The sequence below is a fragment of the Thermobia domestica genome, chromosome 18 (genome assembly GCF_964235325.1).
Source record: "Thermobia domestica chromosome 18, izTheDome1.hap1.1, whole genome shotgun sequence".
In the NCBI taxonomy this organism is placed as follows: Eukaryota; Metazoa; Arthropoda; class Insecta; order Zygentoma; family Lepismatidae; genus Thermobia; species Thermobia domestica.
Genome location: NC_137471.1, coordinates 18,530,323 through 18,674,501, shown reverse-complemented (window position 1 = coordinate 18,674,501; position 144,179 = coordinate 18,530,323). Strand labels below are relative to the sequence as shown.

Here is a 144,179-nt window from a genome sequence, read left to right as displayed (position 1 = left end):
ATTATTATTAAATTAGATACAGTATTATCCTTTCTCCTTCGTGATTGGTTGCTTACTGGCTGCAAACAACATGATCGTTTAGATTAGGCCCATAGCCAGGTGGAACCTTAGCCTTCCTAAAATTAAAAGTTAGAGAATTAATTTTGGATAGAAGAAAAACTGCCTTCATTCGTACTTTAACTAATTTGGATCAGCAGTATGTTCGGTCCTTAATAATTCATAATCATGGCGTTATCTCAGGGCAAAACTGCAACATAAAATTCCTTTTTCTGTATCTCTCAAATTACCTTGACCTAAAGTTGAATATTTATAGCAGTTTGCCAATAATTTCTTTGGAGTTTTATTTATCTTTATTCTGTATCAATTGTAAATCAGACATATTGAAAGAAGAAAAGCACAAAAAAGTCGGATTCCGAACAAAGTGAAAATCTTATGAGCAAAGCTACCAAGGTTACTACAGTAAACATTTCCACTTAAAATATATATCTATAACACTGAAAAATACTTCAAAGTTAGCTGAATATGGAAAACCCTTCATTTCCCTCATGTGTTCGTTCTAACTAATCAAAATCAAAATTGAATTTCAGTCTGTTACTCGTGAGCTTAAAACAATGACCGCCATGTTTTTACGTCATCTATCGGTTTAGGAGAAAATGTCTGCGTCGCTCAGTATGGAAACGACTTACAGAACTCTACCTAAGCTTATTCTTTTGGAGAGTGAAAAAATTTAACCGTATAACAACTTCGAATAAGGGATGCTTGAAGGCTTTTTGTATTATATGACCGTTTTTGTATCTCATTTTTTAAAATTCCTTACTTAATTTTGAAATTTTTTTCGACATTTGATCAAACAGTTAACGATCTCAACTTCTACATAGGGTTAAGTCTTACTTTGATCTATTAGAACTGAGAGATTCCTCGTTGTTGAGAACTTAAGGCAATAGAAAATATATTGTCCTCTCCGTCTTATGATAGCGCAGAGTGGCTGACCCTCCCCAGTGTTACAAAACGTGAAAGCCAAAGTTACGCAAAGAAATAGATTCGATACGAAGCATTTTCAGTTACAATTATGAATTTCACAGTTGTCGTTGTGTAAGATATTTTATTGGACTTTTCGTTTTTAAATAGAAGAAAGAGCTGTAGCATTATTATAGAGACAAAATACAAAAAAAAAAAAAAAAAAAATCTTTGTTTTCCTAAGTTTTGAAGCGATCTTTTAAATTTGAAGCAGTAGTAATTTTGTCATTTAACACGAAAAGTATTGTGATCCCTTCCCCCTTTTGACTGAAATTTTGTGATTAACATTAGCAAACCTTACGATGACTAGATAAAAGTGTCACATCTCGTCACTGAATATGAAATGTGAACTCTTATCATTGTGTAGTAAAGAAGAGAAAACCACTTATGCTGTTTTATGTCTAATGAGTTGATTTCGAGTTGAATTTGAGTTTAGCGGCTCTTTCAGCAGCGAGGCTATATGAGACATGGAATCCAAATCACATGAACTCCCACTGGGAATGGAACCCGGGGCTCCCACGCTAAAGGCACGTAGCCACGAAGGAGCCCTTTTGTGTCTAATGTACGGCATGTTACTCAAATCACTGAAGTGTCATCAATTTAACTACAAAAATGATTGCATGATTCATTCGTCTTCTGTAGAGAGATTTCCCATCATGAGAGATTTTTAGAGGGTTATTCAGCACCCTGTAATGGCGTGATTGACTATTAGTTGATTTACTTTTGGTAGGATAATGGGGGGTATCAGCAATGGTTATTTGTCCCTGTCACGGTGACAACTGAAACGCTGTTAAGGTGGATCACCACCTGGAAGTCAGTACATATTTTAACTCATTTCCTTAACTACTGCGCAATGAAACGTTACATATTATAAATATTGTACTATAAGATAAAGTCATGTTTCAGCTACAACACAAGACACTGATTCATTTGGTTATGTATTCTGATATCGAGAAAGGTAACAAATAGGAGAAAAAACTTGATTCATTTTACAATGAGCACACATGCTGTTAGATCTTACTAGACGTGCTCCGTTTCGTGAAATGTTTATTTGTGTGTGTAAAGTATTTTAAAGTAACAATCTTCTCACGAAATAGATATATTCTTTGACCGTTTTTCGTGTTATGTTTCATATTTTATTTAAATAATAATTTACATTTAAGGAAATAGATTTTGAGACGAAGTTTGCGCAGAACGCCATATTGCGCTGTTGCCAAATTTGTACGTTTACTGTAGCAGTCACAATAAGAAAATTCCTGGATTCTAGCGTTGCAGTTCGAGAAGAAGAATCGCGGTAAGGGTCATAAAATATTTTTTCCAGTAAGTATCTAAGCAGAATTCCATGATTACTCCCTTTATTATCTGGCATCAGTAAACTCTCGACAGTATCTGGCAATGCCGCACTATTGAAGCAGCGTTTAGCATAGCACCGAGAACATCTAGTGATCCAACTTAAGATTATTAGTATTTTATGATTTAGGAGTTTAGATTTCTGAGTTTTCGGCATATATGGCCATTTAGTTCGTCATGTATGAGGGATGACGTTCCTCGGCTAGCACACTATCCGGGAAAGGGGAAGGAAGGAAGCGGCCTGGGACCTATAAGTTAGGTACCGTCCTGGCATTTGCCTGATGTGAATGAGGAAAATTCAGGAAAACCCCACTCCAATAGCTGGACTAAAAAGCTTTTTACACTTTTTCAACCTAATGCCCGCACCGGGAATCGAACCTAGAATCGCTCGCACCAATGGTTATTATTAGTGTAACAAATACTGTATTACATTATATTATATCGCCAAAAAGAGTTTATATCATAGTAATAAAAAGATATATCTTTTGGTAATATTGTTACTATCAATCAATTAATATTTTATAATAGAATTGTATTTAGGGATGCACACGAGACAAGATTTGAGGCTGTCTCGTCTCGAAAATTTGCTGTAAAATTGATGTTTCGACTCGAAAAATGTATATTTCTCTATTGGAAGAGCTATGACTCGACTCGAATTTTGTCAGGAAAATTCTGTCTCGACTCGTCTCGTGCGCATTCCTAATTGTGTTCTTTATGTGAGCTTACATCCAGTTAGCATTTGCAGGTTTTTACTTTAATATACAGCTTGTTTCAAAACAACACTGACAATGTTTGGGAGGTGGTGATTCCTGACACCAAGATAAGACAAAAAGTATAGACCAACCTGGGTGCAGAAAGTATAGACCAACCTGAGTCATTTCGGAATTATAGGATACCGAAAACAAAAAATGAACTTTAAAGGTGCAAAGCTGCAAAACTATGATATCTACAGTAGTCGGGTTAAAACTTCACTTATGAACTAGTACGTGTTCCATCCAAATATCCATGTTTCAGAACACTACGATACTTCCGCAACAAGATTTTTTTAAGAGGTAGTTGGTGCAGCCAAACTCCCTCCATAAAATTGTTGTGTGAGTGCCTAAGGATTCTGAAACATATATATTTGGATAGAACACGTACTAGTTCCTAAGTGAAGTTTTGACCCGGCTACGGTCGGTCACATTGTAGGTCATATGGAACTTTAAAGTTCTTTTTTTTTTAAATTTTTTCGGCAGCCTATAACTCCGAAATGACGGATTCCTGCACCGAGGTTGGTCTATACTTTTTTGTTTTATCATGGTGCCAGGAACCACCTCCCAAATGTTGTCGGTATTGCTTTAAAACATCCTGTATTTTATAGGTAAGCTTATGTCCACGACACGCGTAGTATCATTTAATAGAAAGTCGTAGAGCCATTGAGGATAATACGTTGAATGAGTATACCTATAACAGCAATGACTGTATTTGTTGCTGTTATCACAAAAGATTATCTGATTATGTGTAATGAATCATTCGTAAGCATCGTGCTAATATCAAGGTTAGTGAGACAAATAGAAATCTACAATCCAACGTGTCTATTAAATTATCATCAGGTACTATCGATAACCCAGTAGACTTTGCCCAAAAGTTTTCTTTTCTCCCTGATGTCTGGCTCAAGTGCTTATAATTCCTTTTCCTGTTGTTATCAGAGATTGGCAATGACTTTGACATTCAGAGACGTAAACACTTTAGCATGTGCTCTTAGGATTTGCATTCCTAGAAAACGCTCAGGGTCAGATAAAATAGTTATTAATAGAATGTCTATTCATTATTCGCAATAATTATCGCAACAAGTAATTTCATTTGAGATAGCTTACATATTTTATAGAAGACGCAATGAAAATGTTATGTTTTCTATAAAAACAATATCTAAATTCCCAAACTGTGTAGGCAGTGTGTAGGTGTTCCATAAATCTGTAGGTCATTAGAAATTAATTAATCTTGAGTCATCATCCGCTTCCCCCTCCCTCCATAGACTGATATTCCAGTGACGCTTTGTAAATGTTGAAATTACTGCAATTAAAATATAGACAAGATCACCTGATAACTCCATTTTAACTATAGCATAAACATAAGGTGCTGGCTTTCGGTGCAGGAGACCCAGGTTCGAATTCCCAATTAGGTTGTAGATCCACGTCTTATTATAGCTTTGATGGCGAGACAAGACGTCTCCCAGCTTTCCTAAAATAGTCGTGCCGTCTAAAGAAAGAAAAAAAAACTTGCTGGCTACACCGGTGAAAATAGGGATGACTAGGAAAATGATTGTTAGAGATAATTTGAAAGGAAAAATTAATTGTAAAGAAGACAAAAAGAAAAATAAACTGTGTTAGATAGTAAAAAGGATCATGTGCTGGAAGCTCCAACTTCGTCCGATTCCGGTAGATGTCAACCACTGGAAAATGTTCGCTGGCCCCTAACGGAGTGATATGTAACTTCTACTACCTTTGCAAAAAAAGTATAATAAAATAAAATGAAATAAAAATACACCACCAAAAAAATACGCTCAGTGCTAGAGCGTTCACCTCTGGTGCATGAGGTCCTTGGTTCTATCCCAGATCGCGCCTGGTAGAGTGTTCACCTCTGGTGCATGAGGTCCTTGGTTCTATCCCATCTCGCTCCAAGTGAGCTTGGTGGTGCGTTTTCTTGGGGTTCTTCCGTTTCCTCCCACTTCCTTCATTCCACTATTTCATTGATTTCACAACATCACCGTCTCCTTTGGCCTAGCCGGGATAAACGTGGGATGATAAAACTCAAAAAACCACTTTCATTCAAGAGTTATCGTGATAAGCAGGACCCGGATCTTGTTGACCTAAAAAAAATTAAAAAGTGACCTATAAAATGACACTAAAATTCCTGTAAAATGACCCTAAAAATCACAAAAATTGACCTTAAAACTTATGTTTTCTCAAACTTTTATTTCATTAAACATTGACATTTTTTAATATCCATTGGATTTTTAATTAACATTTATCACTCATATTCAAAAAGTTTTGTTTCAGTTAGTTGCAGTCCATTGATCACTTATGTCCATTGATGAGTACATTGTACGGCATTGTAAGTATTGAAAGCGTCAGTTCACTCCCGAGTTGGAACTAGGAAGCACTCTTAAACAATAAAACTTAGCAAGTTTAGACTACATGAAAATAATAGATAAAAACACGTTTAAAGCCCTTGTACGCCTTCTAATGCATTTTTAGTTATTCACGTGATCACATTCTTTGTGGTCAATAACCCAAAACTATCTGTTTGGCCACCTACCAACCCCCACCTTTCGTTAACCAGCTACAGTTTAGTTTTCATTAGCTTGTTAAGAATGCAGTTTTTCCACTCCAATAGTCAGGAAGTAAGAAAAGAGATTATTCAACTTCGTCTTTTCCACATTCATAAACCGTGTTCATTTAAAGATTTCCTTATGTAGAAAAAAAAAAGAATAAAAAGACCTTAAGTGACCTAAAAGTTACCTTAAAATATTAAAAAATGACCTGAAATTTCAAAACAGCAAAAAGTGACCAAAAGTTGATCCTAAAAAAACTATATTTTTAGAACCTAGAGTTGATGGATAACGTTTTTATTTGAACTTGCCTTCTCCTATGCGTAACAGAAGAAAGTTGACTTGTCAACAAGATCCGGGCTCTGGTGATAAGTAACAGAGATACTAAGGAAACAATATTATAAGTCCCACTTGGTGACCTTAATAACTGAGGAATATTCGGAGCTTCATTTTTTTTTTTTTAATGGTGTAGGCACTCATAATAGTGAAGGCTTTTCCACTAAATGTGTGATTATTATTATTATTATTATTTTTTTTTTTTTAGGGAAACTCGTTACATGGGAGCCATTTAGAGGGTAAGCAAAGGTACTGAGTTTTTCAATAGATATTATTTTATCAATATATAATAATATACAAGGATACATCAAAATGTTTCGAGATAGTTCTGTAACATGCCAACAGATGTCAGTGCAAAGCTGCACGCCTAGATACAGGGAGCGCTGACCTTCATAAATCAATGGACATCGTTCTCTGCACATCGGGATCTGCACAGCTGGTGTTATTCTGACCACGTCTGCGATTTCATCATGAACAGTAAGTTAGAACAACGAGCGGGCGTGAAATTCTGTATGAAATTGGCAAATCTGCCACAGGGACGCGGACACTTGACTTGATATTCAGCAAGTGTCCTTCGATGTTGCAATGAGTCGTTCTAGGTATTTTGAGTAGCACGCGCGCTTCAAGAGCGGAAGACCATTGCTGGAAGACGACGAGAGATCAAAATAATCTTCAACGAACACAACACCCGAAAATGTCGAAACCGTTCATCAACTTGTGCATGAGGATCGTCGGAAAACAATCCATAACATTGCTGCCATTATCGGTGTGTCACGCGGAATAATGCAGACAATCCTCACGTGTCATTTGAACATGCGCCGTGTTGCTGCCAAGTTCGTCCCCAGGCTCCTGACGCAAGAGCAGAAAGAACATCGCGTCGAAGTCTGACAAGAACTACGTCAACGTGCTCTGGATGAGCCGTCCTTCATGTCGAGGATCATTACCGGTGACGAAATTTGGAGGTACGAGTACGACCCTGCGACAAAGCAACAGACTTCACAGTGAAAGAGCTCATCATCTTCTCGACCGAAATAGGCGAGGGAGGTCCGCAGCTCGACCAAGTGCATACTCATCGAATTCACGGTATTGTGCATCATGTATTCATTCCCAGGGGCCAGACCATCAATAGCGAATTCTAGTGCCAAGTCTTAAGGCGTCTTGAGGGAGAATATTCGGCGAAAGTGACCGGATCTGTGGCACTGGAAAAACTGGCTGCTCCACGACGACAATACACCTCTGTCACCGTGCTCTCCTCACACGTGAGCTTCTTACCAGAAACAAGAAGATCGCACTTCCGCACCCAGCCTACTCGCCAGATTTGATTCCTGTGGACTTCGCCATTTTCTCGAAACTGAAGATCCAGTTTAAAGCTCGCCGTTTGGACACAATTGAGGAGATCCAGTGCATTTCGCAGAAGGTGCTTGACACGGTTCGAAAACAAGACCTCCGGAACATGTTCTAGCAGTGGCAGAAACGATGGGAGTGCTGTATTGGTGTACGTGGTGACTATTTTGAAAGTGATGACGGTGTGTAAACGTAGATAAAGTACTTTCTTGTAAAGTGGTCTCGAAACTTTTTGATACCACTTCGTACTAATTAAAAACTTGAAAAACTATTTATAATCCCAAAGTAAAATCTGAAATGATGCTCCTGACACATCATCAAAGAATGTAAAAAGTTTCTGTTATTTCTCGAGAAAAAGTTGAAACCTATGAGGAGCGGGAAGAGGAATGAATCCTTATACCCTCCGACGAGGTGATTTTAATTTCTACGTAAGCCCTCTTACAATAACATTGTAATATGGCATTTATCCATACAGAGAAACGTGATTCGGTAATCAGCCACAATAGCTTAGAATATCCATTAGAACAGAATTATGATAGCATTTATCTATAATAGATGGCCATGACCAAGAGTAGGAAAACTGAAAACAAAAACATTTTGCATTTAAGATACGCACTAATCTAATTTACACGTATTCTTGATACGAGAAGAAGAAGAAGAAGAAAGATTTAAAAATGGTTACCGGATTGCTTCATAGATGGCGTCCGTGACATTAAGTGTGTTCTTCTTATCCTGTGATTTGCTTAGCTCCCAATTGAGCACGTTTGAAACTTTTATTACTGTGTCCTTTACTCTGTTGCTAATTTATGTTCTGTGACGTTACGTAACTCATTAGCTCTTTTGCCATATTCTGCGTTTCTTCGCTATATTCTCGATACATAGTTTAATTTCGGTGCAGATGAAGTATACGGGGTCAATAAAATACAAATAAAATCTATAATTGATTCTGTGCATTGTTGCTTCTTCCTTTTCTATCTCAGTGATTTTAACTCCGAATGATACGAATAAGGTCTGCTATACGCTATGAGATAAATCCTAGGAAATATCTTACAATGTTTTCCAGAGTCAAAATCTCAACATATATGGCATCAGATCTTATGTAATTTCCTATCGTCTAAACGATTCTATGAAATTTCTCCTGTTTAGAGCACGCTCTATTTCGGAAAGAAAATTCGTTAAGATTTTGATTTAAGTGACATCAGGCGTGAGAAAGTCAAAACAAATTTGTTTTCTCCCCGCCAACAAAAATGCTATTTGTGCACTTATTATTGCATACGAGGAGCATACATTTTTACATAGGGTATAATACAAAGTCAACGGTCAACGCTCTATCACAACAGGCATACAAGACAGAAGGCACTGGAAAACATATGCTGGCTGAGTATGCATGGTGAGATCTGGCACCTCTTCGGAGGATGTGAAACAGGAAAAATCTTCAATTGTATGGCACGAACGGGTAGGATTTCCTACGAAATATGTAGTATTTGTCTTACGATGAATTCTAAGATATTTTGTAAGATTTATCTGATAGTGTATAAAAGGCTTAAGTCTCTAATGTGAAGCGAAACACATCATGTATTACAAAATTCAGATTATTATTATGAAATTTTCAAGGAAAAACTTTATTTGCGAATGGGGGAAGGGACTACTTCGTCATTAGTGATCCATTTCAGGTGGTCAGTAAAGACGATTGGAATCCTCAGAAATATTTACGCCATATTCCACCAAAGTCGGATGATTTTGTTATGTGAAAGCTATTGTAGAACATTAAAAAAAATCATCAGAGTGTGAGTGAAATATGTATTGGGTGGAGAAGATTGACTGCACATTTTTGACTGATTTCAACTCACAAACGTTGGAGATTGCGTGACAGTCTCAATAAACATACATAATCGTATTGTGTCAAACTGAAATAACTGTTACCTAGAAACTCATGATTAAGGCCCGGAAGCTGAGAAAAAATCCTGTTTTTTACGAGTGCCCGAAGATGAGGCATAACATAATATATGTTCATTTTGGGTCATTGTAGGCCAGAAAATGGTGGATTTTATTTCTTCTTCTTCTTTTTTTTTTTGCCTTTTTCGGCGTTTTTGTTTTTTTTTTTTTTTGTTTTTTGTTTATTGGTCTTTTTAAAAGCTTTTAATAGGTTTTAACGTATTTTTTTTTCGTTCATCTTTTGACAATAAATTTACTGGTCATTAACTCGAATCACCACCACCTCTTAAAGATCTTTTCTTTAGTAAAGAAAATTCAAAAGATAAGGCATTCTTCAATGAGACCAGATCTGCAACAATCACAAGTCAGATAAGGAGGCGTAACAATGTCTTCGAGCAAGGAGGAGTGAGGATGGGGAAGTTTACTTATTTTAGTTAGTACTTCAGTTTGTGGAAGAAGAACAGACCGTTAACCTACCAGAACCTTGTATATTTCTTGAAAATTATATCCATTAAATATGTAATTCAAATTAAATTGAGTCTTATTTTTATGTTCTTTTTTTTCTGTTTATAGGTCCTTTTTCCAGATATTTTAAGTAGGGATGGCCAGACGGATCCGGATCTCGGATCCGGATCCGAAATTTCGGATCTTGGATCCGGATCCGGATATCCGGATCTCGGATCCGGATCCGAAGTTTCGGATCTTGGATCCGGATCCGAAGTTTCGGATCTTGGATCCGGATCCGGAATTTCGAATCTTGGATCCGGATCCGAAGTTTCGGATCTTGGATCCGGATCCGGAATTTCGGATCTTGGATCCGGATCCGAAGTTTCGGATCTTGGATCCGGATCCGGAATTTCGGATCTTGGATCCGGATCCGAAGTTTTGGATCTTGGATCCGGAATTTCGAAGTTCAGATTCGGACTCCTGTTTTGAATATTTTAGGCCTTAGATTGAGACCCAGAACTAAAATATCCATATGTATAAAATTTACTAGGTGAATTTTATCTAACTCAGTGGGAAGACAATTCAATTTAAATGACAAAAGATTACATCAAAATCTTATTTTCATATTTTTCGGGGTTAGACCACTGTTGCGCACACCCCATCCATCATTTAGTCTTTAGTATATCTTTAAGCGTACTACAAGTATGCCACTTTCATCTCAAGTCAGTAGTTGTATAGATCTGCCTTTTGTTATACTATATTAATCAAGTTAGGATTAAAATTCGATTGTTTGTGAGACCTATGATAATATTTTCAGAATTAGTTAAAACGTTGAAAAACTGCATAGTAATGCTGCATATTTTCTTTGTGCCACATTGGAAATTAATGTAGTCTATCTGATACAGTCGGCTTTTATGATTAATCCAATGATCTGAACTCCTGCAGCATTACGCTAAAATCATGGATGTCTGAATTTTCGTCATTATTTCTATTTTTTTTTATTAGAGCAAAGTATATATCATAAGCGGTATTTTACATAATACATATAGACGCAGATCAGTCAGTTGATTGCTTAAAGTTTATAGCAAAGCTATTACATTTCTAAGACACTGGCGGCCTTAGAACAAAATCCATGGCTTTCCTATAAAATCTTAAATATCTCTATATAAAAAGGGCAAAGTCCTGAGTGAGTGAGTGACAGATCATCGTACAGGCCAAATCGTTTAAGCTACAAATTTGAAATTTGGACGTTTATAGGCTTTGTGACGTAGGATACCACTAAGGAAGGACTTTGGGAAATTCGACGAGGAAAGGGGAAAATGGGGTGGAAAATATTGATGATTCTTGACGTTAGATACTTCAAATTTGGTATTTGGGTTTCTCATTGAAAATAATTTGATACTTGTTTAAGTGTTTTTTGATATTTAAATTAGTAGGGGCAGAGAAGATGTAGAAAGTAAAAGAAGGGGTAGTAATTGCAATTATCGCAATTAGTATAATAATATGCCTATATCTCGGAAACTTAAAGGGTTAGAAACATGGAATTTGATATTTGGACTTTTCACTTAAAATAAATAGATACGTATTTCAACGTTTATATATATATATATATATATATATATATATATATATATATATATATATATATATATATATATATATATATGTGCTCCAGAAGGGAAGAAAAAGGGCGAGAAGAAAATTAAGTGGGGATTACAATTATTTTATTAATATGTTCAATCCTTTGAGGTTAGAGACTAGAAATTTGGTTTTTATATTTCTCATTGAAAATAATTTGACATGTGTTTCAGTGTTTTTTGACGTTATAATAAAAAGGAAAAGAAAAGAGATGGAAAAGAAAGAGGGTGGGGATTGTAATTATTATAATAACATGTCGATATCTGGGAACCTCTGAAGGTTAGGAGCATAGAATTTGGTATTTGGGCTTTTCATTTGAAATAATTAGGTATGTACTTCAGCGTTTTTTTTTTTTTATGTATGTCTTAGAAGGGAAGAAAATTGGCGGGGAGAAAAGACTTTTATATCTCGGAATCCTGGAATGTTAGAGAAATGAAACTTGTTATTTGAACAAAAATTCGTTATGAAATGAAATCCTTGAGTTTTACGTCCCACGATTACCCCGGTTAGGCTAAAGGAGACTGTGATTATAAGAAATAAATGAAATGGTAGAATGAAAAAAGTGGGAGGAAACGGAAAACGGATGGGCAAAACCGTTTTTTAAAAATAAAAACCGGTTTTAAAAACATTTCGGTTTTCTCCAAAACCGGTTCGGTTTTCTCCAAAAACCGGATCGGTTTTTCACTGAAACCGGTTCCGGTTTTCTCCAAAACCGATTCGTTTTTTTCACCGGAACAGGTTTCGGTTTTCTCCAAAACCGGTTTCGGTTTTCACCAAAATTGGTTTAGGTGAAAACTTTTGGAAAATACATAAAAGTATTTCTGTGGAAACGGATTCGGTTTCCGGAGAACAACGAAACACTATTCTGGTCAGAAATAGAACAAATTTTGAAGAAAAAAAAACGGAACCGCTTTTGAAGAAAACCAAAACCGAATCCGGTGAAAAACCAAACCGATTTTGGAGAAAACCGAAACTGTTTTTTGAAAATTTTCAGAAATCGGTTTCGGTTTTTTAAAAAATCGAAAAACCGGTTTTTGTGCTCACCAATACTTTTAATCCCAAACACAGAAGTGTAGAAAAGTCTTAAAGAAAATGTTCGTATATTTTAATGAAATTGAATAAATTATACGATACTAGCAGTGATTTAAAAATAAAAATAAAGAAGCCTTTTGCTCTTCCGTGATGGTAGGTCCATATCATCCACAAGGGGAAGCCACAAATAAAATATTCGGTATATTGCATCAAAATTAAAAATCTTTTTAAAATAAAATTTTGTGGAACTATTTATTAAACTTTGAGGGGAGATTCACCCTGTCGTTATTGCCTAATTTTTTTAAACTCCAAGCTGTGGGAATCATCGGAATTCCCTAAAACACTGTACAGAGTGTCCACAAAGTCCCGTTACCAATGATAAATGCTAATGTAAGTTTCCCGTTACCCCTTTGTAAGTACTAATGTAAGGTTTTTCATTGTTTCAGATTGTGTGAACGATGACTGATACATCCAGTTACAGTATTGAAGAACGCGTTATTGCAAGTTGTTGGGTGCATGAGAGAAACCACACAAAAAGAACACTGGCAGAATTGCGTGCAGGCTTTTTGATAAGGTTTCAACGAGATCCTTCCCGAAACCATTACGATACCACTGTCGAACTGACAGAAGCTGTGAGACAAGCTTTCACTCAAGTTACATCTACAATGCTCCCCAAAATGTCGCACAGAACCTGGCGGCGTATTATTCTTTGTCAGACGGTCAACAGACTGATTCTTTGGACACTTAAGAGTCTTCATCCCGGCGAAATTAAAATACCGCTAATTTTACAGTAATTATGTGATATCTTCAAATAGATAAAAGGTAATTGAAATATGGAACAAGAGCGCCCTAGACATTATTATTTGCCGTGAGGTACCGTTATCACAAGTCACCTAGTGGCTTTCCGTTTTCAGCTGTTTAGAAACGCGAAAATAAATGCCGATTTTCAAAATGGCTCGAAATCGAAAGCAGATAAGTGAGTCATGATTACGGTTTCTCATGTAAAATAATATTGTCTAGGGCGCTCTTGTTCCACATTTCGATTCTCTTTTATCTATTTGAAGATATCACAAAATTACTGTAAAATTAGCGGTATTTTAATTTCGCCGGGATGAAGACTCTTAATGTTTCTTATCTCAATAAAAGTTCTCGAAAGCGTTGTTGTTCACGTCATTCAGTTCTTTCACTGTAGTTATTTACGTACGTTTGGCAGTTTATGTTACTTATTTTAAGGATAATGAGACTCTATGCCACCCAGTATAATACTTTTTGTCACAATGAAATATTTTTGCGTAGATTACCCTGTACAATTGTTTTGTATACAGATGATAGAACTACCACCATTGGGTAGATTTTATCATCTTTGACCTCTTTTCTTCCTTAATTGGCAATCCCAAATAAATAGGTTTATTTCTACATGTTTTTCAAGTTTTTACTGTAAACACAAATGGAGTGATTAGCGCAGAAATCGCCTTTTTCCATTTGAAGACTTCCATCAGTAAATGGTTGTTAAAATATTAATATTCTGATACTTCATACCATGATCTAAAACTGAATGTAAAATAAAACCTCTTCAAAAATAAATTTGTCAAAAATATAAAATAATAAAAGTTTATTATAAACTGTTTATTACAGCGCCATCTTGTTTTTTTCTCTCTCCCTCTGTTGGTCCATTTTCTTCCCTCCCCATAGATAAACTCACAGAATCACTTAAAGAGCGACAACTTCAACATCTCAAATTATTATGGTACATCCTTTGTCCAAGCTATCAATCTAACAGTGTGTATCTGTGCAAAACAGCATTGGGGAATTTTACTTATCTACTTAATGGATAGCAACCCCAAACAATAGAGGAAGAAAGGCATATACCAGCTTATATTAAAATCCGATAAGTTTTACTGGAGTTATCGTGGAACAGTCACACAAATGCCAATCAAGTCGAATGGTAGAAACTTCGCTAACGTTCGCTTCTACTAATTCATATAATTAACTTATTTACGAAGAACCATGTAAAGTGTCCGTATACAGATACAGCGTCGAAAAGTGTGGGTTATTATTATTACTATGAAATTGCAAATCAAAACTATCTTGTAAAGACCACTTACGCAGATTGATGGCTGTTCCTCGCACTTATCAGTCTTTACGAGCACACTCACCGTCGCTAACGTCTACAGACGTAGTATACCTACGAACGGCACGGGCTCTCCAGCTTCGCCCAGTGCTGAATCGGAATAGATCAAAAGCTATTTTGTGTGACTACTTATCACAGATTATTGCGAGTTTTTCTCATTTCTCGTTTATATGGCATATGAGTTTCCAGGCATATAAATATGTAGGCATAATATTTATGCTATATTATAAATATGCACGCAGTTGATGCGCTAGAAACTGTGTTGAAGGAATCAGCAGATAATTAGTGAAAGAACTGCAATTTATTTCTCTTTGTGTCCGTCAACTTTATTTGTGTTAAATGGATGTAGATAACTTGGAGTAGAGTTGCAAGTAATTGTTTCAATTGCTAACGTACTGGGAGACAACACAAGCACATCGTTGGATGGATTTATTTATATTTCTGGTCATTACCAGCATTTGTGGCCTTAAGTCTGTCGCAAATGGGGTATGATGACATTCTACGACCACACTATCAAGGGAAACGGGGAAGGAAGAAAGCGCCCTTTATATTAGGTGCTATCCCGGCATTTACTTGGTGTGAATGACGAAACTCAGGATGGCTGCCCTGAAAAAGCTGTTACATCTTTTCGACTTACTGCGAATCGAACCTAGGACCGCTCGCATCAAAGGCGAGTGTGTTAGCGACTACGCTATACGGGACCATGAGTTGTTTTTCAATAAACACAAATGATCCCGGACATAGTATGATGAACATTGTGAAACTGGCAACACTGCTTAAAGTTATTTATTTGTTTATTTTCAGTTTAATGTACCACGGTATGCCATTCAGGGGGCTGTAGGAAGATTCGGTGTGGGAAAATTCGGTGTACGGAAAACTCGGTGTAAGGTGGATTCGGTATAAAACATATTGCATATTATCGCTTACGATAAGTTATAAAACTTGATATTGTGAAACCGAAAACGCCATAAAATGCACCGAATAAAGTGTTATTATTGTGTATCTCAAGATTTTTTTTTTTTTTTTTTTTTTTTTTTTTTTGCAGTGGGTCCGATAAGCTATGTCTTACGTGTTTTTTTGCTAGGGATTACTATAATTTGTTTTCATTACACAATCAATCTGACACTTTTTCTCAAAAATAAAACAATCACAACTATAAGTTCAGAGAATAAAGTTGGATCGTTTTGTCAGAAAATAGTTGTAGAAATAATATTAAGATAATAATAGGAACAAAGGCTAAAGTAATAAGTTCAGTAAGATATTTACTTCGTCTTAAAAACACCTACACTATGGACAATAAATAAAGGCGAAAAGTCTGCAATTTTCAACTCCTGTAGTAACCCACATTTACTTTTGAAAGTAGAAAATTCTAAAAGACATGGTCTAAAACAGTATAAAAACCTAATTTTCAAATTAAATGTCGATACAGTAAATGGAGTAGGCTTTATGCTTCGCCAAATCACATGGACGGACATCGAAAAACTAATTTCTCGTCATGTAAGGGTCATGAATTGTTAAAATCGTCGAAATCTCGAATTCAAGTTATTTCACGATCACATTTTGTTTTAAAAAATCCTTATAGTAACAGTAAAAGTACGTTCTACATAGAGATGCGCACGAGACAAGATTTGTGGCTGTCTCGTCTCGAAAATGTGCTGTAAAAGTGATGCCTCGACTCGAAAAATGTATATTTTTCTATTGGAAGAGCCGTGTCTCGACTCGAATTTTGTCAGGAAAATCCTGTCTCGACTCGTCTCGTGCGCATCCCTAGTTCTACACAAAGTTTGAACTTAAAACTAATACGCTCCTTTATTTTCCAAGTTTTCTAATAGATTCTACGGTCTACTACAACGAATCTTCCGTTTCACCTAGCATTCCCCACACCGAGTTTTCCACACACCAAATTTTCCATGAACCGAATTTTCTTACACCTAGTTTTCCTACACAGAATTTTCCTATACCGAGAGTTCCTACACGGAATCTTCGTGCTCTTCATTTAGGGTAAAGGAGAATTGCGTAATTGTTATATTTTGTTGTAGTTATAACTACAGGTTAAAAAAATATTCCTTTAATTAGGGCCGGGTATACAAAATGTGCAACGGCGGCAAAATCTGTCATAACTATATTATTTAAAATAAATATTTGTTGTTGGAAACAGACTTCATGATGATGGTAGTTAAATTTACTAAGCTAATCTTCTTTTGAATACACTACGTTCATAGGCCTAAATCATGTTTGAGTCGCATTAGTTTAAGGTCACATGGACAATGCTGAAACAAATGGTTAAACAAATCCCAAAATGAATTATTTGATTGTCTGTCAAATACAAGAACTCAATTCTCGAACAGTAGCTAACACCTGTTCCATTTAATTAGTTATCACAGTTTTGATGTGAAAATAAGTCTTGTCTTCGTCAAAGACAAGTTCCTTAGTAGGAAAATCAAGAAATAATGATAAAAGAGCTAGGGAATTGCAAACTGATATATTGGGATTGAAGCTCAATATTGAATTTTATACAAATGATTACCATCTTTCCTTTGCAAGTGTGTTTGCATACGTTAGTGTTATCTTTCACTAACATAATAGATTATTATTTAAAGAAGAAAAAAACAGATATGATGAAGTTGTATTTATAGTGTTTAGGCTTCCTGAGTGCAAGTGCTTCTTCCTTCCCCTTCGTTGTCTATAATGGAGTAGCATACTAAAAATCATGGCTTTTAAGATTTGTTCCTTCTGGAGTAACGCTGAGGGGCGGTAAATGATGCTATTGCATAGGGAGGCAAATTGTCTAGAGCCGGTTCCTGCCTCTAATGTCTGTAGAAGCAACGGAAAACAGAAATCACTTTTAAAAGTTCCTGCAAATATCCCGTTTTAATCAGTGTAACATCTCTGACCAAGTTTATCATATCTCCGGAACGGTTTCAGATATCAAGTCATTGAAAATGGGTATTATGATATTTACACTCACTGAAAACCATCTGTTTGATACTTACCTAATAAAACCCTTTGAAATATTCCAAATTTTCAATAAGTTTTTTAGGACGTAAAACTCAAAGATTTTATTTTTCCGAAGTTTGGATGTTTGACATTCTAGTGCTCTTACAGTAGTTTGTAACACTGACTAATGAATATGGTATTATACGTTTTCGTTTAATATGTAGATTTGAAATACCGTACTATGTAATGTAATAATTTGACTTAGTGCTATTCGAAAAAATAACCTTTATGTTCTGTTGGCAACACTGTGACGTTGTAAATCAAGTCAAACAATGTCCCTTTGCCGATGTCTCGATTCGGCTAAATTGCAGCGTTTTCTACTTATTAGTTTAAAAGATGCATGAGCGATTCAAGATAAATAATCCAGAGACTCTAGATATATAGAGGTGTTTTTATATTCCTCTACAAATGGTGGAACTTCCAATATTCTGACTTTTCCTTCCTGTTTCTTGACAATTTATCTCTAAATCTTCTTAAATCGTGGTGAATTTCTCTCTGATATTAGCATAACTGTTTGGTGGTATACACCAGAGAGAAATCTTGACTTCTAATTCTGACATTGTAGAAAGAGTATCACGTGATTTATCTTTGTAAACTCTCCAACACCGTTGCTTGATACTGTAAGCTCCTGCAACGCCATTTTGATTTCAAGGTCACATTCTTTATGTATTTGTACACTTCGTCTTAATGTGTTATCATTTCAAGGACACATTGAAAGCGCATATAGAAAGTATTATATTGTGTATGACCAAACTATTATGTTACGTTCACAATTTCTCAGAATGGTTTACTGATAAGATTGTCACAGTCTCTCGTAAAACCTGTAGCTACTATCAGGATTGCCAGATCTCAAACTCGAAACACAAGAAAACAATGGTAGTTTATTACAATTTCTTCAATAGTGTTACAACACTTGTTCCTTGTAATATTGCGACATTGGTTTTACGTTAGGTCTGAATTAAAGTTAGCATTCTGAAATAATCGAAAGAAAGAGGGAACGGTTTCACCTTAGGACTGAGTTGAAGTTTACATTCTGCAAAAATCACTGAAAGAAAATGGCTTCACGTTAGGCTTGAGTTGAAGCTGCTACTCTTGAAGAAGAATTATAGGAATTATTTTTAAAAAATGCATCGAAAGATTGCGATCTTGGTCAAGAATTTTAGGAATGATCGGAAAATGCATCGAAAAATTGCGATCTTGGCCAAGAATTTTAGGAATGATCAAAAAATGCATCAAAAGATTGCGATCTTGGCCAAAAATGGTTACTAATAATCAAAAATGCATCGAAAGATTGCGATCTTGGCCAAGAATTTTAGGAATGATCAAAAATGCATCAAAAGATTGCGATCTTGGCCAAAAATGTTTACTAATAATCAAAAAATGCATCGAAAGATTGTGATCTTGGCCAAGAATTTTAGGAATGATCCAAAAATGCATCAAATGAAATCTTTGAGTTTTACGTCTCACGATTATGCCGGTAAGGCTAAAGGAGACGGTAATGATGAGTAATGAATGAAATGGTGGAATTAAGAAAGTGGGAGGAAACGGGAGAACGCCGAGAAAGCCCACGCACACGGTGTTTGTCCACCACAAAGTTCACTTGGCGGGGGCTGGGATCGAACCCGGGACCCCTAGCACCAGAGGTGAACGCTCTACCACTGAGCCACCGCGGCCCCTGCATCAAATGATTGTGATCTTGGCACATAATTAGTTTTTAGATCTGGGGCCACAAAATTTTTGAACATCCTCTAAATCGAGTTTTCGTTCGTTTGTTTGTTTGTTTAATGGAATAAGCACATCATACTGAGTTAAATGTTAGTTTGGGTTTGGCTATACTATATGTAGTTCTTCACATATAAGGCCTACAAAAAACTTTTAGACTGAAATATATTGTACCTTTTGATGCATTTTTGCATCAGGACCCACCAAATTTTTGAACGGCCCCTAAATCGAGTTTTCGTATTTTCTATGGAATAAACAGATCATACTGAGTTAAGTGATAGTTTGGGTTTGGCTACACTAGCTCTCCAGATATAACGCATAGAAAAAAAAAGAGAGAGAAAATAAATATATGGGATCTTTTGGGCCGAAAAGAGGGACGGTTTAAAATTAGGCCTAATTGAAGTTTGCATTCCGTGACAATTTCAAAGAGGAAATGGTTTCAGGTTAGAATATTCAGATAAAGGGCAGTTAATAAGATCCCTTCAAACAACAACAAAATTAGCAAATTAGCAATAACAATATGAATGAAGATAATGGAAGATAAATGTAAACATTCTAGAATACAGTACGTCTAGATATATTTTGTTTATTTGTTTATATATAAAAGTTTAACTAACCTATTAAACAGTGAAGTTATGTGAGACATGGACCAACAGTTTAAGGTGAATCTAAATCAACGTAATACATTCAAATTTTAATGCTTTCTACAGCGGGAAACGGACCCAAAACCATTAGCACAAAATATACACATTAGCCACCAGGCTAGTTAGGGGGCGCAGAGAGATTCTATGTGCAATGTAAGAGAAGAGAAAAATATTTCATAGATAGAGACTGACATTTCGGACTATCCGTTGCTTCCTATTAGAAAAATATGTTGATTGAGGTCATGCATTACGTCAGCGCAAAGTGTACTCAGTTTTGTCTGCACTAACCTTAAGCTTAATAAAGCAATATGTCACGGCAGTATGTCGCATAGGCAGTGAATCACGGAAGTTCGGGGTTGCCAAAGAAGTGGTGACAGTAAATGTATGGATGTTCTTGAACGCTATACGTATCCGTCCAATATTTCAACAACTGTCATCTACGTCACGTGTAACAAGAGTGCAAAAAAAGTTCACCCTTACCCTATGCAGTACTTGACAATCTTATTTATGAGAATGTGGTGCTCGACCAAGTTAAGCAGTAGGCAAGTTAAAACATTTTGCTGACTTAACTTGTTTTACTGTATTTAAAAGACATTTTTCGTAATTCCTCTGTACCTTGCAGAGAGAATGAGATAGAACCTCTGGCCTATTTCAAATGTAAAGTTCCCTTCGCATTTATTTCAATTATAACTAGTGTTGCCTGCAAGACGAGACACTCTCGTCTTGTAAAAATCGTCTTGTCTTGTAAATTTCGTAGAAGTTTCATCTCTTGTAAATTTCATAGAAATTTCGTCTCATCTTGTAAATTTCGTAGACGTTTCGTCTCGCTTTGTAAAATTCGTAGAAGTTTCATCTCGTCTTGTAAATTTCGTAGAAGTTTCGTCTCATCTTGTAAATTTCGTAGAAGTTTCGTTTCATCTTGTAAATTTCGTAGAAGTTTCGTCTCGTGTTGTAAATTTCGTAGAAGTTTCGTCTTGTTTTGTTAAATCCGTAGAAGTTTCGTCTTGTCTTGTAAATTTATGTACAAAATGTATATCCTATTATTTTTCTATATTTCATCTACAAGTTAGCAGAATCCATCCCGGTCACGAAATGTTAACGAAGAATGTGGCATTTATTTAACCACCGTTTATTATAAATACTTATTATTAGATTATATTGTGTAATGACTTACTTATCTCAAAATGTTAATAAATGGTCTTCACTATGCTCGTACATGCTATGAATCATGTAAGACTAAACCTGAGTTTGAGATTTGACTTGGGTGAACTAGTGTTGCCCACGACACTCCAGAAATTCCTCGTCTCGTCCCGATTCTAGCTTCGAAAACTAGTCGAGAATTATCATGGTTATCTTTCCATATCAAATTCGAAAATGTATCTCTCGTCTCGTGGAAAATATTAATTATAATATGGTTGAGTGATAAGACTGAGTGAAAAATTAATAACAGCATTTATTTGTTGATAGTAGGATTGTGCTAGGTATTAATCCCGATTCCGTGGATTTTTTTTTTTAAGTTTAAGAGTCTTCATTCCGGCGAAATTAAAATACCGCTAATTTTACAGTAATTATGTGATATCTTCAAATATATAAAAGATAATCGAAATATGGAACAAGAGCGCCCTAGACAATATTATTTTACATGAGAAACCGTTATCACGACTCATTTATCTGCTTTCGATTTCGAGCCATTTTGAAAATCGGCATTTATTTTCGCGTTTCTAAACAGCTGAAAATGGAAAACCACTAGGTGACTTTTGATAACGGTACCTCACGCAAAATAATATTGTCTAGGGCGCTCTTGTTCCATACTTCAATTATCTTTTATCTATTTGAAGATATCACATAATTACTGTAAAATTAGCGGTATTTTAATTTCGCCGGAATGAAGACTCTTAACATCCCACAGTTGTTCACCAAGCCATGAGAGACGGTGACAAATAGATGGATGATATTGGTGGAATGATAAAAGTGGGAGAAAACAAGACAACACCACATGTGGTATTTGTCCACCTCAAAGCTCACTTGGCGAGATCTGGGATCGAACCAGCCGATCCTATGCAGCAGAGGTGAACACTATACCACGAGCCACCACTGTTCCTATTGCTATTATTCCGATGAGCTATGAACCTTGAGTGCTGACACTTTACATAGCCCCGTTGGGAACACTGAGAGAGCAAGATGTGGTGTATATCAATCATCACTTTTATTTTCGAATCGCCGCAGAAAATAAGTATGACATGGCAACCCTGGCCTAGTATGAAATTGGAGCGGTTGCCCGTAACGGTGTTTGCCACTGAATCATTGCTCAAGCTTTTATTGCTCCAGCGATAAACAGCATCTCCGTCACGGAACATCAATGGCTGACCTTTTGTTTCTGATCTCCTGACATTTCAAATACAAAATGTTAAACGTGGACTGCGTATTGTTTGCGTTTGCATACCTTTTATTACTTTGATTGACTGCAAAACTTAATGACAATATTTTTACAATGTGAGAAATTGTTTTCTTTTTGTTTGCAATCGTAATGTCTACAATTTAATTTGGATTTGAAATATTTCGCTTTGTTTTTTACATCGAAATATAACTTAAAGCTGCAAGGTTACACGGAGTAAGTGTCTTCCGACAATGTTATCATAATTTCATAATAAAACTGAACGCAATTTTATGTTATTCGGAGATTACCGTGGAAATGAGTTTACGTTTTAATGCTGAAGTTAGTTTCCGTTTTATTAGCTGCAAAAACATGGATTGCTTAACACGGACCTAAGCGACTCATCTGAAATAAAACAAGAAATAAAGTGCTCAAAACAAGGGGCACTTATCTTAATTTTTATAAAAATGATAAAGTTGGAGACTATATTTCAGTGACATAACAAACCGGGACAAATGGAGCTTGTGTCCCGGGTGCTGAATTGCAGGGGCGCAAAACTGGGATTTATTTTCACTATAAGGCAAGGAAAGGAGTTTTAACGAACTAAAGATCATTAAAAAAAAATACATCTATATATATAAAAGAGAACGTACAATTCTTTGTCCGCTCATCACGCTAATACGGCTGAACCAATTTCTTTCATTTTTGGGGGGTTATTAGGATTTGGACCCTAGATGGTTTTTATCATATCACTTTAATTTTTAATTACCAGTGTCTTGAGATAATTGACCATTCAGGTGTCCACAAATCCTTTGTTAGTTCATCATAGGTAAAAATAAACGTATTTATATGCAACCCGCATGACCGTGTCACTCGGCGGGTTAACATAAATGACAGGCGATATACAGCGGAAAATAGCTTGAATCTTCTGTTTAAAATTTTTAAATTGATTTGCTTATTTTTAGAGACACTTTTACAATATGCCAGCACCGGGATGACCGCAGCGAAGCGGGGCGGGTTAACATAAATGACAGGCGATATAATGTTAAGATTTACTGCAATCTTCTATGGTTTTTATCATATCACTTGAAAGCGAAAAAGTAAAAATTATCTAAGTAACAAAGTTTATTGCGTTCCGGGGTGACCGCAGCGAAGCGGGGTGAACGCTGCTAGTCAGAAATGTAACAGGACAACAACTACTCACCAACTTTAGGATCATATCTATAAAGCATAAGTTAGCTTTAAAGCTATCTTCTGAGGACATTGTAAAAACTTTTGCAGCAAAAGGAGCCTACAAAGTTTTATTTTAGTTCCAGCTTTTTGTGTTTTTATTTAATTTACATCGATTTAAGAGATTTGTAAAATGTCCGAATATAATACACGAGACAACAGCTTGACTGTTTGTCATAGTTAAATATGCTATTCTAAAGCAACAGACTGTTGATTCATTCTACACATATACTGCACATCCCGATGTAATTCCAAAAACATTGTGATTTGCAGTTATTATGATAAGACTATAAGGATATGTCAAGTATGCTGCTCTCAGATTATTTGGCAATCAAATACTAATTAGTTTGGTGTTTTATCTTATCTTGTAACAAAAATTAAATTATGTACTGCAATTTTGAAACCAAGCTTCATCACTTGAAGAAAAAAATGAAATAGGAAAATTACTGTGTGATGCCAATATCAGGTGTAGTCGGGGAGCATTTTGGTTTGGTTGATCAGGGGGGGGGAGGTTGCTAAGGCAAGTTCCACTGAATCCCACTGAAATTAAACTCTAGATTTCATGACCACTAGGAGAGAACGCTATTTAACATAAATCGAGAGTGTTGAGGTGGTCCTGTAATGTAACTTTCTTGAAGGCGAAATTGTGTGGTGGGAACGGTTTATGCTGTAAGAGTTGTTCTTGAATGATAATCTGTGCACACATCAACTGTTCCGAATCAATTTTTGGTCATTGTTCGTGAACCCAAGTTAATATATTACCGTCCTAAGACAAAAACTGGCCTTAAGATTTTTTTAAAAGTACTGTTTAACTATAAGACGCAGCCTTAAGGAAACGGTAAAGCTTACATCTACGGAAGCGTCACCAATGTTATATTAATTAGATACGGCTTTCTGCTTCTGTTAGTAGATGCTCTATTGTCATATGATTTGCCTGATGTCAACAACTAAATTTCCGCCAAACCTGCACAATTGCACATACAGCTTTTGGTAGATCCTGCCCTTCAGGGGTGCACTCACGGGAAGAACGGGGTCCACCGAACTGGACCTTCCCTAAAAGTTCCTAATTCTCAATAAAACTATACTTGGTTAACATGAAAATGACTGATGTAGGAAGAAAATTTGATGTTAAAATTCATCTATGCTCTTTCTCTTACAAAAACAACCTAGTTCTATCATTTTTCTTTTCTGAAAATATAGGTGGAAGTATTTTACAAATAGTTATCGTCTTTTGGGATGGAGAATAATACCCGTTCAAAACTACCTAGACGTAGTGGCATGTAATATCGGACCCCTCCCAACAAAAATTCCTGGGTGCGAGCCTGCCGGCCTTCATAACCTAGTTGTTGCATAAGGACTCAAAACACGAGAACTGAAAGCTAGCTGACGCAAATGAAAATTACTGTGCCATCTATCTTTTGCAGGCGGGGAACCTTGGCTTGATTCCGGGTTGGGGCATTGAATCTGGGGCCGTTGGGTGGAAATTGGGTTGTCGCTTGAAATATGGACAACCGAACCAAGCAAGAAGAGTAGTATAATGTAGGGGACGCCATGGTGTTTTCTAGTTTGTTCGTTTATTTTGAGTTTAATATCCGTTTCAAGCCTAGACGTGGTCCTACAGCTTATCATGTGACCCGAACAGCATAAACTAGAATTGAACCCGAGCCTCCAACACCATATACTAACCATTTAGCCATAAAAAACTCTGCACTTTTTTTTGTCGCACATGTCTTGGTTTTTATCCTTTTTCATCATGTCCGGCAGGCATTTGAATTATTTTTGAATTGTTATGCGTATAATTAGATTTATATTTATTTTGCGTTTTGTCTTTTTTTTTTCAGAAATGTAAGAAATTTTTAAGAGGCCCTATCATCGGGAAATTAAAATACCGCTAATTTCACAGTAATTATGTGATATCTTCAAATAGATAATAGATAATTGAAAAGTGGAACAAGAGCTCGCTAGACAATATTATTTTACATGAGATACCGTTATCACGACTTATTTATCTGCTTCCGATTTCCAGCCATTTAGAAAATCGGCATTTATTTTCTCATTTCTAAATGGCTGCAAATGGTAAGCTACTAAGTGACTCGTGATAACGGTACCTCATGCAAAATAATATTGTCTAACGAGCTCTTGTTCCACATTTCGATTATCTTTTATCTATTGGAAGATATCACTTAATTACTGTAAAATTAGCGACATTTTAATTTCACAGTGCTTAGGCCTTTTAAACAGTTTTTGTCATGTGATTAACCGAACCCTTCCCGTTGGTCTACTGGTTAATGTGCGCGCCTTTAGTGCACAAGATCTTGGGTTCCATTCTTGTCGGGAGAACCTTGAAATTTGAACGTATAACATTGGATCGGATTTCACTTTAAATTGTAGATCTCCTATAGCATCGGTTCTGAAAGCGAACCCTAAATTCCTATTCAAAACATAATTTTACACTGAAACATATAACAACAGTAAAAAGACAAAACAAGAAGACATCTTAACAAAAGTTTACAAATGAATACAATGTTAACCGGAAAATTGTTTTACCGGCAACAATATCTATGGTTAAGTGCAATTCAGAATTTAGTAGGAAGGCTGTACATGAACATGTTTTGGATTATTGCAAGTCTGTGTTTTGAAACTTAGACTCATAGTCTGTCAGGCCCGCAACCAGACACAGAAGTTTTTTTTCGGGGGGGGGGCATGAATAAGATAGGGGGGCCAAGTCATTAAAAATTCTCTTACAAATCTCTAAATTATGATTTTTGTATCAATAATAGCATTTTGTATGAAGGTCTGGAGAGACGATGAAAAGTTTAGGGGGGATCAGGCCCCACTGGCCCCCCTCTAGTTGCGGGCTTGGTCTGTGTTGTGTGATTGGCTACTTGAAGCTTTAAGAGTGGCAAATAGAGAGTAAGAATGTAACTCCTCATTTACTGTTTTATGAAGAATCAAAACATCAGCTTTTTTTGCAACAAGTACTGTATGATGCTATATTTAGTATTTTCATTATAGTTTAATTACTTACAAGTAAACCTTACGTTTGGGTGAATCGAGTTGCTGACTGAGACACATATGAAAAAGTAGTACTAAATGTGGTCAGTATTTCAGTGAAGTTTTAGGTGCGAAGCTCCAGGGGTTTAGGAGATACAGCTATCAGAACATCACATGGAAGTACAGAATAGTCTTCATACAGTTGGAGGTAAAAGCTCTGTAAGACCTCTTGTAACGACAAAAGGTGAATAACAAATATATGGGTACATATTAGGACTAGGGGGAAGTCATATAGTAAGGGTATACCTGACGGCGGCCATCTTGAAATCCGCCATTTTGAATTAAGGTTAAGTTTTTAAAATAGGAATAGGGTCATGTGATACATGATTTAAGGCGCAAATTTAATCAGAAGAACAATGGTGACGTTAATTTTGATTTACGCGCAATTGGTAAAAAGTTACAGGGAAATTAAATATTGTTGCTGCATATGTATTAGTCCTTTACCCCACCTTGTAAATTTTGTGTTAATGATAATAATTAAATAAAAAGCAGATGGATAAATATTAGGTCTATGGTAAGAGTTGCCTTGATGGCGACCATGTTCAAATCCGCCATTTTGAATCAGACAAAAGTTTTAAACAAAACGCATAACAGTGACACCTTATTAATAGCAATTTTTACCATAAATCCAACGGTATAACCATTTTTGCTTTATCATTAACCAGCACTTGTTATCGCATAAACAAGTTGCTAATTTAAGGAAAAATGACCAAAGTGGAATTGAGTCATAATTGAACTTGGGTCTTTCTTCCAGAAAAGTCCTCAATTAGTACAATCAATATGTAGTTCAGAAAAGAGTGCATGACTTGCACAAATGCTCTGCTCACAGTGAGCACACCTGACAAAGGCAATCCAGTTACACTTAACACATTTGTCGTTAACAATTCCGTCAAAGCAGTAGTCGTAAGGAGCGATCCATTTAATTTTGTGCTGGTTAATGATAAAGCAAAAATGGTTATACCGTTGGAGTTATGGTAAAATTTGCTATTAATAAGGTGTCACTGTTATGCGTTTTGTTTAAAACTTTTGTCTGATTCAAAATGGCGGATTTGAACATGGCCGCCATCAAGGCAACTCTTACCATAGACCTAATATTTATCCATCTGCTTTTTATTTAATTATTATCATTAACACAAAATTTACAAGGTGGGGTAAAGGACTAATACATATGCAGCAACAATATTTAATTTCCCTGTAACTTTTTACAAAGTGCGCGTAAATCAAAATTAACGTCATCATTGTTCTTCTGATTAAATTTGCGCCTTAAATCATGTATCACATGACCCTATTCCTATTTTAAAAACTTAACCTTAATTCAAAATGGCGGATTTCAAGATGGCCGCCGTCAGGTATACCCTTACTATATGACTTCCCCCTAGTCCTAATATGTACCCATATATTTGTTATTCATCTTTTGTCGTTACAAGAGGTCTTACAGAGCTTTTACCTCCAACTGTATGAAGACTATTCTGTACTTTCATGTGATGTTCTGGTAGCTGTATCTCCTAAACCCCTGGAGCTTCGCACCTAAAACTTCACTGAAATACTGACCACATTTAGTACTACTTTTTCATATGTGTCTCAGTCAGCAACTCGATTCACCCAAACGTAAGGTTTACTTGTTAGTATTATATAATTTAACCAACTATTATGCTCATCATCATCATCATCATAGGTATTCTGCCATGATTGGCAGGTCACTTGCTGCAACTGAGAAGCTTCCATGCTCCACGGTCTTCCGCTAACCTCTTTCTCCTCACGTATGATTTTTCTGTTTCGATATCGTGCATTAATTGTAGTCTCCTTTGCCCTTTTCCTCTCTTTCTTGCTACCATAGCTTCTAGCACGTCCTTCATGATACAGTTCCTTTTTTAACCAAAGCCCCAACCAGTTTCTCTTACTCTTCTTAATAATATCTATAATTATTCTTTCCTCCGCACTATTTCTAAGATCCTTTCATTCGTTTTCCGGTCGACCCAGATAATTCTCTCCATTCTTCTCCACATTCACAGTTCGAAAACTTCTAGTCGTTTTTCATCATTTTTTTCGTAGCGTCCATGTTTCTGATCCATACAGTGCAATACTCCACAACGAAGCATTTTATGAGTCTTTTTTTCGACTCTTTAGACCAGCGTTTCCCAACCTTTTTCAACTTGCGGCACACTTCAGGGTAACTTGAATTCTCGCGGCACACATATTATTATTATTATTATTTGAAAATATAAAATACTGTAGTATTTTTTTCTGATTACTGACATCCTTCTCACAGAGAAGAAAGCTAGACCACTGTTTTTTCCCCGTGGTAAATCATTATGCTTATTTTTCATTTTAATTTAAAAATAGAAAACAATTACAATCAGATATAGGGCTCAAGTTGTTAAAAATACACTTTTTTTTTCGAAAACTGTATCCAACCTTTCATTAAGAAGGAGGATCACTAAATAACGAACGAACAAACGAATCTCTTTTACTTTTAAAACACAAATATAGGTAATTCGTATGCATGTTTACTTTGCCGGAAGGATTGAATATTTTAAAATTTCAAGTTACGAAATAGTCTGCAACAATAAAGAAGCAATAATGGTCATAACAATGATAACAAATACTTTTTTTTTTTCAAAATTAGAAATGTACAGAAAAATGTTCTACAGAAAAGTAACACAGTATGAAACTTTAAATTTTAGATTCATAGTAGTAATTTGAAACACAAATATACCTTTTTCTGTATGTCTTGCAATTTGATTGCTATAGAATTAATGATTTTGTTCCGATTTCCTCGCGGCACACCAGCGATCCATTCGCGGCACACCACTGTGCCGCGGCACACCGGTTGGGAAACGCTGCTTTAGACTATTCAAGGTCTCACAAAATAGTATTTTCTTCCTCCTAAAGGCTTCTTTCGCCATTCATATCCTTGCTTTTATTTCACATTCACAATTGATATAGTTTGTTTGTGTGTTTGTCTGTTTGTCTGTGTGCGGCCTGGGGACCAGACGAGTGGACCGGAAGTTACCAAATTTTGGTCAGGGGTAACCTTGGCCCAGGCCCCAGATCAAGACGAAGCCCTTTTCTCAAATTTCGAACAAGGGGGGTCTAAGGGGGGCGTTTACCGGAACTGGCTTGGGAACTAGACAAATTGACCAAGAGTAACCAAATTTTAGTCACGAATACCTTGGTCCAGGCTTCAGACCAAAGTTAAACGTTTTTGTCAAAATTCGAACCAGGGGGGTCTCAGGGGGGCGTTTACCGGGACATGTAAAAGTAGTAGAAAATGACCGATATTAGTGTTGAATTCATAGTTTTCGCGGTCGCTGAAATCAATGGTGAAACTCCGATCACATTAACTTCCAAATTCACGCTATTTGGCTCCGGGCCGGGGGTCACCAGGGGAGGGGTGAGATACCGAGACATATAAAAGTAATCCAAACTGACCGATATTAGTGTCAAATCCATAGTTTTCGCGGTCGGTGAAATCAATGGTGACACTTCCATTAGCGATGACTTGCAAATTTAGTTACAATTATATACGGGCCGGGAGTCAGCGAGGGAAGGGATACTGAGACATGGAAAAAATAGCCGAAAATGACCGATATTAGTATCAAATCCATAGTTTTCCCGGTCGCTGAGAACAATGGTGATACTCCCACAGGCGTTGACTTCCAAATACATCCCCCGTGTGAAGCATGGGTATATTCAACTAGTTAGTAGTATTTCCCAAGTATTATGTTAATTATGTATTATTGTATTTCTCTTCATTCTTTGAATAAATTTCAGGCTTTCAAGTACAGTAGAGCGTCGATTATCCGAAGTAATTGGGGGACATGGGTGTTCGGAAAACTGGTTTGTTCGGATAATCGAACTGTACATGTTTATTTGCCAAAAAGAAGTACTGTACAGTAAATTTATTCATAAAAAGAAGTGTGCTGATTGTTGAAACACAGCGACTGGCGGCTTGGCCGGTCAGCAGTGCCTTATGAAGGCCCCATTAGAAGCAATGTTCCACCAGCGGTGGCTCAGTGCGGCGACTACTGTGGGAAACTTGGTTTGGGAGTGAGGGGGATGATGGACGGTAGGGTGGGAGAGTAACAGGTGCGAGCGAGTACACAGTTCGGTTAAGCGGTCGTTCGGTTGAGCGACGTTCGGATAATCGACACTCTACTGTACTTAACTTTACTCTGGAATTATGTGACAAAGAATGTCTGAAAAAGAAATTGAGAACAGTGTCTAGCTTGGATAGATGTGTGAAATAGGCCACAAATCAAATAGACAAACACTATTCATAGAACTTTACCTGTACGTAGTCGTCGTACTTTCTGTTTATACTTTTTTTCATTGTCATTTTGATCTATGAAGGAGTAAGTCAAAGAATTTAAATATCCAACCAAGAAGAATGTCAACCTGCTAAAACATCCCTGTTATGTGTTAAATGTCAGAGATCGCGGATGACGTGTTGACGAGAGCGCAGTGGTACCAGATGGAAAGGAAGAGGATTCTCGGCAAGTGTGACTCAGTCATTGACTCATACTATTCACTGATGATAATGATGATGTCTTGTTTGTGTGATGTTGTGTTAATAAGAGAAGAGGTGGCTGATGTAACGTTCCACCAACACTCCGTCTTATTCAGACTACAGGACGGAAACTAATTCAAGGATAAAATGGCGTCACTTTATTTCCTGGGCTAATTTAAACTTGAATTTTCATGAGTATCCCTTGATGACCAGAAGATATCCAGTGGCTTGAGATGTTTGGCTGTGCATCATAAAGTGCAATCCGTCGTGGGTTCGACTCCCACTGAAGAGCATAAACCTTTTGGTTGCTTATGTGTTGCTACATGATTTAAGAGTCTTCATCCCGGCGAAATTAAAATACCGCGAATTTTACAGTAATTATGTGATATCTTCAAATAGATAAAATATAATTGAAATATGGAACAAGAGCGCCCTAGACAATATTTTGCGTGAGGTACCGTTATCACAAGTCACCTAGTGGCTTTCCGTTTTCAGCTGTTTAGAAACGCGAAAATAAATGCCGATTTTCAAAATGGCTCGAAATCGAAAGCAGATAAGTGAGTCGTGATATCGGTTTCTCATGTAAAATAATATTGTCTAGGGCGCTTTTGTTCCACATTTCGATTATCTTTTATCTATTTGAAGATATCACATAATGACTGTAAAATTAGCGGTATTTTAATTTCGTCGGGATGAAGACTCTTAAGTTTTGAGAAAAGATTCACGTAACATGCTCAAAGTGAAACGTTCGATTTCTTGAATTTTTTCTTCCACTTTTTCCTTCAGTTCTTCCGTAACAAGTGAGGGCCTGCCACTCCGATCTTCATCATGAACGCTGGTCCTTCCTTGATTAAATACAAGGCATCATTTCCTCACTGATGGCTCGTTCATTGTACTATCACCTTAAACATTCTTTATTTGACTATAAATTTCAATAGACTTAACGTTTTGCGCGTTCAGGAAACGAAACACACTCCGTACTTCACATTTGGCGGGAATTTCGATTGGCGCCGCCATTTTGAATCGCTGCAAAAACAAATAGCGTGAACGTACAGCATTGAGACTCGGCTCACACTGAACTCTAAAGGAAGGAGCTAACTACCACGCACGTGATCACAGTGGTGTGAGGTTGGCGCTGCGCGTGATGTATAATCGTTCTTTACTTTCCGGACGGCCCTCGTACATAACAATTCTCGTATCCTTTCGAGACGAGACGAGACATTTTTCGAATCTCGTGGGCAACATTAGTTCACACAAGTCTTAGATCTCAAATAATGTTCAAGTGTTACCTGATTCATACCATAAAAGATGGTTGTATAAATATAATGAGACATATTTAAATTCATACCATAAAAGATGAATGTATAAATATAATGAGACATATTTAAATCCATACCATAAAAGATGATTGTATAAATATAATGAAACACATTTATATTCATACCATAAAAGATGATTGTATAAATATAATGAGACGCATTTTTATTCATACCATAAAAGGTGATTGTATAAATATAATGAGACACATTTTTATTCATACCATAAAAGATGGTTGTATAAATATAATGAGACACATTTATATTCATACCATAAAAGATGATTGTATAAATATAATGAGACGCATTTTTATTCATACCATAAAAGATGATTGTATAAATATAATGAGACACATTTTTATTCATACCATAAAAGATGGTTGTATTAATATAATGAGACACATTTTTATTCATACCATAAAAGATGATTGTATTAATATAATGAGACACATTTTTATTCATACCATAAAAGATGATGATTGTATAAATATAATGAGACACATTTTTATTCATACCATAAAAGATGATGATTGTATAAATATAATGAGACACATTTATATTCATACCATAAAAGGTGATTCTGTAAATATAATGAGACACATTTATATTCATACCATAAAACATGGTAGTATAAATATAATGAGACACATTTATATTCATACCATAAAAGATGATTGTATAAATATAATGAGACACATTTATATTCATACCATAAAAGATGATTGTATAAATATAATGAAACATATTTAAATTCATACCATAAAAGATGATTGTATAAATATAATGAAACACATTTATATTCATACCATAAAAGATGATTGTATAAATATAATGAGACACATTTATTGTCATACCATAAAAGATGATTGTATAAATATAATGAGACACATTTATTGTTATACCATAAAAGATGATTGTATAAATATAATGAGACACATTTATAGTCATACCATAAAAGATGATTGTATAAATATAAAGAGACACATTTATCAACGTTTAAACATACCCAAGTCATTACACAATATACTCCGATAATAAATATGGTATAAAAAAATTTATACCACCTCTTCGCGAACTTCTCGTAAAGCGAAAGGATTCTAGTATCTTCTAGATGAAAAGAGTTCTGATGGGGGTATGGATTTTGTACAAAACGAGACGAGAAATAGTTCTTCGAAAATCGAAACGAGAAACAATATTTATCGCCTCATTATCTGCAACACTATGCAAGATTAGAACATATAAGAAGAAACCTAACAAGGAATAATAGAAAATACTAAAATACTGATGTAAATAAGTATCGTTAGACGAAACATTTTTTTTAATAATATACATGTGATTTGTGTGTTTATGCTCGCGGATTCAATTCCCGAGGAAAACTTGTCACTTTAAATATATTATGTCCCATCTCATATAACCTCCATGCTAAAAATGAATCTTAAACCTCGTGAAATGAATTTTGTTCTCCATTAATCTTTAGAAAAGAGCTATGTTAAAATATCCTGAGACTGTTAGCGTGGACTTGTAATTCATTTCTCTTTAAGGCCAGGTATTATGGTGGGAAACGACCTATATTGTGAGAGAGTCTTTGCAGCCGTTAATAGCAGATTTTTTTTTTTTTTTTTAGTTTTCTTCATATTCTTGGTGTTGCAGAAGCAGCAAAACACGAAAACTCATTGTGTGTTAAATATTGAAGAAAGTCAAATTCTGCTGTTCGAAGAAAATCTAGTCCTGAAATAACTATTCAAAGAATTTATGGCTTAATTCGGCCACGCTCGATTTGTTGTTAATTTTTGGAGTTCATCATCCTTTACAGCGCGGAAGCTACGTATATGAGACGCGAAGCTATAATTGGGGCGCGATGGTTCAGTGGTAGAATGTTCACTTCTGGTATATGGGGTCCGTAGTTCGATCCCAGCTCGCGCCAAATGGACTTTGTGGTGGAGAAACACCGTGGTGCGTGGGTTTTCCCAGGGTTCTCATGTTTCCTCCCACTTTCTTTACTCCATAATTTCATACATTTCTCATCACCGTCTCCTTTAGCCTAGCCGGCATAATCGTGGGAAATAAAACTGAAACATTTCATTTCAGTTCAGTTTTCACGAAACTACAGTTTATAAAGTGCAGATAACATGAACTTCCACTTCGGATCACCCCTATCGAAGACAGTAATGCTAACCATTTATCCACGAGGACCAATGGTTTTATTCGAAGTGTCCAAGTTATCTCTATGTAGCAAACTTAGGAAGTGGTAATATCAATGTTTTGGTTCAAGGAAAATGTGTCGAAACGAACTTGAAGCAGAGATGGGTGCCTTTACTTACTTTTTGTCTTCATGAGTTCCTCCCTCATCATCACACACCTCATTTTAGTAAATGAGGGCGAGAGCGTGAGTACATTTTTAGGGTCTTCACTACAGCGAAATTAAACTACCACTAATTTTAGAGTTTTTCTGTAATATATTCAAAACAAATAAAAAATATTCGAAAAGCAGAAACGTAGTGAACTACACAATACGATTTTGCATGTGATACCTTTACCACAATTCACCTATCTGCTTTTGTTATGCCGCTATTTACAGAACCCGCAAAAAAAAAAAAAAAAAAAAAAAAGCTGAATCTATCTACAGTTCCAAATCGAAAGCAGATAGATGAGTTGTGATAACGGTATCACATGCAAAATCGTATTGTCTACTTCACTACTTTCCTGCTTTTCGAATACTTTTTATTTGTTTTGAAAATATTATAGAAAAACTCTAAAATTAGCGGTAGATTAATTTCCCTGTAGGGAACATACATTTTGAGATGGAAGAGGAATAAGAGGTAAAGCGACACACATATTTTGAGGACGATTGCGGACATCTTAGTTTGAGGAGGGCCAGTGAGGCGTAGAGAAAATGCCACCTATGTTTTGAGGATACATTATTCCTTTGCATGATAAAGCGTGATATTCATTCAGTTGCTGGTATGATGAGTTGGGAAATTGCACTCTGCCTGTCGTATATTAATACAGTTGCAAAACAAGGACTCGAAGTTCAAGGTTACGCTAGGGAAGGAAGGCGAAGGCCGTTCTTCTCCTCTCCTCCAGCTCCTACTGCTGACGATCTTCTTCACACAACAAGGCCTTGCCTCATTCTGACGATCTGCCACTTGATCTCTTATTCCGAGAGAAAAAGAACATTGCAAACACTGCATTTCGCCATCGGCACTCTTCAAATTTCCAGGAAAATCTAACGAGTCATTGGCCATCTTTGTTCGTTGATTGTATTACTGTTTGATTTCGTTCGCTACGTCAGAATATTATTAGCATTTAAGAGTCTTCACTACAGTGAAATTAAACTACCGCTAATTTTAGAGTTTTTCTGTAATATCTTCAAAACAAATAAAAAATATTCGAAAAGCAGAAACGTAGTGAACTAGACAATACGATTTTGCATGTGATACCTTTGCCACAAATCACCTATTTGCTTTTGGTATACCGATAGAACCCGCAAAAATTGCTAAATCTATCTACAGTTGCAAATCGAAAGCAGATAATAGATGAGTTATGATAACGGTATTTTCATGAGAAATAGTGTATTCACATTCTTCATGCAAACGGTATTTTCATCATTTTGTTCGAGATCTTTTTACTTCAAGTCCGTTCTGTACATATTTTGTGCACTTTTTGCCCACCATATTGGATCCGTCATATTGCATTTTTTGCACTTTTAACATTGAAATCGTACTAAGCGACCATGAAAACATCTACCTATTCCTTTTCAGTTTCATAGTAGTGTCTTGCATTTTTTGTCCGCCATTTTGAACTTTACACTTTTGGTATCCGATTCGTACATAGCGACGTCGAATATCTCTATTATATGCCTAATTTCAGATCCACTCCTTGTTTTTCGTAATTTGTGTTCGCCATTTTGATTTGTAAACATTTGATGTCAGATTCGTATTCAGCTACTTTTTAAACCTATATACAGGTTTTGTACAGAAAATAATGAGACTGGCCGTCGCGCTGCGCTCCAGTCGCCAGCTGCGCCCCCACTCGGCAAGGAAATTTGTAGTGGAGGGGGGGGGCTAAACTAAGCAACTCACTGAACATCAATGATCAGTCGCGTCCGAGCTCTGATGCAGTAAGGATCACCCGTGGCACAAGAGCTGTTTTTGAATTTTTGTCACGACAGAAAACGTAACAAATGAAGCATTCGAAATTAAAGTTTGCTGTCACCTGGACAAAAATGCTTCCGAGACGCTTGCCCTGGCCAAGAAGGCTTACAAAGAAACGCCCTGTCAAGGGCCCAGGTTTTCCGGTGCTTCAAAGTTCAAGAACGGACGGGAGACCATTGAAGACATGGAGCGATCTGGACGCCCACCAACGAGTGATTTGGACAACCTGAACTCTGACCGTCGTTTGAGTGTAAGGTTAATCGCCAGTCTCATTACTTTCTGAACAGACCCTGTATACCACAACTCAAAACAATTACATCACAGCTTCCTATTTTGTCCACGTTTTCTGCTGTTTCGAAGCGTGTCTTGTTCGAATCTTCAAATAGTCGCCACCTTCCCACTATAGGCTCCTTTCAAGCGAGATATTTCACATGTGAGGTGTACTCGGTGTGACCTTTCCAACAATAACATATGACATGACGTATAACATATGAAGATCCCCGCATACCACTTCGCCTACTTCCCATGTTAGGCCTAAGAATCGTTCCGCCACCTTCCCACTATAGGCTCCTTTCAAGCGAGATATTTCACATGTGAGGTGTACTCGGTGTGACCTTTCCAACAATAACATATGACATGACGTATAACATATGAAGATCCCCGCATACCACTTCGCCTACTTCCCATGTTAGGCCTAAGAATCGTTATCGTCAATGAGGCTTGCACCCCACTTAGACAACGAGGCCCGGACTCGCTCGTGCTCACTAGCTCCACACGGAGTCACGCTCGCTTGGACTCTGATTGTGGCTCATATCCACTTATAGGTTTCGTGTATATTTATTGAGCTCAAAAGCCGGACTTGCAAGTTTGAACTAATTGGTACAAGCTCATGCATTTTAAATGAGTATTACAATGCTTTAAAAATATACAAAATTGACAGCTGCTCAGAAATTTTAATGGGGCCCCTGGCAGCAAAATGCATATCCCTGTCGTATGCCTTTACAGTATCATTGAGTAAGCGTACACTTCTATAACTTAAATCATTTTCTGTAGAATTAGAAATGAACGACTTAGACAGGTTTCACTGTATATAGTCGTCCTGTCTTTTCGCATCTTTCGAACACAGCTCGAACTTTACTATGACCAGCAATTGTGCTAACAGCGGCAGAGGACGAAACAGTGAAGTTTTGTCTGTGTGGACTGGGTGATTGTTTTATAAAACAGGATGCATGTCCTGGGGAAGGAGACAAAGGAAGAGGGGAAGGGGTGCCCTTGAGTGCGGCCATCTCAAGGTCGTGAGGACGGAAGGAGGCTGGCTCAGTGAGGAAGCCGAACTACGTAACGCGGAAGGCCCTTGGACAAGTGCACAAGGAGAGAGAGGAGGGAAAGTGACCCACGGGAATCACTGAAAATGTCCTATGGTTATATTAAGTGTATAATTGATTTTAAGTAGTAAAATTAACCTTCACATTATAGCTACCAACTTCCTTACGTAGAATCGTTGACCATGGGCAAACGTAATAACAAGACGAACGAATATTTATGCCTTCGCAGTTGCGTTAAGCACTTGAATATAAATGCTTCTATTTTTCATTCTTTCTTTTCTTTCTTTTAAAACAACACCCACAGACAATTTTCAGTTAAATAACGTCTATTTTGCGAACTCTTATGTAATAGTAATGCGTTTCTCCTAAGATTAATTATTTCTTGGAAGTGTGTTCTGAGTCGATTCGCCCCGTCATGTTTTGTGGGAAACAACAAAGGTAGGGGGGGGAAACACGTGATTTTCAGCTGTGTTATGTTGGATTTTACGGAAGTTATACCTATAAGAAGCGGTATAGTTTTAAAGGGAATTTGAACTACTGTAATATGTTAGAATTTTAATGATCTCCCAACGGGAATCAAACCTAAGACACCGTGGATCAAAGGCGCAGGCATTAGCCATTAGACTATAGTGCTTCCAAAATGTCTTGAGCCGTGGCAAAAATGCGAACTAAAGCTCACACCCACGCGTTGAGCCAATAAGGGTTCAGCTGTTGCTAAGCGAGACAGTCATAGCGAAAGGGAGTGGAATTCCTTCTGCCGATAGCAGCGCTAGGAACGGAAGACTAGGTGTCAAGTCAATGTGGTATATTTGTAGTGGGGAGGGCCTATAAATATTATCGTTCATTATGAAAAATACGCTATTGTTACTCAATGGTGTCCATATGGACTCATGATTCAAAGATGAATTGAATCTCCAAAAACCGGTTCGTTTTCTACCGAACCCGTTCCGGTTTACTCCAAAACCGGTTCAGTGTTTCATCAAAACCGGTTTCAGTTTTTCCAATACTGGTTCTATTTCTGACCAGAATAGTGTTTCGTTGTTCTCCAGAAACCGATTCCTTTTCCACAGAAATAGTTTTATTTGTTTCGTGAAACAGTTTTGGGATTTTAGTTTTTACTAAAACCAGTGCCGAAGCCGGTATTGGTTCCTTCTTATGAGAATTTACATATATTTTAGATTTTCAAATCAGCTTAGTTTTCAAGAAAACCCAAAGCAGTTTCGGTGAAAAAACCGAACCGGTTATTTGGAGAAAACCGAAAATGGTTTCGGTGAAAAAACCAACTGGTTATTCGGAGGAAACGGAAACCGGTTTCAGAGAAAAAACGAACCAGTTTTGGAGAAAACCGAAATGTCATTTTTTCAGAGTCCGGTTTTCCTAGAAACCGGTTTCTTGTTTGTATAAAAACCGGTTTTGCCCATCCCTAGTTAAGAGTGATGGTATGTATTCTTAGAAAGCTAAATTGACTTGTTAAATAAACACTTACTTCTATGTAGGTCAATTTTGAAACCGGAAATTCTAATGAATTTCTATCATTTCCGGTTTTAGTAAAGAATCCAGCATGGAGATAAAATATATTCTTTTGGGACACTTAAGAGGCCTCATCCCGGCGAAATTAAAATAGCGCTAAATTTACAGTAATTATGTGATATCTTCAAATAGATAAAAAAAAAATAATCGAAATGTGGAACAAGAGCGCCCTAGACAATATCATTTTACATGAGAAACCGTTATCACGACTCACTTATCTGCTTTCGATTTCGATTCATTTTGAAAATTGGCATTTATTTTCGCGTTTCTAAATGGCTGAAAGCGGAAAGCCACTAGGTGACTTGTGATAACGGTACCTCACGCAAAATAATATTGTCTAAGGCGCTCTTGTTCCACACTTCAAATATCTTTTATCTATTTGAAGATATCATATAATAACTGTAAAATTAGCGGTATTTTAATTTCGCCGGGATGAGGCCTCTTAATCGATTACAGGAAGCTGCTTCTCACGCTATCTATTACTTTTTTGCTCTATTACGATCAACGTCTCTACTACTTCCGGGGTTTGAATACCACCTCTATCAAGGAACACTATTACCTACTTTAGACTATCTACATCCTGGCCAAAATGCATTCTGACCCATCAGGTATGATAATTCTTCAGATTTTTTGTGTTCCGGTCAAATGCACGGACACACGGACAGACAGGTTAAATATAAGAAAGAGCTTTGGTTAAACCAAGCTCCTTAAAAGTAGACAAAATGAGTAAAATTTACTTTTTAATTAATGGTTAGTAGTAATGAGTGATTAGGCATTAAAGAGCACATTAGACAATTGTTTAGCACAATGATAGACAGACTACGACCCGCGGATATCTGAGAGGATCTATTCAGTCCGGGACATGATTCCTAATCTAATGACTTTAAGGTGGATCACCACCCGGAAAAAAGTACTTATTTCAGCTCATTTCCTTAACTACTGCGCAATGAAACGTTACATATTATAAATATTGTGCTATAAGATAGAGTAATGTTTCAGCTTCAACACAAGACATTGATTCATTTGATTGTGTCTTCTGATATCGAAAAAGGGAACAAATAAAAGAAAATAATTGATTCGTTTTACAATGAGTACACAAGATAGCACTTGCTGTTAGATCTTACTAGAAGTGCTCAGTTTTATTAAATGATTATTTGTACTTGTAATGTATTTAAAGTAACGATCGTATTACGAAATAGATATATTGTTCGACCGTTTTTGTGTTATGTTTCACATTTTATTTAAATATTAATTTACATTAAAAAAAATAGATTTTGAGAAAAAACTTGCGCAGAACGCCATAATGCGCTGTTGCCAAATTTGTACGTTTACTGTAGCAGTCACAATAAGAAAATTCCTGGATTCTAGCGTTGCAGTTCGAGAAGCGAAACTTAGGTGTGAATTGCGGTAAGGGTCGAAAACTAATTTCTTCAGTAAGTATCGAAGCAGAATTCCATGGTTACTTCCTTTATTATCTGCCACCAGTAAACACTGGACACTACTTGGCAACTATTCAAACAGCGTTTAGCATAGCACCGACAACACCTAGTGATCCACCTTAAATTCGCTTCTGAAAGTCACTGCTTCGTAGTTCGAACTAGATTTTGAGAATCATTTAGATAGGCATTCTCAATTTAATTAATCACATTCCCTTTCATAATGTGTCAATTACGGGGCTTAGTACAGGGTTTTCATAAAGACTGGACGGATTTAATTTGCTTATAATTTTCATAAAAATGCTCATAATGAAATCAAATAAAGTGCAAACGGTAGCGGAAGGATTAAATTTTTAGTTGGCAGCACTGTTAGATAAGCGGCAACTCTGAACACGTTGAGAGAGGGAGAAGGAGGGCAAGAGTCAGTTTCTTTTTTGAAGAGGAGACCGTGAATGGAGATTCGTACCTGGATATGTTGCAGAAATACCTTATTCCGGAACTGGAGGCACGTGGAATCCAGAACGACATCGTGTTCCAACAGGACGGGGCACCCCCCTCACTATGCAATCAAAGTGAGACAGTTCCTTGACGAGAAATTCCCTAACCGATGGATTGGCCGCGGTGGCCCGACCGCTTGGCCGCCAAGATCACCCGACCTTACCCCCTGCGACTTCTGGCTTTGGGCTCATGTGAAAATGGAAGTTTATGCAAAGAAGCCAAGTGGTTTGGAGAACTTAAAGGACAAAATCATGGCGTCTGTGGCTGGCATTTCGGATCAAACACGGCGGAACGCTGTGAGTGGATTCCAGCGCCGCCTACGCGAATGTGTGGACGTAAATGGCGCCCAGTTGGAGGTGTGGCGGTGAATGAACTGAGCTGCTGCAGATTACAGGTAAAAATTTAATCCTTCCGCTACCGTTTGCAATTTATTTGATTTCAATATGAGCATTTTTATGTAAATTATAAGCGAATTAAATCCGTCCATACTTTATGAAAACCCTGTATTAGAAGAATGTTGTAAAATGTACCAATATTGTTTTTTTTTAATAAATTATATTTGCCCACCTAAAGTTTTTTTTAAGCCTTTTACTTTGGCTCCTTCCTAAAGTTGGGCCATCATTGGTTTAGAAAAAGTAGGTGTGCCAATCAGAAGCGGCTCTCAGTGAAGTCATATCGGTACAAATTACAATTCTATAGGTAGAAGCTAAAGAATACAATTTATATAATATCTTAATGCTCTTTCTTTTCTTAGTATGTAGCGGTACAATTGTAACTTTTACGGGTGTAACTTCCTTCAAACGTATCCATTCCACTATGGTTACCAGTGGCGTATTTAAAGGGGAATTCCGGGCTCAAGCCCCTCCTCGAATTTGTATTTACTATATTAAAGTAAATGAAATATCTTGCAGAATTTTTACATTTCCAGAAATAAAATAAGCAAAGCTCCCCTAGAAAAACAAAATCGTAAATACGCCACTGTCGGTTACAATACGTTATTCTGCTAAATGCATAAATTCTTCACTTTAATATTGTCCAGTAAATGTAGTACTCTTCTCTCCTCAGCTTTCCTTTTATTATATCACTCAAAACATAATATAATTGCAGCACAGCCCGATAGGCAAAATAGGGTTCCCTGGAAAGTTCTATCCTCATCTGACAGATGAAAAAAATAGGACTACAAGACATTTCTCTTTTACCCGCACATGTCCTGGTTTTCGGCTTTCAAAACTGATCCAGGTGGTTTGTTGTTTATTTATCTTTACGAATATAGTGAAATTTTCTCTCTTTGGGATTAGACACAACTGTTTCTACTTGTTCCATACCGGTAGTTATTTTTAACAAATTACATTGCCTAGCTTAAAATTTTACTTTTTCTTTTCTCCGGTCTCTTTCTGAAAGAAAAAAATGTCCGTCACTAGTGTACTCTTCATTCAACGAACCTTCTGATCCTGATGTAAACATTGCAGAATGGTATTACTCCGCCAGTCATCGGATGATTGGCTGTCGGTCAGCGCTTCGTTCGAGAAGCACGTGCTTGTACCACGCAGTTTACAAAACAATACCACCACGAGAAATATTGTGATCTTGCAGACGAAACGATTAATTATAAAAGCAAGAAATAATTACTACATATTAAAGTTGGAATTTCTATTTGTTTTCCTATCGCGATTAAAATAACAATAATGCTATTTGATGATTTGATTGTGGTTTTAAAAGTAAACAAAAGCGAAAAATAAAAACATGTTAACATACCTATTGCGAATCTGACATGGATTGAATCCCTTCCATATCCGTGTCCTCGCTCTCACTGTTACTGGTGTCAGCAACATTTATAACCAAACTGTCAACAACTGAGTCACAGATCCCATCCAATTCTAAGAATTTTTCCTCCTCGTCTACGACGTGTTTAATACACTCTTGCTACTTTATCAGCTGTTACCTGCTCCAAACCCTTTTGAACCAAGCTCTTAACTTCCTTGATTTTGAACGTGGTATTGTTACTTCTAACATAACCCTTGACCTGACTCCACACCAACTGAATCGGGTTAAAGAAACAATGGTAGGGAGGGAATCTTAAAACAGTGGGTCAGCATTTTCTGCCATACTGTCAATAATATATTTATCATATTTTGATTTTACATTTGCTGCTTTTATCACCTCAATTAGCTCGTCTTTTATCATGTCTTTTGTGTATGGTATGTCTTTATTTCCCATCCATTCAATAATATCGTTTTTGACCCACGATCTGTTTGGAATGCGCTCTGACTTTACACTGCGATATGGCGCATTGTCCATGACAATCACACTGTTAGGTTCGGGTTTCGGCAAAATGTTTCGAAACCAATTGCTAAACACATCACCTGTCATCTCATCATGATAATCCCCCGTTTTGTTGGATTCAAAAAGCAAGACTATCCCTCCTAAAAACCGTCTTCACTTCCAATATGTAGGAGAATCAGGCGCTTCCCCTTTCCTGTAGGATTTTTCAAGCCGGTGCTCAAACCTGAAAGAAACGCTTGCTTTCTATCTTTTACACTTGAGTCAACCCACACTTTTGTTGTTGTATGACCTTCATTGACCCAAGTCTCATTAAGGTAATATTTTTTTTTTTTTTTTTTACCTTGTTGCCTGTTGGAACGAATTTTCCTTAGGTATTCCCTCCGCCAGTGTATTATATCTTCACGATCAATGATTATTTGTTTTCGATTTCTGCGGACAAATTCGAACCCGATTTCACACAGTAGAGTATAAAAAGTCGTTCTTTTGAAATTAAGTAAATCTGTATCGCTGTTTACAGCGGACAGCACTTTATTGATTGTCGGTGGTTAATTTCTCACATAAAATTGATGAACTTTTCTACGAATAGCAGTTCTTTCAAATTCATCACACTGAACTTCCAATACTGGTTTCTCACGCCTGTTTCTTCCCGGGAGTTGACAGTATTCCTTTTTTTAATCTTTCACTGCGAGCACCATTAACACTAAACACAGACACACCAGTAAATTCTGCAGTTAATTTCACTATATCTTTTATGGCTAGCGTTGGATGTTTTTCACACAGCTTATGGAAAACATTGAGGACAATACGTTTTTCACCACTACGCAACGGTTTACCCTGTCGATGTTTTGCATATTCCCCGCACGCGGCCATATTGTAAACTGTAATTCGCGCGAAGGTGGAGCAAAGCCACTTTCTGCGCATGCGTATTCTCTTTTATTGCATTAATTCAATTTAATTCTTAGATATATTGTTACTTCTATTATTTAATTGTAAGGAAATTGCATTTCTAGAAGGAAATTGCTTTATAAGAAACAAAAACATTTAAAAAACAGATTACTTGATGATGGACTATTTTCTTCTACCGCATGGATGTTGATAGGCTCTGTAACCAATGAAATAAAGCCATCACCACGTGTATTTGTTTACATGAGGTACTGAACGCAGTGTTGGGTAAGTTACTTGTAAAAATGTAACGCGTTACAAGTTACTTTACTTTCTCTTTAAATATAACGCGTTAGTAACGCGTTACTTGCCCCCAAAAAGTAACTGTTACTTTACTTCGAAAGTAACGCGTCACTAAGGCGTTACTTTTAGGTCCGAAACTTTAAAAATGTGAAAAAATTATGACTTCAATTTTCCGTACTACTATTACTACCGCTATTATTATTATTATTATTATTATTATTATTATTATTATTATTATTATTATTATTATTATTATTATTATTATTATTATTATTATTATTATTTTATTATTTATAATAACACTGTATATAAAAAGCAAGGTAGAGGTTTGTATTTGAATACTAAAAAGATTGCCAACCTCGGTAGTCGTGAAGTCTAGGAATCAAGGACATTGTTCACGAGCTTCTGAATTTGGGTTGAAGGTCAACAACTCACCCAACCGACTCGGCTAGAGCCCTCGGCTCATTGAGCCGAACCGAGCAAATGGCTCATCCCTACCAAGCCGAGCCAGCTCGAGCCAACTTCTCAGTTGAGCCGAGCAGAGCTGAGCTTGTTATAAAAAAATCTCTTGTGGTCTTGTTATCGAGACGAGACGAGATGCAAGTAGTGTTCCATCTCGTGAGCAACACTAAAAGTATTCCATATTACTGTTTAGCTTACATTTCTTATGGCTTTCGTTTTCCAGTGTAATCAGGCCATGATTTCAAGACGACTTAAAACGAACGAGCCATTTATCAAACTCGACTGGACTCGAAACTCGACGCAAAAAAACTGAATCGGCTCGGAATTCGACTCGAGGATATTACCCTTGACTTGACTCGAAACTCGACCTGAATTCGAGTCGAGTCGAATTTTAGCTTGACTCGTGCTCATCCCTATGCGTTAGAAAAAATGGTTGCTTGTAATTATTCTTCTAAACTAATTATATAATAATAACAATGTTGTTATGTAAAATTAAAAATAAAGAATATAGAGAAACATTACACTACTCCATAATCAACGGGACTCTAGGATAAGCAAACTGATCTGAAAGAACTCCAATATTACATATCATTGGCAAACATATTGTTTGGTAATAAAGTAGGTCTGCTCATCAAAACAGTTTTTCATATTAACTCCTTACTGTAAATCGTTAATTATGGCACCCTAGTTGTTGATAAATATTTTCCGCCGGGGCACTTCAGACACTTTACTTTTAAATTCTGTCCACCATCATTCTCAGCTCTTAAGAAAAAGTATTCTTTCAAATGTTCGAACAGTAAAATATTTTCGTTCTCCATCTTTATAAAAACAACACCAATTAAAGTAAAATAGACTACCGGTACCATTGCACTCCTAGTTCACTCACTGAATGCATTGATTTGGAGCTGTCAAAATCTACGACAAAATCTTCCAGGTGCTTGCAATCAGTACACGTGATTTCCCAAAGGCTGTCCTCATCTTCAAAAAACAGCAAGTGGCACTACAAATTTATATGTTTCTCTGTGTGTCTGTGACTGTCGGTCACTGACATACGTAGTTCATGCTCGATTGTTTCATTCTGAGAAATTCACTTAGAGGAAAGAAACATTTGTTTCCGAAAAAAAATATACATATATTATAGTTAGTCATCCGAAATGTAACGCGAAAAAAGTAACGCAAAGTAGGTACGTTACTTAAAAATTTGTAACGCGTTACCGTTACAGTTACTTTGCAAAAAATGTAACGCGTTACTAGGAAACGTTACTTAAAAAGTAACGCGTTACAAGTAACGCGTTACTTGCGTTACGTTACTTCCCAACACTGACTGAACGTTCCTTGAATGTACTTTAGTAGGTGGTGTGCACCCGTCTTCGGTACACACTATGGTCCGGCTAGCAGAGCATTAAAAGCATTCCTGTGATTCGGCGACATTGGCGGCATTGACACGCCCAGTAAGCGTCACCACAGGACTCAATGAAAACCAGAAGATTGTGATGTGGCCTGCAGTATCACAGAGACACCATTATGTTTCACGGTTGGACGGAAACACTCCAGATCATATGTCTCTTTTCTACCTTTGGAAGGAACTATTATAACCACGGCAGATCTCGAACACGCGACAAATCGACTGCACCTGAGATGCTCGTTCCCATCCTTCTGGCCATCACAATCTGGTCCCTATCAAACTCTGACATATCTCAAGGGCGCCGATTTCTCTGTAAATTTTGCGGGAGGGGGGGGGGGCATTAAGATGCAGAAAGCATATGTAAGAATTTTAAAACAAATTGCATTCAAATCATGCCAAATGTTGTAAATTTACAAATACAGTAAGAGCTTTGGGGGGGCCCGGGCCCCCTCTGCCTCCCGGGATCGGCGCCCTTGCATATCCCCAACCCTTCCCATTCCACAAACAAACATCACACTGATACATCTAATGAAATTCCTGTCACCATCTGGCCAGCAGTTTCCTGTACCCGAATATGTCTTGTTACAATAGCTCTTTAATGTATTCCCTTGTTATTTTAAATTTAAAGTTTGTGGTATCGTTCTGCAATTTTAATCCTTCGTTATCATTTACCATGTTGATTGATAATGTTGATGACTGGCTGCAAGGTCTGCACCGCTTTGATAACAATTCTACAACCTGTAGAGGAAAAAGGAGAAAATCAGATATACTAGTAAAATACATAACGTAGATTATGAAATCGAGGAATGCAAGATGGCGTATATGTGAATGGAAGCACTTGAATGGTAATGAAAATATTGTACGTGTGTTTTGTGCTCTTGCACTATCCTCGTTTATGCGTATGCTCCCGTCACTGTCGCGCCCGCTCCCTACGGACCCACACCCTCGATGCCGCAAGGGCCACCCCGCAGCTCTCCTGCTCTGACTCGGTTAGATAGCAATCATGCTTTTTAGTGGCCACCTAGCACAAGTTGGTTCGTGTTTCATGCATTGTAGTTTTTATGCCACACGTCCACACTGTATTTCTACTGAGCCCTCCTGAAGTCAATCTGCAAGTACTTATGGAGCTCCTCATTTATTGCATGCTCTGCTAAATGAAATACAAAGCTCTAACCTAACCTGAAAGTGTAAGAAATGTATCAAAATTTGGTAGAACCGTCTGCTCGAGTAATGCCCTATTTTGTAATACTAGTGTTTTCTTTTTTCAGAATAAAATATTGTAAAATTGTATATACAGTAGAGCGTCGATTATCCGAAGTAATTGGGGGACATGGGTGTTCGGAAAACTGGTTTGTTCGGATAATCGAACTGTACATGTTTATTTGCTATGCGCGGAGCGGCACGCCTCAACTCTAAGCTGGCGCAGCTGTTGCTGTGAACAACTTTGATACTGCCGCTACTTCTACAGCCAGTGCCAAACCGACAGAAGTGTGCTGATTGTTGAAACACAGCTACTGGCGGCTTGGCCGGTCAGCAGCGCCTTATGAAGGCCCCATTAGAAGCAATGTTCCGCCAGCGGTGGCTCAGTGTGGCGACTACTGTGGGAAACTTGGTTTGGGAGTGAGGGGGGATGATGGACGGTAGGGTGGGAGAGTAACAGGTGCGAGCGAGTACACAGTTCGGTTATGCGGTCGTTCGGTTGAAAGACGTTCAGATAATGGACGCTCTACTGTATCATGAAATCATGCCAAATGAGAGGTTTCACCAATAGTATTTAGAAATAGCTTATACTATTATTCTGGTATGTTTATATAAATAAAGAGGGAAGTGACTATGTTACTTAATAACTTTTGAGCCACCCGATCGATCTCCAACAAATTTTCAACATAGATGAAGTTCAGGCCTGGGATGTTTTTATTATTATTATTATTATTATTATTATTATTATTATTATTATTATTATTATTATTATTATTATTATTATTATTGTTATTATTATTATTATTATTATTATTATTATTATTATTATTATTATTATTATTATTATTATTATTTCACTTTGACGGTACAACTTAGAGAAGGAAAAAATTGAAATGTTTCAGTTTCACGTCCCACAGTTATGTCGGTCAGACTAAAGGAGACGGTTATTTTGAGAAATTAATGAAATGGTGGAATAAAGAAAGTGGGAGGAAACGGGAGAACCCTGAGCACTGTGTTTGCTCACCACAAAGTTCATATGGATATATATACAGTGGCGGATCCAGGATATAATCAAGGGAGGGGCTAAAGCATAGTTTGCCGCTTTATCCAGTGTAAAGCAGGATTGAGGCCCATTTTATCCAGTGTATACCTGAGCGTCAAGGGAGGGGGACTATAGCCTCTATAGCCACCCTTGGATCCGCCCTTATATATATATATATATATATATATATATATATATATATATATATATATATATATATATAGGGCGTAATCCAAAAATGATTATCGCCTGTTCGCCTGTATCTCTCACGTATAAATTACGAGAGTTTATCTCTCCCCCTCCACTGCCTTTGGTTTGACAAAGAAAGAGATTACATCAGGGCATAAAATAAAAAAAAAACACAAAAAAACAGACAATTCGATTCAGGATAATCAATTCTGAGTTGGACAATTCATATATTGTACATGTTACAAAATATCTTACCTTAAGACTTTACTTTTGCGTAACGGTCTCTCTCTCTCTCTGCACTGAAGTACCAGTTGTCGATTACAGTTTTCGAATCAAAGTCCTTAAGCGAAGGGCCATTGACGAAAATTGTCAGCAAATCTTCCAGTGTGTCAGTAAAGTGAATTCCTGTAGGCAGTCTTAACTCTGTTGAGACTACTGAAGCCTCTGTCACATGAAGCAGTACTCACAGATAAAACTCCACAAAATGTGACAATTGGAAGTAAATTTGGGAATCTCGTAATGAAGTTCTCGATTGAGGGTGGGAAAAGAGGGGCAACTTACAACGTTGTGAAAACATTCCGTGCTTTCTTTCACTCAGTAACAATTAATTTCGTGCGAAACAGAAACTGGACAGCCCTGTGAGTTTAGGCAGGAACCATTCCTACGGAACACTAGTCGCCAATGGCGACCGGAAATTTTGCGCCCTGCATATATATCGAATCCATAATTTTCGGCATAGCTAAGACGACCAGTAACAGTTCCGATGCCGTTTAAGTCACAAATCAGTCCCCATTAGTACTCCTAAGGAGGGATGGTGACATGTAAAAATAATTAAAAAATGACCTATATTAGTGCCGAATTCATAGTTTTTGGGGTCTCTACGTTAAATGGTGACAGTTTTGGTGCCATTTATGTCCAAAATTAAACGTATTCTCCCCGTGCGAAGAACGGGCATTCTGCTAGTTCATAATGTTTTACGATTTAAGACTACTTGCTTTCAGAAATGGGCCTAAGGGTTTGTGAAACAACTAGTTTTAATTTTGATGGCGCTTCATTACAAGCTTTTCACTGTATGCCCGAGCTCCGTTTTTTTTTTTTTTTTTTTTTTTTTTTTTTTTTTTTTTTTTTTAATCTTAACAAGCAGAAAACGAGATACACATGTATGCAACAAGTATTTGTGGATACTAATCTAACAATCAACTTAGTCGAAATGTGAAGGATACCAAAATCTTCGCAATGGTTGAAAGAAGAGTTTTTTAAAGCCTGACTCAGCAGGGTGTTTTGTTTTTCTCACAGAATGCCAGTTGACATAAATGATTGGTCCCGTCGTTTGGAGTATTCAAAGGAGCTGTTAAAAATTGTGCTAATAATTCTCAAGGCTACGTTGCACGTGTTTGCTAAGCCAGCGGGAGAGAGTCATAAACGCAGAATAAGAATAGTGTCACTCCTTCCACTCAAATACCAGAGTTCATGGAGGCAGCATTAGCTAGCTACTCAAAGTCTAATGTTTCGTTTCTATTTCTGAAATAATTCTTATTTTATTACAATAAGAGAAATCTTTCAATCTGTGAGTGACGCTGTTCGCTCGCTGCTGGTCTCCCTTTATTTTCAAATGGAACGTAATCCACAAGCATTTATTATATGTCAAACAGTAGCGTGCGGTGGAAAATCAGTGCCCGGGGCGAGAGTATACGATGGCGTCCCCATACACAGTGGCGTAACTAAAGGCTTGGGGCCCTCCCGCAGACAGCGTGGAGCGGGCCCCTTCTCTACGCCCCACTTCTCGATTTGATGGCCTGAGGCCCCCCGCAATGAGGAGTCTGCGGAGCCCTTATTTACGCCCCTGCCCATACATATGAGTGAGGTCAACAGACCAGCCGCGAAGCGCTACCATGGTTGGCGCGAAGTGCAATAGAAATTTAACAAATAAACTCTGCTTTTTCTTGATTTTGAGCACTTTTTTATTACTTTTTCCTTACATTTTATATAGCCTATGTGCTCATACATTTTCCTAACATGAATAACATTATAGGACCACTTCCTAAAGCAGGAAGAAGGTACATATAAGCATGAGCTCTCGACCTTTAGGCTAAAGGCTTTAGCTCAATCATTGAGCACGAACACATAAGCATGAGCTCTGTAAGTCGATAAGAAGCCAGAGCCTGAATCCGAGCGAGCGCGAGCCCAATATGGTAAATGGGAGAGAGAGATCAAGCTAACAGAAGCCTCATGGAGAGGAAAGTGAGCCCTCGCTTGAGCGAGTGCGAGTCTGAGGCATTAGGTTAGCCTTACTGAGACTAATCTCTTTCCAACCTTAGAAAAAAGTGGATGTAAACAAACTCACGTGACTACCAGTGATTGGTTGTTGGTCTCAATGCACTAGTATCCTACCACAATATAATCCCTACTAAAATAATAATTTCAAATAAAGATATCTGAATTTATCCGGTATTTTGTGATAATAAATGCAATATATACAATATTTAATAACAGACCCGTACTTGGACATAAGTATTTACTGCACATGCGTATGTGTTCGCGCGCCGACTCCGCTCATTTGAAATTGTAGAATGCAGAGTTTCATGGCGACAATGAGTGATAATAATCCATCTTCGTCTCGTGTTATAAAAAACAAAAGAAGACAACAGGAAAGAGGCAATCTTGTTTATATAACGATCTTATTTCTTGTTTATATAACGAAATTATGCGGTCCGATGACAGTAGGCTAGCAGACGAACTTGCTGTTCACGTTTCTCGCTGCCGAAGCACGTGTGAGCCGCGGAGGAATACATTTCGCTTTGTTTACGTCTACTTTGTTCTAAGACTGGAAAGACTTTAGTGAGCACGAACCCCATTGAGAATAGTAAACTTGAGTCCAAGTTAGGTCCGATTACGAAATGGACATCTCTGGGTGAGGCTAGTGATGTGAAAGTCAGGTCATCTACAAAGAAGACATTTGTACTGAACCATCTTTCAACAGACGGACAGACATTCAAAATTAATTCTTTAAAATGCAGGAGCTGTAAAAGGCGTTAATTCGTTGACATTTCATATTAGAATTTTTTTCCACGAGCGTCATACTTTGCCCCACACCGTCGCTCGAAAGTACAATGAATAATAATAATAATAATAATAATAATAATAATAATAATAATAATAATAATAATAATAATAATAATAATAATAATAATAATAATGGGTCGTACTTGTAACAAACATCCTGTATGTTCCTAATCTGATTCTGGTTTCACTAGAAGATTGATGTGAGATTAGTTACGGAGGCCAACTGGAGTATAGAAGAAGAATTATGTAACATAGCAAAGAGTGATTACACTTTATTTCTGGTTTGTACGCGGCTTCATTCACAAAATGCCACACCTGAATTAAAAAAAGACTCATTCATAATCCTTTTTAAATGAAGAAGATTAGAAAGTGATTAGTTATATTGATTATGTGCTGACACGTACCGCTCTTTCCCTGTCAATTACTTTTCTTTTTCTAATTCGTCTGTAAAGGCACATTGTCATGCTACATAAATCTTGTAGCTGCCATAAAAAAAAAAAAAAAAAAACTTGCAACCCGATCTTTCTATTTACTGATTAGATGTTACAACTTCCTGAAAGCAAGAAAGGTATCTCCACCCATGCAGCACTGCACTCTAGTGGACAAACAGTGAACCTCCTCATTAAAAACGTGTATTTTGGCGCAACTTTCCCTCCCTGTCCAAAAGAATCCGTTGTTTCGGAAGCGGAGAAACTGGTTTTTCTTTTGTGTCAGCGGGAGGGCGATAGCAGGTAGCAAGCAAGACGTCCGAGAAAGTTGCACATGGTTTAACTCCTTGCAAGATGGAAAAAAGTCTTGTATGTCCCTTTCAAGACTATGTTTACATGGTGAAATATGGTAGACTTTCAAGATTTTTTTTTTTTTTAATGACAGCTACAAGATTTATGTAACGTGGCAATGTGGTCTAAAGCACTTTTCAGGTCTGCTTTTATGAATTGACTCATATTATTGTATTACGACAATCACAAGGTGAAGATGGATTAATTTGTTTCTTTTTCAGTGACGTTATTATACCTTATATATTACAGTTTCTGAGCAAATAAAGACTTGAAACTGATTAGTTTTTATGGATTAAACAGCATCTCTCAACTTGTGGGCTGCGGACAACAAGCGTCGTGGAAGTAACACTTTGCTGTCCTCATAGGCAGGCCTATATCCAGGGGGCTCTAGGGCGGGCCGCGGCCCCCTAAATTTTTGCTGCCCCTCTAAAATTTTCATGGTAGGCTTGCAAATGAACTATAATATGGTGATGAAATATAATAAAGTTGGATCGGGCCCCCCTAACTTCAGCCGTAGGGATGCGCACGAGACGACTCGAGACAGGATTTTCCTGACAAAATTCGAGTCGAGACACGGCTCTTCCAATAGAGAAATATACATTTTTTGAGTCGAGACATCACTTTTACAGCACATTTTCGAGACGAGACAGCCACAAATCTTGTCTCGTGCGCATCCCTATTCAGCCGGGGCCCCCCTACATTTTTGGGCTGGATACCGGTCAGCTCGTAGGTTGGGTAAGACTGAGAAATTAGGAGAAAACAAGTGAGTTGCGAATCACACACTACAGTTGAGAATCTTAAATAGGTAGAGGTTAAGTACAGTCTGACATTAAAAAAAAAGTCATAATTAATCCTGTTACTTCAGATCTCCGACATGGATTTCGGACCAGACTTTCGAATTTATTACTTTGGCACGGCACTGTTTTCTGAAGGAACCGTTTATGTTCTCATGTTGCTTTAGTCCAGTGATTCTCAACCTTTTCCGAATTGAACACATTTTATTGAACGTCTAGAACATCCGATACACTTGTTTGATATTTTTATTATAAATAATAATAATAATAATAATAATAATAATAATAATAATAATAATAATAATAATAATAATAATAATAATAATAATAATAATAATAATAATAATATGTTATAATGGTGAAACCTATTAATTTTTAGAATGACTCTATTGAACATTATTGCTGCTGCAGGAGGTATTGACTGGTACAGTCTACCTCGATTTTAACTAATTATTATTAAATTCATCATGATTTTTAAAATCTAAAATTTCGCGACATGTCTTATGGGACTGCGTGACACACACCAGTGTGTCGCGACACATCAGTTGAGAACCACTGCTTTAGTTACTAATCAGTCATTGAGTCTTGGTCCCACTTACTAACTTAAACTTTGGTTATTATTACTGAGATGTGTAAAACTCTGAATTATATTTTACACCTCAGCTTCTTGGCCTTCTCAAGGGTCTCTTTCCTTCCGATTTGTAGACTAGACAATAACGGAAAAGATGTAGACTGAGTTCGCATCCGCTGACTAGACATCCTCACAGAGGGTTAGTTATCCTCAGTTCTACCAGGCGACTGCTGGGATAGTTACTTTTAAATATAGGTCCTGACTCACTTTCTTCCCTATTGTTGTTGATGTATTGGTGATTCCAATATAATTGAGAGGGCACGGTGGCTCAGTGGTAGAGTGTTCACCTCTGGTGCGTGCGGTCCCTGGTTCGATCTCAGCTCGCGCCAAGTGGACTTTGTAATGGACAAACACCGTGCTCGTGGGTTTTCTTAGGGTTCTCCCGTTTCCTTCCACTTTATTCATTCCACCATTTCATTCATTTCTCAACATCACTGTCTCCTTTAGCCTAGTCGGCATTAAGTGTTTCATTTTTCCAATATAATTTGACTCAGTGGCTTAAGCAAGTGAGTTTCTAGTTTTAAACTTCCCCATAAGCAAGACAATATATAAAAAAAAAGATAAACATTTCTGTATTCGGTTATTTATATTTCTATTAGGGATGCGCACGAGACGAGTCGAGACAGAATTTTCCTGACAAAATTCGAATCGAGACACAGCTCTTCCAGTAGAGAAGAATACATTTTTCGAGTCGAGACATCACTTTTACAGCACATTTTCGAGACGAGACAGCCTCAAATCTTGTCTCGTGCGCATCCCTAATTTCTATATATACAAAAATCCTGCCGCCCCCTATTTGAAGAAAGTATGCATACTCCACTCACTTGGCTTAGCAGGCTGTATATGGAAGATTGTTAAATAAATAAATATGAATTTTGCGAGTGATGAAAATCGTTTACGTTACATCTTAACGACATGGGCTCCTGCTAGAGGTTGAATCCAGTATTAGACGAAGGAAATTACTGTACTAGTCATTCAGGTATTCGGAGGACGCTCTTCCTTCCTCTTTGGTTGTTGCCCGACGTAAACTACTCTATTTGATATATCCCCGACGCTGATCTAATGACTAGCCCGTGCGCCTTTGGTACATGGAGTCCTAGGTTCGATTCCTGGTAGGATAGCGACGAAATTTCAACGCAGTACGATAGTTTGGACTGCAGGTCCATGTCCCATATAGCTTCAGTGCTGAATAGAATGGTAAAGTCCAATTCAACCAATCTATTTGACAGATCTTTGCCCATCACTATCAACGTGAATGTATTTAGGGGAGAGAATGTTGCTAAAAAAAAAAATAAGTTTTCCTTGGGAGCGATGTTTGGGAAGCGATCGCTGCACTGTGAATGAATGTGTTGTATGCCGAATTCTGATTTCAATGGACGACTGGCAATGCCCTCCAGAAGCATCGAACCAGGAAGATCAAATAAACATGGAGTGAACGATTGCCTGCGAAGGAGACGAAGGGTGACCTTGACCGAGATTTCTGGCTGCTCTCCTCATCCCTTTCATCTCACAACGCACGTATGCCTCGTGGAACGTTTTCAAGGTCAGAGAGAAACCGCGTGGGTGGAGGAGGTATACGCGTGGCAGCCGGGCATGCGTCCTCATCGGCTGGGAAGGGAAGCATCAAGAGAGAAGCGATTCATTCCTTCCGATTAGGACCCCCAACAAAATGGTGGAGGGCGATCAATATTCTACTCAACCCTAGGAACCAAAAGTGAAAGGTATTTTTTTCTTTTCCTTTTTTTCGCCTTTCAGTTTCGTTGAGCAGCCTCCGTTGCCCCGTTCTTATGTCATTCATCTTTAGACCCTCAAGTAAAGACCACTTAAAAAAAAAAGGACAGAAACACACACAAAAAAAGAGAAAAAGAAAAGGAAAATCACTGCTACAGAATGTTAATTTGAGGTTCTTAAATTAACCGACATTTAAAGACGCATTCAGAGCTTCATCGGCCATTTTTCCCTCTCTCTCTTCACTCTTGTACGGACGTCGACGTCTCTCGTCATCGAAATCGCTGAGATTCAGTGTGGAGCAGGAAGATTCGGTGTAGGAAGACTCGCAGTATGACAATTACGTGCAACGAAATTACCAAAGCCAGGAGTTTTCTAACTTTTTGCAGTTAAGACTCCTCTCATCCACGAAAATCTGAACGCGTCTCCCCTGTAAAAACTGAAATGTGCCAACATCATAAGTACATTTTTCTCTAAAACGAAGACTATCACTGTGGTAAACTATGTTTCATTTATTAATTAGTAATGGAAATATCTCAATTAATTTAAAAAATAAAACACTGCACATTTAAATGTTGAGCAAAGTCAATGGAGCAGGTGATACAAAGGCCAATCCAGTATGTATTACTAAAGAAGAAGGATACAGACTGAAGTATGGTGTTCCATTATAAATATGTTTGTTTGTAGGATCTTTTTTTTAAAGGTACTCGCGTCTCCCCTGACAGCCTTTGGCGCTTTCCCAGGGTGGCGCACCGCACAGTTTGAAAAACCCTGTCCAAAACACCTGCAAGTGTCCGGCAGGGGCGGATCCAGGACAGACTTCTGGGGGGGCGGTGGGTTATAATACTGCTACTTAGAGCTACTTTTAAGAGCGTCAAAAAATAAACTATATATTTTATTTATATATAAAATAAAAAAGTTTCCTCTTCTGGGTGGGCGATCGCCCCGACCGCCCCCCCCCCGGATCCGCCCCTGGTGTCCGGTAACTATTAGGAGGATCTGTGAGACACCGCTTGGAGAAGAAAAGCAACGGATATAGTCTGCTTCAGCAGCAGAAGGAAGACTCAGTTATTGTTAGCAACAAATGACATGCAGTACTTTTTAGCGCAGTAAAAATTCGTTTCCCTCGAAACCTAGACATGAAAATTTATTCTCAAGCCAGAAGTAGTACTCCCCCCCGTATATTGCGTCGAGTCAGCAAAAATTTTTGTGACGTCATAGGTCAAAGGTCAATGACCTTGGCCCGGGGTCAATGACCTAGGGGTACCTAGGACCACCCCCTCTAAATTTTGGCAGGGGTACCTTGGCCCACCCCCTAAATTTTGGCAGGGGTACATAGGACCACCCCCCTTAAATTTTGGAAATTGTCAAATCTAAAAATTTGGTATGGTAGCCTAGGACCATAGTATGTACCCCTATCAGTATTGGGTGTCTATGTCGTTCCCTTTCATGGGTAAAAAATTGCCAAAAATTCAAATTTCGGGGTTTTTTGACCTAATTTATCCCCTTGGATGAGGTATTATTACCCTATATAGTTATATGGGCGTATACAGGGGTCCATTACCTTTCATAAGACATGGGTATATTAATGCACCCCTTGAAAAATTTGGGAGGGGTACCTTGGCCCACCCCTTCAATTTTGGAAATTGCCCAATTTAAACATTGGGTATTATAGTACAGGACCCTAATATGTATTATGATAAATTTGGGTGGTCCACCTTGTTTCCTTCTAGGGGTACAAAATTGCCAAAAATATAAACGTAAGCAATACGTTGTACCACGTGTTTGGTTTTCGACCTAATTTATCTCCTTGGATGAGGTCCTATTACCTTATATAGTTATATGGTCATGTATAGGGGTCCATTATCTATCATAAGACATGGGTACATTGGTGCACCCCTTGAAAAATTTGGGAAGAGTACCTTGGCCCACCCCTTAAATTTTGGAAATTGCCAAATCTAAAAATTTGGTGTGGTAGCCTAGGACCATAGTATGTACCTCTATCAGTATTGGGTGTCTATGTCGTTCCCTTTCATGGGTAAAAAATTGCCAAAAATTCAAATTTCGGGGGTTTTTGACGTAATTTATCCCCCTTTGATGAGGTGTTATTACCCTATATAGTTATATGAGCGTATACAGGAGTCTATTATCTTTCATAAGATATGGGTACATTGGTGCACCCCTTTAAAAATTTGGGAGGGGTACCTTGGCCCACCCCTTAAATTTTGGAAATTGCCCAATTTAAACATTTGGTATTATAGTACAGGACCCTAATATGTATTATGATAAATTTGGATGGTCCACCTCGTTCCCTTTTAGGGGGTACAAAATTGCCAAAATATAAACGTAAGCAATACGTAGTACCACGTGTTTGGATTTTGGTCGATTTTATCCCCGTTGATGAGGTCCTATTACCTTATATGGTTATATGGGCGTATACAGGTGTCCATTACCTTTCATAAGACATGGGTACATTAATGCACCCCTTGAAAAATTTGGGAGGGGTACCTTGGCCCACCCCTTAAATTTTGGAAATTGACCAATTTAAACATTGGGTATTATAGTATAGGACCCTAATATGTATTATGATAAATTTGGATGGTCCACCTCGTTCCCTTTTAGGGGTATAAAATTGTCAAAAATATAAACGTAAGCAATACGTTGTACCACGTGTTTGTTCTTTTGGCCCATTTATCCCCTTGGATGAGGTCCTACTACATTATATAGTTATATGGTTATGTATAGGGGTCTATTTCCTATCATAAGACATGGGTATATTGGTGCACCCCTTGAAAAATTTGGGAGGGGTACCTTGGCCCACCCCTTCAATTTTAGAAATTGCCCATTTTACACATTTGGTATAATAGTATAGGACCCTAATATATATTACTATAAATTTGGGTGGTCCACCTCGTTCCCTTTTAGGGGTACCAAATTGCCAAAATTTTAGTACAACCACGTGTTTGGACTTTTGACCTAATTTATCGCCTTTGATGAGGTGTTATTATCCTATATGGTTATATGGGCGTATACAGGGTTCATTACCTTTCATAAAACATGGGTATATTAATGCACCCCGGGAGAGGTACCTTGGCCCACCCCTTAAATTTTGGAAATTGCCCAATTTAAACATTTGGTATAATAGTATAGGACCCTAATATATATTACTATAAACTCGTTCCCGTTTAGGGGTACAAAATTGCCAAAATATAAACGTAAGCAATACGTTGTACCACGTGTTTCGTTTTTTTTACCTAATTTATTCCATTGGATGAAGTCCTATTACCTTATATCGTTATATGGTCACGTATGGGGATTCATTTCCTATCATAAGACATAGGTACATTTGTGCACCCTGGAGGGGTACTTTGGCCCACCCCTTTAATTTTGGAAATTGCCCCTTTTACATGTTTGGTATTATAGTATAGGACCCTAATATAGATTAGTATAAATTTGGATGATTCACCTCGTTTCCTTTCATGGGTACGAAATTGCCAAATTTTAGTACAACCACGTGTTTGGTTTTGGCTCAATTTATCCCCTTGGATGAGGTCCTATTACCTTATATGGTTATATGGCCATGTATGTATTGGTCCATTTCCTATTATAAGACATGTGTACATTGATGCACCCGAGGGAGGGGATTCGGTATCATAGTACATGCCTCAACATGTATCATGATAAATTTGGATGGTCCATCTTGTTCCCTTTCATGGGTAAAAAATTGCTAAAATATAAACATAAGCAATATGTTGTACCATGTGTTTGGTTTCTGGCCCAATTTTTCCCCTTTGATGATGTTCTATTACGTTATATGGTTATATGGACATGTATATGGGTTCATTTCCTATCATAAGACATGGGTACATTGACGCATACTTTAAAAATTTGGGAGGGGTATCTTGGCTCATCCACTCGGTTTTAGAAATTGTTTAATATAAGCATTTGGTATCATAGTACAGGACCTCAATATGTACCACTATAAATTTGGATGGTCTACATCGTTCCCTTTCATGGGTAAAAAACTACCAAAAATCAAATTTTGGAGGTTATTGACCCCGTCTTATAAGGTTTTAACGCGTTATATGGATATGTACAGAGGTTTATTACCTTCATATGTTTATGTTCCCTTTTAAATTTGGGGATTATCAAATAACAAAATTCGGTAAACGTTTTCTAGGACCCATTGGTGTCCCTCTTATGGCCAAATATTCAAAATTTAAAGGTTATTGACCGGCTTTATTATTGAATAAGTACAGGATTTATTACTTTTTTCATAAGACACAGGTGTGTTTGTGTACCAATCTTAAATTTTGGGAGGGGGTACATTTCTTATTGTCATATCAATAATTGGTAATTGTTCTTAGAATTGGGTGGTATCTCTTTCTTTGGGTAAATCATTGTCAAATATGAGTATGATCACGTGATCAGTTATTGACCTATGATGGGATTAGGAGCCCAGGACATTGGTACATTTAAACTTTATAGGATAATTTGAGAATGCGTCATTGGTATTGATTATTACAGCCAAATATAAACGTAAGCAATACGATGTACCACGTGATTGACCTTGATGAGGTAGTGTACAGGGATACATAGCTAACCTTATTGAATCTTATGACTCATAGTCTTAAGGAAATACATGCTACAACACTGGCAAAGTTATTGTTGATGCAATTTGATTGGTGGATCACTATCTTTCGTGCAATCTGATTGGCTGATCACTATCTTTCGGGCAATCTGATTGGTTGCTGATGTTCAAATCTTTGCTGCATTCAGTTTTATTTTAACATTTAAAAAGTTTGAAACTTTGGTTTGACATTTTTTCGTTTGAAATTTTTCGTTTAAAAATTTTTGTTTCGAAATTTTTTGTTTCAAAATTTTGTTTGAATTTTTTTGTTTCAAAATTTTGTTTGAAAATATTTTGTTTAAAATTTTTTGTCTGTAAATTTTTGTTTCAATTTTTTTGTTTAAAATTTTTCGTTTGAAATTTTTTCGTTTCCAAATTTTTTTTCTGTTTCAAGATTTTTGTTTGAAAAAATTTTTCGTTTCCAAATTTTGTTTCAAATTTTTTGTTTGAAAGTTTTTGTTTGAAATTTTTTTGTTTGAAATTTTTTTGTTGCAAAATTTTGTTTGAAAATTTTTTGTTTAAAATTTTTTCGTTTGAAATTTTTCGTTTCCAAATTTTTTTGTTTAAATTTTTTTTTGTTTCGAATTTTTAAAGAACCGGAACTGTTAGAACTAAATCCTCTGGCAACATTGTGGTGCAATAGTACACGTCAGAACATGAGGTTGTACTTGAAATGAAAAAAAAAACACTTCATTGAAATGGATCATTTTATTACACTCCACATACATCCATACCAGATAGTGGTTCTGGATATTGTCGATACAATGTATTTTGAACTTCGTGCACTAGTTTGTCTTTAGCATATAATTTTAATTCCAATTGAAGTCTTTTAAGGTCTATTGCAATATCAATTGGTGGAAACTCAATGTCCATTTGATCACAAATAAACTGTTTATCAATACAGGTATGCACCCACGAACAACCATCACAATATCTACATACATGTTGTACAATATGCATAACACATTTTTCAAAATAGTACTTTTTCAGGAATATACTTGTTTTGTTGCACACTTCCACTGCATGTTTAACACACTGAAATACGCTTATAAATTTGTTCCATTCCGTTTGTGTTAGATACACCATGTTGCGAGGGACTTGGAATGTACTCTTTTTACGTATCAGCACCATCTTCTCTTCGAGGACTGTACGCAGCACCACTTCATGATTTGAGCCTAATGATTTGACTATGGTCACATTTAGCTCATCATTCATTTGGTCGATTCGTGCCATTCTTCACAGGTCAGTTGTACACCAAATTGTTCTGCTTTGCCCAATCGAATCACTGGTTCAAATGTTCTAGCACTGATACCAATCATCACATGTTTTGTTTATTGGATAATAGCTTGCGAAGATGAACTCTTTATCGTTAGAAGTACACATCTTTCTTCCTGAAAAGCACTTGCTCAAATGATTTCGTGGGATGACACTGTATTTGCTGGTTTATAGTTATTGCTGATGTCGAATGTGCTGACGTTTGAATTCATGATTTCATCACAGTTACTGACGTCATGCCGACCAACCAAATTCATACAACTACGTCTAATGTGCTGATTCATGATTTGCTGACGAATCTGGCTGTGTACTAAATTCAAATTGATGACTTCGATCCAAGAATCCTTTATAACATAAAGATACAGATCCAGTATTTAAGAAACGCAGCAGTTCTTCTTGTTTTGATGCCTCCATGGGTAAATATCTTGCTGGTAAAATTATATTCTTATCATTTTCAAGCTTCACTACGATTCTTAATCCAAACTTTGTAGGGATTTTTTGGCTAGCTAAGATTCTATAAGGTACATTCTGTTGTAAATCAGTAATCTTGGTAAATGATTTCATCACATCACGCGTATTTAGAAACTGCAGACAAGTAGCCATGATGATGTTATCATGAATACTAACTCGAACGATGATGCAAAACCGATGTCGTTGCATTATCATGTTCTGACGTGCACCACAATGTTGCCAGAGGTTTTAGTTCTAAACAGTTCCGGTTCTTTACTAATGAGTGCACAAACTTAAAAGATGTCAAACCAAAATTTTCCAAACAATAATTTCAAACAAAAAAGTTTACAAACAAATATTTCGAACAAAAATCTTTGAAACAAAATTTTGAAAAAAAATTTTTGAAACGGAAAAACTTGGAAACGAAAAAATTCAAACAAAAAATTTCAACAAAAAATTTTAAACAAAAAAATTCAAACAAAATTTTGAAACAAAAAATTTCAAACAAAAAAATTTGGAAACGAAAAATTTCAAACAAAAATTTTAAACAAAATTTTGATACAAAAATTTTTTTAAATTTCAAACGAAAAATTTTTAAACAAAAAATTTTGAAACAAAAGTTGTCAAAGAAATTTCAAACAAAATTCTGAAACAAAAAATTCAAACAAAAATTTGAAAGCAAGAATTTTCAAGCAAAGTTTCAAACAAAAAATTCAAACTAAAAATTTTACGTTTCACGGTTAACCGTCAAACTTTATCCGGTTTTTTAACTATTCGATTAACAAATAAACGGTTTTCAAAAAAATTCAAACAAATTTGAAACAAGAGTTTTCAAACAAAAACTTTCAAACAAAAAAATTTTACGTTTCACGGTTAACCGTCAAACTTTATCCGGTTTTTAACTATTCGATTAACAAATAAACGGTTTTGATCATATTTATCAGTGAGTGCAAAATGTTGAACGAAACCAAGATTTTTAAATGTTAAACAAAACTTAAAACTGAATGCAGCAAAGATTTGAACATCAGCAACCAATCAGATTGCCCGAAAGATAGTGATCAGCCAATCAGATTGCACGAAAGATAGTGATCCACCAATCAAATTGCATCAACAATAACTTTGCCAGTGTTGTAGCATGTATTTCCTTAAGACTATGAGTCATAAGATTCAATAAGGTTAGCTATGTATCCCTGTACACTACCTCATCAAGGTCAATCACGTGGTACATCGTATTGCTTACGTTTATATTTGGCTGTAATAATCAATACCAATGACGCATTCTCAAATTATCCTATAAAGTTTAAATGTACCAATGTCCTGGGCTCCTAATCCCATCATAGGTCAATAACTGATCACGTGATCATACTCATATTTGACAATGATTTACCCAAAGAAAGAGATACCACCCAATTCTAAGAACAATTACCAATTATTGATATGACAATAAGAAATGTACCCCCTCCCAAAATTTAAGATTGGTACACAAACACACCTGTGTCTTATGAAAAAAGTAATAAATCCTGTACTTATTCAATAATAAAGCCGGTCAATAACCTTTAAATTTTGAATATTTGGCCATAAGAGGGACACCAATGGGTCCTAGAAAACGTTTACCGAATTTTGTTATTTGATAATTCCCAAATTTAAAAGGGAACATAAACATATGAAGGTAATAAACCTCTGTACATATCCATATAACGCGTTAAAACCTTATAAGACGGGGTCAATAACCTCCAAAATTTGATTTTTGGTAGTTCTTTACCCATGAAAGGGAACGATGTGGACCATCCAAATTTATAGTGGTACATATTGAGGTCCTGTACTATGATACCAAATGCTTATATTAAACAATTTCTAAAACCGAGTGGATGAGCCAAGATACCCCTCCCAAATTTTTAAAGTATGCGTCAATGTACCCATGTCTTATGATAGGAAATGAACCCATATACATGTCCATATAACCATATAACGTAATAGAACATCATCAAAGGGGAAAAATTGGGCCAGAAACCAAACACATGGTACAACATATTGCTTATGTTTATATTTTAGCAATTTTTTACCCATGAAAGGGAACAAGATGGACCATCCAAATTTATCATGATACATGTTGAGGCATGTACTATGATACCGAATCCCCTCCCTCGGGTGCATCAATGTACACATGTCTTATAATAGGAAATGGACCAATACATACATGGCCATATAACCATATAAGGTAATAGGACCTCATCCAAGGGGATAAATTGAGCCAAAACCAAACACGTGGTTGTACTAAAATTTGGCAATTTCGTACCCATGAAAGGAAACGAGGTGAATCATCCAAATTTATACTAATCTATATTAGGGTCCTATACTATAATACCAAACATGTAAAAGGGGCAATTTCCAAAATTAAAGGGGTGGGCCAAAGTACCCCTCCAGGGTGCACAAATGTACCTATGTCTTATGATAGGAAATGAATCCCCATACGTGACCATATAACGATATAAGGTAATAGGACTTCATCCAATGGAATAAATTAGGTAAAAAAAAACGAAACACGTGGTACAACGTATTGCTTACGTTTATATTTTGGCAATTTTGTACCCCTAAACGGGAACGAGTTTATAGTAATATATATTAGGGTCCTATACTATTATACCAAATGTTTAAATTGGGCAATTTCCAAAATTTAAGGGGTGGGCCAAGGTACCTCTCCCGGGGTGCATTAATATACCCATGTTTTATGAAAGGTAATGAACCCTGTATACGCCCATATAACCATATAGGATAATAACACCTCATCAAAGGCGATAAATTAGGTCAAAAGTCCAAACACGTGGTTGTACTAAAATTTTGGCAATTTGGTACCCCTAAAAGGGAACGAGGTGGACCACCCAAATTTATAGTAATATATATTAGGGTCCTATACTATTATACCAAATGTGTAAAATGGGCAATTTCTAAAATTGAAGGGGTGGGCCAAGGTACCCCTCCCAAATTTTTCAAGGGGTGCACCAATATACCCATGTCTTATGATAGGAAATAGACCCCTATACATAACCATATAACTATATAATGTAGTAGGACCTCATCCAAGGGGATAAATGGGCCAAAAGAACAAACACGTGGTACAACGTATTGCTTACGTTTATATTTTTGACAATTTTATACCCCTAAAAGGGAACGAGGTGGACCATCCAAATTTATCATAATACATATTAGGGTCCTATACTATAATACCCAATGTTTAAATTGGTCAATTTCCAAAATTTAAGGGGTGGGCCAAGGTACCCCTCCCAAATTTTTCAAGGGGTGCATTAATGTACCCATGTCTTATGAAAGGTAATGGACACCTGTATACGCCCATATAACCATATAAGGTAATAGGACCTCATCAACGGGGATAAAATCGACCAAAATCCAAACACGTGGTACTACGTATTGCTTACGTTTATATTTTGGCAATTTTGTACCCCCTAAAAGGGAACGAGGTGGACCATCCAAATTTATCATAATACATATTAGGGTCCTGTACTATAATACCAAATGTTTAAATTGGTCAATTTCCAAAATTTAAGGGGTGGGCCAAGGTACCCCTCCCAAATTTTTAAAGGGGTGCACCAATGTACCCATATCTTATGAAAGATAATAGACTCCTGTATACGCTCATATAACTATATAGGGTAATAACACCTCATCAAAGGGGATAAATTACGTCAAAAACCCCCGAAATTTGAATTTTTGGCAATTTTTTACCCATGAAAGGGAACGACATAGACACCCAATACTGATAGAGGTACATACTATGGTCCTAGGCTACCACACCAAATTTTTAGATTTGGCAATTTCCAAAATTTAAGGGGTGGGCCAAGGTACTTTTCCCAAATTTTTCAAGGGGTGCACCAATGTACCCATGTCTTATGATAGATAATGGACCCCTATACATGACCATATAACTATATAAGGTAATAGGACCTCATCCAAGGAGATAAATTAGGTCGAAAACCAAACACGTGGTACAACGTATTGCTTACGTTTATATTTTTGGCAATTTTGTACCCCTAGAAGGAAACAAGGTGGACCACCCAAATTTATCATAATACATATTAGGGTCCTGTACTATAATACCCAATGTTTAAATTGGGCAATTTCCAAAATTGAAGGGGTGGGCCAAGGTACCCCTCCCAAATTTTTCAAGGGGTGCATTAATATACCCATGTCTTATGAAAGGTAATGGACCCCTGTATACGCCCATATAACTATATAGGGTAATAATACCTCATCAAAGGGGATAAATTAGGTCAAAAAACCCCGAAATTTGAATTTTTGGCAATTTTTTACCCATGAAAGGGAACGACATAGACACCCAATACTGATAGGGGTACATACTATGGTCCTAGGCTACCATACCAAATTTTTAGATTTGACAATTTCCAAAATTTAAGGGGGGTGGTCCTATGTACCCCTGCCAAAATTTAGGGGGTGGGCCAAGGTACCCCTGCCAAAATTTAGAGGGGGTGGTCCTAGGTACCCCTCGGTCATTGACCCCGGGCCAAGGTCATTGACCTTTGACCTATGACGTCACAAAAATTTTTGCTGACTCGACGCAATATACGGGGGGGAGTACTACTCCAGAGATGGCGTGGGACAACGTAAACTTGACCCATGACCCACTGATCCACCACCCATCATGACCCACTCTGACCTGCCACGATCCACAATCCACCATGACCCATCCTGACCCACCACCATGGGCGGCGATTAGGGGGCAAAGGGGGCAGTTGCCCCTCCACTTTTTTGAAATTACCCTTTAATGTATATAGTTTCATTTGGAAATATAAAGTTTTGTATGTATTATTGGTTCATAGAATAAAAATGATGTCATAAAATATTTGTCGTTCCATGAGTACGTATTGGTTGTCTTCCCGTAGAATTAAGAAAGGTACAAAAATTGCGTTTGAACTGCCACTAAAAATGGCCCAAAAATTAACCTATTGGAGTGCCATAATTCCAGCGTATTTTAATTTCTTCTTGCAAGGGCTCGATATGTTAGTCAGCCGCTCTGGAACTAATTGAGATAACATTTCGCAAGAAAAGAAGTCATTCACAAGTTATTCTTTAATTGCACAAAAATCAATAGTTCCTAAAATGTATTTTCTTCTTTCTAATAATAAGGAATATTTTGATTTGATTTTTTTTTCAGTTTAACATCCTGTTCAGCAGCGAAGTTATATGAGACGTGGACTTAATGATCAACGTGGAGTCCGAACCACGTGAGCTCCCCCGGGAATCGAGCCCGGGTCTCCCACGTCAAAGGCGTGTACGCTAACCCCTTAGCCATGAAGGAGCTCAGTAAGGAATATTAATTTTCCAGTGTAATATAGGAGTTTAGGGGTGTACATATACAGTTTTGTATATACAATTAAATTTATTAAATTTAGCATAATTCTAGGTTTTAGGATTATTTTGTATAACTGAAATGTGGAGTGACTAAGTATTGCTGAGTTTTGATATATTCTAAGAAAGTGAAAACTGTACTTAATGGCAGCGAACATGTTTTGGGAAGCTGCAAAAGTATTTCTTTAAATGTCGTAGCATATGTTTGTAGTATTCACTGTCATACTAAGAGTAATATCACAAACAATAGCATGCGTGTAATTAAAAATATAAGTTGTTCATTAATTTTCAGTTTCATTATAACTTTTGCAAAACAAGCCTCATTATTCATTACTATAATTATTTGATTAATATTATCCTTTCTATTTATTTGTTTTGCAAATTTGTTATTAAATAGGCCCCTAATCTGATCACACAATTTTCCAGACAGATATTCATGAGCAAGGAATCAAATCTCTTCTTACACCTTTGTTGTTTAAGAGTACAAAGGGCTAGTATCCACTTGAGTTGCTCTTGTCAATTTACTTAATAAAATATGAAACAAGATATACGGTATTTTAACTGAAAAAGACAGTATCGTAATAGTTATACAACCTTTCGTCAAACAAAGTGTTACAAGCAACCAGGAAAACTAACATTGATATCAAATATTCAGATCATGTCTTGTCCCCCCCCCCCAACTTTTAACGCCCAACCGCCGCCACTGAACACCACCCACCAAAACCATCGTCATCAACTCTGATCCATGCCCTCCTCTCCAATGATTAAAGACTTTAGACTTGTAATAAAACAAGGCTGTGAAATTATCACTAATACCGGTGGATCTGGCCGTTACGATAAAGCCTTTGTCATGGGCCAAAATACGATGAATTTCAATTTAATTATCATATATAATTATTTCCTTGTTGAATTACAGATACTTTGCACTGGAAAATAGGATGAAATTTGAAAGTCTCAAATCAAGGTAAAATAGGCCAACGCAAAGGAGAAACAGTGTAAAATTTGATTGTCTCGAAAACCAAGTAGTAAGTCCTATTGCTATTATTACAATTACAAATATCAATATCAAAAAGTGCCTGAAGATCCATTTTCACTTAGATATACTCATGTCAGGTAAATAAATAGAAACAAACGAAAAAGGAAGAAAAATAGAGGCCTTGAAAGTAAAATGTAGACAAATTCATCAGTGTTCATAAGTCGCTGTCTACAATGCACTGAGCAAAGTGGGTCGGTGGATCGTAGAGGGTCGATGGGTCAGAGTGGGTTGTGGTAGGTTGATGGGTTATGGTGAGTCAGTGGGTCACGGTGGGTCACGTCCTGTTGACCCATTCGACCCACTTGACCCATTCACCCTGTCTCAAGCATGTTATTCGTTGAACTTGATATGATCTTCGACTGATATAAGTGTTATCTTTGGAGTATGTTGTAGTTTAAACAGAGATTAAAGTTTCGGAGTTCAGTGTAATTTTAGGGCTGTATCTCATTAACCATATCAGATACAGGATGGCCCGTAATTATGTATATGATGTTTGATTGACTGTGATATTTGTAATTCTGGACAAAAAAGTTTCGATATGGTAACACTGTGTAGCCTGAGGGTGGGGATAACCTTAGAACCATACCAATGTGAGAGTAGCTAAAAGAAACATTCCCGGACCGCTAGATCGGTCGAAATGGGTCTGTGGAGGAGGAGGAGGAGGATGAATTTGGCGTTTGAGGAATCGAAGTGTCGGGCTATTGCCCTTGCCTTCTATTTGTTCTTCTTTTTGGACTTGTTGTGTTGGTGTCGTATTTGTTTTGAAGAACCGCCACTGTCGCTGGTTCTTGTTGGATATTCAGGAAGTGCAGTTGCTTACGGTGGTCTTGGCATGCGGTACATCTGGCGATGTGGTTGGCGGGTGCCGATTTCCCTCAGGTGTGGATCATCTGAATGGCGGATTTGCTGCCAGAGTTTTGTTGATCGCTGATGTCGGAGTTCACTGAGGAGTGCGAGGTCTAAGTCTTCATGGACTTGGGCCGTGCTGGTGTCCCAGGGGTGACCGGAGATGGCTTTGGCGGATCTGTTCTGGACCACCTGTAGATGTCGTAGATGGGCCGGTGCTGCGTGTTCCCAGCTGGTGTGTGCATACATGAGTAACGGCTGGATACTCATGCGGAAGAGGTGCAGACGTGTTTCAATGGTGAACTGGTTGTTCAGTAGAAGGGGGAGGAGGGCTCTGAGTCTGTTGGTTCCCTTCTTGGCTGTGTTGCGCAGGTGGGCCTCGAAGGTCAACTTTTTGTCGAGGAGCACACCCAGGTATTTGGCATTGGGTTGTGGTTGGAGGGCGGTTCCTTGGAGGGTGATTGTGATGGGGCGCTGTCATCTATTCTTTGTGAAGTCCACCAATGTCGTCTTGGTGGAGTTGATCTTGATCCTCCATTGGCGGGTCCAGTTGTGGAGAAGGTCAATGTGTCTCTGCAGGTAGAGTTGTGCGTAACGGTAATTGGTGTGGCTTGCGAAGATTGCCGTGTCATCCGCGAACGTGGCGACCATGGTGTTCGTGGTGGTTGGCAGGTCGTACGTGTACACATTGTACAGTATTGGTGATAGGCAGGATCCCTGGGGTACTCCTGCCTGGATGGCTTCTGGTTCTGCGAGATGACCGGCGTGGTGGACTCTGAAGGTTCTTCCTGCTAGAAACTGTTGGATGAGCTTGGTGAGGTATGGAGGGAAGCCCGTCTGGTGAAGTTTGTGCAGGAGTCCATTGTGCCAGACTTTGTCGAAGGCCTTCTCGATGTCTAGGAAGATTCCGATTGTGTGGCCTCCGACGTTGAACTGGTGTGTGATTCTATCTACAACTCTTACGAGTTGCAGGGTGGTGCTGTGGCCAGGACGAAACCCAAATTGGTGTGGGGGGAAGATCCTCCGGTCGTCGATGTGGTCTTGCATTCGGCGCTTTATCAGTCTCTCCACAATCTTGCTCAAGTGTGAGAGCAGACTGATTGGTCGATAGTTTTTGGGTTCCGTTCTGGCTGTTCCTGGTTTGTGGATGAGCACTATTCGGGCTTCCTTCCAAGCTTGTGGGAAGTGGCCTGTGGTGAACATTGCGTTTGCAATCCTGCAGAGGAGCACAATGACCTAGCTAGCTCGATCTCCCGATTTGAGACTGACCACCTGACATTTGCTTATGGGGTGTTTCAAAGGGCAAAGTGTATCAACATCACACACGCAATTTAGCTGAACTACAGGAAGCTATCACATAAGAGCTCCACAGGATAACAGTACGGGTCTGTCAATCTGCTTGTGACAACGTTGCTCTTTGTCTCCAAGCATGTATCGATTTGGATGTTGGGTCGCACGATGCAGAACAGAAATTAAGATTCTTGTAAGGAAAAGTATGAGAGTAATGTATAAAGGTAACCAAGAAAGTTGTGTAGCTTTTCACCCACCACTTTCGAACATCGATATCCCAAAGGAACAGAGGGATTCCCGGACATGCTGTAAAGGAAAGAAATGTCACATGTTATTAATCCCGTGCGCAAGCGTAGCTGCGTTTTCAAACATTCATTTTTCAGTAGAGTAGGTATGACTTTCTAAGTGACGTTTTTAACCGCACTCTGTACAATGTATTGTTTTTAAGCTGTTGGCCTCTGAAGTTCATATTTCCACGCTTTCGCCACCCTCTCACTCCTAAACGGGACGGAATTTCCCACATGTTCACTAGGACTTTTTTGCTTCTTTTTAGATGTACTATCACCCGTCCAAGTTTGTCCACGTAGTTACCGTTCACCCTGTATAATAGTAAACGGAAAGAAAGAACAGACACAGTGAGTGTTAAGACTCCGCAAATGCGGTCAAAATAGGGATGGAGGGAGGGAAAGATGCTATTGTAAAAATCATCATTGTAGAAATTTGCCGAACTGCACTTCTGTTGATTGAAACAAGGATGTTATAAAATAGAGGATCTGCCCTTACAACAAAATCTTGAAGTCATACGTCACAGTTTCGCCACCCCTACTCTTCTCACTCCGCCCAATAAGATCTCAATGTTTTGAGCCAACAATCATGGCGGAAACGAAAGTAGCCAATTAGAAGATGGCAGAAACGAGAGTAGCCAATCAGACGTGCCGATGCTCCGTTGTTTTTTGGCTTCATTGATTTAACAGGATGAAGATACATATGGGCAGATCCTATATTTTATAACATCCTTGGATTGAAAGCACTATAAGTAAAACTTCAGAACATTAAATCAGTGTTGCCCTCTATGACATTTTATGATGTCAACACCAATATTGTGAGGCTGCTGTAACTTTCGAATATTTAATTCTTTATTTAATTACCGTATTTTGAAAAAAAGAAAGGAAAAATATTCTTAAAATTTAACACTAATTACATATTAATTAACACTAAATACACTCATTAATAACATTAATACAAAATACACCTCAAATTTAATAATAAAGTACTTTATTCTTCGTTTTTACACAAGTTTTCTCAATCTCCCATATATATATATATATATATATATATATATATATATATATATATATATATATATATATATATATATATTCTTTTTAGTATACTCATACAAACAGTTTCTTGGGTGTCTCTTAGTAGTTATTACATTGAAAGCATAGAACTTCTCACATAATATACTATAATAAGGACTAAATTCTTGACTAGACTTGAGATGCATCATTCGTGAGAACAATCACTACACGCTCACACTTTATCCGTATAATGAAGTACTAGCATCCGTAGACGTTCAAGAACTGTGTCGTATACCGTAAAACCAACGGCTACGGAAATAGACCCTTTGACCCAGTTTATAGTTAACCCTTTGAATAGTCCGCCTTTAACACCTTCCTGTTTGTATATTTCGACACATAATCTCGTCATTGAAACACGTTTTCCTTCGGCCATTTGCATCCTTCGGCGGACAACGTCTAAAGGATAGGAAAACGTTTGTCCCATGAGACCAGCGAACGATCCGAATACTAAGCTCCGTAAGGTGCTCATTTCCTCACCACAGCTATCTTTATGGTATTTTTTAAGAGATTCGTAAATGCAATAACTTAGTCCACTACAAGGAATAATACCAAGAACTGTGGGTAATAACCCCCGAGTAAAAGAATTTAGACCTTCTTGCACATACATTTGCTTAATTGCGCGCGAAATGGATTTGTATTCCTCTTTATTAAAGACGGTCATTCGAGACCTAATAATATCAAAAGGATATGTAATTGCTACGGATATTGTTCCAGCTATGGAACCAGCCAAGAACCTCTTCGTTGACTCTGTACCTACAGCTTCCTCGTTTAATTGGCACACCCTCTTCGCCTGTTCGTAAACCGTAAACTGAATAGCAGAATATGGGATGATCCTTGCCAACGCAGCAGAGTTCCCCCGCCACAAAGACGTGAATCCCTGTTGTTTGCAAGTGTCCACTAAGAACCTCCACCCTTCCCTCATAGTAAAGGCTCTAGTTGCAGACACCTCAAAATTAATTTTTATCCTGTCGAGCGGTGCAATCACTATCTTTGAGACCATTCCAGCCATAGCACCAGCGGCCAATGTCATAAACACTTTGCTATTGCTACTAACTCGAGTATGAGGGAGTTCTTGCGGTTCTTGGATCTCTTTCCCATGTACAAGGTACAAGTACTGGCTTCCAGATAACATTCAGAATCACACCGATGAGACAGGCTTCTCTGATATGGTTCATCTTTAACTAAACAATTCCTCTCAGATTACCTTCGAATGAACACGGTTCCAAACGCACCAGAATGTTTGACTCTCGTACAGTGTTACCTGAAAGGAAAAATAAATATATAAAATAAAAAATTAATACAAATGAAAGATACAGAGATTCCGTAAGGTTACTGTGACTATGAATGCATGCTTCTAGGTAAGTGATATATGATCTGTAAACCAAATTGCATCTATAAATGTCGTAATCAACGTGCAGAAGTAAATGTAGAAATGTATGCACGTCCTAATACCTCCATTCTGTATGGATTTTTATACACACGTAAATTTTACATAAACCATTTCAAAGTGATGTTACTATCAATCTATAGAAACTAACGATACACCCTGTACAAAATAAAATAAGAAAAATGAAGCAAAAGCAAAGAAAACTATAGTTTCTAAATGAAATAAGTGTTATGTACTGTAATTTGTGAATATGGTATATGCAATGAAAGAGCCGAAAAAATCCATTTTTTTTTCAGGTCGTAATACCGCGGACAAGTTGTGAATTGGGGATACTAAAAAGAAGTAATAAATAAATAAAATCAGCTTATATCTTCCGGTCGTGCAGTGCTCTAAAGTTTGCCGAAATCTGAAAAAAAAATCACATTTCTACTCTTAAGGAATTCTAATATTGTATTTTTTATTATTAGAAATATTGTGTGTTCAGTTTTGAAAACTTTTAAAGATTATTTCGGTTTTGGTTTTGGTATTTTAGTTTTATAAAACACAATTTGTGAATGTTCACTATATGTGTTACAATTTGTGAATGTAACACAATTGGTGAATGATGAAATCACCAATCTGGAGGACAACAGCTTTGTATAATACAATGTGTTCAAATAACAATGAATTAGATATATGTGATATGTCGCCTAAGACATTTAGAAATGCCATTATCATGAGTTATCAAGAGTTGTGAACTCAAGTTATGTTATCAAGAGTTATGAACATGTAATTGCGTAATTTACAACACTGTAATTGGGCTATAGCCTGTTGTGTTGGCAATAAATAAATAAATTATAGATTATTAGTGAAAATCTCATACGCACGCACGTGTACTAATTTTTAAACCGAATTTTGAAAGCCACAAGCTGCAGTGTAAGCATCGTTGTTGTACTTCAAGTGACAACGTCAATATTCAACAAGCTAAATACACTGTAAATTTTAGTCGGTAGTTAGTCAACGAAATTTAAAATCAAATATTTATAAAGTTACTCAAATAAACTGTTAAATGTGTACATCAAAAAATTGTTACACTCAACTGGTGGTCGTTTAAAATTTAGTTGTCATTATCATCTACGTCAGGTCCAGTTAACCTCTCGTTTTTTAGCTTAAAAATTATCATACATTTTAAATTTACAGACCAAACATTCACTATACAAACACACTCAAATACATTTAAAAAAATTAAGTCAAAATACAGGTTGAATTAATATTATAATTGAGTTTCTCATTTACACACACAGTTCTGTTTTGCCAACTCCAAACAATGGTAAAAATTCTCAAAATACCTCATAACACATCATAAGTGCGTTATGCCTTAAACTAATGCTATCAATTTAAATCTACTCCAAGTGTTTGTTCCATTTTAAAATATACTACATTCCAAAATAAATAAAAAAAATAGCAATTCAAGTTAACACTGCGATATCTTTTTTATCTTACTAAAGGTCTAAAATAATTTATTTTTAAACATTTCAACTTGTGTTCAATAACGAAAACAAAAGAATTTAAGTGGTTAGTATGTTTTCCCGCCCTAGAACTGTGGTGTAACTTTATTTGTAAATTATTTTTCAAAATTTCAAGATCTTCATTTTGTACATATGTTGGTCTTCCGGCACGTGGTGCGTCTTCGAGTATTTCGTCACCGTCCTTAAACTTAGTAAAGCACCGCTGCACTGTTTGCGTAGTCACGACACCTAAACCAAAAGCCAAGGAATAAATTTGAAGGCAATGGGTGACCGGAAGATGATGGGTTTACATAATATTTAAACATTATTTTCTGTGGTTCTAATACATAAGAATTTGAGCTATTACATTCGGGAATAGGCTAATTTTTAAAAATATTAAAAAATTATCGTAAAAATGTGAATTTTTTCCAAATTTCGGCAAACTTTAGAACACATGCGTGATCGGAACATAAAAACCGATTTTTGTTTATTTATCGTTACCCCTTTTTAGTCTTCTTAATTTACAACTTTAGAACAAATAATAAAGAAACTAAGTATACCTAATGAATAGCAATAAGAAATTAAATAAAATGCAACGAGCTGATCAGTACGGTGTTGTATATCTACTTTTGGGCCACCCTGTATATCGATTTTTGCACATTTCTTTTTCCCTTTGTAAAATTGATTATTTCAAAGTAAGGATGCTTTATGCAGTAATTCTTGAAAACCAGAAAACGCGTAAACAAGATTTGAGTTTTAATTGAAAATACACATAATATTTTTAAAAAACAGCTCTTGTCAATTTGTTTGGAATCCAGTGGTAACCTTTGACATTTCATCGACCGAGCGGGCTTTTACCTCGTGAACGAGAGCAACTACGTGTGATAACTACAGTAGAAATAACTCTGAAATACCTATTACAGCATTTTTGTTAACGCTGGAGGGGTACGTTTTGATGATTTCCGATTCAGTGGACCTAGTTTTGTCCATTAAGAGAGAATTCTATTCAGATGATTGAAGAATTCAAAATTATCCTTTCCTCGTTTTTTTCTTAATCAGGAAAGTATTAGAGAAAAACGTAAAATCTCTTGAAGTATAAAATATTCCAAACATTATTATTATTATTATTATTATTATTATTATTATTATTATTATTATTATTATTATTATTATTATTATTATTATTATTTACTCTAAATTTCAATTACCGAGAACGACTATACTGTCACTCAACACTGAATCAAATCTCTTTGATATAATATAAACCGAATAAGATAAAATAGACAATAAATTCAGCCGAAATTTATCATTATAGAGATGGTTAGCTTAGTCATATCCTAGACAATGAATAGTAATGTTCCTGTAATTTTTCTAATTGACCGAATTACGAGATGGGAATTTTACTTTGGACTAATTAATTTAATATAAAAGAAACACTCACTATTTGGTAGGTAACAAGACAATAAGATAATAAATAAACAATAGACATGAATTATTATTTTTAAAAAATAAACTTAAATTTACTTATATTGAAAGGTTATTTTTTATATTAAGTCAGAGAAATAATTTTCTGATAACAAAATAAAATTGTGATTCTAAAAGGTTCATAATCGACATAGTGCAAAATTGTAAATATAGTGAAACCTCTCTAAAGCGGACAGCTGTGGGGAATCAAAAATTGTCCGCTATAGAGAGGTGTCCGCCTTAAAGAGGTTTCAATATTTTCTTACGTAAATTAGTAATCAAGGTGATATGTAATTCGATAAAAAGTATTTTTGCATGAATCACGTATTTACGAATATTACCAAAATGTTACGATACCTACAATACAGTTCGTTTCGCTACGCTCTCCTGTTGTGTTGAAACGACGATAGAAAATTAGTGTTTCGTAGGGGTTAATGTTTTAACCTTTAAACTGCGGAGGTATTTTTTTAACCTTTGAACTACATTTGAAGCGTTTTCGTAAGGGTTTACAAAGAAGTCCATGTTTTTACTTCTATTTATTGAAGACACATGCAATAAAAAGTGTTACAAAAGTTATTGTAGTACCATTTCGTAGTGGAAATATCCATAGCTAAGACATGGAACAGCGTATTTCGAAAACAAAATATCCCGTAGTTTAAAGGTTAAAACGTAAAAAAGAAGAGGAAAAGCTGGTGGAATATTTGCGAAAAATTAAGCGCTTTGTTTTTGTTTATTTGTTTGTTTGTTTGTTTGTTTTCATCGTAAAATAAAAGTTCACATTTATTTTATTCCCCATTGGTAATTCCAATTCCGCTTTTCTTGAAGTCATTACAGATTCAAGATTTAACAAAAATGTTTTACATGAACGCATTTAAAATCAACTACCAACTTAGACAAATTGTAAAACATTAACGTTACAACATTTTAAAAAAAATATAATTGTTATTAGTTTTTCTTCTTTCTTTGCTTCTACTAGTTTGTGATACATAAAAAAATATTATTTCATGTCTACATGAAAAAATAAAATAAAATAAACAAATAACGAATAATAATATTCTTTTGCTTCGCTGCCTAAAATGCGATGGAAATCTTCTGTATAAATTGCGACGCAAATTTAAATTTCTTTCCCAGTTTGCTACGCAAAATACAAAATCTAAAAACTCTCTGATATGTTCTTGGTACTATCAATAACGAAAGTTTTAATTTTTTTTACGATTAACAAGGAGAGAGAGAGAGAGAGAGAGAGAGAAAGAAAGAAAGAAAGAAAGAAAAAGAAAGAAAGAAAAGGAAGAAAGAAAGAAAGAAAAGAAAAGAAAAGGAAAGAAAGAAAGAAAGAAAGAAAGAAAGAAAGAAAAGAAAGAAAGAAAGAAAGAAAGAAAGAAAGAAAAGAAAAGAAAGAAAAGAAAGAAAGAAAGAAAAGAGAAGAAAAGAAAGAAAAGAAAAGAAAAGAAAGAAAGAAAGAAAAGAGAAGAAAAGAAAGAAAAGAAAAGAAAAGAAAGAAAGAAAGAAAGAAAGAAAGAAAGAAAGAAAGAAAGAAAGAAAGAAAGAAAGAAAAGAAAAGAAAAGAAAGAAAGAAGGAAAGAAAGAAGTACGTTCGTTGCTCCGAACAAACTTTACTTAGCACTGAATTTGTTAACCTAGCTACACATTATTGCAAAGTTCACACCATACTTTTTACTTAAAAAAAAAAAAAAATTGGGTCGTATGTATAGTGTAGCGGTAGAAATTTGTTGTGTTCGCAATGTTCACTGTCTTTGCTCGCGAACGGTAGACTCGTAACAAACTTCAATATTTATACTGCTTTTTAAAAAATCTTGCCCCTCTCTTGTTGTTAATATATATTTTATAAGTTTAAAATCTAATTTCTGATTCGCTCCTGGATGTTGACGTCCCCAATTCTCAAACAAAGCGTTTGAGATGTTGGCAATAATGCCGATTTCTCTGTAGCTTTTGGGGGCCCATTGAGATGTGTGTTTGGTTGCAGACAAAGGTCTAAGAAGGAATGTATGAGGATTTTAAGACGAATTGAAATTATGCCAAATATTGTATATTCATATAAATACATATAACAATAAAAAATACATATTGAAAAAATTACATGTGGGCCCACATGAGCATTGGAACGACTCGGCTCCCCTCGGCTCCCCAGGATCGGTGTCCTTGGGTGTTGGCATCCTTTCTAGTCGCGAAAATTTCTCAGATGTAACATTACCGAATTTCACATACCGACATTACCGAATATAGTCGTCGAGATCTTACGCTTAGATATACCTTCTTGATGACGATCTCTCTAGTCTGTGTCATGTACCTATTGCAAGTACTAAAGCTTGTGACAAACATCTTGGCATTTCAACTAAACGAATAAAACGCAAGCTCTGACGCGATGTTGCCGAGTGCTAAGGGGTGTGGTTATGGCTAAGCAGACGAACTACAGCACGATCAGGTGGCAAAGGGTAGACGTGGATGTGTACAAGATAAATGTGGCAATACCGCTAGCCTCTCATTTGCTAGCAACATTTAAAGGGAACCTGGAGCTCCGCCTTCAAATGCCAAGATGTTTGTCACGCCGTTTAACTTTACAAATGGTAACTTCTCGAATTCAATGAAAAGTAGATTACCGTAGAAGTTCGAAAAGGACTGTGTGTGTGATCAACTTCAGGTCGGGGTCCTTTTGGTTATCTTGCGGCCGTGGTGGCTCAGTGGTAGAGCGTTCACCTCTGGTGCATGGGATCCTTGTTTCCGATTCCAAGTCGTGCCAAGTAAACTTTGTGGTGGACAAATACTGTGCGTGGGTTTTCTAGGGGTTTTCCCGTTTTGTCCCACTTTCTTCATTCATTTCTCATCATCACTGTCTCCTTTAGCCTAGCCGACATAAATGTGGGGCATGACACTTGAAAGATTTCATGTTGATTATCTCATCAAAAAACTACGCAGCTGCAGAGAAAAATCAAATAGAAAGAAAGATCAATATGTTTTTTTTTTTTAAATGAAATAGAACAGTTTACAATTGAAGCGCTTGGATGATAAAGGTGGTATGTAACAAATTGAATATGATGGGAAAATTGACTTTCACAACTTTGCTCGTTAACATACCACCTTCATCGTTTTTAAATCTCTACACTAGACGAGGACTCACCAAATAATGTGTTAGGTAGCATGAGTAGCATATAACACGTGCATGAACAGCCAGAATGCAACATTTCGAAAAATGTAACATAACACCTTTATCCTCCAAGCGCTTCAATTTTGAATAAATAATAAATACCTAAGAGAGCAACTATTACAATATATTTTATAATAAAGAGTGATTGGACGGTTAAACAAAGCTGTTCATACAGTAATTACACCGAGTATAGTCAGCTAGTGTTGAAGAGATTTTCTTGTGTGTATGTGTGGTGTGATCCAAGGACGAATATTTCTCCCTGCGGCCGAGACCTTGATCTTAACCTTTCTCCTTTGAGAGAGAAAAGTGAATGACACGTGAAATGATGAAATGCTCTACAACACAGATTGACCTACATCAAGGTCTACTTAGCATAACATAAATTATTTCCCAACACTCTTCGTCGTCAATTTTTCTTTTCCTCTGCGGTTACTAATCACGAAGAAATTAAATATCGACTAAAAAAAGGGAATTCGTGTTATAATTCAGTTCAAAATCTCTTTTTGGTCGCGAATTCTGTCCAGGAATTTGAAGCTTAAAATATATAAAACGATAATCATGCCTGTTGTTCTGTATGGTTGTGAAACATGGTCGCTTACTCTGAGAGAGGACATGTAGACTGAAAGTATTTGAGAATTAAATCCTGAGACGAATATTCGGATCCAAGAGGAATGGGAATGCTGAATGGCGGAAACTTCATAACGAGAAACTACATACTTTATATGGTTCTCTACGAGTTCAAGTCTAGGAGGCTCAGGTGGGCAGGTCATGTAGCCAGGATGGAAGAAAGTAGGAACTCGTTTAAAGTCTTAACTGGAAGACCAATCTGAAAACGACCATTAGAAAGACCTAGGCGCAGATGGGAGGACAATATTAAGATGGACCTCGCAGAAATAGGAATACAAAGTAGAAACTGAACACAGTTAGCTATGGGTAGAAGTCAGAGGAGAGCTTTTGTGAACACGGCATTGAACCTCCGGGTACCATAGGACATAGAGTTAGTTAGTTAGTTAGTTTGGTTACTAATCAGGTTAAAATATGACTTACGCTCTTCAGCATCTGTTCTTGTTGATAACACAATAATAATACTAAATAAAAAATGCTCCTGCCTTAAATATTTGTTGTTTTCCTTTAATGGAATTTAGCGTATTTCACACAGAGAAAAGAAACTTATGTGTAGTACGTAAAAACGTAGGTTACATGCGTAAATCCTGTAGTTTTGGGACTTAAAGTATGACTATATATAATATCCTGTAGTAACGTATGTTTTAATTGAAAACGTATTTTTTTATAATACTTTCCGTATAAATGTTCCATCTATACGTACTTTCTATATGAAACAAAGTAATATATCTAGACGGTAAGGATTTCACATACAGATGGACGTTTGCAACATATAGCTGACGTATGTAACATACGTATGTAATATATGTCAGACTGTTAGATTCCAGACACCCTGCAGCAGCATGATGTAACATCTAATCGGGACTAAGGCAGTACGTATATACCATATGGATAACATATTATCCGTACAGATTTCCGTAGTAAACATGTGAATACCGCATATTTGTACAATGTACCGCTGTCAGGATAACGGAATTTTCTCAGTGCGGATTTAAGAAAGGAATTATTATTATTATTATTATTATTATTATTATTATTATTATTATTATTATTATTATTATTATTATTATTATTATGAGCACGATGGCTTAGTTGTAGATCTCCCATCTCTGCTCCAATAGTATCTGGTTTGATCCCAGCCTATGTGAGTTTGTTGTGTATGACACTGACTCTGTTAGTTTTCTCAGTTTTTCTTTCCTTTCACATTCTCATTCCCCTAATTTTTCACAACTATCCACTTTTAATAAATCACCCATCTTTTTAGCACACGCTTTCCACTGTAATTGGTTAACTGGGTGGGAATAAATAAGTTCACGGCTTCTCTCTGCCCCATGTTATAAGTTTGGAACTTTCTGTGTTCTAATTGTGATTCTCCACGAAACAAGTTAAAGCTCTTCCAATAAAAACGAGTCCACCTTCCGAGACGAGATCACTTTGACGTAACACTTCCGACATGGGATACAGCTGTCCCAATAGAAACAGATACACTTTCCGAGACGAGACGATGTTTATATAGAGTTTATCCAATTTGGTGAAAATCATTTTCTGTGTAACAAGTGTACTTATATTTTACTTTAAAAAAAAGAAAGAAAGAAATAAGTACGTTGCTAACACTTTAAATAAATTTCTGGATTGCTAAATGCAAACAGTGCACAAAGACAAGAAAAATTAACAAGATCATGAAAAATAATTTGGAGATTGTAAAATAAATCACTTTATTAAATACTTTCCCCGCTAGTCTAGGGGCTAGCGCGTGCATCTTTGGTGCAATTCCCGGTGGAAGAGAACTAACACATTACAGTGCTTTGAATTCCAACTGAAACTGTATGTCCACATCTCGAAGAGCCTCGATGCCCAAAAAGGATGCTAAACTACAAATACAGGAACCAAAATGTAATTTCAGAAGTATACCCGTGTGTGTTCGTGACCCAGTGGCTAATGTTTTCTACTCCCATGGTCACTGGTTCGATAGGAGATGTTTAGTGGTATGGATACCACAATAAACATTACAGTATATACCAGGATCAGTCTCTGTAATGAAAGGAACCTAAAACCGAAACGAACGAACGAAAAAGCTATACCCCTGGATGATATGCAATCCACCACAGTACTATAGTATTACAGGGTAGTATTAGCTCCAGGATATCATTAGCAAGCGGAGCATGTTATGAGGCAGTTACTTCTGAAGATTATTCCAGTGCTCTCCTGGCGGAAGTGCATGTAGTTCTGATCCTACCTTAGGCTGTAGGTCCACGTTTTATATAGTCTAAGTGCTGAAAGGGACACTGAACTCAAACATATCCATGCATCCATGTGCATAATAGTAATATTTTTACTTTCCTCACTTTCTTGCCTCTTACCGTGTATTCTATTTTATATAAAAATAAAGATAGCTTTCCTTTCGAGTCAATGAAGGTCCAAGAACTCTGAATAGAAATAAAGGCTCCACACAGTGGCGTATTTACGACTTTGCTTCGGGGACGGCTTTGCTAACTTTCGAGGGGGGAGGGGGCTTTGCCTGAAAATGTGAAAATTCTGCAAGATATTTCATATACTTTAATATAGTAAGTAAGATTTCTGGGGGGCTTAAGCCTGGAAGCCCCCTAAATACGCCACTGGCTCCACATATCATTGACTTCGTACCCATTGAGGTCACGCTTCGGCCCCTTTTTACTTCCCTACTTTGCTCCAGTTATTCATTCTTAATGGTGAACACGAGACGAGACATGTCTCGTCTCGATTCTCGTATCGCAAACGCTGTTTTATGTTACATGATTTATGGCGTAAAAACTATTAATTTGATAAAGTAATTGTACGAACATAATAAAGAGCATTTATCAATGTTTCAAGATGCGCAAGTCTTTATACCATATATTTAATGATAAATATAGTTTGAATATTGTTATATCACACCCTTCGGAACCTCTCGTGAAGCCGAAGTATTCTGACAACTTCTACTAACTAAAGCCAACTTTGTTCTTAAGGTGGGTGTAAAGAGACAAGCTTTGCCGATAGATGACACTACAGTCTTCGTATCTCTCTTATGTAGATTTTACCTTTCACGAAAATTTACGATTTCTCTTACAAGTTTCAGTCTAGAGACTTCAAATTTTTAAAGAAGGAACTTCATAACCTATCGAAGGCAACAATCCGTGCCATTTTTTTATTTAGAATTTATTTCATTGTTGAAACAGTTATATTGTTAAAGCTTTGAATATTCATTTCAACAATCAAGCCATTTAAACAATAAAGAAAATTCTATATAAAAGGTCGGCACGGATTGTTGCCTTTGATAGGTTATGGAGTTCCTTCTCTAAACATTTGAAGTCTCTAGGTTGAAATTTGTAAAAGAAATCGTGAATTTTCGTGAAAGGTAAAAAAATACATGAGAGAGATAAGAAGACTGTAGTGACATCTATTGGCAAAACTTGTCTCTTTAAATCAACCTTAATAGCGTGTAATTCCTGTAGATTAACGGTGGCCGGATCCAGCATTAAAATGAAGCCCGAGAGGCCACTCTATAAACATTTATCTATTCCAAAAATAGGTGGGTACTTTCTCCAAACCTAGTTGAGCCTCAACCTCAAGTGACAAACTTAACCCAAACTTCACTTGCTCTCAACCCTAACGGCTCCTCACGATCTCGCATCCTGATGAAAGTGCCCACTTATATGATTCATATACACTGCTTATTTTCACTTCTTAAATACTAACGGAAATTTAAAAAAAAAACTTAGTCGTCTAAATATGATTTTTAGTTCCTTTACATTTCGTAATTTCCTTAACGTAAGCGAATCAGTTATAGCGCGTATTGACGCAACAAGATAAATGCAACGTTTCCTCCTAGACCCCTGCTACTGCCTTCTTGAGTTGACAAGGATAGAAGCATATCCAGAGCTTCCTCGTTGCATCACACATAGATGAAGATTAAGATGACATTCTTTGAAATGAAAAGCATAATCAAGGTTGAATCAATTGCGAAAGTTTTTTACGCATTTACCAGCAAAAATATAGCCGATAAAGTAAAAAGAATAATAATATCAGAGAGACCCCTGAACTCAACAAAATTAAATCAATAATATTTGGTCCTGTTAGTAGACCAAACTTCTGACTGTGAGTATTCGTTTACATCCTTGTTTGTACTATAAGTAAAAATAAAGAAGCAAACGGATAATTTATGCTATACTCACTCTCGCTATTTAGCTTATTCTAAATACAAGGCATGATCAAAAAAGTACGGTGAATGTAATTGCACAGTGCCCTCTATGGATGTTGTATCCATTTCAACTAATAAGCTCCGTAGCCTAAACCTTTGATACAGTCAGTGTCGAGTGTAAACGAGTTGTGACATGTTAGTTGGTTTCCAGAGGCAGAAGAGTGAGGACGTGTTAAAAGTATTTGTCGCGTGCCTATATTAAGTTTTGTTTTAAGCTGCCAAAAAAGCTCAGGGATTGTCAGAATCAGGGTATGGAGATGAAGCTGTGGCATTGAAGACTGTTTACAAGTACTATGAGCGACTCAAAAGCGTCAAGGAGTCTGTTGAAAACAAGCAACGGTCGAGACGTCCTTCGACGTCAAAAGCAAATGAAAACGTGAAAAAAAAAAGTGGCACAAATGATTTGTTCAAACGGACGAATAACTATTCGAGAGCTTTACGAAGAACTGAACATCTCGTATAGGTCCGTGAAAAGCATTTTAACCACCGATTAAACGGGCAAATGGCTTCCTTTTTCACCATGATAACGTGCCATGACCCACCTTGCTTTTAATCCACAAAATTTTTGGCCGAAAAAATATTCCTGTCTATCCACATTCGCTGTACTCTCCAGATATAGCACCATGCAACTTCTGGCTCTTCTTGCAAATGAAAACCGTACTTAAAAGAAAACGTTTTGTCACTATTCCTGACGTTGACAGGGCCACGACTGAGCAGTTGAACGCCCTTCCAAAAGAAAACTTCCAGAAATGCTTCCTGTCATGGATTCAACGTTGGGATAAATACATTACTAGCCAACGATAGTACCTTGAAGGAGGAAATCAATTTTGGATGTAAACTTATTAGTTTGTTTCTAATAAAATTACTCACCGCACTTTTTGATCATACCTCGTAATAACTGAGTATTTTATGCTACACTCAATGTTACTCTTAACCTATTCTAAGCAATAACTGAGTATTTTATGCTACACTCGATGTTACTCTTAACCTATTCTAAGTAATAACTGAGTATTTTATGCTACACTCAATGTTACTCTTAACCTATTCTAAGTAATAACTGAGTATTTTATGCTACACTCAATGTTACTCTTAACCTATTCTAAGTAATAACTAAGTATTTTATGCTACACTCAATGCTACTCTTAACCTATTCTAAGTAATAACTGAGTATTTTACTCCTATTCTAAGCACTTGAATCATGAGATTAAATGAACTACAATTGCTACTAAGTGTTATTAAGCTGCGTACAGTTGTTAACAAAAGTGTATACCCAGATTTTTCTTTTGTTGTTAATGATCAACTTACGGATGTTGAATACATCCGCCATGTTAGTTTTTCATCTCATTGATAATTATACAGAGTGAATCAAAAGTCCAGAGCCATAGGCCGATACTTTATGAGTAAAGGTACAAAATACTGAAAATAGAGGAAAGTTGTTGGGAAAAGGTGGTTCTGAATGTAAAATGGTGGATTATTTTAAAATCATGCCAGCCCCTAACCATGCCAGTTTAGGATCCACAATGGTAAGGAGTCCCACGTTAAATGTAAAAGTAATGTTGGCAGTTCAGCAATCTGTTTTCTTGCGCCCTCATCACACTAACGGCACAGCATGGTTGGAAAACGGATTCGAGACGTTTTAAGATCCGTTACATAACAATGTGCACGTCCTTCGTTTCATTTTTGCTCCGTTGAAAGAGCTTCTTAAACTGGAAACATTGCTTTTTAATTTCGAATAGGGCGCCTTATCAGCGTGGAGCCGAAACTGTTTTAGATTTAAAATAATCTGTTTAAAACAACTTTTGTCTCTTTCCATTTTGACACTTTTTAAACTCATAACAGAGTTGGCCTATGGCCCCGGAATTTTCATACACCCGGTAGAGGATAATTTTAATTCTATGCTCCTAAAAATTTGGGAACTTAAAATTTTTAGAAGCTTTAGCTCCTAAACAAAGTATGATCAAAATTATATAGATTATCGTTTTGTGTTGTTATTTCTTTCTATGTGTAAGTATGTTCAGTTACATGACACTTCATGTGAGCTGGTTCATATTCATTGAAATCTGACTCTGTTAATGATTAAATATTCCTAAAATTCACACTGAGTAGGACTACGAGTGTAGAGTAATCTTAAGACAAACTTTGTATATCATTTTCTGTTAATTTTCTAGTCTGTTTCTGTTAATTGTAGATCAATGATGGCCAGTATATAATGTCCAGGGGTCTACAACAAGATACGAGAAATATATATTTCTAGTCCATTTTTCTCGCCCCCACCCTTTACATAACAGTGTTCGTTGAATGTGTATAAGTTATACATTTTTCTGCGTCTTTGTTCAACTCCTTCTTCGCAACTTTACTTGTGTTTCATGTGTGAAGCAGTGATGGATGATTCTATATTGTATCATTGCCTTTCCTGCTTGACATTTGCATCTTTGAGTGTCAAGCATTACACTGAAAGATAATTACAAGGTTCATCAGAGTTCAAACGCGTCAGAAACACATAAAAAGGTAACCTATGTGTTTCTCATACAAGAGATAGTTAAAGTTTAATCGGCCTGTAAAACTTGTCGTTTAGAATATTGAATATACTACTGGGCCCAAACAGTGTTTTGTTAATTCTTTTTGTATAGGCTATGTTCAAATATCACGAATAAATGTGAAATTTTATTTGAAATATTCAAAACATGGTATCTTGACTAAGAAATGTCACACAGAGAATCAAACAAATGAATGTTCTGGCTAAAGCAGAGAACATCTTTAATCAACTATAAAATCGTGCACTAATGTTGCAGCGATGATAATTCAGTTGCTTTTTGGGTCACCGGATATGTTGGGGTCACCGAATCTCATTTGGTCACCGGTCTGTCTGGATTACGTGTCTGTCTGGGCCTCTGAATCTGACTGGGACATCGGGTCTGTCTGGGTTAGCGGGTCTGTCTGGGTCTCTGGATCTGACTGAGTCGCCGGGTCTGTCTGGGTCACCGGGTCTCTGAGTCACTGGGTCTATCTGAGTCTCTGTATGTGACTGAGTCGTCGGGGCTGTCTGGGTCACCAGGTCTCACCGGGTCTGTCTGAGTCTCCGTATCTGACTGACTTGCCGGGGCTGTCTGGATCACCGGGTATGTCGTGGTCTCTGGCTCTGATTGTGTCACCGTATCTCTCTGGGTCACTGACTCTGTCTGAGTCTTCGGATCTGACTGAGTCGCCGGGCTATCAGGGTCACCAGGTCTGTCTGACTTACCGGGCCTGACTGGGTCACCGGGTCTCTCTGGGTCGCTGGGTCTGTCTAAGTCTGCGGATCTGACTGAGTCGCCAGAGCTGTCTGGATTACCAGGTCTGTCTGGGCTACCGGGTCTCAATAAGATCACTTGGTCTGTCTGAGTCTCCAGATTTGACTGAGTCGCCAGCTCTGTCTGGATCACTGACACTGTCTGGGACACCGGGTTTTTCTGGGTCGCCGGATCAGACCAGCTCCAAGAAGAAAGACTCAAGCCTGTATGATGAGGACAAAAGTCGTGACGCAAGTAACTCATGACCCATTCCTTTATTGGCATGGAGGTCAGTTAGAGACTGGAGCTACGAATATTTGAAGGTAATTGCATGAAATTTACAATTTCCATTTTCAGAAAAACAAGATACCAACGGTATAATGGATTTTGGTAAATAAGAGTTAAAGACAATATTTTCAGAATAAAAACTCAAGTTTTGATTCAGATGTATTATGGTGGCTAGCTTCCTGTTGTACATGGACTTAAGAAAAATACCAAGTCATATATTTTTTTATTTTCCTTCGCCGGCTACTGTTTGGCTATCACTGTTCTAGATTATACTATTTAAACTTCCGTTCTTCTTACCTCGTTCTCTTCATTAAGATAATCTAGGAAGTAATACAAAGCATTCTCAACCCCACTACTTCTTTTCATAATCCCATTCTTTCAAGCCTTCAATTAAAAACAAAAACAAAAGATAATTGACAATTATTAAGCCATTAATTAACATTCATCATCATCCTCATCATAGGTTTTCTGCCCTTACTGGCAGGTCACTTGCGGCAGCTGTGAAGCTTCCATGCTCCACGGTCCTCCGCTAACCTCTTCGTCTTCGCGTACGATCTTTCTGTTTTTATATCATCCATTAATTGTAGTCTCCTTCGCCCTCACCCTCTGTTTTCCGCCACCATACCCTCTAGGACGTCCCTCATGATACAATTTCTTCTTAGGCAATATCCCAACCAGTTTCTCTTCCTCTTCTTAATAATATTTAAAAGTGTTCTTTTCTCCCCCACCATTTCTAACACCCTGTCATTCATTTTCAGCTCGACCCAACTAATTCTTCCCATTCTTCTCCACATGGAGTGCCCGCGGTGGCTCAGTGGTAGAGCGTTCACCTCTGGTGCTTCGGGTCCCGGGTTCGATCCCAGCCCCCGCCAAGTGAACTTTGTGGTGGACAAACACCGTGTGCGTGGGTTTTCTCGGGGTTCTTCCGTTTCCTCGCACTTTCATTTCATTCATCACTCATCATCACCGTCTCCTTTAGTCTAACCGGCATAACCGTGGGACGTAAAACTCAAAGATTTCATTTTCATTTCATTCTTCTGCACACCATTGTTAAATTCTAATTAATATTTTTGAAAAAATAAGAATTACCGTTGTAACTTGGATCGTTAGTTGCCTTTAGTATTGCCCAAGAGACGAGATCTACATTTTAAAATTCGAAATGAGACGAGAACAGTCTCGAATTTCGTGGGCTACACTAGTTCACCTTAAGATTGATTTAAAGGGACAACTTTTGCCGATAGATGGCACTACTGTCTTCGTATCTCTCCCATGTATTTTGTACCTTTCACGAAAATTCACAACTTCTTTTACAATTTTCAGCCTACAGACTTCAAATTTTCAGAAAAGAAACTTCATAATCTATCGAAGGCAATAAATAATCTGTGTCGATTTTTTATTTAGAATTTTCTTCATTGTTGAAATGGCTTGATTGTTGAAATGGATATCCAAACCTTTAAGAATGGAATTGTTTCAACAATGAAGAAAATTCTAAATAAAAATCGCCACGGTTTGTTCCCTTTAATAGGTTATGAAGTTCCTTCTCTAAAAATTTCAAGTCTCTAGGTTCAAATTTGTAAGAGAAATTGTACATTTTCGTGAAAGGTAAAAAAATACATAGGAGAGATACGAAGACTGTAGTGACGTCCATCGGCAAAACTTGTCCCTTTACACTAACCTTAAGTCCTTAGATCTGAAGCACTGTTTAAGTGGTACATATTTCACAATATAACACTATTAAATTGTTAAAATGATTGCACGAACACTGAAGAGCATTTATCAACATTTAAAGATACACATTTCATTACACGCAGTGGTTCGCAAACTTGATCTTACTGAGACCCACATTAAATAGTAAAAAAAAGTATTTTGTGACCCACCTACTTTTCTCCAAAAACACTTTGATATTCTTTCTCAATAGGTGTGTCATATGAAATTGTACGCATGTGCAGAGAGGGTTAAAGTGTTTCCATATAAAGGACACAGATCTAACACAACTTCCGACGTAATGCCCTATCCCATGACAGATTTTGAGTCAGGGGGCCGCGGTCACCTCTGGTGCTAGGGGTCTCGGGTTCAAACCCTGCTCCCGCCAAGTGAACTTTGTGGTGGACAAACACCGTGTGCGTGGGTTTTCTCGGGGTTCTTCCGTTTCCTCCCACTTTCTTCATTCCACCATTTCATTCATTACTCACCATCACCGTCTCCTTTAGCCTAACCGTCATAACCGTGGGACGTAAAACTCAAAAATTTCATTTTCAGATTTTGAGTCACCCACTCTCTTTCCATTCTAACCCAGCATCTGTACTGGCTGTACAACAATGCCGAGGCTTTGAGTAACCACATCCTCTTCACCTCATTAACAAACGCTTCCAATTTTCATTTTCTGAATAGTGCTTCAAAACATAATGTTTCTGCATCAAAATAAAAATTTTCAATCAAGGAAACACTTCTCGCGACCCACAAAAAAAACTGCCTTAGACCCACCAATGGATCGCGACCCAGACTTTGAGAAACACTGCATTACAGAAACGAAATAAAATCGTTGAATGTAAAGTTCTACGATTATGTAAGCTAAGAGAGACGATGATTAAGGCAAGTGAATGATGATGGAAGAATTGGTGGAATAAGAAAGTGGGAGGAAACCCCATGAAAACTCACGGACACGATGTTGTCCAGCACAAATTTACTTGGTTGGGGCTCGAACTGATGACCCCACGCACCATAGGTAAGCGCTCTGTCACTGAGCAACCATGCCCTCCCAAAAAAAAAAAAATCATTACAGAATATACTTTTAATAATGAAAATGTGGTTTGAATTAGTGCTGTCGAATTTTTGTGATATTTGCGGTTTTCGGTTTTTGAGAAAACCGGTATTCTGAAAACCGAAAATCGCAAATTGCGGTTTTGGAAACTGAAACCGCAACTGCAAAAGCGGTTTTCAAAACCGACATTTCGGTTTTATGAAATTTCCCTTTTTTCAAAAACCGGTTTTCGTTTTTTTTCAAAAACCGATTTTGACAGAACTAGTTTCAATGTGTTACATTACATCCTTTATTTACCTCCCGTAACGCGGAAGAATTCTAATAATTTCTAGATGAAGCTAAGAAAAAAAAATTAGGACATAACAAGACAAGGAAAGGATTTTTAAGAATTGGGATAAACTTCTACAAAATTTCCGAGCTGTGACGCAACTAGGCTAGAAGTCGACATGGGCATGAACTTGCTTTGCCTTAGCGCTCCTTACCCACCCTCTGTAACCAACCAAACCAAAACGCTCCCCGACTACACCTGATATTGGCACCACACAATAATTCTCCTATTCCATTTTTTTCCCCCTTCAAATGGTAATGTTTGATTTCAAAATTGCAGTACATAATTTAACATAAAACACCAAACTAATTAGTATTTGATTGCCAAATATTTTGAAAGTAGCATGCTTGAGATATTCTTGTAGTCTTATCATAATAACTGCAAATCACAATGTTTTTTGAATTATATCGGGATGTGCATATGTGTAGAATGAATCAACAGTCTGTTGCTTCAGAATAGAATATTTAATTATGACAAACAGTCAAGTTTTTTTTTTTTTTCCTTTCGTGTATTATACTCGAACATTTTGAGAATCTCTTAAGTTGATGTAAGTTAAATGTAAACACAAATAAGCTGGAACTGAAATTTAACTTTATGGGCTCTTTTGGCTGCAAAGGTTTTTACGATGTGCTCAAAAGATAGTTTTGAAGCTAATTTATGCTCTATGGATATGATCCTAAGGTTAGTCAGTCGTTGTCCTGTTAAGTTTCTGAGGTAATTTTTTAAATGATTTTAGTTCGCTAAAGCTTCTTTCCTTGCCTTATGGTGAAAATAAATATTTGCTGAGTTTGGCGGCCCTTCCAATCCGGCACCCGGAGCACAAGCCCCATTTGCCCCCTCTTAATTACGTCACTGTTTCCGAGACAAGACGAGAAAAGTTTATTTTTTGTTTCGTCTCATATCATGGACAATGCTTCCGGGAATAGAACCCGGACTAACACGCGTCAACGTCAGGTACACTACTCAGTCAGCTATAATGGAAAACATTATCTCAAATCGACGTACTCGGTTCAAAGCTTTGAGAAGAAAACTTGAGGGAAATCGTCTATTACTGACTAATATTGACTAGTGACTACTGACTATACAATTGTCTGATAAGAGAGCGGCACGAATGCTAAGTAATAGTGCTTATCTCAGCTAGAAAGGGCTTTGTAGTTCGATTCCAGGTTATGTGGGTTTGCGATGTACAACATTGTGTCGGTAAGTTTTCTATGACCTCATGTGTCGGTAAGTTTTCTCCGACCTCACATTTTCATTCCATCACTTTCATTAATAATTCCTTTTCATTAATCTAGAGAGCAAAATCGTGGAACGTTAAATTAAAATTTCCGTTCATTTTAAGTGTCTGGCAAACATTAGTCTAAAATATAAACTGTCTTGCACTCGTACTTTGTTTGCTGCAGGCGACAAGGGTGCGGAAAAAGTGAATTGTCTACGTTCCTCGTAAACTGCACGGTTTGTGTGAGAAAGATATATATGAAAACGTTAAAAGAATACGGAACTGGGATGCGCACAGCAATCTCTTCCGTCGCTACAAAAAAAACTAGATGGTTTACGTGACCTGTGGAGTTGGTTGGCTTCTTCATCTCTCTCTAGTGACCTCCAAGAGAAAATTCGAAGGGCAAAAGAAGACGAGGGAGATGATTGGTTTGGGCAGTGCTCTCTGCCCTTGGAGAGAGAGTAGAATGGGGTGATAAGAGCGAGACACAGAGCCTTGGCCCATTTTCATGAACTTTACGCTTTTTTAATGTCGTTCTCTGCACAACAGCAATAACAACAACGGAAAGTAAGGGCGGGAGGGGAATGCAAATAGTGATGTCGTCTCTTCCCTCCCCCCTCCAGGGAAGAGGAGCGAAAGATGCTCATTGATTGAGGGAGTGGGTCAAGGATGCGAGCGCCGCGTTGCTATGGTTACGCTACACGCCCGCCCAACAATTCCATTTCGGAACCAAACCAACTGCGAAGCGATCTAAATGTATTCCTGCCTCTCCGAAGGTCAAGGTTACAGGAGTCCTGCGCGCGTGCGTCTAACGCCTTGTGGAATATTTTTCAGGGTCGACACGAGGGTTGCTAACCGTGCGAAGATGTACCGAACTGTCGGTTTGAAAAGTCACCAGCCAAACGGAAGAAATGCGATGGAGAAATGCACGGGATAAAGCCAATGGACGCTCTCGCATTGCTGCCCCACCCAAAAGCATTACGTCACTCGGCAATTGATCTGGTAAAAAAAAAACGTGAAACTTCGTTCCAAATCAAAGAACAGTTAATGCACGTCATTTCTTGCTTTTCTTTTTAAATCGAATGGGCGTGCATAAACACTGAGTATTCTTGTTTTATTCTTAAGAAATTCTGGGTTTGAATCTCGTAGTGTTTATGTCTGAGTTTTCTGCCCGAGGGCAGATTCTAGCGCATTTACCTTAATACTGTTAAGTGAAGTCACTAAGATAGTTTGGTAGCGGCCAGTTCTTTCCCCCTGTGGTTGAAAAGCGTTATAGCAGGACCGCATTTAGAAGGGGTGCAAAGGTGCACGTGCACCCTCCCCTTCGTTGTTAATATACACTACCTAAAATGATAAGCTAGCAGTGAGTTTTGCAAAATCAATAGTTTAAGTCAATTCTCTGAAGGTTGAAGGAAAAGAATTCATCGAGAGCAGACACTTAGCATTTCCAAAAGAATTCCTCATTCACATCACAAATGCCTAAAGGCATTTAAGAAACTCAAATTTAATTCAAATGTAGTAGTAGTTATTGGTGCACACCCCCCCTCAGAGAATCCTGGATCCAGCCCTGCATTATGGTATACTGGAAATATTGATGCGCACGCGACAAGATTGTCGCGGCCACGAACGGTCTCAAGGGGAAGCTTAGACCTTCGTGGTGGACTGGTAGGATTCTCAGTGTTAGAAAGTTGTAGAACACCGATTCTATCATTTGCATTTAAAGAACAACGAATAGTTTGTTCACGCTCCCAAGTAAGCTCAGGTAGAATTCAAAATATAGGTTTTATATACACGAGCGCTTAACTAATTTATGGGCGTACTGACAGGGTGTGAAGACACCGATATAGAGAACGATAGCCAAGAACAACAAGTATTTATATACCGCCAGAGGATAATTATATCACAACAAGATTAATTCATTTCAGGGCCACTATTTATGTGGGCCAGGGTTCGAGTCTCAATGTAGCCACCAACTTAAGTCAGCGGGTACATATCCCAACGATTCGGTTATCAAATTATGTGCGTGACGCGAGGTATCGCATGTCACAGGCCGACAACAATTATGTTGCGCGTGCACATTCCACCAATCTGTCACCAAAGTATGTCTTGGTGGAGGAGGTTGTTATTAGTACAATAATAATGAACAATAGCAAGAGGTAGCCTTGAAAAAGGCTGTTTATATTGATAGCAAGAGGTAGTCTTGAAAAAGGCTGTTTATATTGATAGCAAGAGGTAGCCTTGAAAAAGGCTGTTTATATTGGGACTTCAAATTAGTCCGTGTCAAAGAGGAGCTATGCAGCTCGGATGATAGATGGTTAAATGACATACAATTTCAATAACAACCGAGTGAAGGCGCAAAGGCGCAGATGTCCATCTCAAGCAAACAGGCTATCGAATGACCACTCGTCAAGGGGACAGCTTTTAGGGTCCCGGAACAATACAGATAACAAAAGCAAGGCGGTTTTCGTCTGAATGAGGACGAGTGAGGTCAGTACGCAAAAGAACAATAATTACGAGTATTACGATATTAGCGAGAAGGCGTCAGCGAGTTGGAATACCACTGCTATCAGCCAGTTCAGAATACTTGGCAAATTAGCATATCAAAGACATATTATATCATTATAATTAGACACGAGATTGCTGCTCGAATTAATAGAGATCTAGGAAATCAAAAGTAATTAGCAATTCACACAAACGATATTTAAGCAACAAAAGGTTTCAAAGTAATTTTGAAACTACTTGGGAGGTGATCCCCTTTACAGTTAAGCGACTTTATGAAAAGAGAATGCAAATGACAGTTACATGAAAACATTAAATAAACAGTGATAACCCACCTGAGGTCCGTGGTCCTACCTCCAGGCACTCTAAGTCGAGATGGGAAGACTCCGGGGCTATCTTCGACGCTGCTGTAGCCGTTTCGTACGCACCAGGTAGCACAATCACTTAAAAGCACTAAGAACACTATTACGAGAAACTTACTTGTACTTCGAGCGGCTGAAATACAAGAACAGGATAGACGGACGATGATCAGGACTTCATGTAAGACGATGTCGTCACTGAGCTTCGTACGGGATTAGAAGTCTTCGGAATATTTGGGACTTCGCACAGGCTGGTCTTCTCCTGGATGGATGATGGAATAGAGGTGAGACGAATGGTGAATGCAGTTCCCAGATTCGAACTACGTCCAACAGGATTTCATTCCACAGGTCATCTGCCTTCTCCAGTAGACTACAACATGGGCACGTCGATACGAGGCGTTAATATAGATATTGAGAAAGAATTATGAAACGTTCACCAAAAGGGAAGTATTGAGAATGTTTTTGGAATGACGTAAACAATGCAAGTTCGAGTTAGGAAGAATTTTATTAGCTGGCTCGAATAAGTCCGTAGACTGAATACATTACAGGGTGACTTCCTACATGAGGTTTTCTACGTAACTCAGCGTTAGCACAGGTTAACTAATAGTGTTTTAGGAAGCATTTAGGTACACAAAAGTTGAGTTTAATGAGAGATCTTGAGGAGATCCGTGAAGAGCCAATGCTCAGATTAGGTAAGCAGAATCTGAGTAATAATAACTAAGTTTGTAGGTTGACTGTATACTCACAGTGAGAACTGAAGTACTGTCCAGTTGAGCACTTAGGATTGAATTAGTGATAACACACACTGCTCGTCTCCAATGATGAATCTTTATGAAATATCCGTGGTGGAAGGAATACCGTCCTTACGCCGTATGATGGAAGTTAACAGTCACTGCCGACACAATAGCACAAGTCGGTGAGGGATGTAACAAAGTTTCTCCCGACCGAAGAACGGGCTATAACAAGAGTGTCAACGTTCCGGCGTAGTTCCAAGTTAGACTGTGGACGATAAGTCCATGTCTTAGAGTTTGATGGAACTTTACCCGAAGGAAGCAACAAGCTGGAGCTTGTGCCACTCCTAAAGGTGATCGGAATTCCCCCGAAGGGGGCAACGGGCGGAGGCCCGCGCCTCTTCGAAAAACTATGGAATAATCCCCGAATTGACGAATTCTATGAATTGATTAATTTCTCTAGAGAGATGTTCTCACTTTTTGTTCGACCTTATCATTTTCACACGGCACTAGGGTAGGGACGTGTGAAGGCAGGGGTAAGTCAGGGTTTTACCTGATTGGATTTCGAATTATTTATTAAACGAATTTAAGTTTCTGCGACTGCGTAAGCAGGCGGAGGGCGTATCCTAAAAGCTTCCTGTACATGGAAAAATTTACTGATACAAAAACCCTGATAACCTGAGAAGGTTAACATTTGACCTCATGTGTACAAAGAGTCAATTTTAGTTACAGATAGTACAATTTACTGAGACAATTTTAATTACACCGTGACTCTCCAGACACATTATATTTTCAATAAAATTTCAAGAGTTCAAAAGTTCAAACTTTGCAAGTGTGCTTTAAAAATTAACGACTTATGTCTGTGACAATTTATATTACTAAAACGTCCAAAAACAGAGTGAATAATCAAATTTATAATCGAACACTTGTGGTCGTATTACGGGAAGATGAGACTCTGTGTCATAGTTATTGAATATATGGTTGACTAACAAAATAACCTTTTTAACCTTTAAGTTAACTAAACGAATTTCATATTAATTCTGTCGTTTCTATTTATTTAAGATTTTGATAACCAAAAAGTAGGAATCTATTACTTTCCTGTAGTAGAAAATATTATCTTCTCTAGACGAGAAAGGTTATAGTTTAACTGATTCCTGAGCAGACAGTCAGCTGGCTGGGAGGGATGAAGCAGACATAGTATTTCATCCAACAAAAAAAAATAAAGACAGCGGGAGGAACTTGAATGCGCGAAGAGAATGACTAACATTTCCCTGCTCTCTCGTTCTTCCTTGTTTTAAGATTTAAGGAAAAAAATAAACTTGTCTACGCAATTAGAAAAATAATTGTCGTTAATTGTTTGAGTAATTGTGGAGTGTGGCAAAAATTTTGGCGCCAATTGAGATGGCGCGTGTGGCACACTACAGTCGACGCCCCTTAAGGAAAAAAAAAATTTTAGTTTGCTCCGACAAATCTAAACATTTTTTTTTTTTTTACTTAGGGCTAATGGCAAAATAAATTTTCAGAGTTGGCAACACTTTCATGTTAAATGAGTTTTTACTTTGGGTTGGCAACATTGACTTTACCTATGGTAGGTCGCAACACTGTTGTATGTTCGAGCAATACTACATACTAAGGTTAATTAAAATTGAAATAGAACATACCCTAACTCAATATAAGAGAACTCATATAGTATATAGTGACAATTTCATAATAAGTACATAAAACTAAGAAATGACACGATTAGTGAACTTTAAACTACATGATTGGATCATAAACTCAATGATGCTAATCAATACGCTATACCTATAGACATTTACAAAGTATGTATATGAGCTTAAACTAAATGCATTAATTCTTTAAACCTTTATAACTTTTCTCCATATGTACCTTAAAATTTTACATGTAAATTTAAATGATTTTATTTTTAATAATAATTTCCAAAATTATTAAGATTTTCTAACAATTGTGCTGATAGAATAAAAATAATATGAGACCAAGTAATTCGTATGCGATAGCAATATCGAATTGTATTTGCAAAGATACAAAAACAAAAGGAAACAGAATTACCAAATTCTTGTTTATCTACGGAAACATAATAAGGAAGTAGACACATAGTTGACCTTACTGAACCCAAACAAACCATTAAAGGATAAGAGATGAACTTGACCTACTTTTTAGACTTAACGGTACATTTTCTTTTTAACTTTTTCTTTTTCTTTTAAAAAAAAAAAACTACCCTAAACCATTAACACATTCAGCTTGGTCTCGAGCTGATATATGATATTTTCTACAGAGGGGTAAACCACAGAAGATGAAAGAATTCAAGAATCTGTATATAGACTCATATATATATTCTTCAGCTACACAACTAAACTTTGAGATATTTTTTTTTTTTTTTTTTTTTTTTAAACTGTTTCTTGTCCCTACGTTAACGGAACCATTCTATTTGGAAACAGATGTTTCGAGATTGTACCTTTTACACATATGACTAATATATTGTAAGTGTAAATTACAGCTACCTTTTAGATGTACGTTTAACAAATTAATGATGCAAATTATCATTGCATTGGATTAGACAGAATACTATTGTCACACTTTTATTCTTATATAATTAATATAACGTACGAGGTATTATAGACCTCCTGATTTGAAACATTATCGTTTTCAATACGATTATTATTAGCATGGATGTTGTTGGCAACATCAATATTAATACTATTATTACTAGCAACAATGTTATGGTGGCTATTTCTTATGCATTTTGTTACTTTAATTATTTCGAATTTATAGCTACAAGCATTAGTTTGATCAGTTTGTATCAATTGTTATAGAAATTGATAATGAATCCTTCATAATTGATTTACAAAATGGCAAAGCTTACGAGATAACATGAAAATTGATTCTCTCACTGAAAGTGTTTTAGAGTACAGGTGAAAGACCTTTTGTACATTTATGTGGGAAATATAAAATCACTATGCCACAATGATATTATGATACAGAGCAAGAAATTACAGATATGAAAAATATAAGCTATTTATGCGTTATGATCTTATGAATCCGTTAAATGACGCATAAGTAAGTTAAGTAAGTTAATTGTTACTTCAATGATGTTAACTTACGTGTAATTAAGGAGATTTCTGAACAACAAACAATAGATAGTTCTAAGATTAATTAACATACTGACTTCTAGTATGGTTGAAATAATTATATTCTTTGCGCGTGGGACGCAAGTTGCACAATTTTTGTTTAAATAGAGTATTCTAGAAAGGGATGATGATGCCTTTCGTACTAATGACTCAACATAAATAAATCTACTAAAGTTTAATAATTAGGCAATTCATAGACAATTCTCGCTTGAAATAGGAATATTTGAGTTATAATTGAACATTTACAATTAACGATAAAATACTAATGGTTTTAATTCGCTAATAGCTAATTAATGTGAGCTCGTCCACGCTACTGGACTAGATGAGCGGTTAGAAGACCTTTAAACTATCATAATATTTCTATATGTATTGCCTATAATTAATTATACATACTACTTTAAAAGCTTTTTCAACACATTATAACTACATTGTTAACAAGCATAGACGATTATTGGAATCAATATGAGGTTTTCAATTAATCGGCATCAGATATGGGTACTTAATCATACTAAATTCATACATTTTTCATCCTTGTTTAAGGGCACAAATTATACACAATTATATCGCTACACTTGAATTTCTTACTAAAATTCGCTTTACAATTAACCTCTAGATTAAATGATTTCAATTACATATGGCGAGAGCTCGAGAATCCTTAAGTCACTGTTGTAGATCAAACAATTGATCTTCAAATAACAAATTAACGATAATTAAACTTCGGATGAGAGAGTTTTACATTAAGATTTTCCTTTTTGAGAGGGGCGGCTTGGCTTTTTGAATGAGATTGGATGACTTGTTACGTTTTAGTAATAATTGCATGAATTTCATTAGCAATTTTGAGGCGTCTGATTTCAACGCAGAAAAAGATAATAATGGCTTAATTTAGTAGAACATTTAGACAAATACACAATTAACTCGGCCGTGGGCAACTTTACTAGGCTTTCTGGTGCGGACAACCTTTTACTCAAGGAAGAATGAACGGAAACGGTTATTGGTGCTCCTAAGATGACTAATACGTAATGATATAACACATAAAACTAACTTCAATATGTCTGAAAGATTTTCTCGCTTGACAATAACCTTGGAGCGGATGGCGCTCGGAATCACTTTCATACAACAGAAAACTTACTCAGTATAGCAGGCCTGTTCAGAAGGGCCGCTAATTCGCACTTTTACCACATTTACATATTTCTGCAAAGGAAACAAGACACTTGGCCTCCTTTTCCTTGCGTTTTATTCGCCTTTTTATCGCATTTTGTCTTCTGGGAGAAGACAGAGGGGCTGCAAGAAAATGCGCCCAGGTCGGTAAATTTACGGACCTATTGAATCAACATAAGCATGGCTGGACCTAGACTGACGCAAAGAGGTGTGGTCACTCCGAAAAGATGACGACAGCTGTTTTACGCGTGTAGGCAGCAATTCGCAATCGCTATTTCGAGGACAGTTCGAAGACACTGTCGATAGCAATCTAGCACAAAAGGGAGATATGTATTCTACATATCAAACGCAATCTATAAGAATTTCAACAAGATGCGAGGGGAGTACTACTTAACCCAAAACACTACAATTGAAAATTAGCGAGATTAGAAATTGAGCGGAAGCACCTGAGTTTGATGATTACGTCACATGGGCTGACGACATTTTTACGTCCGACACAGTTGCAATTAGATTTTCAGATTGATACTTTCCACATTACTTTAATACTATACGGCCATTGCAATAAAAAGATATTTAACTAGAGCAGTATACAACATTTTCATTAATTAATAGGTTTCAATATTCCTGAACAAACATACATGAATGCACGCAATTTCTCAATTCATGTCTAATAATACTCCTAAATGGATACATTTTCATTGAAAAGTTCTACATTTGCCGTGAGATTTAAATAACTTCTGTTACTAGAAACGATTAGAAACGCTAAATCGTTGTACAACTTCAAAGATTTCAAAGGGTCATCCGTTTTGACACATTTAACTAAACGCAAATCAATAAGAGTTGATTCTAGGTGTTTGACAACAAGATTTTTGTCGACTAGCGGTAATAAAGCAACAATTTGTATTCTCGGATTCGGACCAGAGAATGCGAAAAGAACTGAAGGTCGTAACTCTTCATGATACTCAATTAAATTGGAGAGATAATGTAAAGACATGGTTTTGATGCCGTGAAATATAATTTCTGAACTATTCGCTAGGCTAGTCTGGAAATGTAATTCATACCATTTTCGGAATCGTAAGCCGCTTAGATTTTGAACAATTTCCTCTTGTTCTGTTAATCCGTAAGTGGGATTAAACAATTCAAATTTAGGCAAAACTGAACGTTGCGCAAGTAGGTACTTAAATGAAGAATCTTGCATGAGAACTTTGTCTTCTTTGTAGACAGGGTAATACAATTTATGATGTCCAAACATTTTGACAACTAATTTTCCTTTCTCTCTCTCTACTAAACTACTGAAATACGAACGAGTGACGAATAAATGAACGAACGAGTGGATATCGTCACAAACATAAAACAAATTGACTTTCTCTCAATGATCAATGACTTAAGTAATTAAGTTTTACATGAATCAAATAACTGCACTTCACTTAATGAGTTAAGAATTCTCACGCCTCCGTTTTTCTTTACTACTACTATTATACCTTCTTATTAATGTTACTAGGAAGAAGAAAGAAACTTCACCAGTTGAAAGAAAACAGATCGTTCTTCGAAAGGTTGCGGAGGGAAACAACTATTTCGTTCCGCTATTTTCGCTGTTTTTTTTTTTTTTACAGCCGTGGGTTGACGGCGAGCGCAAAAGGAAAGGCTTTCTGTCCAAAAGATTGAAAACTTCCTGTCGCGGTCAATTTTCTACCCTATTTTCTTTCTAGGTGTGAACCTTCTTTGATCTTGTTTTTCTTTATTTACAACTACCACGGGGGGGTTGGAGAATAAACGAACAAGATGTTTCTGTGAGTGTTATCTTAGCTTAAAAGATTGGAACAATAAGTTCTGCAATGAAACTATACCTAACTCTCTTTTTAAATTTGTAAAAGAATGTAAGATTACGTTTACGTCAACAAAGCAAAATGAGAGATTTGTTGTGTCTCTAACAAACAACTATCTTGTGATTTAAAAATGAACAAAATCTTTTGAATGAGGTGTGCAAACTATTCAAAAACACACAAATTAACTTGATTTACTTTGAAACACACTTTCCTTAAATTTTAACTAAAATTACAAGATTAAATCAATACAGTGTAACAATTTACAAGATAGATTAAATTTTTCGCTATCACAAGCTGTTACCAAAATTTACCAAAATTAACAGAATTTACACTTGTGATGCAGGTTCGCATGTCACGCGCTGCCATCAATTTTGTCGCGGCGGTGACATATCCCTTCCGCTTGCCACCAATTCTGTCGCGGCCACGAACGGTCTCAAGGGGAAGCTTAGACCTTCGTGGTGGACTGGTAGGATTCTCAGTGTTAGAAAGTTGTAGAACACCGATTCTATCATTTGCATTTAAAGAACAACGAATAGTTTGTTCACGCTCCCAAGTAAGCTCAGGTAGAATTCAAAATATAGGTTTTATATACACGAGCGCTTAACTAATTTATGGGCGTACTGACAGGGTGTGAAGACACCGATATAGAGAACGATAGCCAAGAACAACAAGTATTTATATACCGCCAGAGGATAATTATATCACAACAAGATTAATTCATTTCAGGGCCACTATTTATGTGGGCCAGGGTTCGAGTCTCAATGTAGCCACCAACTTAAGTCAGCGGGTACATATCCCAACGATTCGGTTATCAAATTATGTGCGTGACGCGAGGTATCGCATGTCACAGGCCGACAACAATTATGTTGCGCGTGCACATTCCACCAATCTGTCACCAAAGTATGTCTTGGTGGAGGAGGTTGTTATTAGTACAATAATAATGAACAATAGCAAGAGGTAGCCTTGAAAAAGGCTGTTTATATTGATAGCAAGAGGTAGTCTTGAAAAAGGCTGTTTATATTGATAGCAAGAGGTAGCCTTGAAAAAGGCTGTTTATATTGGGACTTCAAATTAGTCCGTGTCAAAGAGGAGCTATGCAGCTCGGATGATAGATGGTTAAATGACATACAATTTCAATAACAACCGAGTGAAGGCGCAAAGGCGCAGATGTCCATCTCAAGCAAACAGGCTATCGAATGACCACTCGTCAAGGGGACAGCTTTTAGGGTCCCGGAACAATACAGATAACAAAAGCAAGGCGGTTTTCGTCTGAATGAGGACGAGTGAGGTCAGTACGCAAAAGAACAATAATTACGAGTATTACGATATTAGCGAGAAGGCGTCAGCGAGTTGGAATACCACTGCTATCAGCCAGTTCAGAATACTTGGCAAATTAGCATATCAAAGACATATTATATCATTATAATTAGACACGAGATTGCTGCTCGAATTAATAGAGATCTAGGAAATCAAAAGTAATTAGCAATTCACACAAACGATATTTAAGCAACAAAAGGTTTCAAAGTAATTTTGAAACTACTTGGGAGGTGATCCCCTTTACAGTTAAGCGACTTTATGAAAAGAGAATGCAAATGACAGTTACATGAAAACATTAAATAAACAGTGATAACCCACCTGAGGTCCGTGGTCCTACCTCCAGGCACTCTAAGTCGAGATGGGAAGACTCCGGGGCTATCTTCGACGCTGCTGTAGCCGTTTCGTACGCACCAGGTAGCACAATCACTTAAAAGCACTAAGAACACTATTACGAGAAACTTACTTGTACTTCGAGCGGCTGAAATACAAGAACAGGATAGACGGACGATGATCAGGACTTCATGTAAGACGATGTCGTCACTGAGCTTCGTACGGGATTAGAAGTCTTCGGAATATTTGGGACTTCGCACAGGCTGGTCTTCTCCTGGATGGATGATGGAATAGAGGTGAGACGAATGGTGAATGCAGTTCCCAGATTCGAACTACGTCCAACAGGATTTCATTCCACAGGTCATCTGCCTTCTCCAGTAGACTACAACATGGGCACGTCGATACGAGGCGTTAATATAGATATTGAGAAAGAATTATGAAACGTTCACCAAAAGGGAAGTATTGAGAATGTTTTTGGAATGACGTAAACAATGCAAGTTCGAGTTAGGAAGAATTTTATTAGCTGGCTCGAATAAGTCCGTAGACTGAATACATTACAGGGTGACTTCCTACATGAGGTTTTCTACGTAACTCAGCGTTAGCACAGGTTAACTAATAGTGTTTTAGGAAGCATTTAGGTACACAAAAGTTGAGTTTAATGAGAGATCTTGAGGAGATCCGTGAAGAGCCAATGCTCAGATTAGGTAAGCAGAATCTGAGTAATAATAACTAAGTTTGTAGGTTGACTGTATACTCACAGTGAGAACTGAAGTACTGTCCAGTTGAGCACTTAGGATTGAATTAGTGATAACACACACTGCTCGTCTCCAATGATGAATCTTTATGAAATATCCGTGGTGGAAGGAATACCGTCCTTACGCCGTATGATGGAAGTTAACAGTCACTGCCGACACAATAGCACAAGTCGGTGAGGGATGTAACAAAGTTTCTCCCGACCGAAGAACGGGCTATAACAAGAGTGTCAACGTTCCGGCGTAGTTCCAAGTTAGACTGTGGACGATAAGTCCATGTCTTAGAGTTTGATGGAACTTTACCCGAAGGAAGCAACAAGCTGGAGCTTGTGCCACTCCTAAAGGTGATCGGAATTCCCCCGAAGGGGGCAACGGGCGGAGGCCCGCGCCTCTTCGAAAAACTATGGAATAATCCCCGAATTGACGAATTCTATGAATTGATTAATTTCTCTAGAGAGATGTTCTCACTTTTTGTTCGACCTTATCATTTTCACACGGCACTAGGGTAGGGACGTGTGAAGGCAGGGGTAAGTCAGGGTTTTACCTGATTGGATTTCGAATTATTTATTAAACGAATTTAAGTTTCTGCGACTGCGTAAGCAGGCGGAGGGCGTATCCTAAAAGCTTCCTGTACATGGAAAAATTTACTGATACAAAAACCCTGATAACCTGAGAAGGTTAACATTTGACCTCATGTGTACAAAGAGTCAATTTTAGTTACAGATAGTACAATTTACTGAGACAATTTTAATTACACCGTGACTCTCCAGACACATTATATTTTCAATAAAATTTCAAGAGTTCAAAAGTTCAAACTTTGCAAGTGTGCTTTAAAAATTAACGACTTATGTCTGTGACAATTTATATTACTAAAACGTCCAAAAACAGAGTGAATAATCAAATTTATAATCGAACACTTGTGGTCGTATTACGGGAAGATGAGACTCTGTGTCATAGTTATTGAATATATGGTTGACTAACAAAATAACCTTTTTAACCTTTAAGTTAACTAAACGAATTTCATATTAATTCTGTCGTTTCTATTTATTTAAGATTTTGATAACCAAAAAGTAGGAATCTATTACTTTCCTGTAGTAGAAAATATTATCTTCTCTAGACGAGAAAGGTTATAGTTTAACTGATTCCTGAGCAGACAGTCAGCTGGCTGGGAGGGATGAAGCAGACATAGTATTTCATCCAACAAAAAAAAATAAAGACAGCGGGAGGAACTTGAATGCGCGAAGAGAATGACTAACATTTCCCTGCTCTCTCGTTCTTCCTTGTTTTAAGATTTAAGGAAAAAAATAAACTTGTCTACGCAATTAGAAAAATAATTGTCGTTAATTGTTTGAGTAATTGTGGAGTGTGGCAAAAATTTTGGCGCCAATTGAGATGGCGCGTGTGGCACACTACAAGATTTTTGGCTGTCTCGTCTCGAAAATGTGCTGTAAAAGTGATGTCTCGACTCGAAAAGTGTATATTTCTCTATTGGAAGAGCCGTGTCTCGACTCGAATTTTGTCAGGAAAATCCTGTCTCGACTCGTCTCGTGCTCATTCCTAACTGGAAAGTAAAAATTAAGGTATATGAATAGAATAATTTAGAGGTTCATGCTCTCTTGCCCTAAAGTTACGAGGAGGGGCTAGAAAGCCTGAAAAGCATGAGTAGGGAGATTGCTCCTTTGCCCCCTGGTTCTAAAAAATTATGGGGTAAACTTGTAATTATGAACTGGATTAGAGGAACAAGTTCATAATAATTATTAGGGATACCATGTATGCAAAACCGTGTAATTATGGATTCGCTATATAGCTAGTCACTCGTACCCGTTAATTAATGTTAGTTCCTCTGATATAGCTCACTTAGTGCAATGTCAAGGACCTTCACAGAGGGTAATCGCAATTGTCCACAACACTAATTGTTTCACGTTTTCTTCGAGGTTTTTCCACAGTCTCACTAGTCCAATGCTGTAATGGTACCTTTAAATATAAACTATAACTAATCCTATTACCTATAGAACCCGGAGGTTCATAAAAGCCACGTTCATAAAAGCTCTCCATTGACTTAGTCAACTAGATCCAGTTTCTACTTTGTATTCCTATTTCTGTAAGATTTATCTTAATGTTGGGGGGCGCGGTGGCTCAGTGGTAGAGCGTTCACCTTCGGTGCTTGGGGTCCTTGGTTCGATCCCAACTCGCGCCGTGTGGACTTTGTGGTGGACAAACACAGTGCTCGTGGGTTTTCTCGGGGTTCTCCCATTTCCTCCCACTTTCTTCATTCCACCATTTCACTCATCTCTCATCATCACCGTCTCCTTTAGCCTCACCGGCATAACCTTGGGACGTAAAACTTAAAGATTTCATTTCATTTTTATCTTAATATTCTCCTTCCATCTGCGCCTAGGTCGTCCTAATGATCTTGCGACTGGATTCTCAGTTAAAATTTTGAAAGCGTTTCTACTTTCGCCCATTCTAGCTACATGACCTGCCTACCTGAGCCTCTGAGACTCACTAACACAGATACTGTATCTGTAATGTAAAATGGTTTCGCAATTCTACTTATTAAGAAATAAATATACTTTATGGCAACTCCCTCGTTGTTAAATGGTTAGTTGCATCCAAGTTTAACATCCCTTTGATCACTGACGTCACATGACGGACGCAGAATTTTGGGAGTGCGGGTTGGGGACAGACTAGACAGAGTAAAACGAAAATACTAAAATGTACGTAATAAATACGTTTATGCACATATTTAAAGAAACTGCATATATGGATTTTGAACTTGTAAACTAAGCATGTATTAAGAAAATGCCTGAGAAAATAGAAGTGTAAGTACACATGTTTCACAATGTAATCTACTTAAGTACGACAAGAACAAGAGATTTCATAACCACATTCTGCTGAATGGAACTGTGGTCTTGAATTCTTCAAAGACATTTTTAAAATTAATGTTTATAGAAATCAAATTTTTCTATAAATGGAGCAACATGAACGAAACACAGAAAGGAATATATATTCAAAACTTAATGAATTGCTGTAGGGAAAATGAAGACCAGAGTTAGTGTAAGTGCAGCTGCACCCACTGTGCGGCCGCCTATGTGTAAACCTCCAGTTTGACGGCGATCCGAGGAATATGAGCTCCTCCCGGGAATCGAACTCGGGCCTCCCACGCTGAAGGCCGGTCCACAAGGGAACTTGTGAGTAGTTACCTTTGGTGAGGGAGGCATGACCACAACACCTGGTTGGAGGACATGCAGTTCGGGACCCACATCTCATATAACCTGGGTGCGGAAAACACGCTAAATTACATGTCGTTGTAAGCTGGTTTTATATTGTCAAAACTTCGCTCTTTACGTCCGGTTTTGAAACCGAATTTCACTACTTTCATTATATATAAAATAATTGAGTCATTTCTCAATTGGTGCTTTCATGTATCCGAATAGCTAAAACATGTGACTCAGAGTTTGATTCGCGATGTTTTGGTGCTCATTCAAAATCGTGTGGCAATTTAGGCAAGAAAACGAGGGATTACACGATGGAGATCGTGATATGTTGACCACTTAAGAGGCCTCATCCCGGCGAAATTAAAATACCGCTAATTTTAAAGTAATTATGTGATATCTTCCAATAGATAAAAGATAATCGAAATATGAAACATTTTTTTTCCTCTGTGGGAAGAAGGCAAAAGCATGCTCTTGACCCCCGAAATGTTAGACAACCAACCAAACACTGTTGATTGGCGGGTCGTATGCCATCAGGCGTTTTTAATCCTATACCAGGGATCAAAATTCCACGAATGATAAAGTAACAGAACTTAGAATTCAGAATAAGTGAAGAGCGCCGAGAATTGGAGATTATTTTGAACACACACTAATGAAACTTGTACACTGTATATTGTATTAAGTGCGAATGCACGAGTTTTCTTTGTTTATCTCCTGAGTAAGAAGACTGAATGAGATCAAGGAATAGATTTCACAACCAAATATTCAATAAATCATAATACTGTATAGAAGAGCAAGCCCTGACAGACAGACTGATCAACGTAAAAGCCAAACTGATTAAGATAGAAACTTGAAATTTGGAAGGTACATAGAATATATAATGTGAGGTACCGTTAAATAAAGATTTTTGATATTCGAACAGGAACGGGAGGAATAGAGATGGTAGTAGATTTATTTCAATAAATAAATAAATAAATATGTCTGGCATTTCTGTTTCGTAATCGTCCAACGCTCTAGTTGCACAGGAATACCGCTTCTCGCTAGATCAGTGAGGCCAAGTAGTACCAAGTCTGGTCAGAAGATCTTTCGTACCAGATAGTGTTGGCATTGCGGGGTCTACCCAGCGTAGTGAGAACAATTGAGAAGGTACTTCACAGAAAGAAGTACTGAATTCCGGTCTAGAAAGCCAGCGTTAACGGCGGCAGTACTCGATGTGCTGGCCACACATCACACCAAAAGCCATCTTGGTGCCCTAAGTGCTGTTGCACCAAGAATTAAATTAATTGTCCAAGACTATACATAGAATATGAAATAACACAATAATAAAATGCAAAACCTATGCAATATCCAAGCATGTAATAGCAGTCCAACAACAGAAATGTATTTTTTTAAAACGTAAATTGAAGACCGACGTGCCCTTTCACCTTTGTCGAGAGCGTAAAAAGTCCCGTCGCAAACAAACCCTCGTCAATAGAGAAGATTGGATTTCCGATTACGTAGGAATGGGAGGAAGAGATGATTTGGAGAAAGCAAAAGTAGGTCAGCCATTGCTTTCTTGTTTCTCCAGAGAGCAGTCAAGGATACCAAGGAACAGCAGGATCTCTTGTAATTAGGATTAGATCCTAGAAACAAAAAAAAAAAAAAAAAAAAAATTCTCAGAAATAATAATGGAAAATAAAGTGCTCATGTAACCGCCGCTCACGATATACTGCATGTATAGATCTCAATATTGTGATATAACTTATCATAACTCCTTAATCATTATAAATAATTATTGATTGTGTGTTCAGAATTTAATAATTGTTGTTATACCAGATGTGAATACCCTCCCTATTGGTCTAGTGGCTAGCACGTAAGCTTTTCGTGTTCGTGGTCCCGGGTTCGATTCCTCGTGGAAGAGTACTAAAATTTAAACGCATCAGGGTGATTCAGATTCCAACTTAAACTGTAGGTACATGTCTCATATAGACCTAACGTTGACGTTGAAAAGAGAATTTCGAAAAACTAAGCTTGAATAGATTGAAGTAATTTTAGCTTAAAGATTAAAATATATAAAGCAATAATCATACCTATTTTTTCTGCATGGTTGCGAAACATGGTCGCTTACTCTGGGGAAAGAACGTAAACTGAAAGTATTTAAGAACAAAATCCTGAGACGAATATTCGGACCTAAGAGAAACGGGAATGGGGAATGGCGGAAACTTCATAACGAGGAAGTGCATAATTTATACCATTTACCAAATATTGTTAAGGTCATCAATTCTTGGAGGCTCAGATGGACAGGTCATGTAGCCAGAATGGAAGAAAGTAGGAACGCTTTCAAAGTATTAACTGGAAATTCAAACGGAAAACGACCATCAGGAAGACCTAGACGCAGATGGGAGAACAATATTAAGATATTAATAAAAATACGAATACAAAATAGAAACTGATTCATTACGTCCCACGGTTATGCCGGTTAGGCTAAAGGAGACGGTGATTATGAGAAATGAATGAAATGATGGAATGAAGAAAGTGGGAGGAAACGGGAGAACCCCGAGAAAACCCACGAACACGGTGTTTGTCCTCCACAAAGTCCACACACGGCGCGAGCTGGAATCGAACCAGGGACCCCAAGCACCGGAGGTGAACGCTCTACCACTGAGCCACCGCGGCCCCTGATTCCAGTTGGGTGAGGACAGAAGTCAATGAAGGACTTTTGTGAATGTGGCTCAGTGGTAGAGCGCTTATTTCTGGTGCGTGGGGTCCCTGGTTCGATTCACGACCAAGTAAGCTTGTGGTGGACAACATCGTGTTCGTGGGATTTCCTCGGAGTATTCCCGTTTCCTCCCACTTTCTCATTTCACTAATTCTTCCATCATCGTTCAATTGTTTTTTAATCATCGTGTCTCTTAGCCTAACAGCATAATTGTAAAATGTTAAAGTCAAAAGACTTCAAAGATTTATTTTGTGAATGTGATATTGAATCTTCGAATTGAAAAATGAAATGAAATCTTTGAGTTTCACGTCCCACGGTTACTCCGGTTATGCTAAAGGAGACGGTGATGATGAAATGGTGGAATGAACAAAGTGGGAGGAAACGGGAGAACCCCGAGAAAACCCACGGAACACGGTGTTTCTCCACCACAAAGTTCACTTGGCGGGGGCTGGGATCGAACCCACTGACCCACCGCGGCCCCAGAATCTTCGAATTCCATGGGTCATAGAGTTAGTTAGTATTATAGGTAATGAACGATGTACTTTTTCGCTCCTTAAAAGATAGTTTTATCATAATTTTCTGAAAGCCTGTGCATGCGAATCTGCAGTTGCCAATATAACTTTAGTTTAATGAGAGCACATGATTGCTATACATCTGATCCAGGGACGTACGCAGGGGATGGGTCCTGGGGGGCCGTACCCCCCAAATTTCGACTTTTGCGTAAATTTAGCCTAATTTTAAGGGTAATTTTAGAAATTTTAATAGAAAATACCCTCATATTGAGTTTGACCCCTTCTGAAATAAATTCCTGCGTACGCTACCGGTCTGATTTCTTCTGTGTTGTTACTATGTTAGTTTGATATTGTCCGACTAACTTCAATATGTTACACTGTACAAAATAAACTAAACTTCCCGGAATCATTGAGAATCGAGTCCTACGGTTATGCCAGCTAGACTAAAGGAGACGGTGATGAGAAGGAAATGCTGTAAGGAAGAAAGTAGAACCCCGAAAAAATTCATATACACGGTGTTTCTCCACCACAAAGCTCACCTGGCAGGGTAGGATCGAACCAAGGAGCCCTTGCACCAGAGGTGAACGCTCTACCACTGAGCCACCGCGGCTCTAAATCGAATTCGGAATGGAGCATAATCATTTTGGTCTTCTTAGACCTTCGAAATTTCTTATTTCTTCTTCTCGGAAGTGTGCTGTAAACAGAATTCGCAGACTGTAGAAATAACTATGAGTAATGTAATTTCTTTCTGAGTTTTTGTTTGTAGTTTCCTCTTGCAGGGAAGTAATGAGTCATGCAGCCGCCAACGTGAGCAGCATAAAGACCTCTAAATAGATGTCTGGGTTAGGCTCCTACGTACATTTTCGGAAGCTTACTGAATTTTGAACCAAAAATACTAATACTATCCATTGGTTAATGATCGGTAGATATTATGAGCACAGTTATTGGTTAAATGATTTCTATTTAATGGGAACGTCAGCTCCAAGACTATTTGTAGCAGCCACAAAAGCGCCAATGATCGATGTATGTGCTTCCCATAACTGAAATTCCAAAATAAAAAATTATTAACGAAAGTAAGTCTTCAAAAATAGGTCTAGACTGAATATAAGCTCAAAGATATAATAATAAAATAAAACATTTATAGGCATATCAAAAACTAAAACAGAAGTGGTGAAAAGCTAAAAGAACAAGTAATCTCCAAAGCGGAAAACAATAATTCTGACTAAAAGAATACTGCTACTAAGGACCTGATTAAACGGGGCTTAGGGGGGCTGTAGAGTTGTCTAGAAAACGAAAGTGATAATTGAATAAGAAAACCATAAAGCTATAACAAGTTTTCCTATTCGTTTTTCATTGATATTTTAAGGAAATCTTTATTATACAGACTTTATTGAGGTATTTCCTTGGACCCTCACCATACCAATAATCACGGCCGGATTAAGCGGGGATTAGGTGGGGGGGGGGTCTGTAGACTCGGACCTCCACTCTGATCAAAATCTCAACTGGCTGTCTAAAAAGAATCATACAAGATGCAATCATCTTTTACTAAATCTTCTCGGAGTATCAGCCAGGTGAAGGTATCGAAACGTCGCATTCGAAACGTCGGATGTCAATACCTTCACCTGGTTGATAGTCCGAGAAGACTTACTAAAATCACGTCGCCACCAAAAATTCAATTCTTTCTACAATCATCGTCAGTTTTCTTTATTTTTTACATTTATATAGCTGGGTAAGTTCGTGTGTTTGAATTTATGCATTTCGAAAGTTTCATTAGGTGTAATATCATCTAGTGCATGGCATGGCTGATATTGTAGATCTTAATATTTCATTCTTTATTCACAACATTTTGAATCACAGTCATTCTTTTCCTAAATGATGAACCACTCTGTTTCTCAACACTCCTCAAAAGATTAGCGATGGAGAACAACCAGCAAACCATTGTTTTTACTGAGAAAGGTTTTGCTGAGATATCGATAAAGTAGGAAAGGTTTTTTTTTTTTTTTGAACTAGGGATGCGCACGAGACAAGATTTGTGGCTGTCTCGTCTTGAAAATGTACTGTAAAAGTGATGTCTCGACTCGAAAAATGTATATTTCTCTATTGGAAGAGCCGTGTCTCGACTCAAATTTTGTCAGGAAAATCCTGTCTCGACTCGTCTCGTGCGCATCCCTATTCTCAACTTATAACAGTGATGCTAATCAAGTTAAGTAGAAATTCCCTCGTGCCAGTCTAAATTTTTTCTCATTTCTTAAAATAATACCACGCTCTAAAAATCGATTTAAAAAAAAATTAGCCCAACACGAAGTTTCACTGTACGTTCATAAAAACAAACCACTTTGTCATTCATCAAAGCATTTAGAACTGTGTTGAATTTCTTCAATACGTTTGTTCAATACCTTTCGTTTTAACAAAAATAAATGATTAACTTGAGGTTAACGTTAAATGAAATAAGGATATGCGTATTGTCGACGTAGTAAACTGTCATATACTATTATACTTGTGACCTACTTTTCGCCTGTCAGAATCTGGTCACGCTATGATGAACGACTGTAAGCTTTCGAAATGTGGGTGTGGAGAAGAATGGAGAGCATTAGCTAGGTCGAGCGGAAAACGAATGAGAGGGTGTCAGAAATGGTGAGGGAGAGAATAACAATTTTAGATGTTATTAAGAAGAGGAAGAGAAACTAGTTGTCACATTGGCTAAGAAGGAACTGTATTATGAGGGACGTCCTAGAGGTTATGGTGGCAGGAAAGAGAGGGTGGGGCGAAGAAGACTACAATTAATGGACGATATCAAAACAAACAAAAAAAAAAATATGTACTTGAAAAGGAAGAGGTTAGCGAAGACCGTCGAGCACTGAAGCTTCTCAATTGTGACAAGGGACCTGCCAATATTCACAGAACAAACAGTGGTCATTTATTTTTCTCGTTTTTTTTTTCTACTGCCTTTGGATTAACAGTGATTTTGATGTAACCATGGAAATCTTTCCCTCTATTACCCCAGTAAATCGAAAGTCAACTGTAATTCGTTTCAGCACTGTAATATTTCCCGCTTATACGAGTCATATTTAGGTGCATAAAATGATTTCCAGTGCAAGATTTTCCCTTCGTATTTACAGGTTTCTTTCTTACAAAGATTCCATGATAGACAGTTTTTAACAAGTTGGCGGATTAAAAAAAAAGAAAAGAAAAGAAAACAGATCTGCTTCCCCGACTTCCGAGTTTGTGATTCGTCCAGTGCTCTGTGGGCGGACACGACAAACTTTTAATGACGTGTTTATACGTCATAAACATTTCTGGCTCAAGGTTAGGCGGCCTCATCGAAGGTCTGTTTGCTTTCTTATTATTTGTATTATTATTTTTCTTTCCTGCTGTCGCTTGGCAGCTATGTTTTCTTTTACACAACACAATAATATTCACATTGCGCAATCGATTTTCTTCTGCGGCAGCACGCCAATGATAATAACGTTTGCCTCCTCCGTAATTACTCTGCAGCAAAATCAATTGAGCTAGGAAATGATTCGTTATGGGATGTTAGATTGAATGACAGATGATCACACGATATCTCATTTCACAGTCTCTCTTTTCCTTTCCCTAAGTGCCATGAACTAGCTTTGCAATATGCCTTTTTTCTTTTTCTTTTCTTTTCTTTTGAAAAAAAATGAAATGAAATCTTTGAGTTTTACGTCCCACGATTATGCCGGTTAGGCTAAGGGAGACGGTGATTATGAGAAATGAATGAAATGGTGGAATGAAGAAAGTGGGAGGAAACGGGAGAACCCCGAGAAAACTCACGAGCTCGGTGTTTGTCCACCACCAAGTCCACACGGCGCGAGCTGGGATCGAACTAGGGACCCCAAGCACCAGAGGTGAACGCTCTATTACTGAGCCACTGTGCCCCCTTCTTTTCTTTTGAGTTTAACCCTCGCACTACCTAGGTTTTTTTTTTTTTAAACGTGGACTACCAAGAGGAAGCAATTTTGTGCCCATCTGTTAAGATTAAATACCGGTATACAGTACCTCGCAAAAAAAAAAAAAAAAAAAAAACCAAGTTAGAAACTCTCACAAAACTCTACAGTGAATGACAGGGGCGGATCCAGGACCGACCTCTGGGGGGCGGTGGCTTGTCATACTACTATTTAGAGCTACTTTTAACAGCTTCAAGCTCTGGGATGGGTTTTATTTATATATATGAAATAAGAAAGTTTCCACTTCTGGAAGGGGGGGACGATCGCCTGAATCCGCCACTGGTGACTGAAGTGATCAGTACACGGGATAAGACAAGCATGTATTTATTATATTGCCATCTAGGTGTGACACTTCTAAATGCCAGTCACCAACTTAAAATAGGAAATATATGAGACATACTAACGTTCAGTTTGCACTACCGTAAGGTATATGCTTTATCTAAACATGTTGAGTAATAATATTTTTTCTTATAATTTTAAAGAAACAATTAGAAGAGTACAAAAAAAATTACTGTGGTGGACACAAAGTACCCCTCCCCCCCGTTGGTAGTCCGAGGGTTAATGTGCCACAATTGTGCTCCGAGACTAAGGGGAAGGCAGCGACTAGAGGAACAAACTCGAATGCATTTCATTACTATCACGTTGTTTTGGTATCCTGTGAACTACTTTTTAAATAACATTATTATTTAATTTTAATAACTGTATGATAAAACTATTTTGTTTATTACAAACTAAATAGGTACAACTATTATTTAAAAAGTAGTTCATAGGATTCCTAGACAACATAATATGTAATCAAATGCAGTTGAGTTGGTTTCTCTAGTCGCTGCTTTAACTTAGATTTTTGGGGGAGTTGTTATCCTGTCAACACTGTAATTTCTATGGATGGCAACACTGAAGATTCTTCAGGTTCATATTTTCTGTTGTAGAATAACATTATCTATGATAGTGGTAAGTTGCATTTCATTATCTCCTTTCACTTATAAATAAACAAGCAAAAAGAAAAATGATAAATTTTGTATTATTTTCTGTATATCAGGCTCTTAAGAGTCTTCATCCCGGCGAAATTAAAATACCGCTAATTTTACAGTAATTATGTGATATCTTCAAATAGATAAAAGATAATTGAAATATGGAACAAGAGCGCCCTAGACAATATTATTTTGCGTAAGGTACCGTTATCACAAGTCACCTAGTGGCTTTCCGTTTTCAACCGTTTAGAAACGCGAAAATAAATGCCGATTTATCAAAATGGCTCGAAAACGAAAGCAGATAAGTGAGTCGTGATAACGGTATCTCATGTAAAATGATATTGTCTAGGGCGCTCTTGTTCCACATTTCGATTATCTTTTATCTATTTGAAGATATCACATAATTACTGTAAAATTAGCGGTATTTTAATTTCGCAGGGATGAAGACTCTTTAGAGTTTGTTTTAAAACTTCATAGCAATGTAGTGGGAGAACAGCGTTGCAAACGAGACGAGAAATAAGGTTTTCTCATCTCGTTTCGTCTCGTAAATTTTGTACAAGTCCCGTCTCCTATCGATTCTCGAAATTTGTTTCTCGTGTCTCGTTTTGTACATTTATGAACAACTTTTTTTTTTAAATATATAAAATTTAATCTAGAAGCCATCAGAATCAATCTGCGTCATGCATGGGAGATCGACGAAGTGTGTGATACAACAACAGTAAACCATATTTACTATTGGAATATATTGTGTAATATCACATGCGTATCTTTAAATGTTGATAAATGCTCTTCATTGTTTTCGTACAATCATATATTATCAATGTGATTTTTAGATTATGAATGTAACAGTGTTTCAAACAAGGATATTATAAAATAGAGGATCTGCCCATACAACAAAATCGTGAAGCCATACGTCACAGCTTCGCCACACCTACTCTCCCCATTCCGAGCCACTAAGATCGCAATGTTCCAAGCCAACAATCATGGCGGAAACAAGAGTAGCCAATCATTCGTGCCGGCTCAGACGATGCTTTTTTTTTTTTTTTTTTGCTTCATTGAGTTCATATGATGAAGATACGTATGGGAAGATCCAATATTTTATAACATCCTTGGTTTCAAAGCTAAGATTTTTGTGAGCTAGTAGTACCCAACGAGAATTCTGGAATTTTTCGTCTCGTCTCGATTATTGTCTGGAAAATAACAGGAGAATTGCCATGTTTCTCTTCTCGCATCGAACCTTAAAATATACTTTTTGCCTCATGGGTAATGCTATGAAAGAAGTAAATTGGGTACAAATTGAGAATAAACCTTCCAATAGGTATCAGGAACATTGCATATTATATATATATATATATATATATATATATATATATATATATATATATAAAAATTCAGGAAATTGAAGCTATACTGGGAACAAGGCGAAGACTGTCTGTTTGAATGTGAAGGATATGTTTGGACTGGTATTTGTTTCCAGTGGCTGTCTGCACCATTAGGAAGAGGAATTTTCCATGACAGACTTCCCAGCCTATAAATAGCTGACCATTTCTTCATCAGGCACACGCTTGTCTTTCTTTTCTTTTCTTTCTGGTCGGAGGGAGTCACCGACATGTGCTTATGTTATTCAGAGGGTAACAACTTCTAAAACTATTTCCTAATCAAGCCACGGCTACAACGTCTCACTTCATCTTCTCTATCAACAGTGGCTTCTACAATGCTAACACTTTGAAAGCCGAAGATCAGAAATAATAATAATAATAATAATAATAATAATAATAATAATAATAATAATAATAATAATAATAATAATAATAATAATAATAATAAACGTTCATGCTAATATACATAGTTGCATGCGCTATCGTTTGGCTGTCTCACGCTAATCCCTAATAACACAGTCATGCTAATAGATGCAGCTACCTACGCTATCGTTTGGCTATATCACGCTAATATATATCGCTACCTACGCTACCGTTTGGCTGTCTCACGCTAATATATATTGCTACCTGCGCTACGTTTGGCTGTCTCATATTAATATATATCGCTACATGTGCCACCGTTTGAATGTCTCACGCTAATTCCTAATAACAATCATGCTAGTAGATGCCGCTACCTGCACTATATTTTGGCTGTCTCACGCTAAATCCTAACAACAATCATACTAATAGCTGCCACTACCTGCACCATTGTTAGCTGTCACACGGTAATATATCGCTACATGTGCTATCGTTTGGCGGTCTGACGTCAATTTCTAATTACTGCACAAACAGTCATACTAATAGATGCCGCCACCTGCGCTATCGTTTGGTTGTCTCACGCTAATATATCGCTGCTGTACCTGTGCTATTGTTTGGCTGTCTTACGCTAATATACCGGTACAGTATCATCATTTTATATATCTCCTCCCTCCCCCAAGTTGCAGAGTTGAATTTTGATTTAAACGGCATCAGAAGTGTCACTGTTCATCTGAGCGACACCGAAAACTATAGATTCTACACACACACACACACACACACATATACATACATATATATATATATATATATATATATATATATATATATATATATATATATATATATATATATATATATATATATATATATATATATATATATATATATACCCTTGCACCGTCAAAGTGAAATCATAAAAGCCATTCCAGGTCCGAACCTTATATATTGAGGTTCAAGAGTTATCAAATCACAAATATAGACTTATTTTTATTTATGTAGATTCCACTTTCATAGTCTAAATGGCAGTTTGCGATTATTGAAATTACGATCGGAAAACAGGACGTTTATTGTTTTTGTAAAGAATCATTTTGAGCAACGTTTACATCTTTATCGGGACCAGTGTCGAATTTCCGACTAGGCAAACAAGGAAAACTGCCTAAGGCCGCACAATTAAAAAAAAAAAAAATCAAAGTTTGGAACTTTTTTTTTTTACTGTAAATTACTGTTGTAACGTTTTATTTACGTATTTTTTGTTTGTTTGGTTTGGTACATGTCATCATTAATCTCAAATAACAAATCTAAATTTTGTCAAAACATTTTCATAGTTCACAGTCAACACTGGTCAAAAACCGTTTCGTGACATAATCTACTAAACTGCTGAGAAAAACCTTTATTACCGCTGACCGTTGAGAGAGCACCCTCAGCCAAGTGACTATAGTGCGAGCGAGAGGCCTCCGGTCATAAATTGCTTGGGCCGTAAGATGTCTAAATCCGGACGACTTTCTGAAAAAACGGACACTTCCGTTATAAAGGAGATGTCGGGTTACTCTATCCTGAGTCCTTGTCGTGGTTGAGAACACACGTTAATCAAAAGCTCTATCCTTAATAACCTTGATATTAGATAAGGAAGTAAAACTTTTAAGTGAAATTCTACTGTATTTATTTTTCACAAAATACTATGTTTACTACAAGAAATTTCAAATCGTTTCGTTTGCAGAAGAAATGCTAAACGTTAATAGGCCCCATCACGGCGAAATTAAAATATCGCTAATTTTACAGTAATTATGTGATATATTCAAATAGATAAAACATAATCGAAAAGTGGAACAAGAGCTCCCTAGACAATATCATTTTACATGAGATACCGTTATCAAGACTCACTTATCTGCTTTCGATTTCCAGCCACTTAGAAAATCGTCATTTATTTTCGCGTTTCTAAATGGCTGCAAACAGAAAGCTACTAGGTGACTCGTGATAACGGTACCCCATGCAAAATAATATTTATTGTCTAGCGCGCTCTTGTTCCACATTTTGATGATCTTTTTTTTTTTTTTTTTTTTTTTACCTGTTTGAAGATGTCACATAATTACTGTAAAATTAGCGGTATTTTAATTTCGCAGTGATTAGGCCTCTTAAGACCAAACAATCAATTGATGTCTGTGACACACGGAAGGGGAAACGGAAGATGGAAAAATTTGAAGTTCAGGAGCGACGAGTGCAACTGCACTTGTAGCTGGTTGGCAAGCAATCTCTTTTCCTCTACCGCCATCTCTCGCTGCAGGTGCATTCTGCAGCGTTGCTAACCAAACGATTCAAAATGAAGTCTTTAGCAACGACTGACATAGTTTGTTTTTTTTTAAATCAAATTGACTAAAATTAAAATTGTGTTGGCCATCCAATTGTGTACCCCTGAAGCTGTTTAAAAGAAATTAAATAGCAATGAACTTATTAAACTTAATACACATGTCTTTTGCTTAAAAAGGGGGACCAATAGAGACGCAACAAAAGGACAATCAGTGTGCCAATCAAAGACTGTTTACAAGGGGGAGGGGGGCATAAAGTGCACATCCGAAAAAAATTAACGTGGGAAATTTCAAAACATGTGGGAGACATCCTGTTCTACTGAGGGCACTTTTCCCTCATTCTCCCTGATATTTTGCACACAGAGGGCAATGTTAAAAATTCAAAAACTAAGAGCAACTTTAGAACTAACCTGTTAATGAGATGACTGAGCCAGGGTTGGAAAAAAACTTTAAAAAAAGAACGTTTTTTATGTTTAAAACATGTTTTTTTTAAACGTTTTAAACGTTTAAAACAAAGTACTTTGTTTTAAACAAAAAAACATGTTTAAAATGTTTATTTTGTTTAAAACAATAATCTAAATAGGCATATATATTACATTTTTACACTCGTAGGTATTGCTTGCGATCAATATTCAACCGCTAGATCAAATTTCGGGAACTTCCCTAATCTCGATCCGCCCAAATGTTCAATTCCGGAGAAACAAATCGGGATTTTCCCGATCTCCGTTCACGGAATATGTAGTTTAGTTTCTTTGTGTTACGTTCTACTGGTCGTCTGCATTCTTAAGCTTTAAACATCCATTGACGTAACTGCTGTGTCAGGGCTTTAAACCTCAATGGCTCAGTCTTAAACCTCAAATTAAGGCTGGAAGATGGTTTTGGTACCAATTTATTTCTGAAAGATGCAGCTTTGCTGGTGTGCATTTTATGTATAGGGGAGAAGGGTAAATATCGTGTTTTTTTTAAACAGATTTTGGGGGGCCATTCCCCCTCTTGGGGGATAGATTCATAAAAATTGTTACGTGAAGCAATGAAGTAGGCCACTACATGGTAATATCGTGTATTTGTACTTCTTGCTTATATGCAAAGCAGGGAGGGGGCAACGTTAGCCAATTTTTGGAGTTTAAGTTTTTTGACGTAAATTACTTTTATTTTTACAACAAACACCAATAGCTCAACCTCTAATTAAGCTAGAAAGATGATTTGAAACCAAAGTATTTTTGAGGGATGAAGCTTTCCGTCAGTTGCATTTTATGTATATAGGGGGTACGTATGTACGGCCGAGAGAGGGAGGATGAAGTTTTTTTTCATCAAATTTTTTTCATCAGGTTTTGGCGGGTATTTCTTCCTCCTTTGTGGTACATCCATAAAAATTGGTATGTGAAGGAATGAGGTAGTCCCCTACATGATAGTAACCTGTATGTGTACTTGTTGTTTATAGAGGAAGAGGGGGCCAAATTTCGTGAATATACATTTATTTTCGGGACGGTCCCATATAAAACAAGATATATTTCACTGAAGTGGTCTAGAAGCATAATTTTTGTTCGTATACATGATGTGTGCAGCAAAAATGATTTGCATATGGACGTGGTAGTATAGTGGGGGAGGGGAGAGAATGTCTAATTCAATGAATGTTTTTCTGCGCATATTTTTTTAAAAAATATTTCCTACATAAAACGAATTTATTACGCAATGGCAGCGATCACATTATTGTCACACGTATGTGGCCTACACATTAGCAACATTTTGTCAGCGTAGGGTGACTGCAAGGGTTGCCAAGGCCCCGCAAAGTCAATATTTTCATATTTTTAATGATTTTTTATGTCTGTTCTTTTTCTACGAATACGGCGCGAATATCACGAATATTACCTCGTTGGAATTTGTGGTCTATAAGCTTTCCAATGGTGTATAATTCATGACTCTGTGATAATTAGGGGGGTCACCAGAGCCCCGAACGTGAGAGTCTACCATTTTGTTAAAATCCCTGGCGGGTGTCTAGAGTTAATTGTGTTGTTATACCGTAGACACTAATCATTATTAGCTACCCATGTTGCAGATAGAGATGTATCTTGAAAACTGTTTAGTTAAAATGTCATTTGCTCCTTGTAGGCTAGTCACTGCTCTTTTCTATGAGTTATATTTGTCAGAGCATTTCTTCTAGCTTATGATGTGAGAACTGTTCATTATTATGGAAATGATAGTGATCAAAAAATACACAAGTTTTGAATTTGTGAATTTGGATCTTAGAATAATGTATAGTGTGTTTAACCTCCGTTATTCTTGGAAATTAAGGAATGTTCAAATACTTCATTTGAATTTCTGTTGGTTTAGTTACACGCACATTGATGTGCAGAATTTCGTTCAGTAATTGCTATTATAATAAGAATATAACTCTGCTTGTAATTTGCCCCATGCACAAATCCTGCGGAGGATGGGTTGTTTGTTAGAAAATTAAATTAACTTACTCAATCTGATATTTTAGTTGTTTTAAACATGTTCAACCACCATCGAAAAAAAAACACGTTTAAAACAATTTGTTTAAAACGTTTAAAACAAACTGAATAAAACAACAGCCCTCGTTTTAAACATGTTTTAAACATTTTGTTTTAAACATATCAACCCTGGACTGAGCTTGTGTCCGGGTCCCAACTCCGAGAATCAGAGCTGGTTCGGGATTCAAGCAATTTCTGTGCTTCATTTTTATTGATATTAATGCAGTGAAACCCTGTTTCATACGAATATGTTAGTGAAAATGGAAGGAGTTCTGAAATAATTCTGTCACTAATTTCATTGTACTCTTTACGTATCCCCAGAAACATTTTCGAGTACCCCTAAGGATACACGTACCCCCGGTTGAATAGCACTGTTCTATATGATATGAACTGTTAGCCTGGTTACGATATTAAAACTGAAACTTAGACGATCTGGTTCAGGGACCTACCCACGCGGGAGAGGGGGGACGGACCAGAATGGGACCCCCCCTCCAAAAAAGAAACTTCATAAATCGTTATACATTTGTAGACTTTATTATTAACACTAAACATGTTTAGCAAAGAAATTATTAACGTAACATAACGATTTGATCTTACACTTTATCTGTAGGCCTACTCTTTCTTTTCTTGTAAAAGGGGGCACGGTGGCTCAGTGGTAGAGCGTTCACCTCCGGTGCTTGGGGACCCTGGTTCGATCCAAGCTCGCGCAGTGTGGACTTTGTGGTGGACAAACACCGTGCTCGTGGGTTTTCTCGGGGTTCTCCCGTTTCCTCCCACTTTATTCATTCCACCATCTCACTCATCTCTCATCATCACCGTCTCCTTTAGCCTTACCGGCATAACCGTGGGACGTAAAACTTACAGATTTCATTTCATTTCATTTTCTTGTAAAAAAACAACCTAGTACTCAACTTGTTTGGACAATATAGGTGGCAGTAGCTAACAATTACTTCTCGTCTTTTCGAGTGTGGTATAACACCGATTACAATACTACATAGATGTAATGTCTTGTAGTATTGGTCCCATCCCAACAAAAATTTATAGGTAAGCACCTGATCAGGAGTCAATCTAATTGACCAACAAATATAAACAATTTTTGCTTCTGATCATGGGCATTTTCACTTTTTTTTTTTTTTCAAGGAAAATACAGTAACTCTCAGTCCACAATTCTCAGTTACGTAATAACTCTCAAAAGTTAACAATTAGCTAACCACTAGCACATATGAACATGTTTTCAGTTTTGATGAGGACGCACACATATATATACAGGGTGTTTCAAAACAACACCGACAAAGTTTGGGAGGTGATTCCTGACACCAAGATAAGACAAAAACTATAGACCAACCTGGCTACACAAATGCTTTCTTTCGAAGTTATAGGCTGCCGAAAACATGAAAAAAATGAATTTTAAAGATTTATAGCTTCAAAACTATGGGACCTACCATAGTCGGGTCAAGACTTCTTTTAGGAACTAGTATGTGCCCTATCCAAAAATACATGTTTCAGAATCCTAAGGTACTTACGTAACAATTTTTATAGAGAGAGTTCGGCTACGGGTATATAATTTGAAGTACTCACCAACTACCTCTATAAAAATTGTTGTGGAAGTACCGCAGGACTCTGAAATATGGATATTTGCATCTTACTAGTTCCAAAATAAAGTCTTAATCCGACTACGGTAAGTCCCATAGTTTTGGAGCTATGGACCTTTAAATTTCATTTTTTTCATGTTTTCGGCAGCCTATAACTCCGAAAGGAAGCATTTGTGCACCCAGGTTGGTTTATACTTTTTGTCTTATCTTGGTGTCAGGAATCACCTCCCAAACGTTATCGATGTCGTTTTGAAACACCCTGTATAAAAGAATATAATGTCCTAACCAGTATATTATTCATACTTTTATAGATTTCTATATTCGAATACACAGTGCTGCATGATTCACTCATAAAACAACACTACGTAATAAATAATACACATATCCATCTGTAAGGGGGAACTAGGGAAATCGTAGTTTTCATAAATTAACACCCTAATTGGCAACCCTGCTGACGTTTCAGTATATCAAAAGGTGTGTTAAAGATTTCTCTACATTATGCAATTCCTGAAAACAATGAAAAACAAACTTTGAAATTATCACGATAAAACTTTTACTTACATGCACCCGGCAACACTGCTATTCATTTCTATGGGGATACTTAAAGCAAGATTATACTAGAACAATTCTCGAACTATTCAAGATCTGGAAACGAACATTCACAGTGCCATTGAAAACATTAACACTTCTAATCTTAGTAAAGTTGCTGCCAACCTGGTGAAACGTGTGAACCAGGGTTTGAATCAAAACAGGGACACTTCCAGCATCTGCTGTAGAGCTGGTAACTCATTTCTGGTAGTGAGCTTCTCCGTGGCTAAGCGGTTAGCGTACACGCCTTTGGCGCGGGAGACCCGGGTTCGATTCCCGGCGGGAGCTCATGTGGTTCGGATTCCACGTTAATCAGTAGGTCCACGTCTCATATAGCCTCGCTGCTGAACGGGACATTAAACTCAAAATCAACTCAACTCATTTCTGATAGTGACAGTGTTGCCGGGTGTATGTAAGTAAAAGTTTTATCATAATAATTTCAAAGTTCGTTTTTCATTCATATATATACAGAACCAGTTGTTAAAAAAAATAGAATAACATCACTGTGTGTACCTGAGAGTCTTGTAACCACCTCCCCCAAGCAAAACCTGAAATGACGCTGACTCGTACACACCCACGCCTGTAGGGAATAGACTGCCTTCTGGAGAGTATGGATAAAGCACTTCGTATAAACTTGTATGTGCAACAGGACACTTGGTGTAAGAGAAAATGTTAGTGGCATCTTGGATCGAACGACGATCCCAAGGACGAGAGGTTCGCGCTCTACTACGTAGCTACCGTTACTCACAATGAGACAAGTAGAGAAACGAGTAGTTATAGGCTACCACGGATATATGTCGGGAGAGAGACCAAGAAACACTAAGAGAACGATCAGTACTGAAAAGAATCAGGGCCGGAACCAGGCAATTTTCAGCCCGTACAATAACATCATTTACCGCCCTCTTTCTCCAGAAAGAACATATCTTGGAAGTCACAATTTTAAGTATGGTACCTCATCATGAACAATGAAGGAGAGGGAAAATGCACTCGCACTCAGAAAGGCCTAAACCTGCAAAAAAATCTCGATATGTCTGTTTTTTTTTTTAATTTTAAATAATAATCTATTATGTTAGTGAAAGATAAAGCAAACCCACCTGCAGAGGAAATATGGTAATCATTTTTATAGAATTCAATATCGAGCTTCAATCTCAATATATGAGTTTGCAATTCCAGTGCAACTGGTTCTTTTATCTTTATTTCTTGATTTCCCTTGTTAACAATATTTCCAAAAACTTGTTTCCACCTTCAATGATAAGGAACTTGCTTGTGACAAAGACAAGACTAGTTTTCTTATCAAAACTGTGATGACTAATAATTGGAACAGGTGTTAATTGATGTATTTGACAACAATTAAGCAATCTAGGCTGGGATTTATTTGACCATTTGCTTTAGCACTGTCCATGTGAAATCATCTTCTTGCCTAGGGACTACTCTAGACTAGGAGACAGAGGGAAGCCCATGTTAGTTCAAGGAAATATCACTGTGCACTTTAAAATGGGAAGATGAGTAGGTGATGAAGGTGAGTATGAAAATCGTCCAGTAGGTGAAATCACGGTGGTTCGATGGAAGTGTGTAGCAGTACAGTGTGAATAATAGTGACAGGGGTGTGTGCATAAAACGAGAAGGTGCGGGGTGAACTGCTAAATAAACGCATCGTATCAAACAAGAGAGGATGATGATCTTGGTATCGTCTATTGATATAATTTACCCTGAGTTTCTCTATGTGATAATGTAAGGTCGGAAATTTCATAAATATTTTTGAATATCTAAAAAAAAAAAGGGGGGGGGAGGAACGTTCTTACCCGTCCCCCCGTCCCCAATATTAAAGACAGATTTGCGCTGATAGTTATTGATATTTGTTTTTGGGGACGGGCAAAACATAGTCTTGGGCAAAATTTCGAAATCTGTTGATTTTAACAATTGTTGCGAATATTGTCGCTTTCTACTAAACTACATTGAAAACACGGGGACACATGCTGCCATCTATGGGTTATTACTACTCCTTGAAACTCACCTTAAACGAAATTTCAACATACCTTCGTTGATAAATGCTTTACTTTCTTACTTTTTGTGAGAATGTCAGATGGTTTATTCTTTGTGTGCAATTTTTTATTCATTAGCAATATTACTGTAAAAGAATATTTGGAATGACCTTGTGTTACTCAACGACTACTTTTAATTAAATCTGCGCAACGTGAAGTTTCTTCAGTTCTGCCTCGTTCACCAGTCCAGAAGCAAATCAAAACATAGCAAATTGTTCATTGTTGGCGCCACTTGTATGCAAACTTTCTCCTTCCATTTTATGATCTCCTTCCACGCTTCAATGGATCAACAAGCGTAGGCTTATCACTTTATGAGCATTTGAAACGCGTTTGTTTATCAGCAACACAACATATAAAGGACTGACCTTCAAACATCATTTTTTTTAGCTTCTCAAGAATAATAATTCGCTTGTGATCTTTCGAAAATATTACGCTTCTTACTGTTTTATACACCAATATAATTTAGCGATGTAATTCGCAACCCTTTAAGAGCCGCACCGAGTAAAATTCGCGCGCCATTTTCTATTTTCCCAGGAAACTATAAAAAACAAAAGGAAATATTAAAATTTCAAATACAAAGGAATTCATTTTTTAAAAAATCTAAGATACAGAAGTGGTTAGCTTATACCAAGGATCTTATAAAATAGAGGATCTACCCATATATATATATATATATCTTCATCCTATTAAATAATGAAGCCAAAAAACAGCCGAGCATCGGCACGTTTGATTGGCTACTAAGGTTTCTGCCATAGTCTGATTGGCTACTTTCGTTTCCGCCATGTTTGTTGGCTCAAAACATTGCGATCCTATTGCGTGGAGTGGGCAGAGTAGGGGTGGCGAAACTGTGGCGTATGGCTTCAAGATTTTGGTGTAAGGGCAAATCCTCTATTTTATAAGATCCTTGGCTTATACAGTAATAACACCAAAAGTATTTAGTAAAACCTGTTAAGTCGGCTGATAAGTCTGAAAATATGTCCTTGCTCCATGATCTCATGTAGATGCTACACTTTGGATATTTTCTATAGAACCAGAGTTCGCACCAAAGATGTTTATTTTGCAACGGTTTCGTGCTTGCCAGCCTCAATTGGGCTTGTGTTCACTAATCTCGATGGGGGTTACCGTATCCCACCAGGGGAGAAGTTAGGGCTGGCAGGTTTTCACATTAAAAAACTGCAGCATTGTATTAAAATTTCCAGTATAGGCATAGTTCTCCAGTGCCGAGAGTGCAGGGGTAAGCATGATAGAGATTGAAAGCCTTCTCTGGAATTCCAGAAATATATTTGTCTCTGAAGAACTGAGGTCATACCGTATGATTCGGTACTTGGTGATATCGGGACGCCTTGTGCGGTTATTGGGGGGGGGGGTTGAGATTACTTTGACGTTCCACCTCCGACACTGGAAGCTTTGGATCACTGGCGATTCCTTTCACCAGTAAGGAGGAGTACAAGTGGATCTGAAAAGGTAGGGGGGCGGTAGGTAGCGGCAAGACGTCACGTCGTTTCCCCTGCCTATCTTTGCTCATTGTAATTTATTTTTAGAAACTGGGGCGACGCCATACATATTTTTCGAGGTGGGGGACGGCGTTCCCCACGTTCCCCCTAACTTTTACCCCTGCCAGTAAGTATAACTGGAAGATTAGTCTACGGACTGCTCGCGCAGAAGGTGAAACCTTTTTCTGTACTTAAGATCTGGTTGTTAGCCACCGCCGTGCAAATGATGGAATCCCTTTGAACTTGGTAGTGAGCTGACGTAGGTCGATTCTGCCAGTGTACATTGCGTTTCCTGATTACTCACCCTATCAAAGCATTGAGTCTCAGCTGGTGAAACTCAAGTAAACATGGAAATGGGCGTGTTGTATGATAAATGACGGTAACACCATAAGGTACCCAGCGTACTAAGGTCTGAAATCAATCGTTTCAACCCGACCAATGGACAGTTAAATAAGGTTTGTGCTCAATTATAGCTTCATATTGGTTCAAGATAAGTTCGAAGCTCTCCTCCTTACCACAAAGTACCAAAAGGCCACGTTACACAAGTACAGTAATATCAAGTATACAGATTTTTACTACAGTATAATATTAAATGAAGTTAGATGTAGATGGATACAATAGGTATTTTTCTTACAAGGGACATCACCCAATTGTCCGGCTCCGATTTCAATGAAATTTTTATTGCTGATAGAGGACATGTATTCATTACTTGCGATGACAGAAATTTTTGCCATGGTGCATGTTTTCTATTTTTTAATAATTTTTAAAGGTTGTGATGTGGTTAATAGAGATTACTGCAGAAGTCCCTTACTACCCTTTGTAAACGAAGTGTTAATGAAAGAACAACCATATAGATACATTAGGACATAGAGGAAAGTCGTATGGTACGTATGACCTTGACGGCAGCCATCTTGAAATCCGACATTTTGAATTAAGGTCAAGTTTTTTAAATGGGAATAGGGTAATATGATACATAATTTTGGGCTAGAATTTAATCAGAAAGACAATGGTGAAGTTAGTTTTAAGGTGCGCTCATTTGGGGAAAAGTTACAGGCATATTCATTGTTTATATTTACTATATGCGTAAGTCCCTTACCTCCGCTTCTAACCCGCGTATTAATGATAATAAGTGGATAAAGGTTTCGATAATACATATTATGGCTAGAGGGGAGTGATACGATAAGGGTATCATTGACGGCAGCCATCTTGAAATCCGCCATTTTGAATTAAAGTGAAGTTTTGAAAAATAAAAACCATAGCATGTGGCACCTAATTTTAATAGTAAATTTGCCCCAAAAGTCAATGGTATGCTTATTTTTTTCTATAGTTAACTAGTATGAATTTATGACTCTTCTAATGAGCATGAAACGTCCATTATTCGATCTTTCAAATTGGCAACACTCCTAATTTTCACCGCATGTTTTAAGATTCCAACTGGCACTTTGCAATTGTTGCCATGGCTCATGTTTTCTAAATTTATTACATTTTTTTAAGAATTGCGATTTGTCAGTTCATGAATAGTGTTGGGATAAGCATCCAGCAATCTTTCTGAATCTACTTGCCATGTAATTATTAATTTCCTAGGCAATGTAATTATTTATTTCCTATACCTGCCCTTCAAAAACTCGTTTCCTGACATGAATCATCACACAACGAAAGAAGTCCAACTTTGCATTCAGGTAATACCGGAGACGTAGCTTGTAATGGATAGTAGATGAGACGAGAAATCAAATGAAAATTCTCTTCAAAAAAGAAAACGAAATATGATTGTTGTGTAAATCAATGGTCTTTTGTTTTGTTTTATATTTATTTGTTTATTGTATATTTATTTATTTTCTATGGCAATATTTTAGCTAGTCAGACAAAGAAGTCATTCGTTTTCTAGCGATTGTTGTCGATGGTTCATGTTTGTAAGATTTATAATCTGTATTGATCGGGAACTCGATTAAGTTACACCTCTTTATAAACAAGTTACCTGTTTTCATATTTTGTTCATGGTACAAACAGTGTGTTGGGAACAGTTATATTATGTCTCTTTGATATTTTCTATCATTGCTGCTGTTCCTTTAAAGTTGTAAAGTTGTATTTATTTTAAAAAATACTGTTTATCGTTTGCGCAACATGTAGGCCACATTTCATGATAACTTTGAGTTCGTGTAACACCAATTTGTTATAATTTTATTTGTAATTTTTTTATGTAACATAAGTCCATAGGTTCCTCATATACTCTGGGTTAAAATAAATGATTACACTGACTAGGAAATTAATAATTACATGGCAAGTAGATTCAGAAAGATTGCTGGATGCTTATCCCAACACTATTCATGAACTGACAAATCGCAACTCTTAAAAAAATGTAATAAATTTAGAAAACATGAGCCATGGCAACAATTGCAAAGATCCAATTGGAATCTTAAAACGTGCGGTGAAAATTAGGAGTGTTGCCAATTTGAAGGATCGAATAATGGACGTTTCGTGCTCATTAGAAGAGTCATAAATTCATACTAGTTAACTATAGAAAAAAATAAGCATACCATTGGCTTTTGGGGCAAATTTACTATTAAAATTAGGTGCCACATGCTATGGTTTTTATTTTTCAAAACTTCACTTTAATTCAAAATGGCGGATTTCAAGATGGCTGCCGTCAATGATACCCTTATCGTATCACTTCCCTCTAGCCATAATATGTATTATCGAAACCTTTATTCACTTATTATCATTAATACGCGGGTTAGAAGCGGAGGTAAGGGACTTACGCATATAGTAAGTATAAACAATGAATATGCCTGTAACTTTTCCCCAAATGAGCGCATCTTAAAACTAACTTCACCATTGTCTTCCTGATTAAATTCTAGCCCGAAATTATGTATCATATTACCCTATTCCCATTTAAAAAACTTGACCTTAATTCAAAATGTCGGATTTCAAGATGGCTGCCGTCAAGGTCATACGTACCATACGACTTTCCCCTATGCCCTATATGTATCTACATGGTTGTTCTTTCATTAACACTCCGTTTACAAAGGGTAGTAAGGGACTTCTGCAGTAATCTCTATTAACCACATCACAACCTTCAAAAAATATTAAAAAATAGAAAACATGCACCATGGCAAAAATTTCTGTCATCACAAGTAATGAATACATGTCCTCTATCAGCAATAAAAATTTCATTGAAATCGGAGCCGGACAATTGGGTGATGTCCCTTGTTAGCTCAACTGTACATAAAGACATAATAACCGAAAAGGAACTGGAGGTTCGGTGAGCTAATTTCGGAGTAAGCTACTTCAAGAACAAACATATTTCTTCTTTTTATCTTTCCTTGTCTTTCAATATTTTCGTAGACTTACTTAACCTAATCCTTGCACCATTGATTTTCGCTATGTTTCAGCTTCGGCAGTACAGCATTTGGGTCTATGCTAGGAGGAACAGCAACAATTTCCATACGCGTCTCTTCATAATAGTTTTTTTCTTCATATCGTAAAACCCTTAAAAAAACATCCTATATTTAGGAAGCATCAGCATTATCGGGATGGAAAACTTTGTAATCGAAATACACAAGCTCAGAGTCATTATCCTCAAAAAGCTTCAGGCTCAGTATTCTCAAAGGAGCTCAGGCTCAGTATCCCCAAAGGAGCTCAGGCTTACTAACCACAAAGGGCTTCAAGCTCACTGTCCTCAAAGGAGCTCAGTATCTTCAAAGGGCTTTAGGACTCACTATCCTCAAAGTGTCTCACACCCACTAACCTCAAAGGGTCTCAGGCTCAGTATCTCAAAGTTTCTCAGACCCACTAACCTCGAAGAGCCTCAAATTCACTATCTTCAAAGGTCCTCAGTATTCTCAAATTTTCCGGCTCACTTACCTCAAAGGCTCTCAGGTTTAGTATCCTCAGAGGGTCTCGGTCTCACTAACCTCGAAAAGCCTCAGGTTCATTATCTTCAAATGGTCTCAGACTCAGTATACTCAAAGAGTAACAAGGTCGCTGACCTCAAAGAGTCTCAAGCTTAATATCCTTAAACAGCCTCAAAATAACTAACCTAAAAGAACCGTAGGATTACTAACGTCAAAAAGGATCTCAAGCTCGGTGTTCTCAAAAGGTTTCAGACTCATTAACTTCAAAGTACCTCAGTTCTTTATCTTCAAAGGGCTTCAGACACATTAACCTGATCTCAGGCTGAGTATCCTCGAAGGATCTGAGATTCACTAACCTAATAGAGCATCAGGATCACTAACCTCAAAGGGTTTTACTCTCAGTATCCTCAAAAGAGCTCGGGCTCAGTATTCTCAAAAAGTTCCATGTTTACTATCCTCAAAGAATTCAGGCTCACTGGTCTCAAAGGGCTCTGCATTCTCAAATAGCCTCAGATTCACTATCGTCCAAAGAGCCTCAATTTTACTATGCTGAGACTATTCTTAAGGGTCAAATTTTAAGCTCACAATTCTCAAGGGTCTTAGATTTACTAGCCTCAAAAAGTCTCAGGCTCACTATCTACAAAAAGCCTCAAGCTCATTAACTTCAGAGGGTCCCAGGCTTACAATAACTTATGCTCGCGCTCGCTTGCACTCGAGGACTCGCGCTTGCTCAATGTTGCGATCAAACATCATTGGAGCTGGTATGACCACTATGCAGTTATAGGATTCGTGTTCATTCACTGAGGTTGGGGCTGATTGAGCCAGTGAGTCGGGCTCATGCGGTTGGACCTCCCTGAACGACTCGCCCTTTCTTTCCTTCACTCGTTAGTAAAACATAGACGACGTTATCACATTTTTGCCACTCAATTTATTTTCTCGCAAGTGTGCAGAAGAAGTAGACCACAGGGTATGATCTCCATGCACTCAGTCATAAAGTGGCATTTATTTGGAAGGAAGTGCAAAGTTTGGAGCGGAAAGGATAATAAATGACAAACTGTAATTGATCGGAGAAGGAAAAGTGAAATATTAGCTAAATGCTACTCAATTTGCAACAAGTGACATGCCAATCATACTTACAAGTCAGTGCTGATTTTAAACTATGACCTGGGGAAACCCCATGCCGTAAACGTCGCCAACACCTAGTGGCCCACTTGCCGGTTAATGTCGATCGTCGATATAGCGACGCGTCAAAGGACTGGCGGCAGGGTTTCGTCGAGTCAAAACAGATATCTAGAGTCGGGGTGTTGAAGTTACCACGGCGTAGAAGCGAAGACTTTGGTCCGCACTCTTTCGATTCGTCGCGGAGAATCGCGAAGGGACCAACACGAACTATCGCCAGTTATATGCAAGTGATTATTATGATATGTTATTTTATTCTAAATAAACTCTGGGGATCAAGAGTGACCCCTGCCTCTACATCATGAAGTGAAAAATCTTGAGTTGAGTGCGTATAATTGTGTGAATTAAGATGGCAACTGTCACTGATCACTAGAAAGTGAATATTGGAGAACTATGAAATAAAGTAAATAGACGAGCGCTATTTTGTTATAAAATTATATGGCGAACGCATTTTAACTAATCCCAAATGGCTATTATCGAATATACACGGTCAAAGGAGCACTGTGCTTGGCCAAATTGAAAAGACCTCAACGATTAACCACTCTACAAGCGAGGTGTTCTTTCATCGCCTCCGTAGCTAAGTCGTAATAACACGCGCCTAGTAATCATAAGGTTGGTGGTTCGCGCCCACTCCGGGGTACTTTTCTTTAAAGTGTGTTTTTAGACTCACCTTAATGTAAACAAATCAGGCATATAGGCGATTTAACATATTTTGAAGGAGTAATGTGTGGTTCATTGGCGTTTTGTCGCGTATCTGCCACTGGCGGTAGTCTATAACTTTCAAAACGGAAGTGGGACTGCAGATCGACGCTGCTGGGCCACCAATTTTTGGCGAGATGTCGCTAGTTGCCCGTCGGTGCTCCAACGACGCTTACGGCATGGGTCCCCTAGAACAAAAAAATCACTTCAGAGTTAAAAAATATCCAATAAGCCAAAAATCTCTGAAACTAAAAAAAAAAAACTCGGAGCTTAAGAAAAGACAACTCAAAACTAAAAAAAAAAAATGTTACTCCGGAGCTAAAAATTTTCACCTCGGAGCCAAATCTCCTCTTATACAGAATGTGGGTTACCAGTATATAGCTATATCAGTATATGGAATGTGGATTCACAGTACTATTTTTCATCTCTCGTGAATTGAAAGTCCCCCCGGAGGAAATCTAAAATCACCACTCACCATATTTATGACAGAAAAAACTACTTTAACATTAGTATCTTTGTTCTACAGTTTCCATTTTCATAGCGAGTGAACATTAAAATGAAAGTCGCAAAAAACGTCTGCAGGTAACAATGAAATATTCATTCACCTCCTACGTTTTTAGAGATTACACTTCTATCCACGTGTTATTCCTCGTTTCAGAACCAGTTCCACGTAAAATATTAGATCTCATACAGCCTTCCCAAAAAGTAGACAAATAATGACCTGCCAGGGGGAAAGAGGCTGCTTTTTTTTTTTTTTTTTCTTGTCTTTCATATTCTGCTATCTTGCATTCAGAGTCCAACAACAACACAAGACAATTTACGCCTTTCTAAAACCAAAATGGCTGCCCACGAGCTTCAGTGTCGCAAGAAAACGAAAGAGGAAGGAAGGAAGGAAATAAAAAAAATAAAATGGCAAATTGAAGGTCAATCGAAAGACGATGTAAGCAAATCCGGAAATATCTCGTTATCAATCTTCGATTTGACTGATAGAGAGCTTCCTATTCATTCTACAAGATATGTACATTTTCCTCTAAAATTACAGTGTTGCAAAACACTTGGGCAAATACTCCTGACGGAAAATTTCCCTAAACGCTCTATAATTCTTCACTATAAATAAATGACTTAATTAGCTCGCTCATCTCTTTCTTGGTTGATTTGCGCGCCTTTTCTTTCAATTATCCTTTAAGCCTTTCCGAAAGGAATTTTCACCAAATTGTTCACACGATGATATGGAAGACCACGTTGAGAAATGATTGTTCAAAACCAGTTACGTACGTAAAAAAAAAAGTACTGTACTTATATAACATTGAAATGTCGTATTGCAATGTTTGTCGTTAAACAAACTAGTTAGTTCGACATTTAGCCACAAGATTACACTACTCACAGCAATTTATTTGCGCCGCATTGTGACTGAATTATAAACCTCGTACACCAGTTGACTGTGTACCGTTGATTGTGTCCAAAACCAACTTGGGACTTTTATGTACCGTTTCCACGTTTTATTTTTAGACTAACTGAATAGTATTCAGAATCAGAATTTAATACAGAATTCAAAAATAATTGAAAATGTTACATATGACGAAGTGAGTGTCTAAACTCTGTTTCGACGAGGGGCGCGGTGGCTCAGTGGTAGAGCGTTCACTTTTGGTGCTCGGAGTCCCTGGTTCGATCCCAGCTCGTGCCATGTGGACTTTGTGGTGGGCAAACACCGTGCTCGTGGGTTTTCTCGGGGTTCTCCCCTTTCCTCCCACTTTCTTCATTTCACTAATTTCTCATTATCATCGTCTCCTTTAGCCTAACCGGCATAATCGTGGGACGTAAAACTCAAATATTTCATTTCATTTCTATGTTTCGACGAATGAATACAGCTGTCAATATCTTAAAAAGCGGGAAAACATACGAAAGATTCATACACGCAAAACGAAGCAGAAACTACGACTTATTAGCTCTGTCATAAACAGTTATTTCTGTATACTGAAGTATTCAGTATCGACCATGTCGTTGGTGAATGATCGGCAGTTTTCCTTCTTAAAACGCACGCGCTCAGCTTAATTTCGCATCTCAAATGCAGAGCCGGCTCTACCGTATATGCAACATATGCACGGCGCAGCAAGTTTCCAGAGACCTCAAAGTCTGTCATAACTATATTATTTAAAATAATTGTTTCTTGTTGAAAACAGGCTTCGATGATGATGGTAATTAAATTTATTAAGCTGACTTTCTATTTGAATACTACATTCATAAATCATCTTTAGGTCGCATTAGTTTAACGTCCACATGGACAGTGCTAAAGCAACTGGTCAAATTCCAGCATGAATTGCTTAATTGTTGTCAAATGCAAGAACTCAGTTCTCGAACAGTAGTGAACACCTGTTCTATTTAGTTAGTTATCACCGTTTTGATATGAAAATAGTCTTGCCTTTGTCACAAACAAGTTCCTTATCATTGAAAGTGGAAACCAGTTTTTTAAAAAAATTAACAGATGGAGAAGGAAAATCAAGAAATAAAGATAAAAGACCTAGTTACACTGGAATTGCAAACTGATACATTGAGATTGAAGCTCGATATTGAATTCTACAAAAGGATTACCATCTTTTCCTCTGCAGGTGTGTTTGCTTTATCTTTCAATGACGTAATAGATTATTATTTAAAGAAAAAACAGATATAATGAGATTGTATTTGTAGTGTTTAGGCCTTTCTGAGTGCGAGTGAACTTTCCCTCCCCTTCGTTCTTCATGATGGGGCAGCATACTTAAAATCGTAGCTTTGAAGATTTGTTCTTTCTGAAGAAAAGGGGGACGGCAAATGATGCTATTGCACAGGGCGACAAATAGCCTAGGGCCGGGGACAAATGGCGTTATACAGGGTTATTACAAATGATCGATCCAATTTCATAAATTCTCTGTAGCTTTATCATTAGACGTATTACCATAGAACTTTGCAGATGTATTGAAAAACTCAAAAAGGTTTATTGAGTTGCAGGTTTGCGTCTGATTTCTGCCACAAGAGCGCAGCAGTGAGCATTTATGAAGGACGGTGGCAGGCACAGAGCTTTGGTTCGAGTTTCATTCACCTTAGTCTTTCCTAACAGTGCACCGACAATTCGGAACGAAGTTCAACAAAGACCCACCAGCTGCCAAGTCTATTCGGCGATGGTATGCACAGTTTACAGCTTCAGATTGCCCTCTGTAAGGGTAAATCAAATGGTCGGCCTACAGTGATTGAAAAAACACTCGTGGCAGGGTTGATGATCAACAATTCCTGTCATGGCCTCCACACTCTCCAGACCAAACTCCATGCGATTTTTTTTGTGTGCCAATGGACTTGACACACTGATCTAAATGAAACTTGAGACAACCTAAGCCTTTTCTGCGTTTGTCGCCATCTTGAATAAATGCTCACTGCTGCGCTCTCGTGGCAGAAATCAGAAGCAAACCTGCAACACAATAAAACTTTTTGAGTTTTTCAATAGATCTGCAAAGTTCTGTGGCAATACGTCTAATAATAAAGCTACAAAGAATTTATGAAATTGGGCCAATCATTTGTAATAACCCTGTATATTTAAACTTGTAATTCACTCTTGGTGTTCAAAGGGACGCTAAACTTCAAAGTAACTTACTAACCACTGTAATTCATTAATATGTAAAAGGAAAACTCTAGATATTTGAAAAATCTTGGTGAGCCTCAGCTATATCACATGAAACGAAAATAAAATTACATATTTGGTTCAACGCCTCATGGGTATGGCCAGTAGACTAACAGACGCATGAATAAAAACTAGTGATGATACAAGATGAGGAAAAAAAAAAAACGGAGCAACCTTTTAAAAACCTAAGCGTAGCCACAATCTGCATAGCGTAACTTAGAAATTTAGCAAGACCTTCGGCAAGTAGAACGCATCAATCCGATTAGATTGGGTTTTCCTCAGTATAGGGTTCATTCTTAATGTGATGATTTGTTCTTTAACACATAGAGCGAGTTTTAGGGATTCTTCTTTTACAATGAAAGATACCGAATTCAAACCCCGCCGCCGGTCATCCGATTGAGTTTTTTTCAGAGTTTATCGTACATCAGGAAAATGGTGGTATGGTACATTTAATAAATATTCTACAGACACAAATCGATTTCCTTCCCGTTCGTGTTGATGTTATTAATGATTAAAAATCCCAGTGTAAACTAACCTCATAGGTTGTTGTATCTTCTAGAAGGTCTCCAATTAACTCTGGTAAAGACACGTGTTTCCATATTCTTATTATAGGCAACCAACATTCCTTTGCTATTGTACAGGTTGCATAGAAGCTAGGGGATATTATAGATTTTTTAAAAAAATTCACCGTTATCTCTGAAAGACGAGGATGGTGAGCCCGAGCTGCTTCCTAGCGCGAGCCTCAGTGAGGACAATCCCGAGCTCGAGTGATTGCGAATTTGAGCTAACTTGAGTCTCATCCAGACTACTGAATGAGAGTCTTATTGACGATTATGACGGTGAGGTCGTGTGAGAATTCATTGAGGATTGTGACACATGAGAAAAATGATATACTCACTCACTCACTGCATCCTCGCTAGAATCGCTCTTACCTTCATGTCCGTATGTGATTTCCCCGAATAACGCCTTACAGTACATTTCAGTGAAACCGAGAAAATTTACGAAAACTGTAGCGTACTTGCATATACAGCAATACTCCGCTCAGAATTTGCCAGTACATTAGTGCCATTACTTGGACGCTGGCGAAAGAAGCCTTTCAGAATATCTCAGTCGTCTTCTGCAGAGAATGATTTCACTGGGAGCTTAGTACATTCCAAAATGTGCCATTAAGCGCTATTCGGTCGAATGCTTCATTTTTTTTCTTTTCCGGATGAGTGACAGTCGGGTACAGGGAGCAGTGACGCCGCAAGCTTTAATTTCTGGGGGAGAAGACGAAATAGTAGAGAAACCTTTCGGAGTGACAGCTATTTTTTTGCATATCAAAATGGACTAGCTTAATGTATAGCTGTCTACACAGCGCATCATGTAAGCATGAATATCCTTGTCACTCCTCACAACATCTATACATGACCCTTTACAGACAACTGAAAGACGTCTTGATAAATATCGGCAAGCGGTACCATATAGGGGAGATTTTTTTTCGATTTTTTTCAATATTTCGCACCGTTTGCAAGATTTGAGCCTCCTTCCGGTTGGAGTTTCTAATTCATGTATGACCACTATTTTCTTTCTTCTTGTATGCAATATGAAATAAGCAAATTTATTACACACACAATTAATTATAATAACAGAGATATATGTTGTTCATTATGCAAAACAATCTAAACAACAAAGATTTATCTTAGACTGGAGAAATGGTTATCTTTCGTTTGTCGTTATCATTTGGCATGAAGCAAACGCCTGAGAGGTATACAACCCATGTATAGAATAGTGTGGTGTTGGAATGTATAACTCGTAGGATATGATGTTTTTTTTTATTTCAACACTTCCAGTGTACCCCTAGGAAATGTAATAAAGAAATAACGGCCATGTTCTTTAAATATTCAATTAGAACTGAACAATCTACACAAAATTTGAAATCAATCAGTGAAAACTGCATCTTACTAGAGTCTATGTTCCCGAGAACTCACTGTCGAAATGATTGACCACATACATGTAAATTTTTCTTGATCACAAACATATACGTAAACCTAGCATTTTAATATATAGAATAGTTTTGTTAATTGACCTACATTACAATACATGTCTGGGGGCAGTTGTAGCCATCGGGGGGCAGTTGTAGCCTCTTTACCCGCTTTAGTGGCGTCAATACATCAATCATTTGGGAGTAAGGGTGAGTGAGGATTAGGGGGGAAAAAAGCCCAACGTCTTGTCCAGTTCCAGTTAACTCCGTAAGTGTGTCATTAAAACTATTTTTGGATCAGATTGAAAATTTCCTTCTGACTTGAAGAACTGACTGAAACTCCCCGTATACATAAACAGAATTTAACAGAAGTTCGCATTAAAATTTAAACAAATGACAGAGTGACCTTGTCACGCGATGCATTCCGGAAACAGCACTATATATCAACAACTCTCACCTCAACATCTGCCTCTTCCTCCCCGCAACCTCCGCAGAGGTTATCAGTGCTAAACTTAGAACTAACACAGTCACGGTCAAGGTTAGTGCAGATTGTATTAAAAAAAAAGTTTTCTGCTTTTCATAAAAAAAAAAAAACACTTGCGTTTACTTTCATTATCCATTTGCGTCAACACACTATCAATTCTATATAATTTGATTGTAAATCATGATGTTTTATTAATAATAAACAAGGAAAGAAAGGAACAAATATTTACAGGTATTGGCACATAGAGCAAAGTCATATTTATGCAGACATCAAATTTGCCCTTGACCCAAAGACACAGTCTCAGAGCTCACGCTGTTTGCGTTATACTTTGAATTATTGATATATTTATATAGGCTGATTAAGAAATATCTGTTTCTGAAGGTCACTAAACAATTTTGGAAGAAATGTATGTATGTATACATTGGACGTTACAGAAGGTAAGAAATTATTTCTACAGTACTTATAAAGCGAAAAACTGAAAGCTTGTCCATAAATCTAACAACAAAATACCCAGATATTCCTCAATTTGTGTCATATCAATGTAAGATTAGGACTAATGTTAAATAAACTCTGATGTTACAGTAAAACAGGATTATGCGAAACTAACGGCCATAAATTTTTTCCAGTAGAAGAAGTTGCATACGAAATGTATTCAAAAAAAAATATCGACCTTATTTTTTCCCGCGTAAACTAGGGAAGACCAGAACCTTCCATCCAAACCAACCCTATTACATGTTTCTAACGATCAAGAAACAACTGCACTTGTACTAGAAAAGTAATAAATTAATTTTCCATCAGTATCAAAATGAAAAAATCGGAGGATTGAGTATAGCCCACTCCCCCCAGGGAGTTTTAACGAATCATAGTGATTCTAACGATTCATACTAGTTCATAATGAATTTGAATCGTATGTTATAAAGATTTAAGATGTAAATCTTGTGGTAAGGAAGCTTTAGTATGAGTAGTAGTAGTAGTAGTAGTAGTAGTAGGAATGGGTTAGAAGCCCCGCAGGGGTTGGTTAGGTTCTGTTCTCGATATAAGTAGTAGTAGTAGTACCAGGAGGATTAGTAGTAGTAGCAGCAGCAGTAGTAGTAGTAGAAGTAGTAGTAGTATTAGCAGTAGCAGTAGTAGTGACTCTTCCAGTTCCGTCGACAAATAACTAGGGGGAGCAGGCTATACATAAGCCAAATCGGAGAAAAATAAATAAAATTCTGACACACTGATATGGAATTTGGTAATACTTAAGAATAGCTACTTCTCATATCTAGTGCACGAGGATACTTCTTACTGTTGCACTACCTACAGACATGGGCGGCGATTAGGGGGGCAAAGGGGGGCAGTTGCCCCCGCACTTTTTTGAAGTAACCCATTAATGCATATAGTTTCATTTAGAAAAGTAAAGTTTTTGTATGTATTTACTGGTTCATAGAAAAAATGGTGCCATATATTTGCCGTTTCGTGAGTATGTATTGGTTGTCTTCCCGTGGAGTAAGGAAAACTACAGAAATTGCGTTTTAATTTCTTAAGAAACAACTTTTATTTTTTCCATTGTTCTGTAGTATGACTATAGTGCTGTGTTAGGGGTGTACGAGTGTATATACAATTAAATTTAGTGAATTCAACATAATTCTATGTTTTAGTGTTATTTTGTATAACTGGAGTATGGGGTGATTCTAAGTATTGTCGTGTTTTGAAGTGAAAACTGCACCTAACGGCAACGAACATGTTTCGGGAAGTTGCAGAAGCAAATATTTCTTTAAATGTCGTAGCATATGCTTGTAGTATTAACTCTTTCATTTTCTAAGAGTAATAACATACATTTAATAGCATGTGTGGAATTAAAACTTAAGTTGTTCATTAATCACTGTTTCAATATGACTTGCAAAACAAGCATCATTATTTATTACTATGATTAATATTATCCTTTCTCTTTATTTGTTTCGCAAATTTGTTATTCAATAATCTGATCACACAGTTTTCCAGACAGAATTTGAAGATGTTCATGAGCAAGGAATAAAATATCTTCTTACACTTTTTTAGTTTTAGAGTACAAAGGGCTACTACCTACTGGCGTTGCTTTTGCTTTCGTCAATTTACTTAATAAAATATGAAATACTATATACGGTATTTTAACTGAAAGAAGATAGTATCCTATTAGTTATGCAACCTTTTGTCAAACAAAATATTAGAAGCAAGCAGGAAAACTAACATTTATATGCAAATATTCAGATCATGTCTTGCCCCCCCCCCACTTTTAACGTCCAACCGCCGCCACTACCTACAGAAATGATTCTATATCATGTACAAGTGGTAACAGAAAACACAACAAACCCAGATCATGTTGTATTCACACACCAACATGGAGTGAGAATACACCGTGATCTGCGTTTCTTATGTGTCCATTACCACCTCTACATCAAATAGAATCATTTTTGTACGTAGTGCAACAGTAAGAAGTATCCACGTGCACGGAATATGCGCTATATGTTTTCAAATCCCCCTCAGGCATACCCCCCCCCACACACATAGTCATACACTAAGTACAAGGGCACATTATTATTATTCCCATACAATATAAAAAACAGATATTCCTAAAAAAACAGCTTAAGTACAAGGGCAACTACGTCAATGTAGGCAGACCCATGTACAACTTCCATTCGCCACTATTAAAAAAAAAATGGCACCTCCGCGAAGAGCGAACCTGAGAGAACTCAGTCTATTACCTACTTTTTAACACCCTAGATAGTCAATGAATAATTCCTAAAAGTATGGCGTTTCTCGTCCTTCCATAAACGGGAAGTACGGCTCCTTAACTATAACCTGGAATTTGATCTAAGCTTAATTTGAATATCAGGTGTTTTACAATGAAACTGCTTGTACTTTATTAAAATGTACAAGGTAATTCCTTCCAACCAACTACTGTAAAATATTAATCAAAAAACTACTGTAAATACTTTTGAATATAAAATATCAACATGAAAAGAATACCTTTGCATTCCTTGAGCATCTCATAAACAGATAGTTATAAACTTCGTCCATTTTCCTTGACGTACACCATATTAACTTGAGATTAATACCTACACGCTATTTACAAATGTATATTATTTCATTACCTTTTCTTCGAAATAATAACATGTATGTCACTAAAGATAGTTGGTCAGTGCAAATTAATAATAGCATTCTTTGTTTAATATGCTTATAATGCAGCCTTTCCCAATCTGGGGTCCGCAAGACAGGACTAGCTCGGGAGAGTAATGCTCCCGGAAGTATGAACAAAATACAGGGTTCTGATTGGTTGGCATTATCCATTTCTTGCCACGTAGCATTCATATAGCATAAATCAAAGTTTTCCTGTTGTCGGTCCTCGTGGCCGAGAGTGCTAGTGCTACTAAATGAAATCGCTCTTGGCGTGGGTTCAAACCCAGCCCAAGGAAAGATTTTTTCTATTATTATTTTCGTAACACATTTTATTAAAATAAGATGAAAATAATGCTCAAAAAATTATTTACTTACTTTTGTGCAAATAAGAAGAAGAAGAAGAAGTAGTAGTAGTAGTAGTAGTAGGAACGAGTTAGAAGCCGCGCAGGGCTCGTTTTGTTCCACTTTGACCCAGGCCCGTATCCACGGGGGGAAATGGGGGGCCGGGCCCCCCAAACTTTGGCTGGCCCCCATAAAATTTTATGGTAGGCTTGCAAATGAACTATAATATGGTGATGAAGTATAATATGATTGGGTCGGACCCAACCTAACTTCTACTGCCCCCGCCCCTAAATTTTTGGGCTGGCTACGGGCCTGCCTTGACGCCCATGATATAAATTTTGTGACAACTTAAAACAACTGGCTAGGATAGCGCGTAAAACAGCTGGCTAGAGTAGCGCGCGAAAAAACGTACTTCCGGAAGTATTACTCTCCCGAACGGGTCGTCGCAAGACGATCTCAGAGGGTCCGCAAGCCAATTTGAGAAAGGTACACAGAGTGGTGAGAAATACACCATTTTAAGTTCAATGATCGAATTAATAATGATAAGTCGATTTGCGTGAGAAGTGATATTCGACCTGCAAG

The 144,179-nt window shown here is 37.3% G+C and overlaps 1 pseudogene across 1 annotated transcript; it reads right to left on the bottom strand.

Annotated features, from left to right (window-relative positions):
• Positions 1 to 72,367: 72,367 nt before the first annotated feature.
• On the bottom strand, positions 72,368 to 143,226 carry LOC145676070 (mitochondrial coenzyme A transporter SLC25A42 pseudogene; annotated as a pseudogene). The gene is made up of 2 exons (XR_014129274.1): positions 143,106 to 143,226; positions 72,368 to 73,622 (listed from the first exon to the last, which is right to left on the bottom strand). The product of XR_014129274.1 is annotated as a mitochondrial coenzyme A transporter SLC25A42 pseudogene (transcript).
• Between the last annotated feature and the right edge of the window lie 953 nt (positions 143,227 to 144,179).